The sequence below is a fragment of the Mya arenaria genome, chromosome 2 (assembly GCF_026914265.1).
Source record: "Mya arenaria isolate MELC-2E11 chromosome 2, ASM2691426v1".
In the NCBI taxonomy this organism is placed as follows: Eukaryota; Metazoa; Mollusca; class Bivalvia; order Myida; family Myidae; genus Mya; species Mya arenaria.
Window position 1 is genome coordinate 66,267,089 of NC_069123.1, and position 117,154 is coordinate 66,384,242.

General features: G+C 35.2%; 5 protein-coding genes across 11 annotated transcripts; 3 read left to right on the forward strand and 2 right to left on the reverse strand.

Annotated features, from left to right (window-relative positions):
* Nucleotides 1-8,640: 8,640 nt before the first annotated feature.
* On the reverse strand, nt 8,641-17,412 carry LOC128205705 (zinc finger protein 84-like). 3 transcript variants are annotated; one of them, XM_052907624.1, is made up of 9 exons: nt 16,712-16,883; nt 15,595-15,698; nt 15,234-15,372; nt 13,728-14,895; nt 12,957-13,182; nt 12,636-12,719; nt 12,334-12,423; nt 11,431-12,159; nt 8,641-10,266 (listed from the first exon to the last, which is right to left on the reverse strand). In XM_052907624.1, exons 2-9 carry the CDS (start codon nt 15,673-15,675, stop codon nt 9,898-9,900), a joined length of 2,886 nt encoding a protein of 961 aa, XP_052763584.1. In that variant the 5' UTR covers nt 15,676-15,698; nt 16,712-16,883; the 3' UTR covers nt 8,641-9,897. The 3 variants fall into 3 exon arrangements, with proteins under 3 accessions (XP_052763584.1, XP_052763574.1, XP_052763566.1); XM_052907614.1 differs by lacking the exon at nt 16,712-16,883 and adding an exon at nt 15,884-15,967; XM_052907606.1 differs by lacking the exon at nt 16,712-16,883 and adding an exon at nt 17,278-17,412 and having other exon boundaries at nt 8,642-10,266.
* LOC128205721 (erlin-1-like) lies at nt 17,382-36,657 on the forward strand. Its single transcript, XM_052907634.1, has 12 exons — nt 17,382-17,513; nt 22,100-22,202; nt 22,453-22,475; nt 22,687-22,767; nt 23,539-23,585; nt 24,708-24,895; nt 25,537-25,669; nt 26,494-26,585; nt 28,233-28,322; nt 29,907-29,986; nt 30,288-30,455; nt 32,115-36,657. Exons 2-12 carry the CDS (start codon nt 22,118-22,120, stop codon nt 32,118-32,120), a joined length of 993 nt encoding a protein of 330 aa, XP_052763594.1. The 5' UTR covers nt 17,382-17,513; nt 22,100-22,117; the 3' UTR covers nt 32,121-36,657.
* A 4,539-nt stretch (nt 36,658-41,196) lies between these two features.
* LOC128219276 (ubiquitin carboxyl-terminal hydrolase 42-like) lies at nt 41,197-54,008 on the forward strand. The gene is made up of 15 exons (XM_052927091.1): nt 41,197-41,250; nt 42,176-42,418; nt 43,188-43,403; nt 44,591-44,707; nt 45,278-45,383; nt 45,709-45,776; nt 46,016-46,169; nt 46,409-46,604; nt 47,050-47,172; nt 47,420-47,530; nt 49,758-49,881; nt 50,011-51,573; nt 52,051-52,218; nt 52,451-52,656; nt 52,900-54,008. Exons 2-15 carry the CDS (start codon nt 42,208-42,210, stop codon nt 52,984-52,986), a joined length of 3,450 nt encoding a protein of 1,149 aa, XP_052783051.1. The 5' UTR covers nt 41,197-41,250; nt 42,176-42,207; the 3' UTR covers nt 52,987-54,008.
* Nucleotides 54,009-59,814: 5,806 nt separating this feature from the next.
* On the reverse strand, nt 59,815-97,288 carry LOC128208614 (cytohesin-1-like). Of its 3 annotated transcripts, none has more exons than XM_052912166.1 (14): nt 97,160-97,288; nt 88,798-88,871; nt 80,572-80,639; nt 78,206-78,272; nt 73,318-73,436; nt 72,563-72,643; nt 72,179-72,291; nt 71,651-71,799; nt 71,322-71,433; nt 70,533-70,547; nt 69,060-69,136; nt 68,640-68,790; nt 61,887-61,956; nt 59,815-61,572 (listed from the first exon to the last, which is right to left on the reverse strand). In XM_052912166.1, the coding sequence occupies exons 1-14, from the start codon at nt 97,209-97,211 to the stop codon at nt 61,500-61,502; spliced, it is 1,221 nt and encodes a 406-aa protein (XP_052768126.1). In that variant the 5' UTR covers nt 97,212-97,288; the 3' UTR covers nt 59,815-61,499. The 3 variants fall into 3 exon arrangements, with proteins under 3 accessions (XP_052768126.1, XP_052768139.1, XP_052768133.1); XM_052912179.1 differs by lacking the exon at nt 97,160-97,288 and adding an exon at nt 89,597-90,169; XM_052912173.1 differs by lacking the exon at nt 70,533-70,547.
* A 2,283-nt stretch (nt 97,289-99,571) lies between these two features.
* On the forward strand, nt 99,572-116,908 carry LOC128209465 (serine/threonine-protein kinase LMTK1-like). Of its 3 annotated transcripts, none has more exons than XM_052913497.1 (12): nt 99,572-99,694; nt 102,237-102,393; nt 102,594-102,786; nt 103,246-103,316; nt 105,373-105,500; nt 106,694-106,781; nt 107,177-107,286; nt 107,574-107,658; nt 108,073-108,191; nt 108,562-108,711; nt 108,972-110,577; nt 112,808-116,908. In XM_052913497.1, the coding sequence occupies exons 2-12, from the start codon at nt 102,292-102,294 to the stop codon at nt 112,946-112,948; spliced, it is 2,793 nt and encodes a 930-aa protein (XP_052769457.1). In that variant the 5' UTR covers nt 99,572-99,694; nt 102,237-102,291; the 3' UTR covers nt 112,949-116,908. The 3 variants fall into 3 exon arrangements, with proteins under 3 accessions (XP_052769457.1, XP_052769477.1, XP_052769468.1); XM_052913517.1 differs by having other exon boundaries at nt 108,972-110,256; XM_052913508.1 differs by lacking the exon at nt 112,808-116,908 and adding an exon at nt 110,869-112,801.
* The last annotated feature ends 246 nt before the right edge of the window (nt 116,909-117,154 follow it).

Consider the following 117,154-nt stretch of genomic DNA (forward strand, 5'->3'; position numbering starts at 1 on the left):
AGAAACAAATCAACAACTATGGCGTTTACGGTAGCACAGAGGTGACATCCGCAACACTATTGTTAATGGGTTTCTTTACAACTGAACCCAAAGTCGTCATCATGGACTTATCGCGTCAGTCTGTTTTACGTACCTATAGGGTCGCATATACGGAGGATGGTGGCCACATCCGGTGTCCGTACGCTCAATCCATTCACCAAGCATCGTTGTCGCATGATTCGTTAACCATAAATGCGTCCAGAATGCTCGATCGAGTAGGCAAACAAGTCAACAACAGAACGAGCGTCACTGAACTCTCTTCGTCGTAACGTGCAAATGACCTAAAGTTGTAATCCATGACTTTCCCTCAAAACGGTGACAATATTAGCATAAGAAAGGCCTTCCTGAAATATCTGATAAAAGACTATCCATGTCTCCATCCATATTATTCACTTTTGTTGAATACAAATGGCGTTTTAGTGTCATGTGTGCTTACTGTGTTTAATCATAAAGCGACACAGATGAAACGGCTGTTTTGATTGGCTTAACAAGTGACTAAGTTGTGGTCACGACACCCTGTATGATGTAGGAACTGGACGTAAACCAACTACTAGTTTGCAATAAGCATGGCCGTATCCTTGTCTTATTACCTCCTTTTCTTCAAATTATTTTAACTTTCAGTAGATACAAGTATGAAAATAACAATGTAAGGGTGCTTATTTAAAAATCTTTAGACGAATTACTTTTTAGATAATATATGATATGAAAAATATTAGTATACATTAGTATAAGAAGCATATGGTATTCCTCGAATTAAAAAAGGCACGTAATATGCAAGATTGTTAGTCAAGATGTGTGCTCAAAATTATGACTTTTTTCGGTTTAATGGGATGTGATAGCGATCAATGCACTTTCTGTTTATCAAACTTGGGCAAAAAATGGCACAAAGGTTAAGAGAATTCATTTGAAAATATATACATTTCGACAATTTTACCTTAATAAAAGATACTGGGACTGGGACTTCAAGAAAATCAAAAAAAAAATAATATGTACTTGGTGGTTAAATATAGATAGATAAATGAATATCACTTGCATTTCTATAATACAGCAGTAAAAACACATCTTAAAGTTATAACATAATTTTGGAAATATATCATTTTTTTAACAATTATTGGTAAGGATTTAAAATTTACATTAGATGTTTCTGTTATACGGGCCCTGTTGTACTTCTAACATTCCAATACAGTTCGTTTATTCAGACCATTGTATTCTTGTTAATAGTTGAGTATATCCAATCATGTGATCTCATATATGATTCAGAGCTTGCACTTATTAAATATCTTAAGTAATTTCCTAACTTATATCATTTTCTTCGGTAAAGTATCTCACATACCCACTTTGACATAATAACTGAATTACATGTATATCTAAAATACTTCATTTTCTTTAATTTTATGTAATGCACATAATTAATGTTAAAATAAACTATTTAAAATTATTTTCTTAATTTGACCTGAAACATTTTAGGAACTTGAGTTAAAAAATGACTCAAGGTGTTTTATGAATGCCAGTTCAGTTTCTATCATCATGCCCCATATACACTGGAAGAGTCTAGTATTTCCCTTATTCATCCAAAGCTTGTATAACACTGAAATCATAACTTAAAACATTAAACTTTAAGTTTATAATTGTAAGTATAAAAACACCTGGGATTTTTATGCCTCAAAGGGTGGCTCATAAGTTTTCTGATCGTTTATCCGTCCATCTCCACGGTTTCCGATCAATATTTGAAGAACGCTTACGCTCGGGGTTCTTCAACTTCGAAGGCAGGTTGATCATGGCCAAAGGATAAATTATGATTTTGAGGTCAGTTGGTCAAAGGTCAATGTCGCTATGACCTTAAGATTATCTTCAGCTAAACATCGGTTTCATATGAAGAACATTAAACTCAGGGTTCCTACCCTTTCTTTGTAGGTAGATCATGACCATGATATCTTAATCTGCTATTGATTTTGAGGTCAGTGAGTCAAAGGTAAAGGTCGCGGTGACCTTCAGTTGAGAATCGGTTTACTTGCTACTGAGCTTGTTTCTGTAGCTTTTTGCATACATATTTACCTACAATATCTAAATAACGCTTTGCTTCAGGGACTTCAAACTTGGTAGAGTAATTGGTCAGCAGATGAACCATTATTAACTTTGATGGTAAATAACTATAGAGGTATAACCCTTGTAAGCTGTTTTTTTCTAAAATATATACTGGAATTATTAATAACCGTACATCTAATTGGGTTGAACAAAACAACATTCTAAGTGATGCACAATATGGCTTTAATAAAGGTAGATCAACAGTTGATGCTATATTTGTACTGAATGCTATTGTAAGCAAAATTCTAAATGAAAATAAACGTCTAGCATGTGCATTTATTGATTTTAAAAAGGCATTTGATAGTATATATAGAAATGGGCTATGGCTTAAGTTATATAATATGGGAATTCGTGGCAAGGTCTTAATATTGTGCGGGATATGTATAGTACAGTGCAAGCACAAATAAGAGGTTGTAACTCTTTTTCTGATTTTTTTTAATGTTCCATTGGTTTGAAACAAAGTTATGTCCCCGATATTATTTTCATTATTTTTAGATGATTAAGAATTGTACCTGATGGATACTGTTAGTTCAGGCATAAGTTTAGAAGAAATATGTTTTATTTTGATGTTATTTGCTGATGACATGTTATAATGAGTAATTCGCCTGCAGATTTGCAAAATAGTTTAGACTTATTGTGTGAATATTGTAAAACATGGGGACTCGAGGTCAATCCAGCTAAAAGTAAAATTGTTGTTTTTCGTAAACGCGGACCCATACGTAATGATGAAACGTGGTTTTTCAATAATGTTCCACTATATGATGTTGATAATTTTAATTATTTGGGAACGGTGTTCAACTATACAGGTAGTTTTGTTTTAAATCATTCTACAATACCTGGAAAAGGCTTAAAGGCGCTCAATGTTCTTAGATGTAACATAAAAGATTTGTATTTAAAACCTAGTACAACATTTCAGCTTTTTGATGCTTTTGTTACTTCATTCCTTAACTATGATTGTGAAGTGTGGGGTTTGGGTAAAAACAAAGAGTTGGAGAGAATCTATCTCAAATTATGCAAATCATTACTGCATGTTAAGCAGTCTATTTCAACAGTTGCTCTTTACGGGGATTTACATAGATTTCCACTTTATATTAATAGACATGTGAGAATGATAAAATATTGGTGTAATATTGTAAATAGCAATAACATAATTGTAAAAACATTGTATAAAGCATAAATATATGATACAGACAAGGGAAAAAACAACTGGACTACAAATGTTTAAACTCTGTTAGAAAATGCTGGATACGCAAATGTTTGGTTAAACCCATTATGTGTAGACTTAAAGAAATTTCCAAATTGTATTTAAAGAACGATTAATCGACGAATTCAAACAAGCCTGGTATAATCATGTCCAAGCTAGCCCATCTTTATCCTTGTTTAAGTTGGTAAAAAATAATTTTGAATATGCATCTTTCCTTAATTGTATACCATTCAAGTACCGTATAAGTTATACCAAACTTAGATTGTCATCGCATCCCTTAAGAATTGAATCTGGTCGTTACGGAAATAACCGTGTAGCCCATAATCAAAGATATTGTTTAATTTGTAACTCAGGCGATATTGAGGACGAGTTCCATTTTGTTTGTGTATGTAGTGCTTATATTAATTTGCGCTTGAAATATTTAAATAAAAAATACTATACAAGACCTAGTATGATACAATTTGTTGATTTGTTACAGACAAATAATAAGAAAGGTCAGCTAAGAGTGTGTAAATATATATTTGAAGCATTAATTATACGTAAGAATATTGTCAATTAAATTGTTTAGCATTCTATTTATAATTGTTAATTGTGTTGTCATTTTTCATTTTTAAACTTTTGTATATATATATATATATATATATATATATATATATATATATATATATATATATATATATATATATATATACACTGTACTTTATAAAGTCCACCCACTCGATACTATTTCTTACTTTACATTTCATGATTTAACAAATTACTGTGTAGTAATTAAATAACCATCTTGTTGTGAAACAACCTTAATAATATATGTTATATTATTATCTATTTTTGTTCTTCTTTCTTTTTCAGGTTATATTCTAAAAATATTCACGTTGATCATATGTTTGTTTAACTCATAATATCATGTAACGAGAAGCATGTATATGTTTAAGTTACTTTAATAAATATTTTGAATATTGAATCTTGAATCTCTTTGATGTCAGTGGATTAAAAGTCAAGTGGTGACCCTAAGCTGCAAATCGGTTCCGATCAATATCAGAAAAACGCTATGGCCCTAAGAACTTTGAAGGCATTTGGATCATAATAAGCAAATGAATCATATTGCTTTTGCGATCATTTGGTCAAGGTCGTTTTCACCGTAAGCTGAAAATACGCAGTTTCCTATCAAACTAAAGCTAAAATTCGATTTCGTTCAATAACTGAAGCATACTTGCTTCCAAGTACCTCAAACTTGGTATGCTGGTGACCTGCATCTGCCTCCTAATGTGGAAGATCCAAAAAGCTTGGCGTATACATTACTCGAACCTAACAAAAAGAGCATCAATGTGGAAATGATGCGAGACATCTATCCATAGGCACCACGCTCAATTTTAAAACTTGCTTTAAGTTAAGGAAATGGTGACTGAAATAAGCAAAGTTGATCATAATAATGTTCGTGAAGCTAAAGAAAACAAATTAGTGTTTGACAATCGAGTAACTACTGCAAATTACTGTATTTTTTAATTCTTTATTAAGCGAAAATACATGTATATTACAGGAAATAAATTGATTCAAAATGTATAACTAGTACGCATGCATAGCCGCCATTAGAGTCTTTTGGTGGTTTTAATCTAGGAATCTAGGAAGACTGATGAATGTCCAAATCTTCTCACCTAGGAGACTCGGGTTTGGTTCCCGGCCTAGGTGCATGCGAGTTTGGTTTGTGGTCACCATGCCGGACAAATAGGTTTCCTCGGGGTACTCTGGTTTCCCCATATGACAATACCACACTCTCGGGTAAAGAGAGTGCTTAATATAATTTTGTTATAACATGTTTCACAATCATTGTGAAGTAAATAAGTTTTAAACTAATGTCCAACTGTTAAAACCCCACTCTTAACGCGCACGATTGTGACTATCGAGGAACAAGCCCAGTAGCCAAACATTAAACTGATAAGCCTGTTTCGATGCACAAGGTCCAGTGCCTAACATCCAATCACTAAACGAGTGGCACACGAGGTCACAATACAACAAAGACAGTTTACACGTATGCATTAATAAAAATTGGCGTTTCTGTAACACAAAAGAAACTAGAGATTGTTTTTAAAAAGCGTTTGTCTCTCCCATTGGGTGGTCGTAAGCGAGTAATAATCAATGATGGACATGAAGTTTGTACTTTTGGTCTGGAGACGAACAAACATAAGGGTCATCTTCTGGTCATGACCAACCTCCATACCAAGTATGACGTTTCTGGGTCCAAGTACGAAGTTCCTGGGTACAAGTGTTCTTAAGGTATATAGCAGAAAGAAGTACGATGTACGGACTGCTGACCAACGTTTTTTTACCTAAAGGTCACCGTGACCTTGACCTGCTGACCTCAAAATCAATAGGGGTCATCAACTAGTCAACACCAACAAGCAAACAAAGAATCAAGTTCCTATGCCAATGCTTCTTTAGTTATTCAGCTGAAACCGTTATTTTACATCAAGGTTATCCTGACCTTAAACCTGAAAATCAATACAGGTCATCTACTAGTCCAACTCAAGGTCACTGTGACATTGACCTATGAGTTACTGATCCTTAAATCAATCAGGGTCATCTACTCATGCCCAACTGGCAGATTAACTATGAAGTTCCTTGGTGCAAGTGTTCTTTAGTTTAATTTTATTGGGAACTGTTTTCCCCTCAAGGTCACTGGGCTCTTGAACTTTAACCTACTGATCCCAAAATCGCTAGAGGTCATCTACTCGTCATGCCCAACTGGCATATGAACTAAGTTTCTTGGTGCAAGTCTTCTTTAGTTATCGAACGGGAAGCCGTTTTTTTCACTTCAATGTAACCTTGACCTTTGACCTTCTGATCTCAAAGTCATGGTCACCTGCCATACCAAATATGAACTTTCAAGGGTCCAATCGTTCTTTAATTATTGAGGGGAAACGATTTTCAGCTTAAGGTATACGCCAACATGTCGTTGACTTTTGCCCCCAAATCAATAGTAGGCATGTACTGGTCAGGACAAACATTCATTGAATGCCATGTATGCAATTCCTGGACCCAAAGGATCTTCGGTTATTGAGCGGAAACCGTTTGTTTCACTTCAAGACCTTGACTTACTGATCTCAAAATCAATAGGCTTCATCTACTGGTTAAGACCAACCTGCATACCAAGTGTGAAGTTTTTTGAAACAAGCGTTCTTCATTTATTGAGCAGAAACAAAGTGTGCCGGACGGACTGATTGAGGGATGGACGGACGAAGGGATTGACGGACTGGGCAAAATTAATATGTCTCACTCATTCATTCTTTGTGGGATATATAATTATAACTATTTAAAACAAGAGGGCCATGATGGCCCTAAAACGCTCACCTAACCAAAGGGCCAAAACTCTGTGATAAATCATTAATAAAATGTTGCAATTTAAACATCTCTTTAATGATGACGATGCATAGTTTTATATTTGTAAAGGGTCATTCAATGAAGCTACCTGTAAAGTTTCATTGAATTTGTCCCGGTAGTTTCAGAGTTTTTTTTTTAAGCAAAACAGTAAGTCGGCCATGTTGTTGTTGTTGTTGATCAATCGTGACCCCTTGTTGTATTTTTGTAGAGGGTCATCCAAGGAAGCTTCTTGTAAAGTTTCATTGAATTTGGAGAGGTAGTTTCAGAGGAGATATTTTTTTAAGCAAAACAGGAAGTCAGCTATTTGTGTTGTTGTTGATATATCGTGACCCCTTGTTGTATTTTTATAGAGGGTCATGCAATGAAGTTTCCTGTAAAGTTCCATTGGATTTGGACTGGTGGTTTCAGAGGAGATATTTTTTTTTAAAGCAAAACAGGAAGTCGGCCAATTTGTTGTTGTTGTTGATGATAAATCGTGACCCCTTGTTGTATTTTTGTAGAGGGTCACCCAAGGAAGCTTCCTGTAAGGTCTAATTGAATTTGGACTGGAAGTTTAAGAGTAATGTTTTTTATAGCAAAACAGGAAGTTGGCCATTTTGTTGATGTTCGTGTTGTTATTGATCAATCGTGACCCCTTGTTGTATTTTTGTAGAGGGTCACCCAAGGAAGCTTCCTGTAAAGTTTCATTGAATTTGGAGTGGTAGTTTCAGAGAAGATGTATTTTTTAAAAGAAAGACAGGAAGTCAGCCATTTTGTTGTTGTTGTTGTTGTTAATTAATCGTGTCCCTTGTTGTTTTCTTGTACAGGGACACCCAAGGAGCTTCCTATAAAGTTTCATTGAATTTGGCCAGGTAGTTTCAGGGGAGATGTTTTTTTAAGCAATTGTTGGCGGACGGACTGACGGACGACGGACAAAGACCGATCACAATAGCTCACCTTGAGCAGTCTGGTGAGCTAAAAACATATCAATCGGAAACGCACATGTTTATCTTCTGTATATTATATCATAATAAATAGAGCTGAATACATCTTAAATCTATCGTTAAAGGTTGGGCAACAAAGTTTTAAATAACAAGAGGCCCAAAAGGGCCTATGCTCTACTGGCATGGCTCTTGTGGTCATTTTCAATCCAGAGCATGTACGTTTGAGTAATAGGCAACAAATATATAGTTCACTTTTAGTGTTTGGGTTAGCTGAAAACGCTGCACGTTCAACATCTGAGGACAGGAAGTGTTGTAAGTAGATTAGTTGCATGAACTATTTTAATATGTGCCAAGTAAAGGTAATCTGAGAGTAAAAAATATTTGCTTTCAAAACTGTACTCATCATCAAAATTTCATTTCTGTAGCTTTAAAAATAAAGCCGGTCAAAGGTCAAAGTCAAGGACATCCGAGGACAACATTAATGCTGTTCACATGGTCAAAATTTCATAACTGTAGCTTTAAAAATTAATAAGTAAGTCAAAAGGGGTGGGGCCAACTTTTGCCCAAGGGGCGTTATTTCAAATGTTTTCAATTGCATCATATGATGCTCCACAACAAATATCAAAGGTATGGGCCTGGTTAGAAACAAGAAGATTTTGAAAATATTTCTTAAATAAGTCTCTATGAAAATTGTGACACTCAGGGCAGTGCCAGTTTTGACCCAAGGGGCATAATTTGAACAACCATGGTAGTGGACCACTAAATAAAGCCTTGTTCAAAATAGCAAGGATAGTGGTTTCAGACAAAAAGGTTTTTAACATATCCCAATTTAAGGGGGGGGGGAGTCTGTCCCTTACAAAGAAAAGAGAACTCTTCCCTGGGTCTACGCCAACCTCGCCGAGGTCGTTTGCATTTGCCGAGGTCGTTTGCATTTGCCGCACTGGTCCCTTGCAGGACAATCTCCGTGTGTGTGTGGGGGGGGGGGGGGGGGGGGGGGGACTTAAAAAATAGACTTAGCTTAAAATAGCATTTTTTATACTTTCAAGACTTTTTATCCAGGCACGCATGGGCAGATCTGGCTGGTTTTCAAAAGGAACCAAGTTCTAATGGATATCTAAATACTACATACAAGTTTCATCGAGGTACAATCAAAACTGAAGACTGTATCATGTTCATAAGCAATTGTTTACAGACGAACTGATTTTTTAATACTTTCAAGGCCCATAATCTAGGCATGCATGGTCGGATCTGGCTGGTTTTCGAAAGGAACCGAGCTCTAATAGATATCTAAATACTGTACAAGTTTCATCGAGATACAATCAAAAATGAAGACTGTATCGTGTTCACAAGCTAGTGTTTACACAATAGCATTTTTTTATACTATCAAGGGCCATAATCTAGGCATGCATGGGCGGATCTGGCTGGTTTTCGAAAGGAACCGAGCTCTAATGGATATCTAAATACTGTACATGTTTCATCGAGATACAATCAAAACTGAAGACTGTATCGTGTTCACAAGCTAGTGTTTACACAATAGCATTTTTTTAATACTATCAAGGGCCATAATCTAGGCATGCATGGGCGGATCTGGCTGGTTTTCGAAAGGAACCGAGCTCTAATGAATATCTTGATACTGTACAAGTTTCATCGAGATACAATCAAAACTGAAGACTGTATCGTGTTCACAAGCAATTGTTTACAGACGCATGGATGCACATACTACATACACATTACCATCGCATAAGCTCTTCTGGCCTTTGGCCAGTAGAGCTAAAAACAACAACATCGTCATAGCAGTTATCTTAACATTTTGTTTTTGTATTGATTCATCAATATTTACAATCAAATCATGAATTAAAAAAAATCTGAACATAAGACAAAAATTTACTTCAAATAAAAGTACCAGGACAGTATAAGCAAAAATTTCTATGGAAAACAACAAGTCAACAACTGCAATTAATAATTAACATTGGATATTGTTTAAAACAATGATATTTATGGCTCATAACGAGTGCATTAGTAGTCGTGAAAAATTTAATCAAATTGAAACAGATAAATATACATAAATAATATTTATAAAATTTAAAATTGTTTTAAATTGTAATATGTGTAAACATGTAAATATCAAAACCCATAAAAACAAATACAACAGTTAAAAAACTGAGTGTTCATGTTAATAATTTACCTTCTATTGAAACAAGGCCAATAACTCAGTTTTCATACACGAATATGTTCAATAAAACTAGTTCCTATGTACCGTACACATGGTCAGGTTTGATGCTGCATATCCCCAATTGGCACATGAATTATATGATGAGCAAGCGGCGCAGAGGCAGATAAGTCTGAACTTAATGGAAGTTGGAAAGTATTTGGATCAATCCCATTCATGAGGGCGAATTGTTCAACTGTCATTGTTTCCCCCTGAGACACCGCAACAGGAATACTCTGAACTGGTGTCGCCGACTGAGGTGCAAATCCTGAGCTGGCGACGTGGAAAGAAATTCTTGCTGGCTGAAAGGATGAGCTGGATGTCTGGAAAGTGGAGCTCTCCGGTTGGTAGATAGAGACGTGAGGCTGATACAAGGTGCTCGTATCAACAACTATATCATCCAGGTTTCCGGTTGGCTCCGTCTCATTCTGAGTTTGAAATGTTACATTCTTTATCTACATTTTATACAATTTAAAGCAGGATAATAATTGTTTTCGTTTTGGATATTAAGTATTGTCAAAGCTTTTATGCATTCCACAGGAACGACTTAAACAAAAGAGGTTTGTCAAACCCCGAAGGGGGGGCATAATAAGAATGAAAACTTAAAAGAAAAGCATAGGATACAACCAATAGAAAAGTCGGCAAATAAAATATAACGAGAGATGTTTGCTAAACATTATGCCCCCCCCCCCCCCCCCCCCCCCCCCGAGCGCAATGTTGTCAGGAATATATCAACATTTGAATGAAGTTTGCATGGACTGAAATGACAGCTGCTTTGTCATTGGATGCCTTTGATTGTCAGTACGTACAGGTTTTAATCACGTTTAGATGACGCCTGATATTTGCAGATAAACATGAATCCTCTTAGCATCAGGGAATAATTGAATATAACGTAAATTTTAATGATGTATATGAGTTGTGACCTTGACCGTTGACTCTATAACCTCAAAATTCATAGGGTCATCTACTGGTCACCCTAAACCTTCATGTCAAGTTTGAAAGCCATGGGTGCAGGCATTGTTGAGTTATCACATAGGCAACCTTTTAGCATTCAATGTCACTGTGACCTTGACCTTTGACCCAATGACTTTAAACTCAATAGGGGTCATCTACTGGTCACCCCAACCTAAATGTCAAGTTTGAGAGTTTGGTTGCAGGCATTATCGATATTTATGCGAAAAGCTATCGAGTTATCACGAAGACAACCTTTAAGCATTCAATGTCACTGTGACCTTGCCCTTTGACCCCTTAAATCAATAGTGGTCATCTACTGGTGAGGACAAGCCTTCATGTCAAGATTGACGGCCATAGTATTGTTCAGTTATCACTCGGACAAGCTTTGACAACCTTTTCCCGTTAAAGATCACCATAACCAGGACCTTTGACCCGATGACCCCTTAAATCAATAGGGTTCAACTACTGGTCAGGCCCAACCTTCATGTAAAGTTTGATGATCATAGATCCAGGTATTGTAGAGTTATCACTCGGACAAGCTTTGGTCTACCGATGGACCGGCCTACTGACTGACCGACCAACATGTGCAAAGTAATATACTTAATTATTTATATAAGGTTATACTGGCTGCAGCTTACCTCGTCCATCATCTGATCTTCAACTGTATGTATATTGTCTTCCACATCAGGCAACACCCCTTGAATAAATACTGTCGTCGGCTTGGTCGCAAAATACTGCCCTACTTGAAGATCTGTTGAGTCGGCCACAGCAATGTATTCTGCCACATCTAAAGACGTCTTCTGATCTTCTGACTCTTTTTTGCGGCCTTTTCTCTTAGTCTCACTACCAAAGGTGTGATATTTTAGGATATGACTGTTAAGCTCTCTTTTTTGGTAAAACGTTTTATTACATTGCTGACAAAAGTGGTCTCTCTTACCACAATGTGTTTTCTCGTGCTGCCTCATGTTACTCTTGTCATTAAAGCGTTTAGAACAATACTGGCAATTAAAGGGTTTTTCATTGTTGTGAATGTAAGTATGACGTATAAGATCCTCCTTATCACCGAACATTTTTTGACACAGCGTGCATTGAAACAATTTAATATGTGTAGATTCCTCAATCTCTTCTTTTTTATCAGGGTGGTTTCTAGCAAGGTGGTTCTTGTATGGAAACAATGATTTAAACCTTTCCTCACAGAACTGACACTGCCACCGGTATTCAATTGTGTGACCCTTTCGATGGTGGTTCAATCGGCCTTTCTGTTTAAATCCTCTACCACAAATGTCACATATATATGGGTTGCCAGGAACGTGAGTTTTTATGTGCTGTTGGAGGTTCGAGTAACAGCGAAATGTCTTATCACATCCCTTAAACAATTAAAAGATAAATTTAGAATAATTAAATCTAGAAAAAGAATCAGCCATTTAGAAGCAAAAGACACATGTAAATTCCAGCTGTCATTTTATATAGTGACATGCAATTTCATTACATTTGATATACTTGTAGATTTATTCAAGTGCATACATCTAATGGAAGTTTACCTCTATAGTACATGTATATGGCTTCTCCCCAGTGTGAATTCTGCAGTGGTTATCCAGCAAAACTTTCCTACCATACTTCTTACCACAGACCTAAGACAAATAAGAGTTACGTTCATAAACATCCAAGTTACGGTTCATTGTTCGCTATCTATCTTGATATCTAACTTGTTAACCATAATTTGTACTGTTAAAACATATTTAAATTTGGTCTTAAATGAGACAATTGGCAATATAAGGTTCATTTAAGAAAGACATAAAAGCATACTTATATAACAAATAACAATGCATGTCAATTTTATTACCTCACACACAAATGGTTTTTCTTTAGTGTGTGTCCGCATGTGTTTTTTAAGGTTCCCATTTTCTGTACAAGTCTTGCCACAAACCTTAATATAAAGACAGTACTAAATTACAAACAAAAATGCCGTATTGATATACTAGTATGTATATATAAACCTTTTACAAATTCCAAAATTGAAACAATGGTAAAGCATGCAGATATTTCTACACCATTTGTTCATACTGTAATACAGCAAGTTTAACTTAGAATTAGTTAATATTTTTTTTACAAGCATATTCATTTTACAAAATCAGTAAAAAAAAACGAAAAAGTATGTGCTAACCTCACATCGATATTTGGGGTCTTCATGAACTTTTAGGTGCTTCGTTAAATTATCCTTGACCTTGAAAGCTTTCTCACATTTGTGGCACTGGAAGGGTCTGATATCTGAATGGACTGCGGCAACATGGCGATCAAGACTACCCTTCGATACGAAAGATTTAGAGCAATCATGACATGTAAACTGTTTCAAGCCTGTGTGTCTGTTGACATGCAGTTGTAGCGCCGACCTGCAAATGTAAAAAATGACTGAAATCTGTGGAACTAACAATAAGAGATGTCAAGAACGATGGACTCTTTCCACTGAGCCACACATGCATAATCAATGGAACAGCTAAATAAAATATCATGAAATGTTAAATACAGTATAGCTTTCAAATATATATTTGTATGTCAAAACCTTAGATGACCCTATTAAAGATTATAAATCGAAACTTTAACAGGTCGCAAATAATACCCTGTTATGGCCAATATTACCTAATGTGCTGAGTATGAAACCAAGCAGCTAAAAATTGTTCAGGAGCTTGTAGAGCACCTCACTCTCTTGCCTTAAAGAAGCACCATGCACAATTTCCTTGGTAAATACTTTTATCATCCAAATATCTTTAGACATGTGTACATGTATTAATATTACACTTCACTGTTAAGTCACGTAATGGTTTTAGTGAATATGGGCTTAGCCCAATATAAGTATACACTTAAAATATACTTTCTCATAAAAGTAATCATATTTTATAAAAAAAAAAATGTTTAGTTAAGTTAATATGTAACTTACGCACTAACACCAACGAATGGACATAATTCACATGGATATTCCTTTTTGCAGGTAAGATCATGCTGTTCAAGGCCCCATTCACTTATGAACTTTGCTGGACACTTCAAACACATATACGGCTTCTCGCTATGAACGCGCATATGACGATCATAATTATCCTTTCCCTTCAGGAGTTTCCCACACACATGACAAGTATGTGTGTGCTTACCTACATGGCTAAGCAGGTGGCGCTTGAGCCCGTGCTTTCTCTTGGTCTTATAGTTGCATATTTCACACACAAAGGGAGGTTCGTTCTGACTGTTCAATAAATCTCCATACTTCACAACCACAGTTTCACCTTTGGCATCTGTATACTTTATTTCTTTCTGGTCCAAATCTGTCTCTAAAACATCTTGAACAGATACACAATCTGGTAGATAATGTTCGTGCAATATTAAAAAATATTGGTGATTAAAAAGAACCCCGCATTTACTACAAGAATGTTCTGTTGTCTCTTTACTTACTTCAGCTGACCAGTCTCTATCTGACTTTGCGTCTATGCAATCTAAATGATAAGACGAATGTGTTTCGGAAATATGTTTTTTCAAAACTTCTGCTGAAGAAAAAACCTCTACACATTCCGTACAACGTAGATGACAACTCTGACCCTCCAAGTCCTCTCTATCAATGTGCTTTGTAAATGATTCTTTGGTGTTAAAAAACATTTTACATTCACATCGGTAGCCCATTTTTGCATGATGAGACTTTGAGAGATGAAAGCGCACATACCTTAAACTACTAAATTCTTTATTACAAAAAGTGCATTCAAATTTGGAATCATTGACATCCGATAGAGGAATAAAGTCCCACTCTTCACCACCAACAATCACATACGTTCCCTTGGATGATTTTTCTGATATTTTGAGTTGCTTTTTGCCTGCTGTAACTGGTCTTACACTCACAACTTGAGCCCTCCTTGCCTTGGAACCAACCTTACTCCCTTTCTCTAGCTCCTTTCCCGTATCAGTGTTACCCTCTTCGTTCACTGGGTTTTCATCCATAGTTTCAAAAGCAAACTGTGCAATATCAGGACGCTCTTGTTTCAAATCAGTTGGAATTTCAACCAAGCCCATCTTTTGGTCTGTATTTTGAACAGTACCATCATTTATTAAAACTTGACTCATTTCATCTGAAACATGATTTTTTTTATTACTGTGAGATCCTTTTAGGTAAAGATAAACTGCAGATCAAAGTTCAATTAATTTAGAATATAATACTTTATATATGAAAATAAATAATGGAATTTACATAAAAGGAACAAGCCAAGTAACCAAAAAACATACCATATTACTATCAAAGATACATTTTCAAAAAAATCGTTTTCCAAGAATAGAACTCACATGGATGGCATTTGAATACTCATTTCACATAGAAGAACTGCTTAAACAGGTGCTTATACAAGTTAAAAGTCTACATACATGTTTATGGTCAATAAACAATATCAATAGAATTTTACAGTTGTTTTACCATTACAAAAGACTTTGAAAGCATTGTGCGCGAGCTGAAGATTGAGCGCAAACTTCTCTCCATTTGCCGATGCCAAGAAGTTGTCCAGTCCAGAACAAAACACAAGAATGTCAACTCCATGTTGTTCCAATTCATTGCACTATTAAAATAAATGTGTACATATATTTTAAATCAGTAAATAATTAACAAATTATAGGAGGGAACTATCATAATTATATATATAAAAACATAAAACAGATTTTTACTTGATCATTGATGGTTTACTTTTCACTTACAGCCAGTATATATTGTTTTATAATACAACCACAAACAAGATTAAAGCTTCAAGGCTTCTTGTTGTGATTTTGCATAATGGACTTACAATTGACTTTAATGTATCGAGAAGTTCATTAACTTCATCGCGTCCATCAGCCTCCATCTCATCTAACTCTTCTTCTTCCATTGCAAATCTTCACAAAATGCTGCCTGCAAATATATATATTAAACAAAACTATACACCAGGGTTGATAAAACAACTAAATTAATAGGCAAATAATTTTCATCAGCAGTTTTGTCACAAATGGGGTTGCAAATGGATCGAATGCTTTTATGTTAATGAATGCAAGTCAAACCATTTTCAAGATACCAGCTCTAGTAATTTGATAACTCACGTTTGAACCGAACAAGTCAAGTAAGTCTACGACTAATCAACCCTAGTCCATATAAAAAGCCGCTTCAGAGTCTTTGACAATTTTTGTTTCGGCGACTCTGCGCGTCCATATCCCACTTGTTGTTTTCCAAGCCAAGAATGACAGATCCCTGCGCTAAGTATATTCAGCGGCAAGATAACGGGCACCTAATAGGTAGTTCAAAAATGTCAATGCCTTGTTGACAGATCAAACTGAATTATTTTTGAATTAAGTGAAATAAGAGAAAGGTATTGGAAAAATAGTTTATTTTATATGTAACTTTATGTGTTTTTATTAACAGTGCAGTGCTAAATTTTGTGGAGTTACAACTGAAAAATATATTTTCCTTTGATATGAATCAGTCGACTTGTGGCGTTTAGGGAACAAAATGAATATCCAAATGCAAGGTCTATTTAAGTTTACGCGCATTATTGTGGCAAAATCAACCCTTACATCATTGCAAGTTGGCCTGTTGGCAGGCGAAATTGGCTTGATGCCAAAACACCATGATATAAATACAAGTTTTCTCAACTGTTTCATCTGGGGAGGCAGACAGACCTTAATATAATCTCTTAAACAACAACTTTACACCAGTTGAGATTTACTTGTCACATTAAAAATCATGGACAATAAAAAACATATCATATACTAGCAGATGAGGCTTACTTTTTATGTCAATATTGGAGAAAAAGGTAATAAAAATACCCTCAAAATGCACACTTTCAAACTGGAAATTGTTGCAATTTTCAAAGGGAAAACACTCATACCCTCTGCAAACATTTTAATTTTAAACCATTTCAATTTCAGTACCATTGAAGCAAGTAGCAAATGTCAAAATGTTGAGCGTCTTAGTTGTGCCCCTTTTTATGTCAATTCCTTGATCCGCACAGACATGTGATACCACAGGTGATTGTCACATAGCTTGAAAACTATAATATGGCGTCAGAATGGCCCTGTAGACCAAATAACTGTACATTGTCGGAGTTGTTTAACGGTTTGTGATAGAAGAATCCGGTATAACACGTGTATTATTTTAGACTATATGGCCTGCAGTCCTTTGAGTTTGTATAAAATGTAGTAATATGACATTTTAAAAAAATTCTAAGAGTTTTACTTGAAAATATATCAGTATATATATTAATAATAATCAGTCTTAATTTTTTTATATAAAACATATATTTCTTGCTGTTCTCAAACATAATGATAAAGACACTGTTGAAAGTAATATATTTCATTAAGTGAACTATAAATATTTGGGTACGAATAATGAACAAATTCGATCAAATGTAAGTACGAATTAATAAAACCGCCATATTGTGTTTTACGGAGTCAACATTCAATAGTAAATCACAACAATCACAATATAACTTTCTTACTTTCAAAAAGTAAAGTTTTTTCTTGAATTTAATTCGAAAATTCTAATTAACACGGAAAAAAATATTTAACTTAATAGTTTAATACATTATTTTAATCAAAAACAGAGTTCATAGTTCACCTGAGTGTGTAGCAATTTTACTAACTTAACATTTTTACGACACCGCCCGGTCAACTTCCGCAAGAAAACTTGTTTCGGATCAACGTTCTTTAGATTGATCGTACAACTGACTGATAGGTAATATTTAAATACGAGTTTAAGAATGCTTGTTTTTTTTATCAAGATTCAATTACGTAAAATTATTTCGGAAAATAAAATGAACAAAGGAAATCGATTGTCACTTGATAAAATAAAGTGTTGGGCGTGTACCTTGGCATGGCATTTTGCATTATATTGGGGTACAGAAATAGCTTAAACGGCGTAACTTAAACACCTTATTTCTCATACATTCTGCCAGGTCTTTATGGCTTGTCGGGCCTCCTGTTCCTTCCACTAGCAAGGCTAATAACTAATACAGTCATTTATTTTGATGTCATGCTTTGGTCCGCGCAGCGACAAACCATATTAAAGCAATCATTTTGACCATACACTTTTGCTGGGATTGTAAATTTTAACGGACAGCCAGAAAATGTGTCCTAGAATTACAATATTTGTATCCGTCAATCAGGATCATTGGCAGCTTTAAGGCCTGTCGGTAAATATCGGCAATGTCGGTATAGATCGACAATGTTGTTTACCAACACCAGGGTTCCCGCTGGCGATCGCCATTGTCGCCATTTGCGACAAAATCGCAAAAGTGGCGACAACTTTTCAAATTTGGCGAATTTATGGCGACAACGATTTTTTTCTAAAATATTTTCTTAAAATGACGTAAGTGGTGACCATGCGGCCTGCATGATAATCGATTCTGTCAATGTCATAAATCAAGCGCATCTGCTGGTGCGACAACAAAAATTAATCCGATAATTAAAGCAAGCAGTCACGGCCCAGTCAACACCTCGCTAATTATTGCAGAATTTTATTGCTTTCACGGATAAACAATGACATCCTTTAACTGTTATGTCTCTTATTAGCAAACAATTTTAATATTTAGCTCAACAGCCTTGTTGTTGCGTAATTATCGTGTTAGTTTTAAATATGCAAATCGTAGAATTTTATGTTGTCGGAAAGTCACTTGATATGCAAATTTCGTAATGACGTTTACGCGCTAAAAATAGACTTGCTTTCGGTTTTGTCGCAATTTGTAATTGCTATAAATGCAGCATTCTAAGAGTTCAAAAAGATTAACAGAAATCAAATAAATAGGATTAAACCTCATTTGATAAGGCTTCTAATATGTTGGCTGGAGTAAAGAGTAGGTAGACAAATTTCTATTAGGAAAGTTATGGCCCTAGTTTGACAATGCATATTTCTTTGAGTTTCCATTTATTCTAAATTTATCTCATAATTTCACAAATGTATTCTTTTATTGTATGCAGGCATTATACTGAAATCAACATATTGATGTTTATGTCACATTTTTTGCAATATTTTTTTATCTATATACTAGTCCATATACAATGAATTTTGTCAACAGAATAACAATTTGCTATTAATATCTTGTGCTTCATGTACAACAAAATGTTATGATTTGCACGACAATGTGCTAATTAAATGCAATTTAAGGCTCTTAAAATGCTTAAACCCCATGAGCTTCAGGGGGCTTCGCCCCCTTGGCCCCCACAAGGGCGCTGCCCTGGACCCGTAAGGGGGCCTCCTTAACTCCCCGCGAAAAAGTGGCGACAACTTTTTAGAACCCAGGGGGAACCCTGAACACTCTTCCTATACTTTATCACAACAAGGTGTGAACTACACCACTGTCGTAATTAAGATCTTCATCCTTATAATCACCAGTGGGTAATGATTAGTGTCATTTGGTTAACATAAATGTCATTTGATTTTGTTTATCGGTCCAGTGTCTGTTTCGTAATTGTCCTTGTGTTTACCAGTTATTAAATTGTAATTGAAAAGCATGGGTTTAGAAAAGGTATTACTTAAAATTCTTCTACTTATTTTGAATATAGATCAATACAGATCAATAAAACGTTGAAGACAAATTTACATCCCTCAATTTATTATTTAGCCGACCAACCTTTAAAATGATGAGCTTTTACTTTTGCAGTTACCATGAAAGGTAACTGTCATGGTATCATTGCCTGGATTTTTTTTCATTTTACCTAACCTCTAACTACAACCTAGATCTCATAATTCATGAGCTCTGGGCTCTTTTGTGTTCAATATGTGGCTTGTTTTACACAGTTTGCTGTGACGTCAACAGTGTCAATACAATAATACATAGCAAAAAATGAGTTGATTTTGCACCAGTCATTGAATCGTACCAATTGGTAACAATTGACTGGTACATTAGATCATTGATATTGTATACTGTGTACTTGAAAATTACCACCAACAAATGAAGATAACTATTTTAACCTTTTTGCAAATAATGGTTCATGTAAATCAGATTTTAGTTTATTTGAATAATTAACACCACCATAATATTAATATTTCTTAATCACACTTCCCTAATGACACTTATCGTAAATCATCAAAAACAAAACTTAAAAGGAACTAGGACATGAGTGATAGACAGTTTGACGCTGTGATTTAAATCAAAGTTAAACCCACTCCAACACAATATAGGTGTTTTCTTTCATTTCAAGGTTAGCCTTACTGGACAGGGCTTTTCGCAGATTTCTCTTCAAACATTTATCTTTGGTCTGTAATTAACCAGGTTTTCACATAGTGATGGGCGGCCGGCCGGCCGGACGACGTCAAACTCAACTATGAAACTGAATCATTTCAGTAAGGGTTGACATAATTATCTTGACCAAACTTGATCTATAGGAAGAGTTTATGGATGCCATTCATGGGATTGCATTTGGGGTCCCTAGAGTCAAGGTCACTGTTACTAAAAATAGAAAAATGGTTGAAACTGAATAACTTTAGTCAGGGTTGACATATCTTGACCAAACTTGGTATATAGGAAGAGTTTATGGATACCTTTCATGGGATTGCGTATAGGGCTTTTAGGGTCAAGGTCAATGTCACTGTTACTAAAAATAGAAGAATGGTTTAAACTGAATAACTTTAGTCACGGTTCACATATCTTGACCAAGCTTGGTAGGGGCGGCATCAAACTCACCTATGAAACTGAATAATTTCAGTAAGGGTTGACATATCTTGACCAAACTTGGTCTATAGGAAGAGTTTATTGATACCTTTCATGGGATTGCGTTTGGGGTCCCTAGAGTCAAGGTCAAGGTCACTGTTACTAAAAATAGAAAAAGGTTGAAACTGAATAACTTTAAATAGGGTTGACATATCTTGACCCAACTTGGTCAAACACCAACAGTTTGATGATTTACTAAAATCACCGATAATAACAATATCTGTATGTGCCATGGCAAAGTAACATAATCATCTTTAGTAATTGATTAACCTTTTCCTTTAATATTTTTTTCACTCTTATGCATGCTTCCTGTCTTCTGTATCAACCTTTGGTACGGCACATGTAAAACCGATTATGTCGATTATAAACCTCGTCTGTTTGAGCATCGCCGGTTGACTTTGTTTCTTTGATCAAATATTTAATCAATTATTTCTGAGCTGCATAATATTAAATGCACAGATAACGAGTGAACATAAAATAATAATTCATTGAAAGAAATAAAGATGAAATAAATACTGAAATGATATGAGCTAAACATTAATATGAACAATTATCAACAAGGAATACAAGGAGCACTATGAACATGAGAACAGTTCATGAGCACATTAACATGTAGCCGCACTAAATTCTTCTCTGGCCTTCCTGTATCCAGCTACTGTTATCTCCTATGATTGTTTATTCAAAATCAAACCCCCTCATTGTGTTTTCACTGTTTGCAAAAACACTTAATTGCCATTCAATGGTGTCACTGTTTTATATCCTTGATGTGGGTGCATCATTATTTACGACCCTTTAATTACCAATCAAGCGATAATGGAAATGGCTATCTGCGCTGACTGGCATATTGTCCCATCGAAGTAAGTGTCATAAAATGCGTGAAATATATGATACAAAGCATGCAATGTGATTTTGCAGGCAATTAAGGATAGCAATTACGATTTTTTTTTCTAAAAAAAAAAGAAAATCCATGAATTTAAGTACCCATTAAATTGTCCTTTTTTAAAAAAACAGCAACAGGAAATTTAAAGCCTATGAATATAAATAATTTCAAAAAGCACACCATCAGCTGAAATCAAGCAACCCTTCCTGAAATCAGGTGTCTCTTTGAAAAGTTGTCATTGCTCTTTGTGTTAGTGTGGGCTTTTATATGCCTATTCTACTACTAATTTCACGCAACCTTTGGTGTGGAAGGTGAAAAAGCCTGCTTATTTCAACAGTTGCTGTCCCTTCAGGATCCTGTTGATGTCAACCCCTTAATAATTCATTTTAACTTTCTTCTTGCCAAAATAACTTTTATCTTGTTTTTACTAGTGTGAATTTTGATTAATCACTAATGTGTGTTTTCTAAATCTTTCACACTAGTGCTTGGCATAAAAACAAACAAACCCAGCAATACAAAGGCTAGCATTACCAGTATAGGGCTTTTAAGATCATGCTTATTTTTATCACAATTTATCTGCAAAATTTGTCATCAATATTTATGGAGAGATAATTTATAAGTGAAGTGGTAATGCTTGCAGTTAATGGTGGATAATGGAACATGAATTGGTAGAAGCATCATGTTACATTTTCGATTATAAAAAACCCTGATGAATGAAAACTGTTATTTTAGACTGAAACAACTGTAAAGATGTCCCAGGCCCTGATTGGAATAGCATCATTTGTAGCAGCTTTGGCACTATTTGGAAACTTCTCTATTCACAAAATAGAGGAAGGTAGGTATTAGCATGATGCGTTAGTGGTATAATCTTCTTAGTCATTTGGTAAAATGAAATATTGCACAATTAACGTTTATGTTATAAGATAATTGTCTATACATGCCTTATATATGCATATTAAATATGGTTATTATATTTATTAATAAGTATCTTGATTTAAAGTTATATTAATATGGAGGTAAATGGTTGATCAAATCTTCCCTGATCTGTGAATGATTGCTTGTTATTTTTTCTATTTCTTTTTCAGGTCATGTTGGAGTTTATTATAGGGTAAGCACTTTTGTAAACTAGTATTTCTATAATGGTGGCTTGATTTTCAAAATCAAACTTTTATAAGTCTACACGTATTTGTTCAATTTCTGTTTGAGTACTACACAGTGTGTAACTAGGGGCATGTGCAGAACATTTGATCAAGACTTCAACAGAATGTGATGAGATAGAAGGTGTATATGTATATATACTGCTGGTTCCTATATTGCAGGGAGGGGCTTTATTGAGCAGTGTGAGCTCCCCGGGCTATCATTTCATGTTTCCTTTCATCACCTCATTCAGGAGTGTTCAGGTACTTAATACATTCTTCTAAAACATCAGCATTACATGCATTTAAATGCTTTACATATTAACAAATTTTATTAAATGTTTGTTTTATTTATGGTTCCAAGTACCTGTATTGTAAACATAATAAAATTGACATGTATTGTGAGTAGATTAATTGTATTTATTATAGGTGATTTCCATTCCTCGTTTAATAAAACAGCCTCTGAAAAAATGACAGTACGAGGACTGATTTACTCCCTAAAAAAACAGTAAAACTCTGTTGAAAAAAAACTGGATGCAGATAAAACCTAGACACTTTTTCTGTATTGCCAATGTAGATTAATATGATATGTGTTTGTTTACAAATGACATCAAATGCTGTAACACACACACATGCACAAACTCTTATTCACGTGATGGATGATGTCAACGGTCATGGCTGACATCCAGTTAATATTTATTTTTATATTTAATCATTAATAATGTAATAACTATTGAAGTATGCCGCCTTTTCTAATGAAAGACATGGGACAAGCTTTGTGGTCTGCTTCACAGCATTCTTATAAATATTCAAATATACAAAACTGCTGAAAAAAAATTCTCGTCTGTTATTTTCTTTTAACAGTGGCATAACCCGACAATTATTAGTCAAAGTTATGGGCCTTACCATACATGTGTATATATTAATTGTATATATTTTATAATTGTTTATGTTTTATTTTAATATTGTATAGTTATTTAATGTGAAGTAGAGGCCTTTCCTGTCTGTATATTGTATTATCACTTTCTTTTCTAGACTACCCTGCAAACAGATGAGATTAAAAATGTTCCCTGCGGTACAAGGTTAGTTTGCAGTGTGTTTACTTGTTTATATATGGGGTCATTGAACAAATGTGGGTTTTTTAAGTATTATTATCATGAATTTAGAATTTATATGTTAACAACTGAATAAGATGAAGAAAGATAGTGACCCTTTGAAAAATTATTTTTTCTAGGAATATGGTCGCATTGTAAAAATGAACGCTCTTACTGCCTTCATTCAAGCAATGCGCCCATATTGTAGAATATTTTGTCTTACATTTGTGTGCCCTTGTTATTTTTACGCTTTTGGCCACATTGGAGTTCATGGAGCGCACTACTGCCACAGTTTCAGTGGTATCATTCTGAAACTTGGAGCTTAATACCACTGTGGTAGGTATGAGTGCCTGATGTACAATTCTTGGCCCATCAAAATTTCAGTTTTCATTGACCCTGGTAAACTATTTTTTTGAGTTATGTGCACTTGAATGTCAGTTTAACTCTTTGGCTGTATTGATATTGTGGCAAATAAGGATTACTTTTCTTTAGATAATTTTAAACCATCTAGTTAAGGATTGATATCATTTTTACTTGCGTTTATGCTGTATAATCGCAGTAGGGCACGCAAGCAAATTCAGTGAAGTGAGCTAGCGCTTGTTGGTCAAAAGCTCGCTTGTCCTACTGCGTTCATACAGCATCAATGTAAGAAAAAATGTGATCAATACTTAATATTTACATTTGAAATAATTCTTCATTATGATAAAATTTAGCATAATCTTATGCAAATGAAACTTTATTTTTAAAGAAATGTAACCGACAACATACGTTTGTTTAAAAGAATAACTGCTTTTTGTAATCTCGTATATCATCGGTTAAATGATGTAGCGCTGATCCAATCGGCTGTAACATTGAAATAAACAATGATGTCATAACTCCATGGGTGTTATACAATATAAACGTCAACTTTCACCTATACAAAGGACTAGACAAATGTAAATATTAAGATTTAAATTTCAATACATGTACTTAATAACATTCTGTGTCAAGGCAGCTTGCAGGGGGTAGTTATCACTTCTGTGATAAACTTACATCCTTAGGGAACAGAAATAATGGCAAAATAGCATGGGTAGGTTTGATTTACAACAATGTGGATCTCCTATGTTTTAGTGGTGGAGTGATCATCTACTTTGACCGAGTGGAGGTAGTCAACAAGCTGGACGTGAAGGCAGTCCACCAGATTGTGAAGGATTACACTGCAGACTACGATAGCGTGCTCATTTATAACAAGATCCACCACGAACTCAACCAGTTTTGCAGCGTACACAACCTCCAGGATGTCTATATTGACCTTTTTGGTGAGTACATAGGCTTTGACCGCTTTCAAGTTAATAACTTCAACTCGTTGATTCCATGTTTGACTGGGGAGTGTTCATAACAAGTAACACATAAGTAAATCAAAACAATCCTGGCAACTTGACTTTATGTGTTCAGTATGAATTAGAAAATTTGTGAAATGAGGCCTGGGGTTCTAGTGAAGGAATAACTATACAGTTGTAGGGATATTTTTTTTGCTTGAACATTTGCATAAAAAAACAGTTGGAAGTACCTTTAAATGAATAGAAATTACTTTGAAAACAATTTCAAAAGGGGTCTTAACCCTTCTACCCTTTACATGGCTTTTTGCATAAATCTCACATACTGCAACAGAATCCCGGCTATTTTTCAAGATTGATAGTTATCAACAGTTAGAACCCCTGTGAGACTCACCCCGTCTGATTGAAATCAATGCTCCTGATGAAAACATCATTACATTTGTATTTTTACCATTTCATACACTATGACCCATTTCTTTTTCTGAAAAAGAGTTTGCAAATATACGGTACCATATTAAGACTTATTTGGTGACATTGTCAACATCAAATTTCACACATAAGAAAAATGTAATAATAACTTTCTTGATTAAATATTTATTAACTTTGCTTCCATCCAACCTCAGATCAGATAGATGAGAACCTGCGGAATTCATTACAGCAGGACCTAATTGAGAATGCCCCTGGGCTGACGGTGCAGGCAGTCCGTGTCACCAAGCCCAAGATACCAGAAACCATCAGACAAAACTATGAGAAAATGTAAGCAGAAGTATAAGACTAGTGAAGATGATTTTTAGTAGGTTTTTCATTGGTTTGATTCTTTTTTTAGCAAAAACAGTATGTGGCAAAACTAATTTTTTGGAGCTTGCCATGTCGGACATGTTGCCAGATCTTTTTACTTTTCCAAAAAGAGCTTTTGGAATAATAAAGTGAGGATTCTGATGATGCATGAGCTGTTGGATAATTCGCACAACCTCACATAAGATTATAATATTTCGTTTGTTTATGAAATTTGGTAGAAATTAAAATGCATGATATTTTTTTTAAAGTACTTCAAGGATTTGCAAATGCATTGAAATCAGTTATATACCTCATAGACAAAGCCACATAATAAGCTGTATAACAGACCAGTCATGTTATTGAAACTTATACTGATAGTTTCAAATTGAAATGTTAGTGCAGTGAAATGTTTCAATGATCATAAGTTTTGAGACAACTTCATATAACAATTTCACCGCAAACACAGGAATGACCACTTCATTTAATGTTCTTGCATTGCATCTCAAATTTGAGATGCTATTTACTATGCTTCATTGCATGCCATGGGTGATTGGATAGGAAAATATGGTGATTGGATAGGAAAATATCATAATCATGCATTATTAATGTTAACTAATAGATTAACAAGATTTTATCAGTCAATTTTTCCATAGTATTTATGAAGTGTAAAGGAAGACAAAACTGGTAAACAATGATGTCTCTATGTATGCATAATAGAAAAATGCACAATCCTGCAAACTGGGCTTGATATTTACAGGGTTTGTTTGAAACTTAACTTGTTACATTCTTCATGTGTTTGTTAGGGAAGCTGAGAAGACAAAGTTGCTGATTGCAGTGCAGAAACAGAGAGTCGTGGAAAAGGAGGCGGAAACAGACAGGAAAAAGGCCATTATCGGTAAAAACATAAAACTTGCACAACTAATACCCCAGCTGGCACAACTGATATCCCAGCTGGTACAACTAATACCCCAGCTGGCACAACTGATACCCCAGCTGGTACAACTAATACCCCAGCTGGCACAACTGATATCCCAGCTGGCACAACTAATACCCCAGCTGGCACAACTGATATCCCAGCTGGCACAACTGATATCCCAGCTGGCACAACTAATACCCCAGCTGGCACAACTGATATCCCAGCTGGTACAACTAATACCCCAGCTGGCACAACTGATATCCCAGCTGGTACAACTAATATCCCAGCTGGCACAACTGATACCCCAGCTGGCACAACTAATACCCCAGCTGGCACAACTGATATCCCAGCTGGTACAACTGATAACCCAGCTGGTACAATTTATGTTCCAACTGACACGGCTGATATCCCAGCTGGTACAAATTATATTCCAACTGACACGGCTGATATCCCAGCTGGTACAATTTATATTCCAACTGACATGACTGATCTCCCAGCTGGCACAACTAATATCATTAAGTTATGTACTTACATTATCATGTCTCCCCTTCGACAAAAGGGAGGCATACCGTTTGGTGTTAATCACAGTTTATTGATCACAACATAACAGTCAATCTTTTTATTTAAATTGGGTTAACCAAAATTATTTCAATCCTGATAAGTAACATCCTGTCCTGCAACCTTAAATGTGTGATCATGTACTAATTATTAACCTACCTCCAAATAGAGAGCTCACAGCTCTTCAAGCAAAACAACAAATTTACCACGAAAGTCGTTAACTGTCTGTTGACCTTAAACACTTTCACACATTTGGATGAATTAAAGGATTTTAGATTTGCTTAAAAATTGACCCTGTCTTATAAATTAGTCTAAACAAAAAGTACCAGATTTCATGGGCAAAGTTAGGGGGTTGTCCTTTAAGCAGATCGCCTTATAGTCGAGGAAATATGGTAGATGACAATGTCAACTCTTACCAAGGCAAAACTCTTGGTCACATTGATGCAGAGTTATATCACCTTTTACTCTTTTTAAAAAAAAAAAAATTCTTGGAATTACCAGTAACAATCAATTGTAACTTTAAACATTGATAGATAGTAATGTTTAGTTGTACCGGTATACAGCGCAGAAAGTTTAACCTGTGGGCACCTTTGTGCAAAGTTATCTCCCCTTGAACTTTGAGTTTCTTGAAACAAAGCTTGCCTAAAGCATAATTCAGAAACTGCTGAAAGAAATTTAACCAAACTTCGTTCATTGATAAATAGCAACTGGTAGGATTTTTTTCCAAAGTATTCTCCTCTTTTTCAATTTTAAGGGAAACATCAGTCTTTAAAACTTTAAAAAAGACACATTGGGCCGATCGATCAGTTTTAGTTAACAACATTTTTTAACTTCCAAATCTTTTCTGCTCTGGAGGTTTCATTGGTACTCTTGTGATCTCCTGTATTTCTAACAAGATTTGAGACAACAGTAACAGCTGTTTTTGCTTTGTATAAATATATGAGTACATCAAAAATAAATAGTGAACAAGGATGGCATTTATGATGTTGTTAACTTGATCAACGTTCTGACCAATCGGCCCAATGGTAAATATTTAAATGTTGTGATCAATATTTTATTGTGTTACAGAGGCTGAGAAGAACGCATCCGTGGCTAAGATACAGTGGGAGCAGAAAGTCATGGAGAAAGAATCGGAGAAGAGGATGTCAGAAATTGAAGGTAACGTTTAGAGAAATGATTGTTTACATATCCTTGAAAGTAGTGTTCAATAATAAAGGCCCAGCCAAAAAAATGTGAGTGCCCTAATTTTATCACGCTGCCTGTTTGTCTGTCCATCCATCCGTCAACATTATGGCATGTAAGGTCAAAATTGTTTGCCACATGAAGCTTCAATGATAAGATTGATGATTTGTGGGAAGTTTTGCACAAGCAAATTTTAAGTTTTTTTTGTCCATGTTATTCATTACCAAGTTTGCTCATATTGTACCCCTGGGGTCAAAAATGGCTGTCGACCAAGAGGTCACTTATTTTACATTGACGTCTGTAGGAAAAAAACTAAAAATATTTTCCAATTCGGCTAGGTATCTTAGATATTTGATGTGTAGCATTGACTAGTTGTCCTCTACCAAATTTGCTCAGTTAAAACATGAATAACCTTGTCCAAAACTGCTAAAAATAGAGCTTGGAGCTTAAGTATTTAACTAGTTATCCTGTAAAGTTTGCTCAAATTGATCCCTTGGCTTGAAACTAGCCACACCTCTGGGATCACTTGTTTAACATACCGTATTTTCTCGACTATAAGACGGGGAAATTGGGTCCCGATTTTTACCCCCAAAGTAGGGGACCCGTCTTATAAGCGAGTCGATAAAATATTAAAAAAAGATTCAAGTCAAAATCAGTTAAATTTTACATAGGGTATTCGTCTATCCAGTCTATCGTCTGCTGATATAAGTATGGGGCAATTAAGTAAACAACAACACGAAATCTCTTCACCGCGCGTGCTCTGACGTCACACAGTGTACCGTTATATCTGCATTTTTTCTCATGGCGCGTGTCAGTATAATTAGTATGACAGATATATCAAATCAATAAATTGGAATGTTAATATGATGTAGGTACCTAACTGTCAATTTGATTAAGCAAACAAATGACAATGCGAATATGAATCCTTTATGTTCGTCGCCAATCAAGGGACAATATTGCCTAAAGCATTATTGCTAAACAAACACCTATTCATGCCTCGGCTTTTCGCAGTTATGTTATTGAAGCCATTTATTTTGCCGAAGAACTTCATTGGTGTCTTCAATAAAAAATAAACTAAAACAAACATATGTTGTTATTAATTAATTATTACAATTTCGATAAGTAACGACCTGTCCTGCAAACGTATGTACTCATTTTTAACCTACCTCCAAATAGAGAGCTCACAGTTGCCCGCCATTTTCTTTGAGTAAAACAAAAACAGTTACCGCGAAAGTCGATAATTGTCCGTTGAGCTTGAACATTTTTACACATTAGGAAGAATTTTAGCATTTTAGATTTGCTTAAAAATTGACCCCGTCTTATAAGCGAGTCGAAACAAAAAGCACCAGATTTCATAGGCAAAGTTAGGGGGCCGTCTTAAAAGCGCCTTATAATCGAGAAAATACTGTAGTCTAATTATAAAAAAAAAAATGTAAAAAATAATGCCATTAATCAATTTGGAGCTTACATACTAAAATGAGCAATAAAGAGCCATGATGGCCCTCGTTTTGATTTGCTTTTTTTATGCCATTCAAGAGAATATTTCATCTTAATTTTCAGACACAACACATTTAGCCAAAGAGAGGGCTATGGCTGATGCAAATTACTACAGGGTTGAAAGAGAAGCAGAAGCTAACAAGGTATTTGAGTTTGTGTTAAACTGTTTTGGACAGGTTTACTAGCTCATCTTTTTTTGAAGAGAATAAGTGGAAGAATTTTGATAGCCTTATTGTCATTGGGTTGCAATTGTTTAACCTTGGACATAGCTCAACTTTATTTCATTTTGTAAGCATTTGCAGTTACTGAAAATGTCTATGCATCTTTGATGATACCAGCATAATCAAAACATTTCAGATTTTTAAATTATGTAACACATTGTACCTGATATACCCACACCATGTAATTTATGTTGTCCCTCATTATTGCTATTTTAAATTTCAGTTAAGACTGACACCGGAGTACTTAGAAATGCTACGCTACCAGTCAATTACTACAAATACAAAGGTGTTTTTTGGCAACAAAATACCAGACATCTTTGTTGATCCTACAGCGTTTGCTCAGTCATCAGCATCTTCTCAAAGTTCTCTACCAGCATCCGGAAACAAAAAGGTGAACAGTTTTAGCAGTCGTATTTTACTTAATGAGCCTTGAAATGAAAAATGCCAATTAATAATTTGTATGGGTTATATTTACTTTGATTTACTTCACTCTTTCAATGGAAAGGTATTGTAACAAGATATTTTAAAGATTTTTACTAGGGATGGAAACCAGATACCAAATTGGTATCCGGATATTCGTATCAAGTATTCGAATACCCCTATCATATTGTTTTCATAATTAGTAAATTTCCTATTATATGTACCTATATACCTTCTGTTATTTGACATAATTGTCCACTTAATTTATAATTCGTCATATGGCAATTTCACTTTTTCATTCATTCTTTCTCAGTCATAATAATTTATAATTTTATAATCAAAGCTAAACAACTCATTTACGTCATAAAACTCATGATGAATACCACATAAACACCTCACGAATTTGATAGTCACTTCGGCCGAGGTGGTTGCTTGGTTACTACCACATGCTTTCGAGTTTGTTATTTATCAGGAGGTTTCATGTTAAATGACGCTTTGATTATTTGATAGTTGATTGTAATTTTATTTCATTACATTGTTTGATTTAATGCAATACCTACAATTTCTGCGGTGTTTTGTAATGAATGATATAATTGCTGAAAAGATAAGAAGACAAAAAGACAATCGGATTTTTACCATCCTCGGATTTTGTAAAATACTTCCAAACACATGAAGTCAATGTTGGAGGCATATTTCCGTAGTCGTGATAGAGGAATAACGATTAATAATTCAAAACACAATTACAAGATGCAAAATGATGGAAATTTGATTGAAAAGTGAAAAGATAAACAAATTTGACTTTGTATTTATTGTTCAGATAGCAATAATTTCTTCATGCATATTCATCAAAAATATGATTGGTCATTAATAGCTTTGATTGCACAACCCTTATCTTGTGATTGGACGTTCAATTCCTACGGATTAATGATCAATCCGTTTAATATCAACTAGTGCCAATTAGTGTCAATTAAGCACATCTGAGATCATAAAACAACACTTGTCATTGTAAACAAGGTCATAGAACTTCACAGGGTGCTGCACAAGGACACAATATCACGCCTTGTGCAAACATTCAATTAGCAGACGATTTGTGATACATACACGCTTCGCGACAGACACTGTTGATCACCTGAAATATTTCATCTGAAAAGTTTTATAGCAATTGCTATGTCTCTGCTAAGCTATTTAATTGAAATTTTAATTCTTAACGAATATTCGAATACCCATTTTGGTATCCGAATACTTGCGTGATATCCGGATACTCGATTATTCGCTTCCATCCCTAATTTTTACTAGTAATTTTACCCCTGTTTTCATGAATAACATAACTTCATCAAAGCAATGAAGCTCTTTGTGACAACTGTTTAAGTTACATTGTCCTTTTCTATTGACCTGACAGCGTAAAGACAACAAAATATGTACCACATGTATGTTTTATATGGACTTCAAGCAAGGATAAGAGCTGAAATTGGATGTCAATTTGAATATTAATTCTATAATTATGCCTTTCATATATTTTTGTGCCTTAAAGAGCTGCATCTAGTTATCAGTCTGTCTGTCATTCTGTCTGTCCATCCCCTCTGTTCCCCTCTGTTACAATCATACCTTTACATATGTTTTCTTATTTCAGACGTGATGACTTGATCCTGCACATACCTCTCCGACCTGTGATATCCACTGTCAGAAATCAACCATCCTACTGTTGAGATATCATTCTTCCATTAAAGACAATGGTGCCTTCAGCATTATTCAAAACAGCTTCAGGGCAGATTGATGCCTTGTGTAATTTGTGTAAATGACATTTAAAAAAACACATTTAATGAAATGCAAACATCTTTTGTACACTAATGTATTTCTTTTTAATTACATTGCTATTTCTAAATCATGATTTTAATTAACTATTCTATGTAAGAATTAGAGTTGTTTTTAATATATTTTCAGTCAAGTTCATGTTTTTATCATACAGGCACATTCCTGTTTGGAAAAAAATAATCTTAATATTCCTATATATAATTTATGTTATAATATAAGTAGATAACCTCAAACTGGCCTTCTCTCGTGTGGTTTATCTACCCACTCCCATGTGGGTCCTTAGACCATATCATTGAGTCCGTGTTCACTGTCATTTAGCCAACTGTTTAACTGGTACTTAGGCTTATATTCAGTTAAGAGATTTAAATTTTTTTTCTTCAAGTTCCAAATAGTATCTTAAGAAATGTTATGGTTGTTGTTTTTTTTGTTATTATACATGTAGTCATAAAATAATACTTTTGGATAGCAGGTTCTTTTTATTTTACATTTCTTAGTAGCTAGTCATTGTGACTCTGCGATGTTTATACAGATAAATCATTATTTGCTTAGCTTTCCTACTTTTGTGAGGGATTTATGAAATCAAGTTGATATCGTTGAAAAATGGTTGTGCAGAAGACATATGTTCAGAATGAAAGTTTGAGTAAAATATGTGTTGTATGTTAAGTATGACTTATAAACAGAATTTGTGGACATGAAGAAATTGTGTATTTTGTATGTCTTTATGTTTTACATCCAGGAATTAGATATTGTGTGTGTGAATCTGCCGTCATGTTCATGTAACAAGTCATTGTTGTAGTGCCGTTCATCTTCCTGTGAGGGGTTTCATCTTGCATGATGTGACTGCAACTCATTCCTTTCATTGTCTTATATCTTCCTCATTTCATCCACATTATATACATGTATCACTTTTGGTCCATTATTACAATGTATAGCCATAACCTAGTTTACATTACTTTTTGTGAAGAAAAAACGCACGTGTCTTTTCATAGATAATGTAGGCAATTTGCAACTGAAACTTAATGATGTTGATACATGTGATCCTTTTTATGCCCCCAAAGGTGGGCATATTAAAATCACACCGTCCGTCCGTCCGTCCGTCCGTCCGTCCGTCCAGCTCTGTAACTTTCCCTTGTATGGACAGATTTTAAAATAACTTGCCACATGTGTTCCACATACCAAGACGACGTGTGGCGTGCAAGACTCGTGTCCCTACCTCAAAGGTCAAGGTCACACTTAGTGTTTATTCACAATGGAGTGCTGCATATAAGGACATAGAGTATAGGTTGTCGTGTCCGGGCTGTAACTTTCTCTTGTATGGACAGATTTTAAAATAACTTGCCACATGTGTACCACATACCAAGACGACGTGTCGCGTGCAAGACCCGTGTCCCTACCTCAAAGGTCAAGGTCACACTTAGTGTTTATTCACAATGGAGTGCTGCATATAAGGACATAGAGTATAGGTTGTCGTGTCCGGGCTGTAACTTTCTCTTGTATGGACAGATTTTAAAATAACTTGCCACATGTGTTCCACATACCAAGACGACGTGTTGCGTGCAAGACCCGTGTCCTTACCTCAAAGGTGAAGGTCACACTTACTGTTTATTCACAATGGAGTGCTGCATATAAGGACATAGAGTATAGGTTGTCGTGTCCGGACTGTAACTTTCTCTTGTATGGACAGATTTTAAAATAACTTGCCAGTCATGTGTTCCACATACCAAGACGACGTGTCGCCTGCAAGACCCGTGTCCCTACCTCAAAGGTCAAGGTCACACTTAGTGTTTATTCACAATGGAGTGCTGCATATAAGGACATAGAGTATAGGTTGTCGTGTCCGGGCTGTAACTTTCCCTTGTATGGACAGATTTTAAAATAACTTGCCAAATGTGTTCCACATACCAAGATGACGTGTCGCCTGCAAGACCCGTGTCCCTACCTCAAAGGTGAAGGTCACACTTAGTGTTTATTCACAATGGAGTGCTGCATATAAGGACATAGAGTATAGGTTGTCCTGTCCGGGCTGTAACTTTCCCTTGTATGGACAGATTTTAAAATAACTTGCCAAATGTGTTCCACATACCAAGATGACGTGTCGCCTGCAAAACCTGTGTCCCTACCTCAAAGGTCAAGGTCACACTTAGTGTTTATTCACAATGGAGTGCTGCATATAAGGACATAGAGTATAGGTTGTCGTGTCCGGGCTGTAACTTTCTCTTGTATGGACAAATTTTAAAATAACTTGCCACATGTGTTCCACATACCAAGACGACGTGTCGCGTGCAAGACCCGTGTCCCTACCTCAAAGGTCAAGGTCACACTTAGTGTTTATTTACAATGGAGTGCTGCATATAAGGACATAGAGTATAGGTTGTCGTGTCCGGGCTGTAACTTTCCCTTGTATGGACAGATTTTAAAATAACTTGCCATATGTATTTGACACGTAAAGGCAAGATCAACTTTTCATGTACTGACCTTGTTAGTAGGTCAATGTCACATTCGGGGGCATTCGTCACATACTGTGACAGCTCTTGTTTTCACCTTTTGTTGAATGGGGTCAGAGCCCTTTGATGGGGTGAGAGCCCATTGAGTTGTTAAATCAGAAATTTATAAAACGGCTATTATTATTGCTAGAAATTGGGCTTTTATGCTTAAATACACCTACCAGCTACAGAAAGGGATTTACATTAGTCCATGAAAATAAAGAACCCATGTTATATTATGTAGAATTATATATTTTTCAGATATTCAAGTCAATTTTACAACTACTTTTCTGAAAAAAATAGTGTTTTGGGAATTGTGCATGTGGCCTTGTTTTGATCCCATTTTGGGTACAAAAACCCATGCAAGTCATCATTGTTGGTTGGACAGATAAATGTTTACTTTATTGCTGAAGGAAGTGTGTACGGTGTTTTTAGCTGACTATTCAAAGAATAAGGAGAGCTATACTACTCACCCTGGCGTCGGCGTCACACCTTGGTTAAGGTTTTGCATGTAAGCACCTTTAAGTCATTATCTCAGTAAATACATCATTTATTGCATTGAAACTTTGGATATGTATTCCCAACTATCTAACCTACTAAATTAATGAAATTAGATAAGACTTATTTGAATATAATGCAAATAATTGGCCTTTATAATTCAACTTAGAAATTGTGGTAAAGGTTTTGCATGTAAGCACACATAGGTTAATATCTCAGCAACTACTTGATGTATTGCATTGAGACTTTATACAATGGTACTCAACCATCCAACATATTTAATAAACCATGTTAGATAGCTCTAGTTTTCATTTAATGCAAATAATTGCCCTTTATTAATAGACTTAGAAATTCTGGATAAGGTTTTGCATGTAAGCACACATAATTTTTATGTTATTATCTCAGCAACTACTTGATGTATTGCATTGAGACTTTATACAATGGAACGCAACCATCCAATCTACTTAAATAACCAAGTAAGATAACTCTAGTTTGCATTAAATTCAAATAATGGCCCCTTTTTTATTCAACATAGAAATTCGGGTTAAGATTTTGCATGTAACCACTTTTAAGTCAATGCTTCAGCAAATACATCATGTATTGCATTGAAACTTTACACACAGGCTCCCAACCATTTAACCTTCTTATTTCATCAAGTAAGATAAGTCTACCTTTCATATTATATATTTTTTGCCCCTTTATTATGCGACTTGGAAATTCTGGTTAAGGTTTTGCATATTAGCACACATAATATTTCAGCAACTACTTGATGTATTGCATTGAGATTTTATGCAATGGTACTCAATCATCCAACCTTCTTAACTAATCAAGTTAGATAACTCGATCTTGCATATAATATAAATTTTGCCCCTTTATTATTTGACTTAAATTCTGGTCAAGGTTTTGCATGTAAGCACATATAGGTTAATATCTCACCAACTACTTGGTTTAATGAATTGAGAAGTAATACAGTGATCCATGCATGTTTCGCCAAAACTTTTCAATCTGTACACTGAAAAGCGACGGAAAATGCGAGCACGCTGTCTCTGTGACAGCTCTTAATCTTTAAAGCTGTTATGTTTTCTTTTTTTTTCAAACTGAGAGCTTATTATTTATCTTACCAGTATGTTTATTATAATATTTCTTTCTCGCTTCAGTAGAAAATTGCTTAAACATATACCCGCTTAAATCAGCTGCCAGGGACCTTGATCTGTCAGGGTTATTTTTCTTTTTTTCAATTATGACTTGTACTCTAGTTTTGTATTGTTTATTTTGTTTGAATACTTACAGTATGCTTTGATGTTTTTTACATTGCTCAATACTGAAATGTATATTTCAATGATGACTAGTATAATTTATGGTATAAAATATTAAACAATATTTTGTTGAATGGTTGTATTTTTCGTGATGAGACGGTGATAGGAATAAATGTGTTTTTGGTCATGGGTTGTGGTGACCTAAAAATCTGTTTCCCATTACCCGGTAATTACTGAAGAATGATTGGGCGCAATGACCCTATTGATTTGGAGATCATTAGGTCAAAGGTCAAGGTAACCTTGAGCCAAGGGACCTCAAACTCTGTATGCTGTTTGCTGGTCATGACGAGCAGATGAAGCCTAACAATTTTAAGGTCAGTGGGTCATAGGTGAAGGTTGTTTTGCTATGTCCTTAACCTGAAAAGTTTTCTGATCAATAACTGAAGAACCCTTTGGCGCAATGACTTCAAACTTGATAGGCAGGTTGATCATCACCAGAAGATTGAACCCAGGCTTTTGAGGTCAGTGGGTCAAGGTCATGTTGACCTTCAGATAAAATCTTGTTTCCAATCAATAACTGAAGAATGCTCAGGCCCAGGCACCTCAAACCTGGTATGCTGGTTGGTCAGATGAACCCTTTTGATCTTCGGCCGAAGTGACCTTTAGCTGACAATACATTTCTGATCAAAAACAGAAGGATGCTGAGGCCCAAAATTAAAAGATACTGGGTCCCAGGGATCTCAAACTTGGTAGGCTGTTGGTCAGATGAACCTTTATGATCTCAGGCCGTAGTGACCTTGAGCTTAAAATACGTTTTTGATCAATAACTGAAGAACTCTGGGGCCTAGGGATCTCAAACTTGATAGGCAGGTTGGTCATGACCAGCACATGACCCCAATTGCTTTTGACGTCATCGGGTCAGGGACTCAAGGTTGTCTTGAAAATATCTTGGATACTGAAGGCCCATACAGGCCCAATAACAAATGGCCATCTGTTCAGTGTAAGGCATTTTGTGGGCATTTGTAACATTTCTGTGACATCTTTGTTGTTAGTAGGTAGACAAGTATATCTTGCTCTAAAATAACTTTAATTTATATCTTCATAATGCATGAGAAAAATTGACTCTAACAGAGTAAAAGCACATAAGGTTTTGTACCATGCTATGCTGTTAAGTAGTTCAATTAGAACCCTTTTATCCAAAGTTATAAATGCTAATGCCATCGCCAATGTTACAGTGTCCCATATATCGACAGTGGATCTGCTTACCATGTTATGTTTGAGACCCAGAAAATGTGAAATGTTTGTATTAAAAATAGTAATTTCTTTGTATCCTATAAAATAAGGAGGGCTATACTATTCGCAGCAGCGTTGGTGTCGGCCTCCGGTTAAAGTTTTGGGGCAAGTTAGGATTTTCACTTCTAACTCCAGTACCCTTCATTCAATTCACTTAATACTTCACACAGTTGTTCAGGGCCATCACATGATGAGGTTATATAACTCCATATTATCCTTATTACAAGTTATGGCCCCTGATTGACTTAGGAACTTAGGTTAAAGTTTACGGGCAGTTTGGGATATTTATTAATAACTATTATACCCTTCATTCAATTCACTTAATACTTCATACAGTTGTTCAGGACCATCACACAATATGGTTAGATAACTCCATATTATCCTTTATACAAGTTATGGCCCCTGATTTACTTAGAAACTTAGGTTAAAGTTTTAGGGCAGGTTAAAGTTTAAGGGCAAGTTTAGTTTTTAATAAAGACCTTCTATACCCTTCATCCAATGCTCTTAATACTTCAGACAGTTATTGACTACCATCTTACAATAAGGTTACATAACTCCATTTTAACCCTTAATACAAATTATGGCCCTTGATTAATTTTTTTTTCTGTTTATGGCACATTTTTATTTATTAAACCAGGTTTTCACAAAGGGAAAACTAGTTGTTAGAATGACTTGCGCCATTGTTCGGGCCGGCTGGTGGGACTGGGCAGCGTCAGAGTCACCTTATGTATCGAATAATTTTAGCAAAGTTTGACATATAGTGACCAAACTTGGAATATATGAGGAGTTTATGGAGACCTTTCATGGGATCGCGTTTGAGGCCCCTAGGATCAAGGTCAAGGTCAAAGTTATTATTAGAAAAATGGTTAGTATTGAATAACTCAAGTAAAGGTTGAAATAAACTTGGTATATATGAAAAGTTTATAGAGACCTTCCATGAGATTGTGTTTTGGGCCCCGATAGTTATGGTCATGGTCAAGGTCACTGTTGCTAAAATAAGAAAAATGGTTAGTACTGAATAACTTAAGTAAGGGTTGACAGAGTGTGACCAAACTTGGTTTATAGGACGAGTTTATGGACACCTTTCATTGGATTGCCTCTTGGGCCCCCTAGGGTCAAGGTCAATGCTACTATAAATAGATTACCATTTGGTACTGAATAATTTTAGTTATGGTTGACATACTGTGACCAAACTTGATATGTAAGAAAAGTTTATAGAGCACTTCCATGGGATTGTGTTTTGGGCCCCTAGGATCAAGATCACTGTTACAAAAAATAGAAAAAGGAGTTGAAACTGAATCTCTTCGCCAATCATTAAAAACCCAGTTTTGTCTCATCGCGGTTTTTGTTTACTATTTAATCTGATTTTTATATTACTTTTGACAGGCATATATTAGATCATTATTGTATTAACTTCTAAGACAAAGCAGCTTAGTCGAGCGCTCTGTCTTTCAGCAGCTTTAAGTATAAAAGTTGGAATTAGGTTAACCATCAAATCAATTGCTTTTGTTTGTTACATGGCATAATAGTAATAATAATAAATATAATAGTAATAATGATAATAATATACCGGAAATGGATGTTAAGGAAATATTGGATTAGGTGGAATTTGGCTGAGTTAAACCTCTGGTCAAAAGAACAGTCCAGAAGAACCCTACTGTGTTCTCTTCGTGGTCAAGCTGAAACATATGCATATGGACTACCTTCTCACATTCAGAGCAATTGTGACATGCTGTTTTCGATGATGGAGCAGAGATTTGGAATCATAAACATGAAAGATAGCTACGTAGCTGACGCCAAGTTGCGATGAAAATGAAAGAACAAACATAAAGAGAGAAATTGAGGACCTGTACAGAAATGCATATCCAGACAACTCAGATATCGTTAAAGAACAGTCTATATCCACTTTTCTTGACAACTGCCATGAGTCTACAGAGTTTAGAAATTCAGTTAAAAGGACAAGACCAAAGTCACTTCAGGATGCAGTTACAGCAGCAATACAAGAGGAATGTATGCTTATCAGAGCATGAGAAACCAAGGACAAATCGTGTGATTGAAATGAAAGGTGGATAGGGTGGAAAGCATTTAGGTGGAAGGCAACGTGCATGGAACAATGGAACTAGAGCTAGGAATAGTGGACAACCTGATTAAATCCATCAATCGGGAAACTAAGTTTGACTGACCCGGAATGTCACAGGAAAGTCGAAGACAGGGATAATGACAGACCTAATAACACCCAAAAGACATCGTTCAATATCATGTAACAGCTTCATTCGATTATACGGACATCAGCCTATGTGAATTAAATCAGCAGAAACTGTTTAAGAAGTTTTTGGACGAGTTTAAGCAATACACTGAGTTTTACCATAATAATGAGCAATCATAGTGACAGAACTTTATTCAGCTTCCAACATTAAGTTTAGAAATTACAGGGAATATGTTTGAGTGTTCATGTTTATTACTTTAATGCACATTGTTTTTTAAGTAAAACAATTCTCAGATTTGATTTTATATGTGTTCTTACTGTTATTAAGTAACGTGTGCTATTTCATATGTTAACATATTTCTGTTTTCATGTACTATATAATTGCAGTTTTTTTTAACACAGGCAGTGTTGCTTTAATGAATGGTGGAAGTTCAATTTTCTCAAATAGGGAGCAGTGTAACGGAAATAGATGTTTAGGAAATATTGAAATAGGTGGAACTTAGGGATTGTTGGATTTTTATGGACTTATTGGATGTTTACGAACGATATAAAAGGAGTGGATTATGGTTTGAGAGTAGAATAGGTTTTAGTTTGGGTAAATATACATAATGACACTCTGTTAGGGGATTACCAAATAAAACGTGGTTGAATGTTAGACTGTATTTCTCTTGTTTATCCTGCCCAGAGAATTTTAGGCACTACAATAACAATAAAAAAAAAAAAATAATAATAATGATAATAAATAATAATAATACTGAAAATATCTGGTGGTTTTATATTTTCAAGAAAATGCAGAAAAAAACAACCATGTCAAGTAAAACAATACGTCTTGGCAGTTATAGCCCCAGAAACGCTCTAGAATGCACCACAGACGTTCCCCATTTAAAAAAAATCCGGACCCTCCTAGTGCGGACCCTCCTAGTGTGCGTTGACATTACGACGAGTGTCCCGGAATCGACCAAAAAATATGGCATGTATGTAATAATAATAATAATAATGACAATAAAAATGACATTGGATATTCAAGGGAAGTAACTCATCCAGCAAATGAAAAAGTTCTTGAACAATCCGTATTTTAAACATAGACAGACTGCTTTTATTATTTGAAAAGAATCCTGGAGTTTTAAAGTTAAATTGGGTAGACCAGTCAAACCATTATGACGTCAGTGATAGACGAAAGTCCCCGGATATTGATCTCCATTGCTCTGGCGATAGCAGGTATTTGAAAGGCTCTTTATATTTTAACATTTTTATGGGATTTTAACGTATGTTTGTAGAAAAATAGTGTTTTTCGATTCATCAAAGTATCATTAAACTGTTGTTCAAAGCGCTCGTGCTATAAATTCCCGTTTTTAACTGAATTTCCCCAAATAAGAATGTCAACAATATTTAATTTTGTGACGGAAATGGTTTCACGTGGTTTAAACATTTTGAAAATGGGAAAACTTATAATTTCATCAAGAAATGGAAATGTGGATGGGCAAAATTTTGTTATAAAGAGGATAAATAATGTGTATTATTGTATGATACATATCATTGAATTAATTTCCTTTAGTCAATGGGGTGGCACTTAGTGTGACATTAAAAATGCCAATCTTTGCCAATAATGCTCCCAGGGAGACAAAGACAAACCATAGCTTTACTCAACAGCATAATGTCTGAAATTCAGACACCCTTGAGAGGTCAAGTAAATAGAATGTAATAACTGTTTGAAGCAATCTTTGCAACATTTTTAAAGCAATTTACCAGAATGCATAAATACAGTTTAAACACACATTTTTCACATTGCGGAAGGGGTTACCCCTAAATCCACACCTTGCCTTACAGTGTTGCTCTATAGGATTTTTCTCAGGAATGCCCTGAATGCATAGCCTGTCAAATATCAAAAAGTCTATATCAGTGGCCGAAATTAGAACAAGCCTGCAAGCCCTGCTCTGGTAAAATGTCTTCTGGGCTTGCTCAAATTCTGAATTTTATTTAGCAGGGCTTGTTCATAAATATGATTCCATGCAATAAAACAAGAGTTCGGGCTTGTTCATCCAAATCCATATTATTACACATTCCTTTCGAAATAAATTGTAATTTTGTAAACTATTTAGAATGTGCAACCAATGTGTTCACGTTGATTTCATGTTTATTTCAGATCATATAATGTAAAAGGTCATCTAAGCAACAATGCAGAACATACAGCAGAAGCTTGGTTCTGCATTTGGTAAGAGGACTGATATTGACAGCCAGTTGAAGTCAAATTCTGCATCATATTTGTTGCATAATATTGACTATGTTCCATCCAGTCGTGAGCAGTCTTCAATAAATGACCTTCTCAAAGGAAAATATGTGAACCTGGCTCCATCAAACGCAGCACCTGTGAAGAAACCACTCCATTGTAAGGCTTTTTTGTATTTCTTGTTCATTACAGTTATTTTTGTGTTGAAATTTTCTTCTATGTAGATAGTATTTCCTGTAGCAAAAATATTTAAAAGGTAGAGGAAAAATTTATTTGAATTTAATTGATTAAAGTTGTATTTTGTAGTTGTTTTAATTGTGTTGGTTATTTCAATTGCAAGATGACATTAAGTTTATGAATCTAATTTTTGATATCTTTGCTTGTGTTCGTCCGGTTTTGGCTTTTCGGGACTGTAACTTGTCATGCATTTGTTGATTTTAGAATAACTTGGTACAAGTGTTTACAATTAGAAGACAGTGTGTGCATTCCATATCTATTGATCAAAGTTGATCTTGAACTACAGCCTTTCTTGAACTTATTCATAAATATAATAGCAGTGGGCTTTACAGTATTGGCATATCACCAAAAAGCATCTAGATTGTTTTTATGTAAAATGATCACAGCATATAACAGCGTATAACAGTTTAATTTTATTTGTATATGTAAAATAGATCACTGAATCTACTTATAGATCACTGAATCAGTTTTCATTCCCTGGTCAGTAGTACACATTGGGTTTGACTCTTCAAAAATATAATGCAAAAGAAATTCCTAGCAAGATTTTTTTTTTGATTTTTAATAAGAATTGAAAGTAACATGTAGTTCTGATCGTTAGATAAGATGCTTTCCTTATAAGTGAAACCCAGCATTGAAAGAAGTATGATAAATACATATTTTTGATTAAATGTTTACGTTAATTTCCTTTCAGCAAACACTACCCCCCATGACGATGGAGAGGGTTTACCTCAACCCAAGGTGATTCTATTTCCACTGGAGAAGCTGGATTTCTCCTGGCACCAGCAGCGAGCTGGTTGTGGCTTCCAGAACTGTGGCAACACCTGCTTCCTCAATGCCACCATGCAGTGCCTTGTTCACTGCCCACCTCTCACTAACTACATGATGAGTGGGGAACACCAGGCAACATGTAAGTCACTAATGAAAACAGGACTGTCTTTCAAGTGATTTTGGAGCCCAATTTCGGCTCGATCTAAAAACTTTGACCCACCTCCAAAAGTAAATATTTTCCCCCAAGTCCGTGTCAAGATTCCCCTCTTTCAGTGTGTGTATACCATGTGAAAAATTACATCATATATATATATATGCTGTGTCAGAAGGCAACATTTTGCATAAAATATAGACTTAAATCAAAGATAACTTTTCTTTTACTACACCAAATTAAATGAAACAAAGGGCAGTCTATGCCTTTCAAAGAGCCCTGACTTCGTTTTATTACCGGAGTCTGATTAGATGATTAGTTTCCTCAAACACTTAAACAAACCTGTTTCAAATATAATGCTTTGATAGTGCTCCCTCAGACGGTTGTATTGTGAAAAGGTTTTTCGAAAGTGTTTGAAGAAACTAAACTCTCGATCATACTCTGGTAAAAGACCGAAGGAGGGGCTCCATAAGAGGCGTAGACTGGGCTATGTTTCATCTAAAATGGTTAAGAAATAGTGAAGTTATCTTTGTTTTAAGTCTTCATTCGAAGCAAAATATTGCCTACCGCCGTGGGATGTATGATGCAATTTATCACATGGTATACACACACTGTCTTTGTTGTCCTGTTAATAATGACCAAGATTGGTAAAAAAATATTCTTTTTTTGACTGTAATTTTGCTTTACTAGAAACTAGTGATTATGCTTGAAAAGAATTTGTGGTATTGAGTTTAAACTTCATTTACAGACTTATGAATCTCATTTGGGAGAAGGTCAGTGCAAAGTAACCATAACACTTGGTGCATTATTTTGTAAATTATTGCCCTTGGTTTATTTTCAATGTTATCCTTTGTTGTAAGCCGAAGCTAATACTTTTCCTAATGTGTAGGGGGATATGGCAGTCAGTGATGTGTATGATATTGTCCATCTGACACTACATTTTAGTTTGTAACACCTCATTTTGTTAAGAATATGAAATATTAGTATAATCCAAACTTCCCCCTTTTTGGCAACATCCAAGGGCACAAACCCCATTCCCCTGAGCTGATAGACAGTCTTGGCATACTTTTAAACAAACTTGTTTGCATTTTTTTACTTGAATTTTATTGATTAAACATGGTTGATACCTAATATTAATACATATGTTACATCATTCCTGTGCTATTGTTTTTCAGGCCGTGCAGTAAACCAGGACCGTTGTATCCTATGTAACCTGCAGTTCCTGACTAAGCGAGGTGTCCATGGAGTGGCTGACAGCATCACGCCTAAATGGTTCGTCAACAACCTACAATGTAAGTAAACCTCATATCTATGCTATTCCTACAACTTAATAAAAATATAATATTCTGACGTGACTTGATGTTTTCCGACAATTTCAAATAAAAACACATGTTGTTTTTTTCTAATAATTTCATTCTTCACAGAGTCATTCTTTATTCCGAATTGTGTTTCTCTTCTTCTTGACCTATTTTCACAACATTTTGGAAAGACATTTATTCTGAAGGCCTAAATTAGTTATGTTAGTCTTATATGTTTTAAGAAGATAAGTTACTTGTTGTTTCACAGTTTTTGTACTTCTGTAAAGACTTCATAAACTCCCTTAAAATCTGAGATGTGTAAATGCTTTCTTTTTTTCTTGTTTCTGTGTGACAAACCCTGATGAAAGGCAGCATGCTCAGGGCTCTATATGAATGTGTAGGCAGAAGAATGTTACTTCTCATTTATAATTCATTTTACATTAAATCTTTTTTAGTTCCTCTTTTGCTTGAGCCACATTAACAGAAAAAGAAATTGCTATATTTTTGTATGTGTTACATGCTCCAACTTACAATGCTGTGATTATCAAAGTTTCAATGTTTCAGACATTGGGCGTCACTTCCGTATTGGTCGCCAGGAAGATGCCCATGAGTTCCTCAGACTAAGCCTTGAGAAAATGATGAAGTGTGCTGTCGGCGGCTACCATGAAAAGTAAGGAATTGACACCTTTTCCACTTCTTGTTCGGCATCTTACAAGTTATTTTGGGAACTGTTTTGGTTTGGCTTGATTCCCAGAGTTTCCAAACAATAAGAGGTTTAAGAAAATAGTTGGAGGTATAAATAACATTTCAGTGTCGTTGGCATGCACTTAGAAACTGTACACATACTCACTGTGTGACATTACTTTGGACTTAAATCTTTTTTTCATTAATAGTTTCAACTGGAAATGCTGCATCCTTAAAGCATGGAATCTGTTTAGCATAGTGAAGCAATTCTCTCTTATTGTCACTATAATTTAACTCTTACGAATTTTCAGGCTGGACAAGTACAGCAAGGACACAACTGTGATCCACCAGATTTATGCTGGCTACCTGAGGTCACAAGGTACATTGTTCTTTACATTTTTATTTTATTAACAAATAGTTGGGTTTCATGAAAGATAATGTAGAAATAATTGTGTTTGTGCTTTTTCCCATGAATTGAAAGACTAGTTGTATGGCAAATGTGTGGAATGATAGTATATATGTGAGTGTAATAAATAACTTTGTGAAATAAGATTCTCCTCAATTACATGCCTTTGCTCATCTTAGATCAGGTGATTCTAATGCATGGCCATGTTTCAGTTGTGTGTTCGAGGTGTGAGTACAAATCCAACACATACGATCCTCTGTTGGACATCTCTCTTGACATCAAAAATGCTGACAACCTGGAGAGAGCCTTCCATCAGTTTGTGGCGCCTGATAAACTTGACATGGAAAATGCTTACAAGTGTGACAAGTAAGAATTCATTTGCAGTTCTTACTTGTGATGGAATGTTTATAGTATAATTGTTGATGGTTCTCAATGTTGTTGATAATCAATTATGATAAAATATTTTTTACATCAATTACGGTTGTCGATTTATGAATATATTATCATTTATGATAATTGTCTGATTATCCAGTACTAGTTCTTACTATAAAACATAGTTGGTTAATCATAAAGAAGGAAAATACTAATGAATGATTTTATTTCAGATGCAAGCAGAAAGTAATGGCTACTAAGAGGTTCACAATCCACAAGGCCCCAAATGTGCTTACCATCCAGTTGAAGAGGTTCCAGTACGCAGTTGGAGGCGGGGGATTCTATGGGAGTGGAATTGGCGGCAAGATCAACAAGATGGTCAAATACCCGCCAAAATTCAATCTACGACCATACATGTCCAACAAAGTGGTAAGAATCAGCCTCATGGAATTAGACTAAGTTTTAACATTAGATATTTGGCAACAATTGTGAAGAAAGTTATGATTACTTATACCAGGCCACTCTCATTGGCACGATGGTGCGCGAGAGTGTGGTCTTGTAGAGTTCCCAGAGAATATCCACTTAACCAGCTTAGTGACCACTTAACAAACTTACATGCTACCAGGCTTGGAATCGAACCCAGAACGACTTGATGAGAAGTGGGAGCACAAACCACTGTGCTAACAGGACAACCATTTCACTTGTCATTACATGTCATAAAAATGTAGTTACTTTATGTTATATATTTTATATTCAAGAGTACATGCAATAGTGAAGGTACTGATGTCATTGCAGTATGCATGCCCTTTTACACGGAAATATTTGCAGAAATTAAAACAGTTGCAACAACCTGATCATATGCTTTATATGACAGGGTCCCCCAGAAACCTACAGCCTGCTGGCTACCATCCAACATGAAGGCTACTCCTCTCAATCTGGCCACTATGTGTCCAACGTCCGTGTCGGCAGGGATTGGTACCACTACAATGACTCAACAGTAAGTACACTTGTATTAAAACAGCAGTTTCTTTATACCGAAAGTAAACATAAGAAACATCAAGTTTTTGTTGTTGTTTTTTATTCCAATTTCAAAAACAGACGTGAACAACATCTTTATTCAATCAGGGATCTACTAGCTCTACTTTACTACAATTTGAAGTTTTCACTTTGCATTCAAAATATGTAGGTTAAATGGATTTTTTTAAATTATGTTTTTAATATGTTATCAATATACAAATGAATAGAAGCGGCTTACAAGTCTCCAGCGTTGCCTGAATGAGCCCAGTGCCTACATCCTGTTCTACATGAAAGACAGCGCTGTACTGGCTTCCCGAAGCTCACAGAACCTAACAAAGGTCAGCTTATTGAGTATAATGGATATTTATATATTTTAATGCAGTCATTGGAATGACATTGGAATTAGTGTATGGACAGCCAGCCAAAAAGATTACTTTACCATTTTTGCAACAAGTCTGTCTATTTAAAATTACAAAATTACAAAAATTTTTTATCTATACATGTTAAACAAGTGGAGACCAGGCTTGCAGGGTTACAAATGTACTAATTTCAAACACATCAAACTTCACATGAAGGTTGGGCCTGACCAGTAGATGACCCCTATTGATTTTGGGGGTCATCGGGTCAAAGGTCAAGGTCACAGTGACCTTTAATGGTAAAATAATTTTAAAGCTTGTCCTAGTGATAACTCAACAATGCCTGCACCCATGGCCCTCAAACTTGACATGGAGGTTGGGCCTGACCAGTAGATGACCCCTAATGTTTTTGGGGGTCATCAGGCCAAAGGTCAAGGTCACAGTGACCTTGAATGGTAAAAGGTTGTCCGAGTAATAACGTGACAATGCCTGCACCCATGGCCCTCAAACTTGACTTGGAGGTTGGGCCTGACCAGTAGCTGACCCCTATTGTTTTTTGGGCTCAATGGGTCAAAGGTCAAGGTCACAGTGACCTTGAATGGTAAAAGGTTGTTCGAGTGATAACTCGACAATGCCTGCACCCATGGCCCTCAAACTTGACTTGGAGGTTGGGCCTGACCAGTAGATGACCCCTATTGTTTTTGGGGGTCATTGGGCCAAAGGTCAAGGTCACAGTGACCTTCAATGGTAAAAGGTTGTCCGATTGATAACTCAACAATGCCTGCACCCATGGCCCTCAAACTTGACTTGGAGAATTGGTCTGACCAGGAGATGAATCCTATGGTTTTTGGGGGTCATCTAGCCAAAGGTCAATGTCACAGTGACCTGGAATGGTAAAAGGTTGGCCGAGTGATAACTCGACAATGCCTGGACCCATGGCCCTCAAACTTGACTTGGAGGTTGGGCCTGGCCAGAAGATGGTCCCTATTGATTTAAGGGGTCATTGGGCCAAAGGTCAAGGTCACAGTGACCTGGAATGGTAAAGGGTTATCCGAGTGATAACTTGACAATGGCTGCACCCATGGCCCTCAAACTTGATTTGGAGGTTGAGCCTGGCCAGAAGATTGTCCCTATTAATTTTAGGGGTCATTGGGCCAAAGGTCAAGGTCACAGTGACCTTGAATGATAAACGGATGTCCAAGTGATAACTCAACAATGCCTGCACCCATGGCCCTCAAACTTGACATGGAGGTTGGGCCTGACCAGTAGATGACCCCTATTGATTTTAGGGGTCAAAGGTCAAGGTCACAGTGACCTTGAAAGCAAACTCGACAATTCTTGGACCTATGGTCATCAAACTTGACATGAAGGTTGGGCCTGCCCAGTAGATGACCCCTATCGACTTTGGGGGTCATCAGGCCAAGGTCAATGTCACAGTAACCTTTAACGCAAAAAAGTTAACAAATCTTCCCCCACTGATATCTCAACAATGCCTGAACCTATGATCATTAAACTTGACATGGATGTTAAGCCTGACCAATAGATCACCCTTATTGATTTTAGGATTCATAGAGCCAAAGGTCAAGGTCACAGTGATCTTGAATGGTAAAAGGTTGTCCGAGTGATAACTCAACAATGCCTGAACCCATGGCCTTCAAACTTGACTTGGAGTTGCATCTGACTTGTAGATGACCCCTTATGATTTAAGGGGTCATCGGATCAAGGTCACAGTGACCTTGAACGAAAAAAACTTGTCTTGTGATAACTTGACAATGCCTGCACCCATGGCCCTCAAACTTGACATTTAGGTTTCTGGTGACCAGCTGATGACTCTGGATTTTGAGTTCATAGAGTCAAAGGTCATGACGGTCATAACACACTTTATCCTCACACTTTAATGGTCATAATCTTAAAACAGCAACAAATCAGCTGTCATTTCGGTCCATGCATATTTCATTCAATTGTCCATATAATCCTGACAACATGGCGCTCAGGGGGGCATAATGTTTGACAAACATCTCTTATTGACATTGCCTTCAAAGGGCAATACATTTTTCCCGATTCCAATAAAACATCTCTCAACATAAAATGTTTGTTATCTAAAGAAAGAACCTTAATATAATTTGGCAAATAATATAATCTGAGGTCGGTTGATCAAGATTTAAGTTGAATCTAAGTTTTGGAATTCACATTGTTGTTGATTTTGCAGGTTGTGAGACAGCCCAGTATGACCAGTGTGATAGGCTCTGGAAGCAATGGTCAAAAGATTATTGGACCAGTCAAGCCTCAGATCATTAAGACCCCTGACAAACCTGGCTTCAAGCCAGCTACTTGTAAGTTGGGTTGTGTATACATATAAATACATATTACATGAAGTACATGTATCAATTCAAATTGGTTCAACATGTATTATGTTTATTTTAAAGAACTTATTACTGAATAACATATGTTTCGTTTTGCAGTTCCCAGTACTGACATAGGAAAGCCAGTAAAGTCTCCGCTAGCACCTCTGTCTTCAAACCGGGAGAAAATCAGGATCAGTCTCGGTGTAAAGCCGCTAAACAAAACCCCTGAGCAGGCCAAACCAACAGTAAAATCAGGCCAGACAACCCCTTCCAACCCCCGTCTCACACCTGCGGCCACTCCCACAAAGAGTGGTGATAAGCCAAATGCTCCTCCCACTCCAAAACTTGTTATGAAAATACAGAATGGCAAAGCTATAACTATTGAAACATCGCCTAATGGAGTAAGAAGGATTCTCTCTGACGATGATGAAGTTGTGTCAAAGATGAATGAGAAAAAACAAAGAAAACACAAGAAGAGATCAAGCCTGGTGCCATATGGGGATGACTCCACCTCTGATAGTGATTGCTCTAAGGGCACCTCGTCTCATGTGAATGGAATTGCCAGGAAAAGGAGGCTTGACAGTACAGAGGACAAGAGTCTGCCTACTTCACCAAAGTTGAAGTTTGTGGAGAATCAGAATGGAGCCCATCCTTTACATGAGCACAACTATGGTATCAAGGATAAGAATGGAATCTTGTTTGACAAATCACTCAACACAACCACCTCTGTGCCTGGCAATGCTCACCTGATGGAAACCATCACTATGAAAGACCGGCTCAGCCATGCTCACCCAGATAGAAGTAGGGATTTGAAGAACACTTCACAAAAAAATAGCACTCCTGTTAGGAAGAATCTCGCAGAGAGCCTTTCTTGCAACACAACTGCCAACGCTGCCAAGCATGCAGGCGCTACCGAGTGGACCACTGTAATTGAATCAGTGAAAAGCCCAGTTGGATCCTCTCACAGCAATTGTAGTGTACAGAGCGGTCACTCGACCAGCGAATGGTCTGTTACTAAGAACAAGCTCTTGCACAATGGACACAGCAACGATGGTTGGACAGTCACTCCTAATAAGGATGATGCTGTAAAGACATCAGGCTCCCAAACTTGTGTCAGTGGAGATGTGAAGAAGGCTAAATATGACTATGCTACCACTGATAGTTATTCGAGCCCTTTTCTGATTGACAATGGCACATCTTGCCTGCTTAATGCAGAGCAAGAGAAAGATAAAACCTCTGAGGAGAACAGACTGTACAAAAAAGCCAAAAAGCATAAGAAGCATAAAAAGCACAAGCATGAAGACAGAGATAGGCAGCACAAGTATTCAGAGCTTGATGAAAGCCCAACTAACTCGCACAAAAAGAAAAAGAAGAAAAAGAAGCACAAGCATCGTGCTGAAGATAGAGATGATGATACTTCAATTCACATATCACAGGAGGTCAGTCCGGAGAGAAGGGAAGTGGAGAAACATCAACAGAGAGACGAGGCTGGAGAGCCTAACAGAGAGGAGGAGCTTGAGAGGACCCATAGGCAGAAGGGGGAGAAAGGCCAAAAGCGACGGATGGACGATGAGGAAGACAGCCCTGCCAAGAGGAGTAGACAGGACTCTGAGTCTTCCCCAGAGTATGAGTGGGTTGAGAAGTCAGTGCCAGTCAGGAGGCTTTCACAGTCTGTCCCAGGTTGGTATTTGTATTCAGATTTAAAACAAATCATTACATTTTTCATGTCTTTCATAATTCACAGGTGAAACAGAATTTTTAAGTATGTAGTAGTTAATGGACAGACTTATGGAAGCATGCTGCATCCGGTCCCTTTTTGGTAGCACTTTTGCCCTTTTGTCGTACTTGAAGCTTATAATAAGAATATTAACACACACAAAATTTACATATTTGGTATTAGAAATCTTATACTTATCATACAATTTTTACATCATTGATAACATTCAAGTTCTTTGTAGCCTTGGACAATGTGTCTTTTTCTCTCTATGCGTCTAGTTCGTCTTCTGCAGCACCCTGTTCTTTTAAAAACCTTGCAAAAGCCCTAGGCTTATCTGACGGATTAGCCAGGTCATTTAAAATATAATATACCGTTCTCCAGTTTCAGAACTCTGTATACTTGCTAGTGAATACTTTACATTATTTCATCCATCACTGCAGGTTCTCCCCCACCTAGCCAGAAGTGGGACCATCATGTGAAGGATGGGTATAAGCGGCCTGCTCTGTCTGGCTCCTCCACTCCCCTCAAGTCACATTGGGATGGCCTGAAACACTCCAAGGTCGTCAGCCAGCTAGAAGACATTGCTAAATATGGATACGGCGCCCCTGGTACGTTTTTTACTGTTTCGATCTGTATGTTGGGTTAAATTTGGTGATAATAATAGTAATTCTCTAATGGGAGTGTCTTCAGCTGAGACCACAATGAATTTTAATTTTTTGATTAATATTTGCACATTTTGTTAATGAAATGAGGTTTCTGTGGTATAAGGTTTTTTTTATGAACACAAAGATCATACATAAACATTATTAAGCATAATGTGTGTACATATATATATTTCAGTATCTGGCTGGGATGGTGGTCGCTCACACATGGACATGGAGAAAAACCGGTCCAGCACATGGAGACAGGACTCAGATGATGAATATGACGAGGAGTTTGACCAGGGTCGCGTAAAGAAGGTGAAACACAAGGGCCATGGAGACCACAGACAGAACGGCAACATCTTCCAAAATGAGCAGGACAAGAGGAATAGGTTCAAAACAAATGTGAGTTTACAAGAGTAGTGAAAGGGGTACAATATAGGCTTACACTTGATAGCTGCAAAACAGTTTTTTTTATATTTTAATGCATAATGTTTAACACACTTGACTTGTATGATTTATGTTACTGTTGAAAACAAGTTAGTTATTATTTAACAATTGTGCCAAGAATCAAACTTGGTCACAATGCCTTCATCTCTATTGATTTTATTGAACCCATCAATATTTTCAATGTTACATTCATTTCAGTGGTCAACAATGAAGGTCGGTGACAACAATCGCTTCTTTCCCCAAAACAACGGCCACTCTACCTCCAACACACACCTGCACTACTGAACATCAGTCAGCAGAGACAACTCTACAACTCAACCAACACACACCTCCACTACTGAACATCAGTCAGCAGGGACAACTCTACAACTCAACTCCTTGTCACTTATTCATATGTGATTATGACATGAATAACAGTTATGAACACTCAGTGAAAGATTGGAGAAAGTGTTGATTGATTGTGATGGGACTACAATCATTTAATCATGTTTTAAGTGTTAGTTATATATGCAAAATTATCATTTTTGGAAGTTCTTGATATGTTGCTGAAGTCGTTGATTTGTCTTGCAAATTAAGTTCAGGTTATTTATATGTATGTTATTGTCATAAATCATGTTAAATACTATGTTGCAATACTGTTGTGTATATAAAGATTGTGAATGTTGATCATTGTTTTCTACAGATGTATAGTATTCGTTTAAGAGTATTTGGAATAAAAAAATTATTTACCATAATTTGTTGAATATTACTTTGGATTGATAGAAGTAAAAATGCATTGAGATGTCAGTATCTTCTTCTTTTTCTCCTTTAATTTGCTATCTGTTATTTATAAGTGATGTTTATCTTAAAGATTTGAAGGAAATATTTATTCAAATATATAATAAGCAGTTTCTTTGTATGGAGTAAGTTATATGTAAACATGTGTAATGACTTTACTGCAGGACCATTTTCAGTATAACACAGTCTCTCAGACAGGTTAGAAATTAACATTATGTATAGTGCTTCATGTAAAGGTACCAACATTTTTTGATGAAAGAGTGTGAATTTGTAAAATATTTTGCCAGTAAAAATGGCACGTCATAGTTTCATTTATATTGATTTATTTGTTTTTGAGAGGTATTATTTGTATATTTATGAGAGTACAAATTAAAAGCAAAATATTTTAATATGTTTGTTGGCCTAGATTCCCTTGTGGCATCTTCTAGTTTAGAGCTTGATTATAAGAAACATCTGAAGAGCTCTACTACTAGCATCAGCGTCTCATCTTGGTTAAGGTTTTTATGAAAGCAACTTTCAAGTTATTATCTCCGCCAAAACATCGGGTTTTGAAACATTAGTTTTCCCAGATATCCAACCTATTTGATAATTTCAGTATTAAAGCATAAAATGCAAATTATGGCCTTTGTATTTTTCGATTTAGAAATTCTGGTTAAGGTTTTGCATGTAAATAATATATGTCAATATCTGCTCATCTTCTTGATGTTATGAGACTCGATACACTTGTTTTCAACCATAAAACCTACTTTATTTATCAAGTAAGATAACTCTTGTTTTGCATATATTGCAAATTATGGCTTTTTTTAGACATATTATTTGACTTTGAAATTATGGACAAGGTTTTGCATGTAGCCACATTAAAGATGGTATCTCAGCAAATACATAAATGCATTAACACTTTAAAATTCAGGATTTTTTGCATAGGAAAATTAATATCTTGGCAAGAATTTGCATTGAGGCTTCTATAACAGCACTCACCATCCGGCCTACTTAAGAAAAAATAGATAACATTTATTTGCAATTACAGAAATTTATACCCATTATTATTTTATTTAAAAGTTTTGGTTACGGTTTTGCACATGTAAGTTTATATATCAGCATATACCAGTCCTTGTAATGCAATGAAATTTAGACAGGTGTTCCCAACAATTAAACCTACTTAATAAATCAAGTAAGATAACTATTTATGTCTCCCCCTCTCTGGGGGAGACATATTGTTTTTGCCCTGTCCGTCAGTCCGGTAGTCCGGTAGTCCGTCAGTCCGTCCGTACGTCACACTTCGTTTCCGATCGATAACTGGAAAACCGCATGACCTAGGATCACCAAACTTGGTAGGGAGGTTGGTCATGAGGTGTAGAAGATCCCTATTGTTTTTGGGGTCACTAGGTCAAAGGTCAAGGTCGCGGCGACCCCCAATGTAAAAAACATTTCCACTCAATATCTTGACAATGGTTTGACCTAGGTTCACCAAACTTGGTAGGGAGGTTGGTCATGAGGTGTAGAAGATCCCTATTGTTTTTGGGGTCACTAGGTCAAAGGTCAAGGTCGCGGCGACCCCCAATGTAAAAAACATTTCCGCTCAATATCTTGAGAATGGTTTGACCTAGGTTCACCAAACTTGGTAGGGAGGTTGGTCGTGAGGTGTAGAGGATCCCTATTGTTTTTGGGGTCACTAGGTCAAAGGTCAAGGTCGCGGCGACCCCCAATATAAAAAACATTTCTGCTCAAAATCTTGAACGGTTTGACCTAGGTTCACCAAACTTGGTAGGGAGGTTGGTCATGAGGTGTAGAAGATCCCTATTGTTTTTGGGGTCACTAGGTCAAAGGTCAAGGTCGCGGCGACCCCAATGTAAAAAACATTTCCGCTCAATATCTTGAGAATGGTTTGACCTAGGTTCACCAAACTTGGTAGGGAGGTTGATCATGAGGTTTAGAAAACTCCTATATTTTGGGGGGTCACAAGGTCAAAGGTCAACGTCGCTGTGACCTCTAATGTAAAAAAATATTTCCGTGCAATATCAGGAGAATGCTTTGATCTAGTTTCCATCTGTTGCAAATGATGCCCAATTTGAATTTGACTACGGAATTCTGGTTAAATAAGCTGTGAAATAGTCAAGCGTGCTGTATCTGGCAGCTCTTGTTCGGTGCCCTCATAGTTGTTGTCTTCATTGTGCAAACTTACCCTTGGCGATTACTCCAAAACCTTGCAATTCTAATGGACTATGGTATTAATGAAAGGTCAACCACTGTAAGTGTAAAGTTGTGAAAAAAACAGCCACAACTAAATACAATGACAGTCAAAATAGATATCTTGTTATCCCCTTCGCCTTTCACTTTTTATTTTAGGAAATACAGTTATGGTAGGCATGTTTGTGTGTGCATGCAGGTAATAACTTCAAACTCCATATACAGATAGTGACTTCAAACTGCATTTTCAGAAATGTTATTTAGGAGAAGTGCAGTGCACAGGAACCATAACTCTGGCTGCAAGTAGTTTGTAGATATTTCCTTGTGTTAATTTTCATTGTTAGCCTTAGTTGTAAGGCAGAGCTGATATTGTCCTTAATTCAGAAGGGGATAAGGCAGTCTGTGACTGCTCTTGTCAGGAATTTTGTTGCTTATTAACATGTGGAATACACAGACTCCCCAGGCTAGCAACAGGCAGCCATAAACTATGCTCAAGAAGGAATTATTCAATGCCAGTCAGGCTCTGTGCACATAATTATCATTTGTTTGGCATGTTTATTGATTGCTACATATCATACCGTAGTTCAAACCCCTTGACAGAAAAAATACTTTCAAAGTAATAACTGAAGCAATTCATTCTGGAATATATAAAGGGCTGTTTGTCAAGTTTGTGGCCAAGGGCAAATTCATTCCACCAAATATTAATCTAAACAATATAACACACAGGATATGATGGACAATATATTGTGAAGAAGTGCTGAATATTTCATTCATAGATATTGATTGAATGCCTTGCTATGTGCAGTTTCTTAACATCAACCTGTTTTGGCACGGAGCAATTTGACACGTCATTAAGTAAAACAAGAGCACCGCCCCGTGGGTGCCAATTGTCCCCTACCAGTTTAAAGCCTTATGAAAGGGATGAGTGTGTCTCAAGACAATCTCCATGAAAACTTACAAATCCTACCAATAAAACAAAGTTGTTGAAGTCACCCAAACCCATGTGATATTGAACTAATGGCATTTACAGTAAACTTTATCCATCAAAATGCAACAGTTTTAGCTGTAAAACCTACCAGATCACCCATGTCTAATTTTGACGTATTGTCCTCTATCCACATACTGAGTTTCATGAACCTATCTTTGATACTTTTTGAGTTATCACAGGACCAAATTGGCTATATTTTTAAAATCAAGAGCAATAACTCTGCATTACCTTGTCTGAAAAAATAATAAACTAACGTGCATAAACTCCATATTGCCCTCTTCAAATACTAAGTTACACTAACCTAGCTTGGATACTTTTTAGCTCTACTGGCCAAAGGCCAGAAGAGCTTATGTGATGGTAATGTGTACATAGTATGTGCGTCCGTGCGTCTGTAAACAATTGCTTTTTAACATGATACAGTCTTCAGTTTTGATTGTATTTGGTGAAACTTGTACAGTATTTAGATATCCATTAGAGCTCAGTTCCTTTCGAAAACCTGCCAGATCCGCCCATGCATGCATAGATTATGGGCCTTGAAAGTTTTAAAAAAATGCTATTTTTAGCTAACCTAGTTAAACCAGGTCTGCATGAGTGAATTCTATTTTTAGCCAAGTTTACACAACTGTAAGGTCAAGTCTAGGATTAAAGGGAGACAAGTTGCTTTTTGGTTCTGCAGTTGATTTTGTGAATTACTCTGCCTTGTTCTTGTTGAAAGCCCAAAGGCCATTTTTTAGCTCTAAGTGTCTGTAGTTTGTGCATTCATCTAAACAAAATTGGTTGTGAATGTTTGTTCAAATAATGCCCCTGGGGTCATCACTGGCCATCTCCCGGGGTTCACAGGTTTGGTATACTTAAATTGGGAATGTTTAAAAATCTTTTTGTCGGAACCAGCTATGCAGACACTTGCTATTTTAGATAAGGCACAATTTAGTGGACTGCTAACATGGTTGTTCAAATTATGACCCTGGGGTCAAAACTGGCACTGCCCCGGGAGTCAAAAGTTTTCTAGAGACTTATTTACCGGGTAAGAAATTTTTCAAAATCTTTTTGTTTTAAACCACAAGGCTCATACCTTTGGTTTGTTGTGGAGCATCATATGATGACTGTCAAGCATAACAGTTGAATATATGCCTCTGGGGCCAAAGCTGGCCCCACCCCTTTTGACCTTTTTTATTTTTAAAGCTGCAGCAATATTTAATTTTGCAAATGAGCATCAATGTTGTCCTCGGATGCCCTTGACTTTGACCAACTGTTTTATTTTTAAAACAACAGAAATTTTGACCATGAGTACACTTTTGAAAGCATTTTTTTTGTCAGATGACCTTTACTTGGCACATATTAAAATAGTTCATGCAACTAATCTGCTTACAACACTTTCTGTCCTCAGATGATGAATGTGCAACGTTTTCAGGAAACCCAAACACATAGCGTGAACTATATGTCTGTTGCCTTTTACCCATACATACATGCTCTGGATTGAAAATGACCACAAGAGCCATGCCAGTAGAGCATAGGCCCTTTTGGGCCTCTTGTTTAGTTATCCCAGGACCAAGAATTTTTTTTCCGTCAAGAGCTATATATTTAATAAGTTAAGGGCCATAACTCTGCATTACTTTGTCTGATAAAAAACAAAACAACTGATGTGTATAATCTCCATTTTACCCTCTATCCACATACCAAGTTTTATGAACCTAGCTTTGATACTTTTTGAGTTATCACAGGACCAAGGTAAACCTCAAGTCCCCTCTGGTGAAACCGGTAGCATACTAAAAAGATTATCACGTAAGATATATTATGGTTAGGCAATGCCCCGAAAATTCTCTAAGGGGCATGTAGAAACGGGTTCAACGTCAGAACCCTTTGTTTAATGCAGATACCGGATGAAATTTATACCTAATTAGGAGAAAACAATTGCACAATTATATTCAATGTAAAAATGATGCGTTAGCGGTAAATGTTCAGAATAAACTGCAAAACATTTCAACGACAATTTCAAGGTTTTCAACTTTGCTATTTTCGCCAATGAGTTTCTCATTCCCCATTATGTTCAGTACGTTTAAAATTTTGTAACAATGTTTCAAGAGGAATTCGTGTAGTAAGATATCAATTGCATGTTGAGTGACATTTCATAAGAGGTTTGTATCATACCAAGTTAAAGGTATTTTGCAACGTTTACTAAAATACTTTATGGCCTTTTCTACATAATCTGTGTCTTAAAAAAGTTAGATTATAAACATTACATAATTATATTCATATTTCCAGATTCGAAGCCTGTCTACAAGACCAATTCCTAATTCATGCTGACTTTTTTGCAACTTGAGTACCTATGTAGCCAGCTTGGACTGCCTATTTTTAACAACTAAACAATTGTCGAATATGATTGGACAGCTCATATGTAACAAGAGCAATTTATTTTGCTATAGAACTTGAGGAAGTCAGCTCACATGTAGAGATGGTGAAATTTGAAAACACAAAATCTGGCAGGCTTGAAATATATTGTGCCTATTAACATGGCTTTTAAGTTCGGTAGAGTTTTGAAATGATAAGAGTAAGGAAGTAAATTAAGTCAAATTTTGACAGATTTGTCTTCCTAACTCAAATATGTATTAAGCCAGTTAAGATATTATTCACATAAACATTCTAAGAAAGTAAGATTGAATAAGAAATTTTCAAGTTAAAGAATTCGACAATTTTAAGGCTATAGCCCTCGAGTTAAAAGGGTGATCTAGCTGTTGATTGAGTTTATAATAAGATATTTTGCCAGTATATTAATTATTGTAATTATGTTTGGTAAAGATTGGATAAGAATTGCTTAAGTGAGAGTAGATATAAAAGAATGACATTGCTCAAGCTGTCACTGGACATTTTTAAATATCATTGAGCTCTTCTTACATTCGGATGGTAAAGAATTACTCAAGACTAAACACAACTTGAAGTAAAAATAGGCCTAACTACTTTCTATGTATGAAAAAATAGGCCTAACTTTCTATGTATAAGGGCAAACTACCTTGTTTGTATTAAGCCAAACATCCTCGTATGTTTTGGCCACACTTCCTCGTATGAATTAGGCACCACTACCTGATATGTTTTAGGCCACACTACCTCAAATGTATTGGGCCACACTACCTCGTAATAAAGTATTATACATAATAAGGCACGACCTTTCAAAAACCATTTATTTAATCTGATACAGTACAAAATTAATACAAATGAATAATTTATATTAACAGGTGACTAATAATAATCAAAATAACTGTTTCTACACTGGCCCATATATTCTTGTTTGCATTTATCCTCTATGAAAGTGCTGAGAAATGTTTATGTCACATTTTCCTATCATATTATGTGCGACAAAGAAGGATGACCAGCATCCTATGATTGTAAACAAAAATCTAAGGTCCGTGATATCTGAAATCAACAGCACCTTGAAGCAAACGCTCATCTGTTGTGGTGCTGGAAGTGGAACAAGGGGCATAAATTCATAATTCTTAAATAGAGTTATGGGCCTATAAATTTGGTTTTGTCTCTGGCAACATGTGTACAGAGTTTTTTTTCTCAGATTTTGCCATGCTGAAAATGTTTGTACAGTGACGCCCTTAATGACACCAAGGCTAGGACAACACCTTGACTGTTTTCTTATTTAAAACAGGCCTCCTAAAAAATGAAGAAACTAAAGAACCTGTGTCAAAAAATGAAAACTAGAGGTTTGACGCAAAAGCACTAATTCTTCAGTACAGTTAGAAAAACCACAATCATTTCCGTATGCGCAAAAGGAGTACTTCTTCATTACAGATAGAAAAAACATAATAATGTATATAAACTAAGAACTTGTTTAGCTTATGTGAATAAACATACAGTTTTAACACAATATAGGTTAGAAATTTTCCATTATAAGAGGAGGAAAATAGCGCAATATACAATGAAATTTTTCTGAATGTCAGAAATTGAAGAAACAAGAAAGGTCAATGAGATGTACATCAATTTCTAAAATATCAGAGTCACAAAACATTCACCATACATGTGTGTATATACAGATTTGTACAAGAGTATTGTTTACATTTAAGTTTAAATAGTGTCAATGATTTCATTACAATGATGAAAATATGAAATAAAACACATATAATTATTTAATGACTTTGATTTCAATTTTATCTAAAATATATTCAAGTTTTCCCTGATATTTCATTCCTTGTAGCTACACATTTTAATATCTTATATTAAACATATTACATTCCTAGCTTCATGAATTAGACGTGATTTTCCAAAGATTTTGTTGTTATTACCCGCGCCATGACAAGGAAATCATAATATTGATATCCGACAGATATATCATGAAATTAATTTCTATTTATATCTATTTCATTTCTTAAGTTTTAGCAATATTAATTAAATATATAACTTCCTTTTCATAAAACTGTAATTAAGTTTCTACATGTATCACAGTCCAGGGTTCATGTTTTATTTGAACCAACACATGCTTCTTACTCAAAATTGACACAAGTACATTTTCTAACAGGTTTGGTCAGTCCAGTATGTACTGTGTCTTATTCCGACACATTTCCATGAATTCATCATATCTGTCAATCATGACTTTGGCACAAGTTGAATTTGATCTTGATAACAATTCTTGTTTGTCCACCTAATACTTAAAATCAATCCATCAATTATCTTACACTGTCCACTGTAGTGCACAAAGATTTGTCTACTGTTTGTAAAACTTGTATCAATAAATTCATTTGAATCCCTATAAAGTAATATTTACAGTAAAACTCCACTGAGCGGTTCTATTTTACAAGTAAAGTTTGAAAACAAAATCCAGGATGACATTCAACTCTGTTGTCCCATCTTATTTAGCATGAGCAGCCTTCTTCCTCCTGGCATTCAGCATGTCATAGAACGGGTTTTCGCTTATACACGACCTGGAAGACACATTCATTCTTATATTACCGTTATCTAATCCTTTCTCTTAGTTTATTTGAATAGTTTTATTGACACTCAAAGTTATATTGAGACTCAGATATTCATAATACCCGAAAAAAATTCAGTTTGTCCACGATTAATGCAGACTAGCTATACAACACAGGTGGTTTTTGAACAAGAAAGAAAACAAAACTTAATGGATTTTTTACAATAAATGACAAAAAGTATCATCCTATAAAGTATGCATGTCACACCTGACCCTAGAATTACTTTCTTGTATGACTCTTCATCACCTTCTGCAGAATCCACTTACTTTATACACTTTATCCACTCATCCTTTTCCTCAGCAGTGGCAGCTGACATCTTGTACACATTGTGTTTGCCTGGAACCATAAAAATACATTAACTCCATCTGTTACATTGTTACATATGATGGACAATACACATGCAAAAAATAACCCCTTTAAGCCTTAAAAAGCTGCTGGGAAAAACAATGTTTTTGTTTATTTTTATTCCAGAACATATCCAGAGTTCTAACATACCGGAGTACAACAGTCATGTGGATGGGAATAAAACAAGAGGGCCAAATGGCCCTGAATCGCTCACCTGTCATATATTGCACATTCTTCCATTATATACAAATATTGAAAACCTAAGCCTATGAACACGGGGCGTGGCCAATTTTGACCCCAGGGCTAAAGTTTGAACAATCTTAATAGTGGTCCGATAAACAATGCTTCATACCAAAATCTAAGGCCTTCGCCTTTTGGTTTCGGAGAAGAAGATTTTATAAGTTTTCATCATATACATATATAAGGAAACCCATGACCGCCCGGGTGGGGCCATTTTTTGACCCCAGGGGCAAAGATTGAACAATATTGGTACAAGTCAACTAGATGATATATCATGCCAAATATCTAAGCTCTTGTCACTACTTGATTTTACGTGTGTATCTATATATGTATATTTGTTATTAATTGTTGTATGTGGCCCATATTGAAAATTGGTATGTGTACTAAATATGTTATCCAGTTTAAATTAAGACGTTACTTGTCTTTGTGAGTTCGGAGAAGATTTTTTTAAGTTTTCACTATAACACATATAGAGAAAACCCATCAGCCCCGGGGTGTGGCCAATTTTGACCCCAGGTCCATAATTTGAACAAACTTTGTAGAGGTCCACTAGACGATGAATCATGCCAAATATCTAAGCTCTAAGCCACGTAAGTTCAGGAGATGATTTTTGAACTTTTCACTACAAACATACCGTATTTTCTCGACTATAAGGCGATTCGCTTATAAGACGGCCCCCTAACTTTGCCCATGAAATCTGGTGCTTTTTGTTTCGACTCGCTTATAAGACGGGGTCAATTTTTAAGCAAATCTAAAATGCTAAAATTCTTCCTAATGTGTAAAAATGTTCAAGCTCAACGGACAATTATCGACTTTCGCGGTAACTGTTTTTGTTTTACTCAAAGAATGGCGGTCAACTGTGAGCTCTCTATTTGGAGGTAGGTTAAAAATTAGTACACAAGTTTGCAGGACAGGTCGTTACTTATCGGAATTGTAATAATTAATCAATAACAACATATGTTTGTTTTAGTTTTTTTTATTGAAGACACCAATGAAGTTCTTCGGCAAAATAAATGGCTTCAATAACATAACTGCGAAAAGCCGAGGCATGAATAGGTGTTTGTTTAGCAATAATGCTTGCCTTTAGGCAATATTGTCCCTTGAATGGCGACGAACATAAAGGATTCATTTTCGCATTGTCATTTGTTTGCTTAATCAATTGACAGTTAGGTACCTACATCATATTAAGATTCCAATTTATTGATTTGATATATCTGTCAAACTAATTATACTGACACGCGCCATGAGAAAAAATGCAGATATAACGGTACACTGTGTGACGTCAGAGCACGCGCGGTGAAGAGATTTCGTGTTGTTGTTTACTTAATTGCCCCATACTTGTATCAGCAGACGATATACTGGATAGACGAATACCCTATGTAAAATTTTACTGATTTTGACTTGAATCTTTTTTTAATATTTTATCGACTCGCTTATAAGACGGGTCCCCTACTTTTGGGGTAAAAATCGGGACCCAATTTCCCCGTCTTATAGTCGAGAAAATACGGTATAGAGAAAACCCATGACCCTCCAAGGGGGCGGGGCCAATTTTGACCCCAAGGCCATAATTTGAACAATCTTTGTAGAGGTCCACTAGACGATGAATCATGCCAAATATCTAAGCTCTAGTCCAAGTAAGTTCAAAGGAGAAGATTTTTGAAGTTTTCACTATAAACATATAGAGAATACCCTAACCCCCTCGGGTGGGGCCAATTTTGACCCCAAGGCCATAATTTGAACAATCTTTGTAGAGGTCCACTAGACGATGAATCAAGCCAAATATCTAAGCTCTAAGCAACGTAAGTTCAGATGAGATTTTTGATTTTTTAAACAAATAGAGAAAACCCATGACCACCCAGGGGTGGAGCCAATTTTGACCCCAGGGCCATAATTTGAACAATCTTTGTAGAGGTCCACTAGACGATGAATCATGCCAAATATCTAAGCTCTAGTCCAAGTAAGTTAAGAGGAGAAGATTTTTGAAGTTTTAACTATAAACATATCAAGTATACCCATGACCCCCCGGGGCGGGGCCAATTTTGACCCCAAGGCCATAATTTGAACAATCTTTGTAGAGGTCCACTAGACAATGAATCATGCCAAATATCTAAGCTCTAGTCCAAGTAAGTTAAGAGGAGAAGATTTTTGAAGTTTTAACTATAAACATATAGAGAAAACCCATGACCCCCCGGGGCGGGGCCAATTTTGACCCCAAGGCCATAATTTGAACAATGTTAGTAAAGGTCCACTAGACGATGAATCATGCCAAATATCTAAGCTCTAGTCCAAGTAAGTTAAGAGGAGAAGATTTTTGAAGTTTTAACTATAAACATATAGAGAAAACCCATGACCCCCCGGGGCGGGGCCAATTTTGACCCCAAGGCCATAATTTGAACAATGTTAGTAAAGGTCCACTAAACGATGAATCATGCCAAATATCTGAGCTCTAGTCCATGTAAGTTCAGAGGAGAAGATTTTTGAAGTTTTAACTATAAACATATCAAGTATACCCATGATCCCCAGGGGCGGGGCCAATTTTGACCCCAAGGCCATAATTTGAACAATCTTTGTAGAGGTCCACTAGACAATGAATCATGCCAAATATCTAAGCTCTAGTCCAAGTAAGTTAAGAGGAGAAGATTTTTGAAGTTTTAACTATAAACATATAGAGAAAACCCATGACCCCCCGGGGCGGGGCCAGTTTTGACCCCAAGGCCATAATTTGAACAATGTTAGTAAAGGTCCACTAGACGATGAATCATGCCAAATATCTAAGCTCTAGTCCAAGTAAGTTAAGAGGAGAAGATTTTTGAAGTTTTAACTATAAACATATAGAGAAAACCCATGACCCCCCGGGGCGGGGCCAATTTTGACCCCAAGGCCATAATTTGAACAATGTTAGTAAAGGTCCACTAGACGATGAATCATGCCAAATATCTAAGCTCTAGTCCAAGTAAGTTAAGAGGAGAAGATTTTTGAAGTTTTAACTATAAACATATAGAGAAAACCCATGACCCCCCGGGGCGGGGCCAATTTTGACCCCAAGGCCATAATTTGAACAATGTTAGTAAAGGTCCACTAGACGATGAATCATGCCAAATATCTGAGCTCTAGTCCATGTAAGTTCAGAGGAGAAGATTTTTGAAGTTTTAACTATAAACATATCAAGTATACCCATGATCCCCAGGGGCGGGGCCAATTTTGACCCCAAGGCCATAATTTGAACAATCTTTGTAGAGGTCCACTAGACAATGAATCATGCCAAATATCTAAGCTCTAGTCCAAGTAAGTTAAGAGGAGAAGATTTTTGAAGTTTTAACTATAAACATATAGAGAAAACCCATGACCCCCCGGGGCGGGGCCAGTTTTGACCCCAAGGCCATAATTTGAACAATGTTAGTAAAGGTCCACTAGACGATGAATCATGCCAAATATCTAAGCTCTAGTCCAAGTAAGTTAAGAGGAGAAGATTTTTGAAGTTTTAACTATAAACATATAGAGAAAACCCATGACCCCCCGGGGCGGGGCCAATTTTGACCCCAAGGCCATAATTTGAACAATGTTAGTAAAGGTCCACTAGACGATGAATCATGCCAAATATCTGAGCTCTAGTCCAAGTAAGTTCAGAGGAGAAGATTTTTGAAGTTTTAACTATAAACATATCAAGTATACCCATGATCCCCAGGGGCGGGGCCAATTTTGACCCCAAGGCCATAATTTGAACAATCTTTGTAGAGGTCCACTAGACAATGAATCATGCCAAATATCTAAGCTCTAGTCCAAGTAAGTTAAGAGGAGAAGATTTTTGAAGTTTTAACTATAAACATATAGAGAAAACCCATGACCCCCTGGGGCGGGGCCAATTTTGACCCCAAGGCCATAATTTGAACAATGTTAGTAAAGGTCCACTAGACGATGAATCATGCCAAATATCTAAGCTCTAGTCCAAGTAAGTTCAGAGGAGAAGATTTTTGAAGTTTTTAACTATAAACATATAGAGCATTCCCATGACCCCCCGGATCGGGGCCAATTTTGACCCCAGGGCCATAATTTGAACAAACTTTGTAGAGGTCCACTAGACGATGAATCATGACAAATATCTAAGCTCTAGGCCAAGTAAGTTTAGAGGAGAAGATTTTTTAAGTTTTCACTATAAACATATAGAGAACACCCATGACCCCCCGGGGCGGGGCCAATTTTGACCCAAGGGCCATAATTTGAACAATCTTGGTAGAGGACCATTTGGTGATCCTACCTACCATATATCAACGGCCTAAGCCTTGTGGTTTGGGAGAAGAAGATTTTTAGTTTTTCCTTTCCGTTGCCATGGCAACCAGAGTTCTGCATGGAATTAAATTCTTTGAACAATTTTCAAAGGGGACCACCCAAGGAACATTCCTGTGAAGTTTGGATGAAATTGGCTATTACTTTATGAGGAGATGTCGTTTAAAGTAAAAGTTTACAGACGGACGCCGGACAAATTGTGATCACAAAAGCTCACCTTGTCACTGTGTGACAGGTGAGCTAACAAGACTAATAATTTGCTTGCATTATTCATTGTAAGCAGCTTTTTTTTAAATCAGTTTTGCTTGATTTTTCCCCCAAGATATAACTGAATGGTTTAGTTATTAAACCTTTGATCACCAATAAGAAAGAAGAAACTGGGAAAATGTCAGGCTATCAGACAATAATGGAACATTCAGGTTAACACAGATTTGCTAAAGGATAAAACCTTCATCCTGCCATAAAAAAATGTCTGATGCAGAAATCACGCCAGGATGTTACACTTCATGTTGACCTAGTGACCTAGTTATTGACCGCGGATGACCCAATATCGAACTTGGCCTAGATTTTATAGAGATGATCATTCTGACCAAGTTGCATTGAGATTAGGCTAAAATTGTGACCTCTAATGTGTTCACAAGGTATTTCTACTAATTGACCTACTGACCTAGTTTTTGACCCCAGATGACCCAATATCGAACTTGACCTAGATTTCATAGAGATGATCAGTCTGACCAAGTTTCATAAAGATTTGGTCAAAATTGTGACCTCTGTTGTGTTCACAAGGTTTTTCTAATAATTGACCTAGTGACCTAGTTATTGACTGCAGATGACCCAATATCGAACTTGACCTAGATTTTATAGAGATGATTATTCTGACCAAGTTGCATTGAGATTAGGCTAAAATTGTGACCTCTATTGTGTTCACAAGGTTTTTGTACTAATTGACCTAGTGACCTAATTGTTGACCGCGGATGACCCAATATCGAACTTGACCTACATTTTATAGAGATGATCATTCTGACCAAGTTGCATTGAGATTAGGCTAAAATTGTGACCTCTATTGTGTTCACAAGGTTTTTCTACTAATTGACCTAGTGACCTAATTATTGACCGCGGATGACCCAATATTGAACTTGACCTAGATTTTATAGAGATGACCATTCTGACCAAGTTGCATTGAGATTAGGCTAAAATTGTGACCTCTATTGTGTTCACAAGGTTTTTCTACTAATTGACCTAGTGACCTAGTTTTTGACCCCAGATGACCCAATATCGAACTCGACCTAGATTTTATAGAGATGATCAGTCTGACCAAGTTTCATAAAGATTAGGTCAAAATTGTGACCTCTATTGTGTTCACAAGCAATTGTGAACGGACGGACGGACGGACGGACGGACGGAGAGTGATCACAAAAGCTACGTGATCACTACGTGACAGGTGAGCTAAAAAGAATGATAGTGTTATTCTAGACTATTATTCTATAAACAAAGAAGATGCTTTCATAATGCATTACTTAAAGCAGCACTCTCACAGATTGAATGTTTTGACAACTTTTTTTTATTTTTTGTCTTGGAACGAGCCAATTTTTGCGAAAATCCATGGAAACCAGTTATATTAGACTGCTGACAAAAAATCAGATTGCAGATTTTTATATATAAGTTCAAAAATTGATATTTTATGTTTTCGAACGGAAATATGAAAATATACGATCTGATTTTTTGTCAGCAAGCTTATATCATTGGTTTGCAAATATTTACTCTTTCCAAGACAAAAAATAAAAAAAGATGTTAAAAAAGCCAATCTGTGAGAGTGCAGCTTTAAGTTTAACTTCTGCTATTTCTCATCCATAGTAGCACAATAGTCAACCTATTACTCAATTCTAGTTATTTTCCTCACCTTAGCCTCATTACCACTCATCATCATTACCCCCAGTTTCCTCTAATACCCATCTCACTTTCAAAATTTCCCCCCTTCTTGTATGTCTTACTAACTCTGCAGTATCTACAGGGTCTATGTGACTGAACAATCATAACCACAATTAGCCCCCTGACCTTCAACAACCTTTCCCGTTCTAGTTTATCTTGCAGACAATATCTCCCATTCCTGAGAGTAACCTTACAGTCAATATTCCAATTACCCTTCTTACCTTCAACAACTTTCCCCTCTTTGTCCACCTTGCAGGCCTTTATTATCTCCCCTTGCTGAGCAAACAGCTCAAAGCAGTGAGACTTGGATTTATCAGTGGACACACGAACCTGAATGTTCTCAAGCGGGATGATGCCCTTAGGCTCCTTGTCCTTCAATGAGAGAATCCAGGGTTTAAGCTACTGATATAAATCATTAATGGGGAGTTAAACAAGATAAGTAATGATTCAATATTTATGTCCATGTTCTATGGGTCTACTATATGGCACGCAACCAACTACTAGGTTTCAGACCTAATTGTTAGTGTTTATATATAAAATTGAGAAATGATCAAATTAGGCAGGAAGTGGTATGTTTTGTATTCCTACAACACTTCCAAGAAAAGACTCTTCAATTAAAGTATATCCAAGACAGTGCTTACCGTAGTGAACTGGAAGTAGTAGAGGCAGTTATCATTGAGGATGAACCAGCGCCTCTTCCAGCTACGGTATCGACCACCTGAAATACCAGGTCAAAAATAATCTCAGTTCTTAAAAAATTGTATTTTAAGTAGCATTTTCTCACATTAAACATATATTTCTAGATACATATATCAAATAATGTTTTGTTTAACTGATTCAAGTGCCATCAGGTAATGCTTACATGAGGCTGTATAAAGAATCATTTATCATTGCATCTCTACTCCAAATCACTTGTGTTCCCAATTCAAACAATAAACAACAGTTCACTAACAACATGTATTCTCATTACTGTGGGCTCTGTTTATTTCATACTTGATTGGCTCATTTTCTTGATGTCTACTTAGATCTCTGAGTTAGAAGTAGAGGTGAGGTACTATTGAGTGAAGTTAAACTTTCTTGAGACTAAATAAATCAGTATGGTGTTAAACAGAGATTTTGTTGGCTCTTTCGGTTTGCATTTCTTAGCAAACACCTACCAGGAATCATTCCAAAGAATTATCTAACCAGCAAAGTAGATTACATGAGATGTTGGACACTATAAGAATCAGGAGGTAGCAGAGGGACTTGTCAAGATGCATGAGACGGAGTGTTCAATGAAAAACTAACTACAAACTAGCATCCTATGTTGTTCATTTTGAAAAGTATAGTTAACATAACCAGTCAGTAACAGACCTAGACTTAGCAACAGTAAAATAGACCTAGACAGTATAAAAGATTTTTGAGTCATTTTAAGAACAATAAAACAAACAATGTAAAGACATCAATCGAGAACACTAATCATTGTGACAGTGCTTAAAATAGAAATCTGAACAAAATGGTTGACGAAATACAAGATGATAACACTGCAAAACTAAAACATCCCAAATTCAAACACTTAATAAGTTAATAAAGTTATCCATGCTTGGCTAGCTAATTCGATTACAGTTGATATATTTCAGCATATGTTTTGCATTGTATGTGTACACACTCATGCCAAAGAATTATATAAGCTATAAGTGAATATGCTTTATGATATACATCACAAACAAATTGTTAAATTGTCAATTCATTCCAAAATAGTAACGTTTGTATGTGCAAATACTGTTTTTATGCAAATATGATAAGTGAGGCTAATTTTATATATTTTTTTCTATAAAGTAACATATTGTTCTTTGAAACTAAATGATACATGAAAGTCACTATAACTTCAAAAAATATATTTAGGTATTACAAAAGAAATTATGCAGAAAAGTAGTACTTCTGATAAGCAAATTAAATTTCATTAAACAAAATAAAATTTTACTATAAATCCATTATAGTATAAAAATACTACTGCACTAATTTCAGCAAATACTGCGAGAGATGAATCTATGAATGATGATCCATGGACATGATGTAAGCAAATCAGCCAACCAAGCAAGGAAATCTTCAAAAATAGTGCCTTAACAACATACCAAGTTTTGAGACGCCTGCCAAATACATGTACAAAACAATGCTTTAATATCATTGTATAAAGGATCAGAATTTACATAGAATAGAAATTAACTTCATCAATGTGACTCTATGCATATTAATATGTTTCAATACAAATTGAGAACTGTTATATACATCTTAAGTTGAATGATATTTCTCATTCAATATAACACTTTTTGATACAAGGATATACAATTATGCAGGAAGATCTTGATGCATATTAACAAACAGCATGCTCCTTCATGTTAACTTTTAACATTGTACAACAAACTTAGTATTCACATATCTGTGTTCATGCTGTTTACAAAACTCATTACTATATTTAACCATCGCACAACCACTTTAATAGCATTGACATTTAATGAAACATAATCAATGTTCAAACAAACCCTAAATAAACATTTCAATTCCAAACATAAAAGATGCAACTAAAATGTCACTCACTAAAAGCATACGTCAAGACAAACAAACTATTAAAATCAATTGTATTTTGCTTTTCTGATCATTTTAAACAACAGTTCTAAAAATTAAACAGTGCAATTATATATAAGTGTGAAAATGTGTCCATTAGTTAAAACCATTTGTAGTTTAGTAGCAAGGAATTTTCAAAAGCTCAATTAATATGAAATAACCGAAAAATAACATTTACTGCTATCTGAAGCTGGGGAAAGCATTAAACCTGATTAAAAGGCTGAAAAAGCAATGTAACACACAGGGCAAGGTCAAGTACAAAAACCAGAACACAGAGGTACAAGAACATGTAAGCGTACCTTGTTTCCATAGCCAGCCTTCCTTGTCGGGGTTGAAGAACGTGTGCATGAGGTCGTTACCATCGTCCTCAGGGATCTTGAATGGCTCCTTCTTGATACTGTCATACAGGCTCTGTCACAAGGGGAAATATGGTTTATCAAACGGAATTACACACTGTCAAATACATAACACTTATAGTATGATTCATATCTAAGAAATGGCTACTAGTTAAAGGCCTTATTCATGCATATTAAGCATCCCACTGTCAGCGCTCTTTTTTGCTGCCATCCCCTCACACACAAAACTCAAATACCAATATATAAAACACTCGTCTCCCTATCATACTAACATTGAGCAGCTCAGGTGGCAGATCCCCTCCATCGTTTATGCCCCTGTTCATAATGATGAAACGCTCAACAGTCGGTTTGTCCTTGACGCTCGGGTTGTGCAGGCTTGTGTTTAACATGATGATCGCAAACGACAGCACGTAGCATGTGTCTGAAATGTGTGCACTGGAATGTTGTATTTCACGTAGGTATAGTAACTATAACTTCAGTGGTTAAAATCTGCACAAGCCAACAAGTCCTCCACTGGTAAAATCCTCTCCAGCTTGCACAAATTCTGGATTTTATATAGCAGGGCTTGTTGATTTTTTTATGGCAAATACCAGCATAAGGATTCATGCTTGCTCATCCAAGTCTTATTCCGATGACTGTAATACATGATTGCGTTAAGAGTATTTCTTTAATTTCAATAACTATAAGATAATTCATGTACAATAGTACACCCTTTACCAAACTATAATTTATGGCCACAAACTTTTTGAATGACCAGCAACTGCATCAGAAGGTAATTCATCAAAAGTTATGGCTCCTACCTGAGCTGGTGAAGACGCCTGGGTTGAGCTCACAGTAGCGCTCAGCAAAGCACTCCATCATCCTGTCTATCTTCTGGGCCTCACCCGGCAGCCGGAAACTCCACAAGAACTGCCTGAAATACACAAAAGCTAGATGTGAATCACACTATCCACAATCCACAGTGAATCTTTGAAACATCAAAGCCACTAAGTTGTTACTGTTTTAGAAGTGTCTAAACCATCACATCAACAAAAAATAAAAAACTTTTGAAAATACTAATTGAAAGACAAGGCCATTTGGTGACTCCTTAAATAAAAGGTAGATTGCTTTCAGTAGTTATATATTAGTCAAACAAAGCCTGATTCTGTGATAGCTTCATTCAGTATGCATATCAGTGCTTGTACCTTAGAGCCTGTACAAGGATCATGTCCGAGAACTCATGTAGGTTTACAAAAGCCTTCAGAACAGCAATGTTGAAGTCAGACCTGAAATAAAACAATGTGGAGATGCTAACATTGAAATGAAATGTTATGATGTAATTGACTGCAGTAACAGTTACGATGTAACTCTGGTCGCCAACAGACAATTGTATAAACATTTCACAAGTTACCAGCAGGTTGTTTTTAGGTCAGTTTGCACAGTTAAATGTTTTGGTTTATGGTAATTATTGCTTCACATCATTGAATCTAGGGACATCTGTCCTTAATGTTGTCTGTATCACTATTTCTACCGTAACAAGACATTTTTATTCATCATGTAACAAACTGAACTTCAGGCAATCCCAGTAGTCCTGCTGGGCATAAATGTGTCCATTTCCAGACAGTAATTACATAGAATTCCTGAAGGCAAATTGGCTGCAATAAACATTGACCAAACAATCCAAGAATCAAATATTATCTCTTAAGGAAATTGCACTTTCAAACCTGAGAGAAAAACAAAATTGTATCTTTATTACTTGGCAGAGATTTTTTGAATAAAACAATTTCACAAATCTGTAATTCGAACAAATGAAGTGCATTTTTTTAAGCATACATTGTTTGAAACTGATCCGATTAGGAACAAATCTCAGAATATTGGTAATGCCTCAAACTTTGAAACTGATATAGGCTGACTTCCAAAAGTATGGACTATATAGTGAGATGAAAAGCCTGTCACATACTTCTCCCCAAGGTAGTCCCCGATGGCTGTCTTGTTGAGCCCCTCCCCTTGATGCAGGAAGCGAGCCACATCCTCCGGCGTCTCCTGGAGCAAGACATGCTGGATCAGGTATTCAATACCCTGAAACATGAAAAAAAGCATTTTTAGAATGTTATACAATAGGTCACATTTAAGTATAAAAGTAGCTGCAAAATATGAGACTCATATTACAAAATATAGTTTTATTATGATGCATAATTATGAATTATGGCCAATTTTCTAACGTGCACTGTAATACTATATCATCTGCACTCTCATGACCTGTCTGATTGTGATTAATAATATAAACACATTTAACTTCCCTACTAGAATTATAATTATTATGTATAAGGAAGTTTTCTAGGAAAATCCACTAATCAAAGAATTGCAATATGAAGAACAGAAGCATTTGGTACTTGATTCAAAGTGTTGTTTCTGACTAGTTACTTCTGTTTTACGTCATATTTTCCAACCACTATAACATTTATTTCATCATTCTATTTGAGTCATCAAACATGTGTTCCATAAAATGATTTCTATTTATTAAAAGACTCCTTCAATAATCACTGTAAAATGAGAGAAAACAAAACAGAAAGCTGTTAACATGTTGGAAATTAGTGAAATTGACAGATATTGTCTTTAATACCCAATATGGTGAATACTAATATTTCTTTTTAAAGTAATTTCTCAACCCATGTCTTCTAAACAAGTTTTCATAAACATGTAACTAATTCCACACTGGAAAACTGAACAAAATGAACTGCTGGTTTCGGGGAACGAGAAATAATAGCAGACTGGTTTACTGCCCATCCCTTGAGGCAACCAGACACATGAACTGACCACCTCAATTATCAGGAATAATGTAACACATGCACCACCACAGACACTCAATCTTCACTGAAGATAGAAATCAAGTTCATTACCCTTTCCACATGGTAAAAAGTCAGATCACTTGATGTCATTAATGTTATGCAATTTCTCTGAAAGTTGCTCTTATGAAAGAAATTGACAAATATGGTCAGATTTTACTGAGAGATGTCAAAGAAAAGTGGCTAACACTATGCTTAATGTTGAATCAATACCCATGAATGTGATTTCAAGCAAATTAGGAACATCATTAAAACCTCTCTTCTTTCTTGGAAAACATTAATTGCCAATATGCCCCAAATATAACCTTATGATGGAGTAAATATTTGGATAAGACGAGAGAAACCCACAGTAATGTAGATTGGTCATAGAACACCCAGCTTCACCAGGAAGTGAACATTCCAAGGTCAATCACCACACAGCCATCTCACAAAACTCTTCCTGTTTACACCACAACCTACATCTGCTCCACTCATTAAATTGGGGATGAAAATGAGCAACAGGTCTGGATTCTCAGTCTCATATATTTTTTACTGTTATGAGAAAATATTCATCTGGTCATCACCTATCTTTTCATGATGGATTAGAGAGAAAATCTCTACCTCAGCAGTTAATATGTAATTCAACATTCGACTCAGTCAATAAATCAGTAAGCAGCTTCAACACTAATTTATATGTAAATCTCTTGATCTTTTTCACCGGAACCTTCTGATACCTAGAGTCCAAAGGGAAACACTATGTCTTCCTTTTCACATAAATAAGAATCCATGTAAATTCTTAGAAATGTATACAGTCAATGATGTTTTAAAGACCCACTTTGTTCTTTGTCAAAGTTTCTCTCCCCATAACATAATATATCAAACCCATCATATTTTTTTTAAATTACCACCATACAATATCATTCTGCAGGTTTTACTGTTTTCAGTCCTGTCATATTTTTCACACTTAATCACCATACAATATCAGTTTTCACTGTTTTTTGGTCTGATCATATCCTGAAAACGCAATGAAATGTCTCCAATAAGTGAATGTTGCCGGCACAGACTGAAAGAAACCATTAGTATTGACAAGGATCCATCCCAACAGTCCTATGGGAGGAAATTTCAATAATGAACTGTCATTCTGACCATTAAAGTTACTTTAACTCTTGAAAATGACCCCCATTTACTGTCAAAAGGTTGGACAATATTAAGCAAATTGCTGAGCTGATGGATGTTGTACCAATGTAAGAGATTGGCATATAGATGAAATATGTAACATACTTGTGAATCTGTATAGGATCGAACACATAACGGCAGGTGAAAGGACACTATCGGTTTGTTATAGAACTAGCAAAGTAGCGAAGCAGTTCGTTTATATATAGCCAAGATAATTATGATTTATAAATTACTAATAGGGTCTCAGCTAAAGAGTTATTGACGGGTGCTGCACCATGTTTTTTAATAGCACCCTTCTGCAATCAAGGAGACCAGGCTGGGCACCTTTCCATCTTCAAGGAGACCAGCATAGGCACCCTTCGATCTTTAAGGTGACCTGCCTGGGCACCCTTCTGCCCTCAAGGAGACCCGCCTGGGCACCCTTCTGCCCTCAAGGAGACCAGCCTGGACACCCTTTCATCTTTAAGGAGACCAGCCTGGGCACTCTTCTGCCCTTAAGGAGACCAGCCTGGGCACCCTTCTGCCCTCATGGGGACCAGCCTGGGCACCCTTCTGCCCTAATGGAGACCTGCCTGGGCACCCTTCTGCCCTCATGGGAACCAGCCTGGGCACCCTTCAGCCCTCAAGGAGACCAGCCTGGGCACCCTTCCATCTTCAAGGTGACCCGCCTGGGCAACCTTCTATCGTGCATCCTTTATAAAACCTGGCTGAATTCCTGCTTTAACTTATTACTGTTCAAACTATGATGTGGTTTAGGTCTCAATCTTATCACTGTTGTTTATCATGGATGCATCGGTGGAATATAATTGGTTATAGAAAGCTTCATTAACTCAATTGATCTAAAAACAATATTGGCAAAATGTCTGTTATGTGTGTACATGGAGAGACCAGTGCTAACCAGCAGCTATTGAAAACATACATTTTCTGCAGATTTGCAAACTGAAAAATTTCTTTCTAAATAGAATAGCAGAAATCTGATCAGCAGAGTTGCCAAAAACCTTAGAATTATTGAGAATTTATTGAAACTAACAGCCACCCTTCATATAAGATGTAATATATAAGACAACTTTGGCATGAAGCTGGCACCCAAGTGTTCAAAATGTGCCACATTGCCTATGAAATTTACATTTTCATTAAAATCACATTTAGTAGGACCAAATATCTCAAAAAATGCAGAATTAGTGTATTTTACATCCAGCATCCAGAACGAGTGCCACCTGTATTTACTAGAGGTATGTTTGCATGAAAATGTTCACCACACCCAGCCAGCCATTGCTATCTTCTTGCAATCAACTGCAGTTGCTATTTTATGTTTCTTTGTTTCATGAAAGTGTAACCAAATTATTAAAGATGTTTTTTGTCATTAAATAGATTCTTCAAATTCATATTTATACTAAATTACACATATTTTGGTATTTCATGATAAGTGAATCAATATTTGGATTTTTTTTATTACTTTGACTTCAATAAAGATTGGCAAAACTATTCACCTTTTTTTAAACAAAACTTGGAATTACAATCTTATGTGGAAAGAAAATAACACAAATTTGGAAATGTAAATGGCAATTAAACATACAGAGTAACTTTCAAGTTACGCTATCAAAGACCATGACTTTTCTTAACCGAATAATGAAGGGTAATAACCTTTGTGATGCTTAAAAAGAAAACCCAGCCTTATCTTTATTGACAGTCAATCTTCTGAAATTAATACACATAAATCAATCCCACCTTCACAAGTTACATAAATTGGATGGAGGCTGGGATTTCACTTTTTCTGAAACCCGACCTCATCTCAGATAACTCTATTAAGGCAAATAGGTAACAAATGGGGGATGTGTATGCAGATATTACATAAAGCTCACAGCTGAATATTTGTATTTATCTTCATAGAGAATTCTTGCTACCAATTTGAATCAAGGTGATAAAAGATGCACCCCAGAAATAGAACTGAAACAAAAAACGTAAATGGGCTGAGTTTCTTCAAATATTTTACTTCTCTGGAAAAATATTAAGAAAACACTGCACATTTGTATTTACCAAATTAAAATAGATAGAACCTGATTACTAAATGAAAATAAAGTTATGCTGCTGCCAATGGCTTCCCCCCACCATTTGATTTGGGGAAAAAACGAAGAAGTTAACAAGAACCCTATAAGAAAAAGAAAGAGAAAGAAAAAATCTGTGATAATGTTTTTTACTTTAAAAAGACAAGAATTGTGGAGTCCATTTTCCTCCGCTCATGTTGTTTCTTGTAACATAAAATAGGACTTTTGTTCCTACATTTTGGAAAAAGTATATGTTTCAGCATTTGGAATTGGGTTAAATTTCGACCCGTGCGTCAAAACTTGTTTGGCTGGTGAGACTTCACTTGTTCAGGCGGTGTGACATAACTTTTTTATATTACTTGTTTGCAGGACACACCTCAATATCAGAGATCATAGATAATGAAACCTGAGAATGACAGGCAACTTTTGACTGACAATTGTTAAACATAAACCAGCAGGCAGACAATCACTGACCTTCCCATGACCATGATCATTAAATAGCTGTAAACAAACCTGTCTGACTTTCCACAGAACAAAAGCAGACAATATTTTCATTATTTATAATCATATTCACTTGATTATACTTCCAATCAATAAACAGTAACAGGTAGCATTTAATATGTGATTATTAAATTACTTGAAAAGAGTCAAGGCTGTACAGGAACACAAATTCTATACTTTTTTTTTTATCTTAAAAGCAGGCAGCAGAATAAATGTTTTAAGAATAAGTGAAATAAGTGGGGTTTTTCATAATCGCTTATCTAAATCTTAGCAGACGTACATAAATCATTGCCTTAATTACCTTTTTCGGGTCCATATTAAACTTCTTCTTGCCAATGCTGATCTGCTTGGTTTTAGGATTGTTTTTGCTGAAATTGAAGAATATAAGAAAATATAAGCAGTCTCTAAACCTAATAGCAACTTGTCAGATGTAATGACATAAATTAGTTCTAGACACATATTTCTCAGTAAACAAAACATCAATGAAATACTCTTATTACTCTCACATATTTTTTTGTATTAATGTCATAGACATTTTATGAAGCTGGCCTATTGTTAAACACTAGATAGGTATCTGTGTCCATATTCCCTTACATCTTGGGTCTGAATTTCAGACTCAGGGTCCGAAAACAGAATATTTAAATGTTTCAAAATATCCGTAATAGAACTTATTTTAACAAAAGATATGTGCCTGTTTGTAGGACAGGTTATATATTACACATTCAAACAAGTTTACCACCTTTCCTCCCATGATAGCCATTTTGCAACAAAATTAAAATTGAGCTTTTCAGAGTCCATATTTCAAACCCAGACGCAAGAAGTTAGTGAATAAGGGCCCATGACTAATGTTAAACAAAAATAGATGTCTAGACTAATGTTAAACACTAGAGATATATTTAGACTGATGTTAAACACTAGAGAGATATCTGGACTTATGTAAAACACAAGAGAGATATCTGGACTAATGTTAAACACAAGAGAGATATCTGGACTAATGTTAAACACTAGAGAGATATCTGGACTTATGTTAAACACTAGAGAGATATCTTGACTTATGTTAAAAACTTGAGAGATATCTTGACTTATGTTAAAAACTTGAGAGATATCTGGACTAATGCTAAACACTTGAGAGATATCTGGACAAATGTTAAACACTTGAGAGATATCTGGACTAATGTTAAACACTTGAGAGATATATGGACAAATTTTAAACACTTGGGAGATATTTGGACTAATGTTAAACATTTGAGAGATATCTGGACTCATGTTAAACAATAGAAAGATATCTGGACTAATGTTAAACACTTGTGAGATATATGGACAAATTTTAAACACTTGGGAGATATTTGGACTAATGTTAAACATTTGAGAGATATCTGGACTCATGTTAAACAATAGAAAGATATCTGGACTAATGTTAAACACAAGAGAGATATCTGGACTAATGTTAAACACTAGAGAGATATATGGACTTATGTTAAACACTAGATATATCTGGACTTATGTTTAACACTAGACATATATCTTGACTCATGTTAAACACTAGACAGATATCTGGACTCATGTTAAACAATAGAAAGATATCTGGACTAATGTTAAACACAAGAGAGATATCTGGACTAATGTTAAACACTAGAGAGATATATGGACTTATGTTAAACACTAGATATATCTGGACTTATGTTTAACACTAGACATATATCTTGACTCATGTTAAACACTAGACAGATATCTGGACTCATGTTAAACACTAGACAGATATCTGGACTCATGTTTAACATAAAACATATATAAACAGACACATTTTGTGTTAAGAAAACAAATATTGATCAAATATTTATCACTGCAACACAGCCTGGCTGTACAATCAATGCAAGCAATGGACTTAACATTAAATCATCAGATGAAAATGTGTGTTCAAATCACGGAATCAACTTGAGGTATTACCTTATACATGCAAGTGTATTGTACAATATTTTTTATAGGTCTATTTTAATTTTTATTTTAAAATGTTATTTTGATTTCTGACACTTCCTACAGTAATGATCAAAATTTCTTGACCTTGTAATAATGCTTCTTACATGATTGTTGATAAGATGGCCAGTGTTTTTCCCACCAATTTGAGAATGGGGCTAGGGACCATGATTTCGGACAGTCTTAAGTCCAAATCAAGACACAGAAAAGCACTTTTATTAAATAAGAATGAATCATACTTATTCCATTTGTTTTACATTGTTAGACCTAATGTGAATAATTGTAAAAATTTGAAAAGTAATAAATTCAGAAAATTTTATCATCAAAACTCATCAAGAAAGAAAGCTAAAATAAAATAAGGATTTGCAGTTTTAACACTAGTCTGAACTAGACCCATACTGTTCATAATCATGGACTCATGCAGGGCTTTTTTAATAGCGGAAATGCATCATGTTGACTAAAATTAGAATTGCAATTCTGCCTACTAATAAAAAATAGACAGAAAAAGAAAAGTGTTAATGTTTGTTTCTTTAAAAAATACCCCAACTATTCCATACAAATTATAATGTTTTAACTTTGGGAACTAGGCCCAAAAGTGTAAGAAAATTTGCTTATGACCCATTGTATATGCCTAGATGGCACTGGCTATAGCTACACTGAGTGCCAGAAGCAGCACTGTCCATAAGCTGTTACCTGTCCTCGGATCCATCGTCCATCTGTTCTATTTCATTAGTCACTTCAGCTATCTCATCCTTCAGTTGCTGAAACCACAAAATATCATAGGTTGACATTCATTACATATAAACTTGCCAGTGACAAACACGTTACAAAATGCAAACAAAGTTTCAGTGTGAGATAATCAAACTGCAGCTGACAAATTAAACACATAAAATTATGTAGTTCCCGAGACAAAACATGAAATGTCTAGGATGCATGAAACTGAAGTATTTTGGGAGACGAGGCATTATTTTATCAAAGCAGTTGACAATGGGCTGATTGTTCAGAACTGTTAAGTTAACAATAGTGTTAACATGATCGTTGTTAACTTTCAAATCTCTGAAAGTTTTAAGATTACACTTGTGATATGTTAATAAGACTTAAGAAGTACAAGTCTTAATAAATTATCTGTTCTGTTCTGTTCTGTTCTTAAGACAGTTCTAAACAATCGACCCAAGATGTGCATGACATTTGTAAATACACTTCATATTAACCAAATTTGTTTACCTATGATGCAAATGTATGATTAAGACAACAAAATAAACAAGTAGTCCAAGTCCCACATCTCGCAGTGGGCCTAGCCCAAACATCTGTACTAGGGATGGATACACTGACAATCACCACCTCATCATCATTAAGAATTTTCTATTATTTACATTAATTAATTGTATAATCATAACCTATAAATTATCATTTAACTTGTCATTACATGACAATAATGAGTATGTAAATGACGCAGCTAGCAGGCCAGAGTCCAGATGTGGCTTGTATCCATCAAGTGGCCATCAGCAAATGGCTCACACCTGTGGGAACTGACATCAACTGACTGTAGTGGTCAATCACTCACAGTTCTCATAGCAAATGTATTAGTACATAACAACTATTTGATCATCAAAGTAACATTGCATCTGAAACCCAAACATCATCAAGCCATGGTTTCTCTCCACTTGTCACAGTCTTCATAACAGTACAGCCAGACACAATGAACAAGATTTTCCACCATGAACAATTCACAAAAGTATAAAACAGTCTTGCATAAGGTCATGCAGACTAACTCATAAAATGTCTTGAAAGATCTTGAACATATTTGCCAATCATTATCTTCCTCATTATCTCTTCCTTCAATTAATACTGATGGTGATCCACCTTCATGAAAATGAGGCCCACATTTTACAGGCCAATGGTCTGTTGATGTGGTGTTGTGGGCCAGTGGAGCACTAGAATCAGTCTTTGAGAGCCAAAGGGGCTTATCATTATTCTTATTTCAAGTGTTTATAGGCTTTTTTTTCACAATCACTGTACCCAGTGTATGTGGGTAGGGGGGAGACTGGCAGCAGGGTATGAAGATTGATGTGTGGGTGTGATAGTCAGCTGTCTGCCCATCACTAACCACACTGCCAGCACCTGCATGCTGCACAGATCCTCAATCTCTGAAAGATTAGGCTTAACTTCCCAGTGTTGGTAGGAGGAAAGATAGGTTTGGTATGTGTTGACAGTTCCATAAAGATGACACAGTGGTTTGTGGATAGATGAGTGACCTAGGGCCTTAATGGTACTCTTAGAAAAACATTAAATCAAACATTATACCGACACATTATTCTGATCTAGAAATGCACAACCATTGATAAAACATGCAAACATATAATATCACCTAAAAATGTAATATCTGTTTAGAAATGAAACTCAAATTATCAAAATTGCTGGGCACTTTTATGTGGATTAAGATCAAAGCACATAATATGCAATCTTTTGCATTTTTTTTGTTTCCAACAACTTTCATTATTCAGGATACTGTGAAATCATTAATGTTCGTGGGGCATTAATGTTCGTGGTTTTCGTGGGTTAGGTGATCCACGAATTCAAGATCCCACGAAATATAAACCCTTTATTCACTTTTTCAATTGCCTTGTTACGTACATACTCTAGTATATTCTTTACAGAGGTCGCAGTATACAGTGTTAAAACCTGTCTCACTGTATAACTTACGATCATTATTCTGTTAATATATATTATAACTGCCTTTAACAAATAATGAACCAAATCAATTAAATGTGTTTTATGCAGCAAATGACAGTTATAAGCATTTGTTTAAACGTGTGCTGTTAATGAAAATCTCCAAGTTTACAAGATGTGCGTGCTGAGTGTCCATACTCGATTTTTTTATTTAATAAAATAATTAATTGATTACTAGTATATTGAAGGTTACTAAGCACCGAACGTGACAACATACGCACCTTTTCGGTGTTTTCACAGTTTGCAAAATTCTTAATTGGCATTCAATGGCTTCCCCTATCTGTATTTATGATCAGGGTACATCTTCTTTTATTACCTTTATTCCCAATTAAATCGATAAGTGACATGGGTATATGCAATAATTGGCATGTCGTACCACATTAGCAAGTGTCATAAACCGAGTGACGTAGAAGACGGAAATCATGGGCCAGCGCGTGGATATTATGAGGACGATCTAGGACGATCGCATCTTCGATTTTATTTTTTTTCAAAAATGAAAATCCATGAATTCAAGTACCAACAAAATTGTTTTTTTTCGGCAAACCACGAAATTTCATGCCCACGAACATTAATGATTTCACAGTATTTGTATCATGATAAAGGTTAATATTCTTCCACCTATGAGCCATGTCTTTTAATGATTTTTTGCAAGTTATAACAAGTTATAATTTTGAGCTTGAATTCGTCATTTGTTTACAGTCTCCAGTACATGAAGTTTCACAAATTATTCCAGTTTCAGGGAACTAAATAAAAATGCATGGTTGATCAATATTTATGGATTTCTGGTTCTGAGTTTTATGTTTCAGGGTATTTAAAATCTAGATTTACCAAGTATAAGAATAATCCTGACCATACAGCTCACCTATTCTCAAACCATTGTGATTCATTCTGGACAATCAAGACAAGATCATATCATCTGCCTCTTGTATCTGCTTAAATGATCATTGTCTGTATGACTGCTTTCACATTGTATTATGTGTCACATGTCATCTTTGACAAAAAAGAAGCAAGCAAACAGCATACATGTAAGTGCCTAATTAGAATGCCTTATATTCACAATAAGCAAAACACTCACCACAGCTTCAATGGCTAACACCTGACCTCAATAATTTATTGGAAATCAACAATTTAACAGTCACCATAACACAAATTTGATGCAGTCGAGTAGTTTCCAGGCAATAAAAGCCACAGTTCCAACTGCACATGTGGGCGACAAGGACTGGCACACACAAAGAAATACATGTTGTATTTTCACTGAATAAATATTTAACAATCTGGTTTATGAGACAGCTCCCCAGGATTGGAGAAAATATGAGACATATTTACTGGCAATGCCACGTAATTAATGTTTACAGAAAAATCAAGTCATTTTATAAACTGTTTTGATTATTTTGCAGCCTTTTTTGCCTGCAATGAATAACAAACAGAGGAGAAACACAATCTGGAATCAGTTTAAAAAATGTCAAGCTACAAAGAAGATCATAGAAAAAACATGAAATCTTTCTTTTTTAAGGTTTTATGTCAGGCTCAAATATTACAAAATACCATCTCAACTAATTTTACCACAGTTTGTATACTTCATAGCATGAAAACAGAATGTAAATGTTTTTTTCTATTTTTAAAGGCTAATTCTCTAATAGTTTATGTTGTTACAAATATTTGGTCAGTATAATTATCAGAGAACATAATTTTCGAGCAAAATTTGTACTCAAGCCCAAAAACATTTCGTTTTTTAGTAAACAAAATCTTTCTGACATTGAGCAATGATGTGCAAAAGAAATTGAAGATTAATTGAATCATGTTATGTGGAAAAATGAGTAGGGCCTAAAAAAAAATTGTTTGGTTAGGGTTACATCCTTTTCAAAAATAGGTAGGATAGGTAGGCTTTTTAATTTTTTTTATTTTTTTTATTAGGCTTTATATAAGAATATCATTTTCATCATTGGAAAATGGTGTTAAAGTTATCTTCTGTATAAGCATTTAAGGTTTAAACTACATATTGAAAAGCAATTAAAAAACAAGAGGCCCAAAAGGGCCTATGCTCTACTGGCATGGCTTTTGTGGTCATATCAATGTACAGCATGTATGTATGGGTAAAAGGCAACAGACATATAGTTTATGTTTTGTGTTTGGATTACCTGAAAACGTACCATGTTCAACATCGGAGCCCAGAAAGTATTGTAAGCAGATTAGTTGCATGAACTATTTTAATATGTGCCAAGTAAAAGTCATCTGACAAAAAAAAATGCTTTCAAAACTGTACTCATAGTTAAAATTTCTGTGGTTTTAAAAGTTAAAAAAAGTTGGTCAAAAGGTCAAAGTCAAGGGCATCCTAGGACAACATTGATCAATTTGAACAAACATTCACAATCAATTGTGCTGAGATGGATGCACGAACACACAAAAAGATGAATGCGCAAACTACAGAACTTAAAGCTAAAAAATGGCCTTTGGGCTTTCAACAAGAACAAGGCAGAGTAATTCACAAAATCAACTGCAGAAGCAAAAAGCAAATTGTCTCTCAAAATCCTAGACTTGCAAATAGTCTCCCTTAACTCTAGACTTGAATTTACATGTAAAACTTAACATGGCTAAAAAATAGAATTCACTCATGCAGACCTGGCTAAAAATAGAAAGCATTTCTTTAAAACTTTCATGGCCCATAATCTAGGCATTTATGGGCGGATCTGGCTGGAATGGATATCTAGATACTGTACAAGTTTCATCGAGATACAATCAAAACAGAAGACTGTATCGTGTTCACAACCAATTGTTTACAGATGCACGAACGCACGACCGCACGGATGCACATACTACGTACACATTACCATCGCATAAGCTCTTCTGGCCTTTGGCCAGTAGAGCTAAAAAACGAAAAAAATAATTATTTTTTTTAGTTTTTCCTTCTCTTTTTTTCAAACTGACTATAAAAACGGTAGGGTCGGCGCCTATTCCGTAGGTAGGGTCGGGTAACCCAAACCAAAGGTGTTTTTTTTTTAGGCCTAGGGCTCAGAGTTTGAAAAATGACAATATATTCATGATGGGACCAGGTGCTGTTTCTGGAATAATATTAGTTACTCTTTAGTCTATGAATGTTGGCAGATGGGTTTTGTGTTTTCGTAAATTGCCACAGATATAGGTAAAAAAAAGCATGGTTTCAAACCACAGACTGCATTCAAAGAAAACTTATTCATGTATTTGGTATTTTTTTAATTTTATACAGTCATGAGAATGATCAAATATTGTTAAGCACAGGAAAGAAGAGGAGGACCATATTCCAATAGTTCCCAACAATGATGGACCAAACAGTAAGAAATTAAAAATAAAATACTTTCTAACCATTTAAGACTACTCAACATGTATAACATACTCTAGCCTTTCTTCTGGGCTTCTTTTTTGAGTACATAAGCTGCATCTTGATGTGGAAGAATGAATCAGATCTTCTCATCCCATGCAGGTTTCGATACATTGTTCACAGCCTGTCAATCTCTTATGGTCATTCTTTCTTACAATTTAGCCTTTCAATGTTTTACAAAATGAATATAAACTGTTATTCTGTCTTTCAAATCAACAATTAAAAGAAATTTCAGTAAATAATTCCCCTATTGTTTTTATTTTCAACAAAAAATCAAGTCACCCACAATACACAGTGTATTCCTTCATGCAAGTTCACTTATATTCAACTATATTAGCAATTATTGACAAGCCAATGCCTGGCCTGGGAGCAATATTATCTGATTAAATATCAAATGAAGTGACATACATTTCATCTCAAAATAATAAGTATGTACTCTGTGTCAATAACATGACTGTGAATTAATTAAACATAATTTGGACATGAATGTCAGTTACAAACAAGAGGGTCAATAAGAAATATTATTTTTAAAGATCTACATGCATAATTATAACAACTAATGTCTTTAATTTTACATAATTCTTTCATGGAAAAAGGATAAAAAACAATGTATGTTAAAACAAAAATGCATAAAGAACCTACATGCATATAACACAGACATAAAAAAGTATACTATATATATATAATATGAATATTAATGACAGGAAGCAGTTCAACATGGTGACACTGTCTGGTCCTGCACATCACAGCCAATAAAGTGTTGTGACATTTTGAGAGAGAGCACTAGCCAGCAATAAATCTCCATCTTCTCTCATTTGCCTGTCTCTTGGAGGAGGCAATTTGGATGCAATTTGTCACATTCTCTCATTCATACTCTCAGGATCAGTTTCTAATCCTCTCACACTATGCAGTGCAAACTTTTTAAGACCATCCTTTTAAGAACTTCTTTTCTAGAACATGTCACATGCTTTCCCTTCCAACAATTCAGACAAAATTGCAATTTACAATAATAAAGTTTGGTACTCAAACAATGTACTATGCATGATACCCCAGAAAGATAAGTTGCAAAGCCTCCAATTAGCAAATGGGTAGCAATACCTCTTTAACATTTCAGTCAATGTCCAAAATGTTTATTTCACTGTGTTGTACAACATTCTCCAGTACCAGGAACACTGTCAATTCTAATATACAACAACAGTGACAAAAGGAAACATTAGACATCTACAAAGGTTCCTAAGAAATTCACAAGGGTTTTCAGGGATGTATCAGTCCTGATTCTGGAAATATACAACAGTGTGCCACCTTATCATGTAGGCTTGATCCAACCAGGGCTATCATTACAATCAAGATAAAGGACTGTCTGTTTTATCTCCTGGCTGGAATGCTTCTATTCTTGTGACATAAAAACCTAAATGCACACATGTATTCCATGAATGGATAGAAATGTTCCCATGCCTGTCAGTTCGATGAGCTCAACACCAGATCAAGCAGAAGGCTGTCATGGAAACTTATCTTCTGTTCCTAAATTTATAACAAAACTAATTATACCAAGAAACATCTACATTATGTTTTTCCTGTAATTCATCTAAAAGTAAACAGGAAACCTAAAGAGCCAAACAAATAATTCCTGATTCCTAACAAACAAGGAAAAAACACTAAGCACCTTGTTTCATACAAATTGTCAGAAACAAAACACTTGCAGGCATGTAAAGAAGCCAAGAAACAATAGAACCCAGCAGGCTTCAGGTTCAGCCCGAGGTCATACACCACCAAACACCAGGGAGGTGTCAGCTGTCATCAGTTCCAGCCCTCAAGATAGACCATTCTCAGGTCAACTAACACCAACACACCAGTTTACAGTAAGTCAGTGCTTTGGGATTTAACAAACAAGGGATTATGACATATTCTGAGCGTAGAGCAAAGAAATACAACATTGCAGTTTTTGTCTCCACTTTCTACAAAAAAAAAATATTTTCAAGTTCTATGCAAAAGATCATATTGATCAGGAAACTAATCTATCACCTTTATTGAGCACCATTTATGCATTCAATAAAATGTTTTATTTTGAAAACAAATAGCCTCGGGTTGGGGGGTTTAAGTCATAAGATATTATGTGCACTAAAATACCAACTAATTACATAAGTCCTTTAACAAATGACCCTTTTTTACAAATAGTGTCTTACATGTATGTAACAACAACAAAACAAAGGCACAAAGATTCACACCCTGAACCCCAGGGCTGGCTCTTACTAACAAGTAGTAATAATAATTGCCTGGCTGTACATTCTTATCTCCACAAAATCTTTCTTACACATTCATTAAGATTTGTTAGGACCCAGCAGGCAGTTCTATATAGCAGGATTTTAGTGTATGTTGATGACTTCCATGTGGCTTGCATAATTAATATGGTCTCATATATTCCCAAAGTAACACTTTAGAGACATATTTCGAGGGCTTCATAAGAGTTTAATTTTCTCCCTCATTTATTATTATATTATTTCACAAGCATGCATCAATATGTGAACAGTGGTTTCGACTTATTAAAAAACACTATTATTCACAACTTCAATAGTTGATCAATGTTTTCACTTAATTACCTCATCACATCAACAATAGCACTCATGTAATACATGATAAAAACTGTGGAATTCTTCATATTTCAGCTTGTGTCATAGACTTGGTTTACTGTATATGTGACTTTGCCTGGTGACCATTTGCATAGAACCAAAACTTGCATGATTTTTTTTATTAACTACACACCATACAACTGCATAATTTCATTATAACATGTTTACACTGATTGCTATACTGTATAACTAAGTCAACTAAGTCACCTGTATTTCCTCCAGTAGTTGGACCTTCCTCTCCCTGATGGACTCCAGAAGTTTCTTGTCATCCGGAGACAGGTCTGAAAATACACAACAACACTGGTCTGAAAATACACAACAACACTGGTCTGAAAATACACAACAACACAGGTCTGAAAATACACAACAACACCGGTCTGAAAATACACAACAACACTGGTTAGGCAACAGCACATCACAACCAGAGTTTTGCCGGTCACTGAAAACCAACATTAATAAAGCAGGGTTTACACCAGGGACACCATTTTAAAACTTGTTCTGCCTCAATGGGACCCATAAACTTAAGTTTTCATTTAAATGAGCAGGGCAATATCAAACTGAAACAAAGGTCTAGCATTACTTAACAAATGTTTACCAGCAGAATGACATTGGCAACAATGAGGGTCCTGAGGGTCGTAAAAGTTTCTTAGCAAATTCCTGGGTCCATATTCACTAACGTCTCAAGTCTTGAGTTTAAACAGACTCCAACATATATCTGAATTTTTGAATTTAACAAATAAACAATAATATCATTCATTTGATAAATTTGTTTCATCAATGTTTAACTGTTACTCGTCAAGATTTGAAGTTATAAGTTTATTTTAGTGAATATGGGCCAAGATCAATCCTACACATTCATGTAACTGTGTTATTAATAGTGGCTGCATCAGGCACTTTGATACAATCTGTACATAACCAGTAACAAGTCATTTGCAAGCTGGTAATTCATTTATAAACATCTGAATGGTCCAATCATTTTCCAATCTACAACAGAAAGTGTTCTTACCAGCACTCAACAGCATTCAAACTATTTTCCAAAGCTTATAGTTCTATTCCGATGATAAAATTTTAACAATTGATCTTTTCCCAAATGCTCTAAAACAGTTGTATCCCAATGTAATTTCCGACCTGTAGAATAAAACAGCCTTTCCCCTGTCTCTCTAAACACTTGGCTGCTCACAGATCTATTAAATTAATTAACTTTTCATCACCACAGTCTGAAAACTGTACTTCAATCACATAGAGAAAAACTGCCATTTTATAGCAAAATCTAAGTTCCACTAACTTTCAAATGTTTCACTTGCAGCTTTACAAGGATGAATAAAGATGATAAGAAATGGTGTAAGGAGACACAAAGTTGCTATAAACCATTCACTTCAGTTAAAACAAAGATCAGAAATCATCATAAAGATTTATCACATATATTTTATGTCACAACCTAATCAAATACAGTGTACATTATAGACACTAATAGTTTTGACAACTGGCACACAGAATACAAGCAAGTATGACCATCTCTGTTTTTCCAAACCACTGGCAAGCTTCCATTCACTTTCATTTATGTTTTCGATATCATAGCTTTCTCTTATCCTTTGTATTTGGGCTGAATCTAAAAATAGCCAGACTGGTTCCAATTATTGCCTGCTACAGAGGCTGATGTATGAAAGTCTGGTTCACAGTCCAACCTCAGCTGGAAGAGTTTTATCACCCATATTATAATTAGTCACTGGCTTTGACTCATAATCAGACTGTTATTTTTTATTTTATGATCTGAAAATAATTATACGGATGATTGATTGTCAAAATCAATACACAATTACTTAATCACTCTGTAGCAGCTGAGATGAATATAATCAAATATTTGCTTTGTCACGCAGACTTGTAAAAATCAAGGCAGAAAACAGACAGCTACAGAGAAAGGCCCAAAAGGGTGACAGTATAATTATGAAGAACATACTACAAATTAACTGGAATGCTTAAAGATTGAGTAACCGTATTAAAACTTTGAAAGATAAACTTCATGTGAAACATTCCTAATAATAGCAAATTATTTGAAAGCCTTACAAACATTTAAATTATAAGGACATCCTTGTAAGAGTCTCAAAACCTCTTGGAATCATTCAGTTTCAAGAGCACTGTAGGGCTTTCAAGTTCCATAAAAGCCCAACTTCCTGCATGGAGGAAATTGTATGTAACAGCTAGTGCATGGTTTAACTCACACCAAATTTCATTAGACTTGCTTCAGTGAAGGTCATCTAACATAGCTTTTATAAACCTGAATTTACTAGAAATTATTAACATTTTTCAAAAATTGTGTGTAACATATTTCTAGTACCGTATTATATCATGTATAGGACGCTAGCATAGATAGGACGCAGGCAAAAAAATCGATGAGAAAACGGGTAAAACCCCTTAATATATAATATAGGACGCAGCGGAAAAATGTCAAAATCGGAGCCGAAAAATTGAGGTTGGTTAAGTATTTATAACATATATTGAAGTAAAAAAAAAAAAAAAAAAAAATTGTATAAAAGGCATATTTTGGTAAGTGTCTAGTGTATTTCGATAATAATCGTCGTATTTCGGTAATTAAACGTACACAACAATGATGTATGTCTTGTCATTTTGAGAACATACATAACACGCATAATATAAGACTTATACAAATGCTGTAATAGACTAGTTCTGACTGACAGTCAACCGTTGCAACCGTTGCATCTCCGGACATGCCCTCTGAATGACAGTCAACCGTTGCAACCGTTGCAAAACTGTGTATTGTCAAAACTAATGATTGTTTTGATAAGGCTTGTCGCTGCGCGGATTAAAGCATGTCAGCATAATTATTGCGTGTCGGTAATTAGCCTTGCCAGCAGAAGGCACCTCGGGTAAAGTGCGAACAAACAACAATACGGTATTACCATCGCAATAGTTCGTTCTATTGATGTTTTTCTGATGACAGACTGCGGGTGTTTTTCACACCTTCGCACATTTGAAAAGATTTGATAGTGACAATAATGCTACTTTGCGTTATGCACATTCCTTTATTATTTTTTTAAAACAGTAACATACAACAAAATGTTTTGTAAATTATCGAAACATTAAAATCATGAACAACGATTAATTGATAAATACCTCCTTTCCCGATTTTCCGTTGCCGTTATAACTCAATCAAGTTAAAGTGCTGACTCACATCGAGTTTTTGTGAGTAGCGTCCCTTTTGTAAAAATGTACTCGTGTTGGTTTTCAATTTATTTTTCAATAAATCATTTCAATGTAAACTTTCAATATATTTCTGTGTGTGTTAACTTGCATGATTTAACCTATGTCAGTTGTTCACTTCGGTGACGCAGTACAGATACTTACTATTACCGCGTTCTTCCCCGGTCCGATATTTTCGACCTGAAATGGACTTGGAAAAAAACAGATGAAATTCTAATAGCATAGAAAGGACGCAGGCAATTTTTAAGACGATAATTGGGGGTAAAAAAGTGCGTCCTATGCATGATATAATACGGTAATGTCTTAGACATAAAAACAGATAACTAGTCAATATCTTCAACATGTTATAGAATATCATCTTCTAGACTTGTCAGATAATGCCCAATACTTCAGACTCAAGATCATTAGGACAACTCATAAACTTACTTGCATCAGAATAAAACACTCTGCGACTGAGGAAAGGCTATTACATGTAAAAATTGAAATTGAGGCAGGAAGGCTGTAATCTTGTGATCTAAAGAACCAAACCACTCTGGTAAAGCTATGAACACGATATTTCTCACATGTTTTAAACATTAAATACATGAAGTCATGGCACTTATAAAGCAGCCTTAATCAAAATTACCAAAGATAAAGTTTGCCAAGTGGGCAAAAAATCTTACTTTGAATAAAACTTTTCACACAGCAAAACCATCTACCCACATTTAATAAGATTTAATTTTCTCAGTCAGCAGCAGTTAAAATTAGCAAATGCCTGCAAACCCTTCACTGGTTAAATACTTTCAAGGTTGGCTCTAGTTCTGGATTTCAAAAAGAATTCTTGGGTGTTCATCCAGGTCAAATTTGGATGACAAGAAAAATAAAACCCTTATTATATGAAAGCTGTTTTGTTGACATTTATAATCTCCTTCTGCAAAATTAACAGGGTTCCAGCTGGAGATCGCCATTGTCGCCATTTGGTGAATTTATGGCAACAACAATTTTTTTTGAAAATATTTTCTTAAAATGGCGTAAGCGGTGCCCATGCGGCTTGAATGATAATATATTCTGTCACTGTCTTAAATCAAGCGCAGCTGCTGCGGCAACAAATCCGATAATTAGGGCAAGCTGTCACGGCCCAGTCAACACCTCGCTGATTATTGCAGAATTTTATTGCTTCCACGGATTAACAATGACATCCTTTAACTATTATGTCTCTTATTAGCAAACAATTTTAATATTCAGCTCAACAGCTTTGTTGTTGCGAAACTAACGTGTTAGTTTTAAAAATGCAAATCATAGAATTTTAGGTTGTCGGAAATTCATGATATGCATCATTCTACAAAGCTCCTTTGTTTTTGAGTTGAAATTTTGACCAAGCATTGCATCTTTCAAATACAAGCAAATCTAAAATAATTCACATGTGTAGAAGCTGAAAAAGGCGCAGTCATTTATAGACTGAGAAATATTGTCATATCTTTTCTGTGAAAAAAGTTATCTAGAAATTTATGTCATTTTCTTGCTTGTTTACATCAGTCTTCACCCGTGGTGACCCATGTGAGAACCCCGTTGAAGTCACGTGATTCCTTACCCTGACATTGCAATTGAGTATCACAAATAAAGAATGCCAATTTAAGTTGAAGTTTCGATTGAAGTTTTATACATGAAAAAACAAATTATTCCATATAAGAATTTCAACATGTCTACACGCAAACTCCTCATGACTCCTATGACTATGGCGATTTTATCGTCCTTCAAGCAAATAAATGCATGCACGTGCAAATGAAGTCAGCTAGCATGAAGGTGAATGAGTCGCAATATTTTCGTAATATAATAGAATATAATTTATTTTTCCTTACTTGATAGTCTCCTATCTGAATGAAAGAGTGTTCGACTTATAACTTTATAGCATTTAATTACTGTTATTTGAGTAAGAAAGCATGATTCACATGATCCCCAATTTTTATGTACAAGAACAGCAGACTTCAGGGAGGCCATGTTTTACACATTTTACTGGGTCGGTCACCGGTGTCAATATAAACATCACTACTCACCAACATGTGAAATTGTTTCATAAAAAACTTTCGAGGAAAACCAAAAATATGAAAAACAACAATTTAATAGTTCGACTATATAGCAGATAAGTTCAGCTAACAATGCAGGAAATCACACCATTTGCACTACAATTATAAAAAAAAATCTAAACGTACATCCCTTCTAAACTCAGCCCCAACAAGCCTTCAGAAAAACCTGGCAGAAACCCTGTTACTTTATTCAATAAATTATGTTATGAATATGTGTGCATTTAATGTTTATGCAGCTCAGAAATAAACAATTAAATATTTGAACGAAGAAACAAAGTCAAGTGGCAATTCTTAAAAACATGAGGTTAATTATCAGCATGATTTGTATGTGCAGTACACAAAGTTGATAATCAGCTTGTTTTAATGTTCTGGCAATGTCATATAAAATAACTGACTGCGATTTATAAAAAATAATTTATTATCTTTGAGGTTTAATAATATATAAGATAAAACATATTTATAGTAATTTTAACACTGCTTTAGGTACTTTTGTACTTAAAGTTGTATTCCCTGACCATGTATATTCATGTATACCCTTTAACAGAGACGGTATGCTTTCAGAATTAAACAGTCATCGAAATTAGACTTGGATGAACTAGCCTGAATTCTAATACTATTGCTTGGCATCAAATTTATGGCCCCGCTATATAAAATTCAGAATTTGAGCAAGCGCGGAATTCATTTTACCAGTGCAGGGCTTGGGGGCTTGTGTTAATTTCGACCACTTATTAAAGGTCAAAATTTTATTGAGATCTTCAATTCGTGGATAAGCCAACCCATGAAAATTAATGTTACCACAAATATTATGATTTCACAGTATTTCTATTGTTTTTAATAAGTATCAATATCTTAAATACTTTTAATCTTTATTCTTATTTTATTTGGTGATATTTCAAACAAAGAAATCCAACACCCATTATGCTTCACTTTTCTGTTATAAACATCCGTGATATATTTTACAAAAAAATGAAAATTGAAATATTAAAATGATTAATTTTGAGGGGAGCAAGACAAATCGGCCCCATACCAAATCGGCCTACAACCAAATCGGCCCCTAAGACGTTTCGGCCCTGCCATTTCGTCCCCTTTGGCTAAATTAAATTGACTCGAGACGTTTCGGCCCCTTAATGATTTTCAACAGAGACATTTCGGCCCCTTAATTTTTTTTATTTTGAATATAAAGAAAAAACATAATTTGTCAAATTTTATTTCAAAAGAAGTTGTAAATGAGATCTGTAAACTCACAAATAGACAAATATTCATGAAATACATTGCTAAGATTGATAAAAAAAATCATTCAAATCTAAATTTAAACCCTTATTTTTAATATTAAATGTTAAAAAATGTAAGAACGTATTTTATTATATAACTGTTAAATATCGGCGGACGATAGGTGCTTGAAACAGTTTTAGATACTGGACTTGATATAAAACACATATCATTATACCTCTTGTGAATATTAGCAATATGCTTATATGTATATTATTTCAAGATTTGTTTGAAATATAAAGATTTATGTTCTAATTCAATTAGTTTTCATAAAAAAACAATCTCATGAATAAATGTCTATGTTCACATGTATATTTGTGTTCAAGTATAAATATATTTTCTTTTAAATATATATTTTTTATCAATATATTTGTATGCATATATAGCTTTATGTGTATAACCACACTTCATCATAACTTATTTTCAAATCAAAATTGAAATTTTATGTTTTTAACTTATATTTAGAAATAAAAAACAAAATAAAAATAAGGGCCGAAACGTCTCCGTAATCAGGGGTCGAAACGTCTACAGGAGGAGGCCGATTTGGTAAGGGGCCGAAAAGGTAACCGTTTCAACTAGGGGCCGATTTGGTAAGGGGCCGATTTGTCTGGTAGCCATTTTGAGTATGCACAAGGGCCAAACCCGGCATGCGCTTTTTGGCTCTACGCGCTGACGGGTACCAGTCACGAGGTAAACATATCCCGGTTCCCGTCCGCGCGTAAAGTTGAAAAGCGCATGCCGGGTCCGGCCGGTGTGCATGGTCAAAATTATTGGCGAAGATGTGCGAGTCAGTAAATAAACAGTATTCTTGGCAGAGTTATCAAAGAAAATTGCAAAACGCTTCTAGTTTGTGCTTGTTGAGCTTCTGCACCTTGGAGATAACTTTCTTCTGACCATGCATGCGACGATTACAGTTGTTTAACCAAAACTTCTTGTAGATCTGAGCTCGTTTCCATACATATGTCTCGATCCGAAATCTGCTAACCTTCATAACTTGTGAATGATAAAGATTATACGAAATTTTAAAATATTTAATATGTAAAAATAAACGACCACAAAGTGGATTATTTGTTTATTATGTGTATCATTGAGTACAAAAACACATTTTTTATGATTCTCAGTCAAGTAACTGTGGTTGACACTTGACTTTGAAATGCAAAAGGATGTGAGTAAAAGATGAAGTTTATTATGTGTATCATTGAGTACAAAAACACATTTATTATGATTCTCAGTCAAGTAACTGTGGTAGTCTAAAATAATAGACGTGTTATACGGGATTCTTCCAATCCCTAACGTCTAAACGGGAATGTGCAAAAAACGGGGGTGTTTTAAAAATATTGAAATTGTTTTAAGTGAAGTATTTTATGGTTGAAATTGATCATAAAGAGTTATTTTCATATTTTGCTATGTAAGTGAAATGTTATTTTGCACTAAACAAGCATTTAATGCATTAAAACAAGTTGTTTACCTTTCCAATAAAACGAAAGTTGACTGACACAGATAACAATTATGCGAAGTGGAACAACTCGATACAATCGTAATAACTCGGCCTCCTCCGACAAAGCTTCGAGATAGACCTCGTTATACAATCGTAACAACTCGGCCATGGCCGAAATGTTCCGAGCGATTTAAAACTGTGCCCTGAAGCCTTGCAGGTGCCCTTCATGTATATATCGTTATGTTTTGACAGAATGAAATGAAGAAAAGCCGTCAAATTCATAATTATAAGTTGGATAAAAAAAAATTGTGTACGGAACTAATATAAAATAACATTATCTGGTAATATTTCTTGTTTTTATGATATTTTATAGACGCTATATGCTTTAACCCGGAATCCTGATCGGAACAACTACCCACTTTTGATACTAAACAATTTGTACGTGAAGGATTTGCCATATCAAAAATCTAAAAAAAATCCGTCAACGTACAATTATTTGGACTAGTAACTGTGGTTGACACTTGACTTTGAAATGCAAAAGGATGTGAGTAAAAGATGAAATATATCATAACTTCATTACCTGCTATATCGAATTTGTTTCCAGCACTAATATCATTTAAAATTGAAGTCATCGTGCAAGCTGGACAAGGTAGGATATTTTCAGAAGGCGTTCTTGGTAAAACAAATCTTTTTCTAACTTCCGTCTGAAGCAGACTGGTTAAGTGTAAATGTATATAACGGTTACAGACAACTGACAGTAAACTCCACAGCATTGTAGATTGATAATTAAGCTGTCTGATTGTTCGTACTGGCTGGGACCAATGTTACTGATCCGAGGCAAAGCTATCTTTTGAAAGAATAGAATACTTATGGCTTCACAAACAACAAAACCTTTAAGATGTAAGAAACTATACTGGTAATCCGTTTATATAAATATCAGTTATACAAAATTGGAAAACGCGTTAACTGAAGAGCTATATCTATGGAGAGAAAATACTGTGATAGGTCATGCCAATTTTTTTTTTAGTGACACCCGTTTGTCCCAATAGTGTGAATCCGTCCTCTTCACAGACTTTTGAACATTAATTTTGAAGTGTATGAATACTCAGGCAACAGTTTTTATTATTATATTATATATGGTTAGCAGTTTTATTCTGTCGTCAACAGCTTAATTAGTATGTGCCCATTTGTTTGAATGTTTAAAAACAGAAAGATTGTAAATATAAATGCTTTGAATAAATACAACCCCTGACATTTTCTTTCAAATAAATTTTGTGTGCCCGAACTAAGGCGCCATGTTCTGTCCTAAGATAACAACTCTGTCTATTTTCTGCTGCACATCAACTTCATCCCACGAAGAGTTGGAATTGTTTCGTAATCTTGTATTGTGTATTTTGGGGAACAATGAAACTGATTGACAGTAATGTCCAGTTGATAATTTCAAACAAAGAAAAGTGTAACCTTTGTTTAAGAACGATTCATGTTATTATAATATTATTAAAAAGTACTTGTTAAACAATTATACCATGCATGCATGTGATATATATGAATAGGTTACTTTTCACAAAACGTTAGATTGAGTTTTAACGCCAGAGCGCAATCTTCCTGTTAGGACAACTTGATGTTGCAACTGAAATGCCATGGATGCAGGTAGAGATAATGATATGCCCAAAGAGAAAAAAAACAACATTACCGATTCATTGTAAATTTAGTGTCCATTGTATTATTAAAATGTCGTAGTATTCAGACCAACATTTTGTTCTATGAGGAGAGAAACAAATACTTAGAAGGCTAATTAATCTCATTTTCGACCTTCATCAGTTCTTCAACTTTAAAACGAATGATGAAAATACTTAACAGTGTTCAAAAACGCCATTTGACAATGAATATGGAGTCCAGGACAGCATCAATTGGTAATGACAATTTCAATAGTTCATTTTAATTGGTGTTAACTTGCATTGAAGAAAAATATTTTAAAAGAAAACAACATCATTTGCAGTAATAAAAATTTGGCTTGTTAAGTGCTTTATTTTTGGCCATAGCTATTGTTTTATTTCCGTTTGCAGTCTCTTTAAAAAAATATGGCACAAAAAACCTTCAAAGATAGGCGTGTTTCCTTCACACTTTGAATTGAAGATAAAGTATTTTGCAAGAAGTATTACAAAGTTAAAATCATAATCATGTTCCTCGTTTGATGACTTAAAGTTACAAAATGTGACGTCGCTGTAATAGTTTGTCGGTGTATTAACTTTATATATGCTTGTTAGACAGCGAGTTATTTTTGTTTAAAAATAATGTTAGGATAGACACCATGTGACCAATATCCTCATTAAAAGAAACCCATACAGGAAAAGGTGCATAAAAATAGCTCAATTTAAGCAGGGACCGATAACGAACTTGACCTTCTCGCAGAATAAATGTACAAGTCAAACATTAAGCAATTACACTTTTGGGGCACGTAACTATATTTAACGGAACCACTCTGTAAAAAAGTATTAATCGTTTGAATTTGTCTCTTTTTAGGTTATTATTAAATATGAATCAAATATTACCTGAAACCAATGTTTGATCATTTGTAATAGGTAAACATGAAACGGACGACATTTAATTGTTGTACAACGTTAAAAAGTATTGTTTACGAATAACATGAGAATTATAAATGCACTTTACAAAACAATACATATTTTTATACACCTTCCAGATCGGCCTTTTTTTATACACGTCTTTTTTTCCGGACCGGAACGGAGATTTCCGTTGGTCCGGTCCGGACAGTCTTTTATACCCAACCGATTATTAGTGGTATTTAACCACATTTTGCAACCAGTCCATATAGTCTTTAACAAAAATAATTTATTTACTGTATTCAAAAGATCATTTATGTTTGGTTCAAAGAGGTAACGGATAAATCATTAATTATGATTTCCGCTTAAATTTATTGGTTTTATAAAATATACTTCTTACCTTGTAGATCACAATTTTGTTAGAGATTATTTTTATCAGGAAGTGAGTTTCTAAAATCATAACATCCGAAGTATTTATTCAGATACCCAAAAAGTAACGCTCTAAATGCTTCCATATCTTTGGTCAAAGTAGAAATAATACTATCAAGTTAAAGGTAACAATGAATTTGATGTTAAATTTAGAATCATAATGAAGTACTGGTTCCCAAGCATGACCTTAGTGAATCGAATTTTGGAAAAAAATAATTGGCAATAGGTGTTGCTACCATGAAGTCTAAGTAATTGTTCATTATTAAATTGTGAAATTAATCATTAATTATATAATATTACGAATGTGATAGGAAGAAAGAAACTAGTAGCTATACATGATTTAAGAGTGCAAACAAGCCACCCTTAGACCTAGCCACAATAATGCGCGTGTAGGGAACGTTATTTAACATTTGGATATTAAGTGTGTTCCCTATAACACCACAAGTCAATTGATTTATACCAATGTAAAATAACAATAATGAGCATTAAGGGAACTTTTTTAACATTTGAATATTCATTTTGTTCCCTAAACGCCACAAGTCCACTGATCCATACCAATGTAAAATATATTCTTCAACTGTTACTCCACAATACTTAACATTTCACTGTTAAATAAAAACACAAACGTTATACTTTAATTTCAGGGCTTTTTTTTCCCATTTTGGGAAAAAGACCCCAGACATTTTGGAAAATTTTGCGTTGTGAAAATGCCGAAATTGGGAAATTTTACAGTTTAAAGAAAAAGCTGTCTAGTCTCCTGCGAATAAGGAAATGATTAATATCAGTTTATTCTCCCCTTTAAAAGACCCAAAATATATCAATCCTTGGGGTGTAAATATCTATTGCAATAAATCATGACAGATAATATTTCATACTCTCTGAATGTGATGAAAATCAAAGATATCCGAGTTCAATTATCAAAAAAACTTTACATCACATAATGTATTAGGATGTTGAGAATGAACCAGTACAGGTAGAAAGACTTTCTAATCTAAAAAAAAAAAAGTATACATTTTTTTTTTTTATTGGGATTTTTTTTTTTGGAAGATTGGGAAAAATTTCTTATATTTTGCTTTGGGAATGGGTCTGATAGTCAGACCCGTGGGTACTATAGAAAAAGCCCTGAATTATTTTAGCCAATACCTTTTACTTATTACACTTCAGTGTTTAATGAAGCACAAATAATAATTGTTTTTTAGATCGACCTGTCAATAAAGCATCGCCATTTTGAAACCATCTAGCAGGTGCCCGTTATCATCGTTATCATTCCGCTCAATATACTTAGCGCTGGGATCTGTCATTCTTGGCTAGGAAAACAACAAGTGGGATATGGCCTTCAAAAATTGTCAAAGAAACTGAAGCGGCAGTTTATATGGACTAGACCTAACCATGCACACGTTTAATAAATTGGCAAAAAACACAGTGAGAGGTCGGTCCTGTGAGAGATTGAGTCATAAAAAAAATTGTTGCCTTCATGGGAGAGATTGCAGTTATAGTGAAAATAAAATCAAATACATCACTTTACAACAAATGTTTTATTGTTCATTTGTGAAATATTAATGATGAAATTTGCTTATAACCACAAATATATATGTTTTAGGCTTTATGTAGCTTTAACTATCATGTCTACGATGTAAAAAAAATGGAAGATTCATCAACTTCATTTGTCAGTATGATTTTAGAGGTTTTTTTCAATATTGTATTTTGAACTAGTGAAACAAGGACAGTGATTTAAATGTCATTTGGTTCTTAAATGTTAGCATTTTAAACATTATTTAACCAAGGACAATAAAAGAACAGCACAGCTGAATGTTACCTTGGACGATGATTCATACCTTGTCCCGTTTCTATTTAAATAAGATTCGCCACCCTGCACTAAAAATATTAAATTGCACATAAGGCAACTCAAGAAAAGTACACTTTTACCTCTGGAAACTTCATATGTTAAGATTTAGACAACCTTCAAAATTTGAAAAAAAAATGACATGTGTTTGAAGCCTGGGAAATGCATTAATGTGGGTTTTAAAATAAAAGAATTCTTGAGGGGGATGGGAATTCCCAAACACCCATTGTTAAAGGAGTGGCCCCCTCCTACATCCACCACTATATACTGCTACGTAACTCAAGCTACTTTCCATTTATAAAACGCTAACCTGCCCGTTCCTAGCTGGAGCACTGAATGAAATACGAAACAAGATGAATGGTTTATGCTCACCTGGGCAACAAATATAGTAAAGCTTAAGACTCTGTTAGATACTAAGACAGCCTAGCTCTCGTCAAATATATTCTTTTAATTATCAACATGCTGGAAAAAGATCACTGACAGAATAGAAAAGACAACATCGAATTGTGTCATTTGTACAAGTTTACAACTCAGTACTCCTAAATTCCCATTATTACCCTCTATTGCACAGTGTCAGGCAATACTGCTACAGGTTCTAGTGTCAATAACTAAGGTATGACATGGCTGGTGATTAGCCCTGTAACCTTCTCCACAATAAGAAAACACTTTAATTTGGCCATTAGGTATATATGCCTTTGTGAGACTGTGAAAATTTGAATGATTAAAACAGGACATATGTCTACCATGATAGGTGTTTTCCATAAAAAACACACACTCTAGGTTGTATGTAATGATTACACAACTGTGTTACTTTTTTGTTTCAGGGTCAGAGAAATAATTTCATAACAGAATGGTCAGTTGACAGTGGAGGAAGGCAGTATGGTGATTGTTGCAGCTCTGATGGGCGTGGCAGTGCTCTGCTGCAGTGTGCTGCTCGTGTTTGGCTGTGTGTGCCACTTATTTAAGCGTAGAGGATTCACTGTGAGTTACCTGAGAACTTATTTAAGAGACAATATGATATAGCATACATAATTTTACCCACATAAATAAGTAAAAAACTCTTCCATGTTTATATGATTCCCTTGTTGATTCCCTGAATGACAAGATTTCATAAGTGAAAATGTGTGTTTGACAGGTTTTTGTGTTTTTAACTTTTTTGTTTTGTTTGTTTTTTACAACAGAACTTTGAGGATGATGTTGAAGGTGGGAGGAATGTGTCCATGTACTCCAGTCATGACAACCCAAACGATGTGTCTGACATCACATTCGAACCTCTGCCAGACATTCTTGCCAAGACAGTCAGCAAGCGGGCACTGAGACCCAGAATCACTTGCACGAACCCAGAGAAACAAACTGTGGCTGCTAATGCTGTCAGTAAGTGGTTTGTGTGGATAAAATACTGGCTGTAGCATCAGGAATCCTATCAATACTGTAGTGTTCCAACTGTTTCATGTTAACAGATGCAGTATGTATAATTATGAATGACAATTATGAAACAAAATGGACTTTGATATTAAACTTTTCTACATATTAACTTAAGTTTGACCCAAGACTAATTGTGGTTAAATGATTATAAAAGGTATAGATCTATTATGTGACTACAATAACATATTTGTAATGACTAATCAATGACATATCAGTCAGTTGTTAATTAAGTAACTGTTTTATTATTGGAAGAGGAAGTTAAATGTTTTAATGACCCATATATCTTTTACCATTGTTATATATAAAAAGACTGATAATATTAGGAGATATGTTTAGTTTTGCTAAGGTCAACATTACTTTAACTTACTCATGTATTTGTGGTTGTCATTGAGTTTGTTTGACTTTCAGCTGTGTACAAGCCTTTCCCCAGAAACCAGCTACTCTACATCAAAGAAATTGGTCTTGGCTGGTTTGGCCAGGTATGCTGTTATTTGTGGTATTTGGTCCTACATTTTCACATTTCACTTGATAGCTTTTGCTGATCTTATATTCAATTTAAACAATTGATATGAATATTGCTGCAGAAAACTTTTAAAATTAATCACTACATTTTTGTCTGTTCGCCGTAAGAATTCCTGTACTGTAAGCTTTCTTTAAGGCATTAAAGGTAAATTGTGAAGTGGCCGCAGTAAATCTGCAAATCAATGATTTAATTGGTGTGGCCCTATAGGAACATGTTTACTGTTTTTTAGCTCGACTATTCGAAGAATAGGTGGGCTATACTACTCGCCCCGGTGTCGGCGTCCGGTTAAAGTTTTAGGGCAAGTTGGGATTTTCACTTATAAGTCCAATACCCTTCATTCAATGGACTTATTACTTCACACAGTTGTTCAGGGCCTTCACATGATGAGGTTAGATAACTCCATATTATTCTTTAGACAGATTATGGCCCATGATTAACTATGGGACTTAGGTTAAAGTTTTAGGGCAGATTGGGATATTAATTAATAACTTTTAGACCCTTTGTTCAATTGGCTTAAAATTCACACAGTTGTTCAGGACCATCACACAATGAGGTTACATAACCCCATATTATCCTTAATACAAGTTATGGCCCCTGATTGACTTAGGTTAAAGTTTTAGGGCAGGTTAAAGTTTTAGGGCAAGTTGGGATTTTCACTTAAAACTCCAATACCATTCATTTAATTGACTTAATACTTCACACAGGTGTTCAGAGCCATCACATAATGAGGTTAGATAACTCCATATTATCTTTTATACAAATTATGGCCCTTGATTGACTATGGAACTTAGGTTAAAGTTTTAGGGCAGTTTGGGATATTTATTAATAACTTCTATACCCTTCATTCAATTGACTTAATACTTCACACAATTGTTCAGGACCATTACCCAATGAGGTTACATAACTCCATATCCTTAATACAAGTTATGGCCCCTGATTGACTTAGGTTAAAGTTTTAGGCAAGTAAAAGTTAAGGGCAAGTTTGGATTTTAATAAAAAAACTTCTATACCGTTCATTCAATGCCATTAATAAAATTCAAAATTATTTACGACCATCTTACAGCAAGAAACATAACTCCATTTTAACCCTAAATACAAATTATGGCCCTTGAATTTTTTTTATTTTTTTTTTTATTTATTTTTAAAGGCATATTTGTATATTCTTAACCACATTTTCATAATGGGAAATCAAGTTATTTGAATGACTTGCGTCATTGTTCGGGCGGGCTGGTGGGAGGGCAGCATCAAAGTCACCTTATGTATCGAATAATTTTAGTTAGGTTTGACATAAAGAGACCAAACTTGGTAATATTACATCGTTATTGTATTCACTTCTAAGTCAAAGCGGCGTAGTCTTATGATGGCTCTTGTTTTACTGGCAAGTACATGTGTCCTAATTTAAGTTTGTTGATACATAAGCCCTATTTTGAGTCGGCTTTGCTATACAAAACTCTAGACCATAACGCCAATACTGTAAAAGATATTCTCGTGTTAGCTGAGAAACAGAGATAATACGCACATGTGTAGCAAGGCAAATGACTCGAGGTTTGATAATTGTTGAGGGATGACTCGAGGTTTGATAATTGTTGAGGGATGACTCGAGGTTTGATAATTGTTGAGGGATGACTCGAGGTTTGATAATTGTTGAGCGATGACTCGAGGTTTGATAATTGTTGAGGGATGTCTCGAGGTTTGATAATTGTTGAGGGATGTCTCGAGGTTTGATAATTGTTGAGGGATGTCTCGAGGTTTGATCATTGTTGAGGGATGTCTCGAGGTTTGATAATTGTTGAGGGATGTCTCAAGGTTTGATAATTGTTGAGGGATGTCTCGAGGTTTGATAATTGTTGAGGGATGTCTCGAGGTTTGATAATTGTTGAGGGAGGTCTCGAGGTTTGATAATTAATGAGGGATGTCGCGAGGTTTGATAATTGTTGAGGGATCTCTTTTTGACTGAAAAACAACAGACAGACTTGGCATAAAAGTTGAGAAGTTACCATCATCTGTTTCAGGTGTTACAGGGCAGTGCGGAGGGCATCAGCCCTGATATGAGGCAGAGCAAGGTCGTTGTGAAGATTCTGAAGGACGATGCATCGGCCAATGAGAAATCACTGTTTCTGGAGGAGGTTGCACCTTATAGGTTTGACCCAGCAGTTATTGCTCTTTATTTTAAGAGTTGGTTTTGTTGTATTTAATATTTATGCCCCCACAAAGTGGCGGCATATAGGGTTGCCCTTGTCCGTACGTACGTACGTACGTACGTCTGTCTGTCTGTCTGTACGTACGTACGTCCCGAAGATTGTTTCCGATCTAATTCTTGAAAACCGTTTGTCCAATCCTCACCAAACTTTAAACACATGTTTGTGACCATAATATCTTGATCAAGTTCAATTGTCATGGAAATCGCTTTAGTCATTTAGGAGTTACGGCCCTTTTTTGCCAAAAATACTTCAAAAATATGTTTCCGATCTAATTCTTGAAAACCGTTTGTCCAATCCTCACCAAACTTTAAACACATGTTTGTGACCATAATATCTTGATCAAGTTCGATAGTCATGGAAATCGCTTTAGTCATTTAGGAGTTACGGCCCTTTTTTGCCAAAAATACTTCAAAAATATATGTTTCCAATCTAATTCTTGAAAAGTATGTGTCCAATCCTCACCAAACTTTACATACATGATTGTGACCATAATATCTTGATCAAGTTCGATAGCCATGGAAATCGCCTTAATCATTTAGGAGTTAGGGCCCTTTATTTCCCAACAATACTTAAAAAATATCATCTCGATGTAAATGAGATGTGGATCCAACAAGTTTTTTCCTGCCTGAATGGCGCCATATAACCTATACAGTCTTGCGATGCCGTAAAACCCAACTCAACTCAACTTATCCTATATGTGCAGATTATCCTGAATAATCATTATGGCTTATTTTCGGTGACAAAAAATCAAAGTGGGGGCATCCGTGTCCTATGGACACATTTCTAGTTTTTAGATGAATTGTACATGATAAATATTTATATAAAAGGCAGGCCTTCCTATATATGACTCAGTGACTGTAGCTTTTTTTACATAGAAATACAGAAAACACGTTTTTGAAATCCTTCTTATATATTTTACTTTTAATATTTAAAATATGTTACACGGTGAGTATATTTAAGCATTGGTTAACAGTTACCACATAAAATTGAATGTTGCATATATATTTTTGAAAGATGTTATTTCCAATCTTGTAAAGAGTTTAATCCTCAGGTAAAATGAAACTCTAAAATTTAACTGATTTCAAACCTAAGGAACTGCTATGACTCACACTGTAGTGTAATGTTGTTTCAGGGACCTGGATCATCCCAACATCCTACAACTGCTGGGCCAGTGTACAGAAACCAGTCCATTCCTCACAGTTTTGGAGTTCCCTCCCTTGGTGAGAATATATACGGTATTATAGTTTTGTTTTATACATCTATGAAACTGTATCAATAATTTTAACAGGTAAGACTATGTACTTTTTATTATCTTTTACTATTAGGTCATTTTCATCCTTACCTGGCTCTTACAACCAATGAGTGGTGTATGAACATTAGGGGAAAATGGACTGAGGTTTAAATTAATCGTATGTTTTTTATGTAGAAATAAGACATGTAATTTGCTCATCTGTTCCATATTTTTTAAGAAAATGAAGATGAAAAATCCTAAAAATAAATCTCTCTGATTTAAGAGGAGTTTCTTTTTTTTAAATGGATTTAATATTGTATAAATTGTGGTTATTGATCTGAATGTTCTATATAAAGCAATGTATGGCTTGCATGATATTTTCAGGGAGATTTGAAAACTTACATGTTCACCAACAAGACTGGGCCCTTTATTCAGTTTGCCATAGATGCAGCCTGCGGACTGGCCTGCATGCACAAACATTCATACGTTCACCAGTAAGACTTTACTATTTGCAACTAAGCATTATTGATGTGTTATGGATTGTAGCAGCTTAATTTTTTTCTCAAAAGTAAAATTAGTAATTAAATTACTAATGTTTATCTCCATTTACACTTCAATTACAGGGAATGTCTGTTTGAACCATTTTGATATTTAATCAAAATGATCTATTAAAGTATAAATTTCTAAAGAGTACCTGCACAGATTAGAAATAGAAAAAACAATCACTTATTTATATAGAGCTTAAGTTTAGTTATGTAATTGTACATTGGCCATGTTTCAGTGACTTTGCTGCCCGTAACTGTATGGTGATGGGCGACCTGCAGGTGAAGATAGGAGACTATAACATAGGGGAGGATCTCTTCAGGGTACAAACCTCACATTGTCATTCTCTGTTAAATTTTAGCTCTATTATCATAGCTTTTTGCCCCTATAAACAAATTATGGCTTCTTTAATGCCTCCCTTAAACTAGTACATATAATGGGTTCAATGCATTTTACCAGGAGTTGCTTGCTGCTGTGAGTTATTTGTGTGTTGTTGAATTAAATTGGAACAATAGTGAGTCTTATAACGGTGGTTTATTTGTCAACAACTGTCTTGGACAAATGATATATTTTGGTCTCTCATGAAAGACACCAATGCTTATTTCTGCCTTTGAATTTAATGGAGCTGGCGTCTGCCAATAAAGCCAAAAGATCAGTAAAAATGGTGTCTATACAGTAGGGATTAAACACTTCTTTTAGAAGTAAAATCACCTTATAATATGGTTCCCATTTTCCAGGAGGACTACTACGACACAGGGCGGGACCTGCTGCCGATCCGATGGATGTCTCCTGAGATTCTTGAGGTGAAACATGGCATTTGGCAGGCTCACAGCTTCACTGTACAGTCCAATGTCTGGTAAGGCTTATGTTTGCATTGTGTATCATTTGCTAGTAGCTTGGTATTAAAAATTAAGTTAAGGATAAAGTATTTTTACTCTTTTTGTTATGAAAGATGAGAAGTAAATCGACATATTGAGGACAAGAAAAGTGATAAAAAAGTTAGCCTTAAATTGTTAAAGATAAAAATGTAAATGATTTTGTTTCATGTTACATACTGCACAAAATTAATTTATTGATCAAACACCATGTAATTAATATTATATTAATTGACTAGACTTGCATTGGCAATTTGTCCTAAGAGTTGGTCAAAGAAAATTTATTAAAAGTATTACCAGTAATAGTAATAGTAATCCAGTTCTTTTTCATTCCTACCTTTTGCTGTAAAGGTCGCTGAGTATCCTACTGTGGGAGATCCTGTCTATGGGACGTAAGCCATACAGCTGGCTGCTGGATGAGGATGTGTTACTCAAGGTGGTGAAGGAGGGCTCTGTCAAGCTTCCGCCACCCAACACAGATATACCCCTGCATGACAGATGGTAATAAGGGGAATAGGGACTGGTATTTCAAAAATATGCCTAGTTTGGTTGTGTAATATAGCTCTATCATAGTCTTATGTATTTTAATCATGAGGTTATTGCCTACATTATTTTATTTATAAACATTTCTGAGTACTAGGTCTTATGGGTTTGAATAAAAAAAATAGCATTCAGATGAAGATATCTATGGAAGTGTTTTTCTTAATGAAATGGACCTTTTCAACACTGACAACACGGTATAAGAGATGTAAATGTTTCAGGTTTGAGGTGATGGAAATGTGTTGGCAAGAAGCAGATGACCGGCCCTCAACTGAGGACATCCTGGCCTTCCTGCAGCAAATAGAGGAAGAAATGACAGCACAGTCACATGACACACAGCACTCTGCTCAAACCAATCAGAACACTCCTGTGAAGACTCCTGTCCAATCACCATCATTTGATTCAAAGTTTGTCATGTCAAAGAACATAAACCAGTCAAATCAGCATTTAGCAGAAGTGCTGGTTCACAGGGCTGATAATAAAGATGTACATGGCTTTGAGGATGATTTCTCAAAAGATGTTACCATACGCAAGAACCAAAATCCGGTCGGATTTGAAGATGACTTTGTCTCAGGTTCAAACTTAAATGTCTCTGAGGCTGCCCAGAATGACTCAATTATAGCTGGCAGTGGGTCACCTGGTGGCCAGAGTGCTGACAAGGACATATTTGCTGCTGATCATAATCTGAACCTTCTTCAGCCTCCTGTACCAGTCAGAATGAGTACACCTAGTAAACCATTCACTCCTCTAGAGACAAATGGACATTCCAGTGCATTTAATACAGCTAATTCTAATTTACAGCAAAGTGATTCAAACTTTATTACTGCCAATGATGGTGCTCCTTCCTCAAATATTAGAGCTTCCAATGACAATTCTGTTCAAAGTAATGATGAGAATGGGTCTGAACTTCAAGCCAATTTCACTCAGTCAGTAAGTACAAGTAGTAAGGCCTCTAAAAAGTTGTTTGAAGAAAAGTCTGAGACACACAATAGTGATGATGGATATAGAACTGGTGTGAATGGTTCCACTCCTGATATTGTCCTCTCTCCAAATAATAAGGAACTTAAAGATGTGGAAGAGAAGTTAAATGACGACTCTGGCACAGAAAGTATCCCTCAAGTTTCAAAACTGAGCCCTAAAGCTATGGATCTTGAAACTGAAAAAGCCAAAGAAATCTACATGTCTAAAGGACTAGGATTACCAACCTCAATCATGCACAGGTCTCGGTCCTTAGGTACCATTCCAGAGGATGAAATTCCATCAGATAACACATCACAGACAGGTGTGTTTGATGATAATGAAGACACCGATGTAGGAATGAATTTTGAGTGGGATGACTTTGAAGGTGAACAGTTGGTGGGAAGAGTGAGGTACATGTCTGAAGACTCATCTGGGAGTATGAAATCTCCTCGCCATGTTGAAGTTGAAGAATGGCCGTTTGATCAAGACTCAGGCAGTGATGCTAACTCCAAGCCTGGCAGTATTGCCAGTGATAGCGATGCCGAGGTAACAAGGCTGTCTATAGATTCTAACACCAGTATAGACACCAGGGCTAGAATCGCTAGCATTTTATCTAACCGTTTAAATTCTCTAATCAAGCAATCTAACAGTAACACACCACGCGTAACTACTGGGAAAAGCATGTTTTATTCTTTCGCTGATGATGAATATGATTTAGATTCGCCAGAGAATGCTCTAAGTGAAACAGAACACTCTCTGGACAAGGCCCCCTTTAGCTATGAGCCAGGTGTATCACTGGGTATGCCCACTGTACAGGAAGAAGTGGAGGAGCCCCAACTTCCTGTGGAGAGCACCAGGCATGGGCAGGTAATTATGCAATGTTATTTTTGAATGATTTGTTAAACTGTGACGTTTACACCATTGTTATTGGAAATGTTTTATTTCTTTCTGTTCATTTAAACTAAATATCTTAGCATTTAACTTTTATGCATGCATAATTATGTTAATGTTACGCTGTTAAGTTACTAATGAATCATTTTCTAAAGAAAAGTTTTGTTAATATATGTAAAACCTCTATTTCTATTTTGCTTGCAGTATAGTTTATCCTTAAGTGTGCTAATTCTTTTCATTTTGCTTTTCTTTCATGTCGTATGTAAGTATTGTGGCCAATCAGTCTAGTTTGCTCATAATACTGTCAAACTGTGTGCTGTTCTCAAACAAAGACACTTTGTAGATAAAGAACCATATATTAAAATTGTCTTGGCTCATTGAAGCATATGCATGTTGTTTGAACATAAATTATAAAATTCAGAATATGTAAAGAGCTTTATCCATTGGGTATTGATCCATGATGCATATGTGTCAAAATGTTTTGTTTCTCTAATTGTCACAAACTATAACTTCTACTAGTATTTGTTCTTTGTTATTTATTCCTAACATGTTATATATCCAGTGTTTCCCCCAGGCCAATTTAGGGTGGGAGTTCCAACATCCCTTCAAACACTGCGGGCATTCCGACACTCTTAAATTGCCAAAACTTGCTTTATCCTGTCAGCCACATGTCATAAAACCTGTCTCTTGCAGTCATGGTTCTGACAGTCAATTTTAATGACATGCCATAGCCTGATTTTGGATATTGCCGTTACAGAGGGTCTGGAGACAACTGCCGTTAAGCGCAAGCCAATCAGTGAGGTGTTAGTCAAGGTCATTTAATTTGATTCAATCAGATTTAAGTCGAAGTGAAGTACTTTGATATTGTGTAGTTTTAGCAAATAATATTTTACTTAAACACAGGCTGACAGGATTTATTAAAAACCAAACCGGTAGGATTTATGAGCATTTAATAAGATTGAAACTCAGTCTTTTGAACATGGCAAAGTTTAACGATACAATTTTTAGATACATTACGGGATTTATTTGTCAGTGAGACAGGTTACTAGAAGGCAAAATCAGGTAGTTAGAAACATATTTATGAGTCTCAGAATACCAGACTCCTGTTAAATTGGAACTCTAAAACATCCTGAAACATACATTGAATTCCCTCTTTGGAGAATTAAATAAGAAAATTATTCTAACAAACAGGAAGGGAGAACATCCACGTGGTATAACCGACAGCCCTTTTCAACAGTTTCTGGGGGAAATACTGTATGTACTATATAACAGAAGTATACAAGCATAACCTAAATTATCCTTATTGGACTGACTGCTGTATATGAAATAATATGCATCTGTTATGCATGAACATGCTATGTATTCTTTAGTTTTTACCACTTAACTACAGTATGAATTATACTTATAATGTCTTTGATAAATGTGCATATGTACAGTATGTACATAAGTTATGTTGTAGAGTCAGGCTGCTGATCATATAGAGTATAGTGAAACAGTACTCAGCAGTATCACATGTAATCTATACCCCAGTCTCAGTCACTGTAGTATGCTCTCATCTCTCTCTGTTCATGTAGGAGTTTGAATGGGACATTTGTGAGTGTTTTCTTGTATTCCTGGGACTCCAGTAGTATATTTTCATAATCATTACATGTAGATGTAATAAGGAGTGGGCAAGTTTTGAAAGAGGTTTGGGATTTTTCTCCAGAACTGACCTTTCTTTTGTTGCTTAATAATAAGAGTGGTGAGGGGGCTTAGATTGATTTTTACTTTCATAAATATAGAATACCTTAAGTTAATAATTATGGTTTCTTTATAATTGATAACTTCCAAAGCAATATCATATTTTTAATCATGATATATTTTTAAACATAACATTTTATTGATTTAAGCTTGCATGCTTTCGCATGGTTTGAAGTTTTAGTCATATTTTCATTCTGATTCCCTGAAAATAGTTCATGGCATGAAACTTTTTGGACGAATGTTCTTGTAATAAATCAATTTTTCAGTTAGATATTGCATTTATAGTTTATTTTTAAGTTCTGTTGCTGTATTTGGTTTTATTTCTAGCTTATGAAGAATCATAATCACTAAGTAATAAGACATGTTGTTCAACTTGATTTTAAATGGCGGAAAAGTTTTGAAAGTGTGAAAACAATCAAATTATTATTGACCAATTTTTATATCTGTTCTTTATTTTATATTTCAGGATAACAACCTGATACATGAAGATCTTGACTCAATAGCAAAATCCGTACTTGGGAAGAAAGTTGACGATGTACCAGATGTGGTAGTAAGTGAGCCATATGATCTGATGTTACCCGCAGCTGCCAGGGACAGCCTCGCCTGAAAGGGAACATGGTGGTAGACAAGCTCGACTACAGTTGTTATTTCTGCAGCCAGGGAAAGCCTCGCCTGATGACCGCACACACTCAATCAATATTTTTTCGTCATAATTTTGTTATTTTCGTTTTGTTATTAGTTTCTCAATTTCAGAAATTAAAATAATTTCCCAACTTATGGATTCTTTATATTGACCTTTTTACTTCTGTTGGTGTATTGTTAGTTTTTTCTTTTTCTTTATTTTTTAAAGTATGGAAAAGTTATATATTTTTCTTGTGACCAATTTAGCTTGGAAATTAAGTGTCTTCAATGAATAAATCACTATGTCTAAGGTTTATTTATAATATTTAAAAAAATGATCGTCTGAGGAATATTGTCTAAGCAACTATTTGCTGGAAGATGTCACACAACAATTTCTATGTATAGATTTTTGTTCAGTGTTTTCTGTAGATATTCATTCAAACTGTCATTTGTATAATTATGTAGTCTACCTCTATAAGTCTTTTTGATTTTGCAATGGAAGTAAATCATATATAATTGCATTTCATAGGTTGTCTGAATTAAGTGTGAAAACTATTATCTATGCTGGTTAAAATATTATTTAATTAATGTTCCTTTGGAATTTGGTGCAAGATTTATATGAGATTTATAACATTTAATGAAATAATGCTGAAGTGTAATTATGTTAAGGTAACCAAGCCACACATATGAAAACCTCAGATTCCTGGTAAACCCTTAGTATTTTGGTATCATTTAGATGTGTTTTATGTGAAGAAAAAGAAAATGTAAAAAATAAACTGAATATTATATGATGAGCCAGCCCTTCTTGGCCATGAAACATAGCAAATAGGTCCTTTTACAACCAATGTCAATATAAATAAAGAGCAAAATTACACTTATTATACAAAAACAACTTATTATACTTATGCTTCTGCAGTTTTGATCTATTATTTTACATAAAGGTACCGGGTAATCAGCAAGAAAATGATATTAAAATTACATGGGTTCACCTGGCATCAGGATTTAACATTATGGTAATTAAAGCTTGTTTGGAACAAGCTGCTGATTTGTGGGTCGTATACCTTAAGCTCATGTATGTTGACAGATTGTCTTTTCTGTTATGTAATGGGTTCCACAGTTTTGAACAAACTCTGGATGTGTCTTTAATGTTATTATGTGCACTGTTTAACTAGTAAATATTCTTTGGACCTTTTATTAAAGGTAGATCATAAAGCATAATTAAGTCATGATAAAAGAGGTAAGAGGCACATTATTTTAGATTTTGCCAGATATATTTTGAATTAAGAACCTAAATGAATTTTGTCTGAAGAATATTATTGAGCATACCAATATTCTAGTATTTCATGTTATCTTGGATAAGTATTTTAGGCGGGAGTAACCTTGTTATGTGGGCTGAATAATTTACATGGAATATGTTGAATATGTACAGATTTCCTTATAAAATGTCAAGATTTACAAAGTCGTAACCAAGGGTTGATATGGTATTTTCTGCATATGTGTATTCTAGATATTCTAACTAAGTTGTAATATGCAACAATATTTCTGTATATCATAAACATTCCTTTAAGAGGTTCTTTGTTGCAAATTGTGTGATATAGGTATACAGGTAGTCTGCATTTAGAGGTGTAAAATATCAGTGGATGGCGGCCATATCAAAAACAAACGAAATGACAGTATATTTTGTTAAAAAAACCTTCATAGAAGAATTTATTCAGTATAAATGTTTGTAACCAGGTTGTTAAAATGACTATACATAATGTGATGATATGTCCCCACATGTACTCTGGTAGTTGTTAATTCATTGTATTCTAGTCATTGATAGTGTATTTTTACAATCACTAGTGGATATACAGTGAGTGTATGGGGAATGTACATTTTGTTGAAAAGTTCTTGGTGTTTGCCATGTGATTTACTGTAACATTGCCAGTCCTGGACTTGCCATGTGCATCTACTGTAACATTGCCAGTCCTGGACTTGCCATGTGCATTTACCGTAACATTGCCAGTCCTGGACTTGCCATGTGCATTTACTGTAACATTGCCAGTCCTGGACTTGCCATGTGCATTTACTTTAACATTGCCAGTTCTGGACTTGCCACGTGCATGTACTGTAACATTGCCAGTCCTGGACTCGTTGATGTTCATACACATGGCCACTGGTACCAATATAGTTTATAGTGACCTTAACTTACAGTGCCATTTGGTAGATAAGTGCTTCATCTGGCATGGCATTATTTTCTTATAATTATTTACTGTTGGGCAATTTTCCCTAATCTTGATATTAGAATTGTAATTATTTTTTAAATACCAAATAGGGCTATACTTGTTGATGAAATAGAATTGTGAGTTAGGGTTTTAGCAAGACAGGGCAGTGGCTGCAGCACCATTAGGGCTTAAGTAGAAAAGGACACACTGAAATAGTATCATTGTGATAGGAAATGTTGGAAATTGTGTTTAATTTAAGTAAGTTTAGGTTTTAGCCAAATATATAGTTTGTATGTATTTATTACCTCACTTCTATTCCATTCATAACTAAAGACTAATCCAAGGAATATTATATGCATTAAATTCTTTGAAGGCAAAAGTGTGCACATGTTAGTATCGTGAGAGTAGAAACCAGAAAAGGGCTGGAGACAGTGCTCTTCTTAACCTGTCAAGCTAAAACTCTTCTCTTGAGTAAGTTCTCCAGTGGTTTAAAGAGTTTTAAAGAGAAAATTAGAAATTATTGTTCAATGTTTTGTTTCTGTTTCACATAGCAATAATGTTACCTACTGAACACCAAAAGTGAATATTTCACTCATGAAATACAACAATTTGTACTTACTGGATGAAACTTGTTGATCTCCTACAATGAAATGAAGGTTTCTCCTCCATATATTTGTTTGCGAAAAAGGTTTTCTAAAAAGATGTTTTTCAGTGAAATATCATGTTATTTTCTCTACTGTTATTTTCACTTTTGATCTTTTCAATTTTAGATTATCAAAAATAAGATAATTTTTTTAATCTATTTTGATATTTTAAATGCTCTTATAGATTGGTTCCCATATTGCTTATAAAATGTACATAGCATTTACTATGCCATATCGAACATTTCCTAAATGATTTTGCTTTTTTCTTAAATTCAAGCTTAAAAAACATAAATGTTGACTTTTGTTGAAAGATAAAAAATAAACTACACTCTTGATCACCGATGATTCCTCTCTTTAAAATAAATCATTTTTTTTATCACTTGTTAGAATATCTTATTATCTTACACCAAATTAAAAAAAAATACTCTGTCCTCTTCAGGGATATTAATTTAGTTGTAGAGTTTAATAATAGGATGAAAAAAATCTCTGCACTTGTAGGAATGTAACTCTATTTGAGATCAACATTTCTTGTTATTTCCAGATGTATAAGACTCATAACATACAATCATACAAGAGCAGGTTGTACACCATGTATGGACCACTACACACATATTAATTCAGCTAATATCATTTGTGGTGTATTTATATTGTAAATAGCTTGTGTTGTGCAATATTTATAACATGTTATCAATATTCTCAGATTTAAAAAGGCTGGGTTTTTTGTAATTCCAAAGCGATGTCATTTTTTGCATCTTTAAAAATAACTAATGTTTATCATATGAACTATTTAAATTATAATTCTGCAAAATAAATTTATAATGGATTTAAATGGATTACTATAAATTCTTATATTTTTGTATTACGGACTTTCATGAGCCGTATTTCTCCAGTGTTGTTGTATTGCTGTATGTATACTCATATAAAACCATACAATATCCAAATGTTATTGGCTGCTAACCGTCTGTAATATTTAGTTGAAATTATGTTTTCATGTTGTTCATTTATGTGACCATTGTACAAGCTAATGTTACCTTATTTAAAATATCAATATTTTGCCAAAGTTTAATTATGCTTAATAAAGTATTATTTATAACAAAAATCAAAGAATGGTTGTTGTTTTTTTCGCTTTAACAATAAATGTTCAGTTTTCTCATATGCATTTGGTAAAATATTAAAATAATTATTAACATTAATATTCGAGTGATAGCTTAAAATGATATTTCCAAAGGTCTGATTTCACATTGGATTCCGTTGTTGCATAAATGGGAAACGTGACATTCTCTTTGCCAGACTGACTTCACGATGTTGTGTTCATCATGAGATTTTCCAAAACTGCAATTGTAA

Excerpts from the sequence above, each read along its gene's own strand:
- LOC128209465 (XM_052913497.1), top strand. The coding sequence starts at position 102,292 with ATGGTGATTGTTGCAGCTCTGATGGGCGTGGCAGTGCTCTGCTGCAGT. Across the intron at positions 102,787-103,245 it reads TGTGGCTGCTAATGCTGTCA|CTGTGTACAAGCCTTTCCCC; the intron begins GTAAGTGGTTTG and ends TTTGACTTTCAG. Across the intron at positions 105,501-106,693 it reads GAGGAGGTTGCACCTTATAG|GGACCTGGATCATCCCAACA; the intron begins GTTTGACCCAGC and ends ATGTTGTTTCAG.
- LOC128219276 (XM_052927091.1), top strand. The coding sequence starts at position 42,208 with ATGCAGAACATACAGCAGAAGCTTGGTTCTGCATTTGGTAAGAGGACT. Across the intron at positions 42,419-43,187 it reads TGTGAAGAAACCACTCCATT|CAAACACTACCCCCCATGAC; the intron begins GTAAGGCTTTTT and ends ATTTCCTTTCAG. Across the intron at positions 51,574-52,050 it reads GCTTTCACAGTCTGTCCCAG|GTTCTCCCCCACCTAGCCAG; the intron begins GTTGGTATTTGT and ends CCATCACTGCAG.
- LOC128205705 (XM_052907624.1), bottom strand. The coding sequence starts at position 15,675 with ATGGAAGAAGAAGAGTTAGATGAGATGGAGGCTGATGGACGCGATGAA. Across the intron at positions 14,896-15,233 it reads TTTCAAAGTCTTTTGTAATG|ATGAAATGAGTCAAGTTTTA; the intron begins GTAAAACAACTG and ends ATCATGTTTCAG. Across the intron at positions 12,424-12,635 it reads AAAAACCATTTGTGTGTGAG|GTCTGTGGTAAGAAGTATGG; the intron begins GTAATAAAATTG and ends TATTTGTCTTAG.
- LOC128205721 (XM_052907634.1), top strand. The coding sequence starts at position 22,118 with ATGTCCCAGGCCCTGATTGGAATAGCATCATTTGTAGCAGCTTTGGCA. Across the intron at positions 23,586-24,707 it reads AATGTTCCCTGCGGTACAAG|TGGTGGAGTGATCATCTACT; the intron begins GTTAGTTTGCAG and ends CCTATGTTTTAG. Across the intron at positions 25,670-26,493 it reads AGACAAAACTATGAGAAAAT|GGAAGCTGAGAAGACAAAGT; the intron begins GTAAGCAGAAGT and ends TGTGTTTGTTAG.
- LOC128208614 (XM_052912166.1), bottom strand. The coding sequence starts at position 97,211 with ATGACTTCAATTTTAAATGATATTAGTGCTGGAAACAAATTCGATATA. Across the intron at positions 80,640-88,797 it reads AACTACTGGAGGAAATACAG|CAACTGAAGGATGAGATAGC; the intron begins GTGACTTAGTTG and ends TTGTGGTTTCAG. Across the intron at positions 73,437-78,205 it reads TTAATATGGACCCGAAAAAG|GGTATTGAATACCTGATCCA; the intron begins GTAATTAAGGCA and ends TTCATGTTTCAG.